The sequence below is a fragment of the Gymnogyps californianus genome, chromosome 9 (assembly GCF_018139145.2).
Source record: "Gymnogyps californianus isolate 813 chromosome 9, ASM1813914v2, whole genome shotgun sequence".
In the NCBI taxonomy this organism is placed as follows: Eukaryota; Metazoa; Chordata; class Aves; order Accipitriformes; family Cathartidae; genus Gymnogyps; species Gymnogyps californianus.
Window position 1 is genome coordinate 816,127 of NC_059479.1, and position 138,109 is coordinate 954,235.

Here is a 138,109-nt window from a genome sequence, read left to right on the forward strand (position 1 = left end):
GGAGTAAGGAAACCCTTGTTTCCAGGGTTTTCTCTAGATTTTGTTCTCGATCCTAGTGAGAATAAAAAGCTATAAAAAATGCACTTGCTGATGTGGGAAGGATAGCTTCGTTATTTCCACCTTGGTTATTTGCCTTGAACCTTGTCACCCTCTGCCCGCATTTCAGAGTTCAAAGCCATTCGCTCGTACAGAAAAGCAAACAGGGACGGTTTTGTTCAGCGTGTTACAGCCTCCCTGTGCCTGGCACCTCGGCACATCTGGCTTCCTAAGCCTTCTGTGTCTGATAAGCTGCTGTTTGTGCTGTAGACCGAAGCCAGGGAGCTGAAAGTCAATAAGAGCCTTAGGGACAGCGAGGCAGATGCGGGAGGGCAGCAGCCGGGCAGACTCCTGCCACCCTGATGCTCTGCTCTCACCGCAGCGTTGGCGGCGGGGGGAACAAGCTCTCCCAGCGCTGCCGCCGTGCTCGTGCCTGGGCAGGAGGAGACGGAGCGATCACCATCTGTCTCGGCTGAACTCCTCCTGTACATGCAGAAGGCATGGCCCCAGCTCCTCCCGAGAGGCCTGAGACAGCATCTCCTGTGCTGCACTGGCTCGAAACAAACCTTCAGGCAGCACCCGGGTGAAACATGTCTCAGCGAGACCCCTCCAAACCCATCCTCTTCCCCCCGCGCTGCGTTGCTGGTAGTGGGAAGAGCATGACGTGAAACATAAGCTGCCTCTAAAAGGGTAAAAGGAGTTCTCTCTTCTAAAAGAGAAATGAAGAATACAAAACAAAGGTGGGGAAAGGCTGAGCAGCGGTCCCAGTGCGACTGCGTAGGTAACATCTTTTGCAGGAGGTGTGTTAGCGGACAACGTACAGGGAACTGCTACCGAATGGACAGCTATTGCTAACTGCCGCTGTTCCAACGCGCACAAGGTATTTTAAAGCACCTGGTGACCTGACTGAAAGTTAGGCTAGCCGAGCTTTACAGCGTGCTGCAGCCTTGGAAAGAAGTGGTCCTGCATGCTCCAGTGAGCAAAGCATGGATGTACCTGGAGTGAGGACCATTACATCCCTTTCTAATCGTATGGGATGGAAAGGAAAATGAGGAAAACCAAAACAAATGTCATCATCTGGGTGGTTCTTGCTAAGAAGTTATGTTTTTGCGTTGCCAGTTTTCCCTGCGTCGGGCGGTGGTTTCTGTCCGTGGACAATGGAGGTGAGGAGTGCTAAACGCTCGGCAAAGCCACCTGCATCTCCAGGCCAGCAGGATGAGCTTCTGACCTTGCACTCTTCAGTTGATGAGGAAGATGTCTATGGCTTCTTCTGTCAGAGGAGCAGCGAGCACAGTCCCGAGGATGAGCCTGACTATGCATTGATAGACGATGACTCCTCACCCTCCCTGGGTCGATCTTTCCCCAGGAGAACCTGGGAGCACCACCCAAGGTTTATCAGCCTCATGGAGGATCGTGCAGGGCACAGGGGGGATGCTACAAGCAAGAATAAATTTTTCGGCAGTGGTGAAGTGTTGGCCTTCAATGAACTTTCTCGGACAAAGCATGGGCATGCGCTCGAGCAGAGTGAAGCACATCCAATGCGGCAGCTCAAGCTGCTCCAGGCAGACCTGGGGAGAGACCACGACATCCCAGACTGGGAGGAAGATGAGGATAATGCCTTCTCTCTGTCTCCTGGGGAAATGATGGCATGGCCCGGCTGGCTGGTAAGTGTACCTGTCTTTCAGGCATATTCACAACCAGAATCGAGGCACTTCAGAGCGGGGTGACTGTGGGTGCCCGCTACCTGCGCCCCATTACCTGCACCCTTGAGGCACCTGGCTGGTCCTGAGGTTGGGATGCTCCTGGCAGATGTCGAGTGTCTTTGTCTTCTCTATGCCCTTGACTCCTGCTTCAGGCCAGTGAAGTGCAGTTCAAATCTGGCGCATGAAGCCGACTTCGTACCCTTTAACAGTCTTATGCCCTGCGGGGTTTCTACCCAAATAGGAACCAAATTCTTGCTCGCCCTGGGGCAGCAGTCGAGGGGAGCAGGGAGTGCATCAAGGGACTGAGGGCAAAACGGGTCCCCCGAGGGCCTGCAGGAAAGGCTGTTGGGACAAGCAGCTCTGGCCTGGGGAATCAGCGCCGGCTGGTTTCCTCCACGTTGGGGTCCGGTCGATCGTGGGCTTTGCTCAAGGCTTCTCCTGCGGCTGTGGACCAGCAGGCTCCTGGGTGGGCTTCCCTGCCTGTTGTATTTGTGCTCCTCATGCACAGTCTGTCTGTTGGGGTCCCAATAAGATCTCTGTCCCCCCCTTTTAAGTCCCTCTGTTTACAAGAAACTCATACGAACATAATTACCCTCGAGGCCTCTGGCTCCCTGTTAAATTTGGTTGCAAAGGGCTGACAGGCTCCAGAGCCCTTAGAGCAGAGCAGCCGTGCCTGTACACGGGGGCACACGGAGCCGTCGGACAATCCTTGTCCCTGCGGCTGTTCCCCAAGCATGAAGCAAGCAGCAGGCAGAGGGGCAGCAGGCAGAGGGGCTCCAGGCAGCTCCAGCCCGGCCGCTCCTGGTCCTGCTGCACACCAGGCTGGGCATTTGGGTTTGCTTTCCCATGCAAAACAACTCTGTTTTATTTCTCTTGTAACTGAAGCTACATGAAGGTGCTGGACTGGGTGCTGATGTTAGGACTGCTCTGCCATTGCCGAGGCGGCTGCTGGAGCCCTGTGCGGTTTTCCTGCCCAGCCTCAGCCCTGTTTCACCTTTGCTCCTGTGCAGGTTCATTGTCGGGTAGGAGCACATCTTCCTCTGATGTGGTTCTGGTAAGAGGTGTCTGCTCCTGCGCTGAGTCAAGCGGTTGTAGCCACGGCCAGGCAGTCAGGGAAGCTGCTGCGCGTCCTGCCTCGCCCCTCCCTTGCGTATGGCCGGGAGTTAATTTTCCCCGGTTTTCCAAAGGAGACTGCGTGTCTGCTGCTCTGCCCCGTGTTGGGTCTGCTGTACCGGGCACCGGGATCAGTGTGGCACTCGATCGTTTTGTTGGCACAGATATGGTGGCCTTTGTATGAGCCACCCTTAGACTGACCAAACCATGTCCAGAAAAGCAATTTCCAAAACCAGGCTGAGCCTCTTTAGCACCTGGCACTTTCTCCTGCCGTTGAAATAAGTATGTGCGTGTGTGTACATATACATATGCCCTGCTTCATTCTTTGCTTAAGCAAGACAGGTGCTGCAAAGGAAAATGTACAGGGTAATGAGATTTACATGAACAGATCCCTACCTAGAGCTGCTTCTCCGCCTGCAGACGGGCGCCAGGCTGTGGTCCCTTGCATGGTCCCGGGCGTCCCTACAAGCAACTTAAGCCCCCACGCAGGCTGAAGCTTAACGTATACCAACTGCTGTTGCCTTCCTGGTGGCATTTCCTGGCTCAAAGCTTGTACCTTGTGCTCAAAGCATCCACGTTGTGCTCAGGAAGATACTTGGGGTGTCACCAGTGCTCTGGCCCGATCATTCTTGTTCCCGTGAGCTCTGGTGCATCCAGGTAGCACAGAACCGCCCGTCTGCTTCCCAGAAACCCCAAACGCCCGGATCGAGCTAAGAAGCCGAGAGCACGTGTCCTGTCTCCCCTCAAATGTGTTTTGGAGTTGGTTGTCATTCCCTGCCATGTGCTGGCACCACACAGCAGCCGATGGCCACGTTCGGGGGGGGAAGGTGGGCTGGGCGCGGGACGGGCAGCTGGCTTCCCAGGCTGGGGTGTCCTCCTGCCTGCTTACGCCAAGGGCAGCCGGCCGGCTGGAGGGAGCCGGGGGGCAGCGGGCCACCGTTGGGGCGGCTGTGAAGGGCTGGTAGGGATCCGGGATGCTCTGGATCTGGTCCATGGGCAGCACGTCCAGCCCTCGCACAGGCAGGCGGCTCTGTGAAGCTCCTCCTGCCTCTGAGGACGGAGTGGGGAAGGAGAAGGCTGGGTCTCGCTAAACAAGTGCTTTCTTGTTATCCCGAGGCAGACGTTGAACTGCCTTCTTACAGGAGCCAGCAGGGCTTATGCCAGGGCTCCCTGCTGGGAGAGGGACCGTCACCTCCTGACAAAGTCCGTCTGGAGGAGCGGTCCGTACTCCCTCCCTGGCAGGACAGGGATGCTTGCTTGGTTTTCTTCCCGTGTCACCCAAGAGGTGGGAAATCCCCCCCTTGGACCATGCCCCATATTTGACTTCCCGGCAGGTGCTGCTCCTGCCCGGAGGCGGCTCTGCCTGCTGCTCTTTGCTCAGTGTAAAGGAAGGATTGGAGCTGCTGCCGGGCTCCTCCGTGCTTCTCCCGCCGTCGCCGATGCAAGGCAGGAGTCTGTGATGAGCTCATTGGTCTCTACAAGAAAAAGGCAGGGGTTAAATTTTGGAGCTCAGCAAGAACTGCTGGATTTCACTTGGACTGTGTTTTCTGGTTCTTTTCAAGTCTTATTCTGGTGTTTTGCATTGCTGTCTCAGGATCATAAACAGATGGTGCAATTATTTATACCATGCACTTATTTAAAACCTGCCTCTCCCCATAATTCAGTAGTCCTCTAGCAAAACAAACATGGCTGAGAGCTGGGATGGGGTTGCTGCCTCTCTCTTTCTCAGGGCTTCTGAATTCTTCACAGCAGCAGTGACAGAAGCCCGAGACAGTGCAGCCCTGCACTCGGCGTGGGTACAGCCTGGTCTGGCACCCGGCCCGCGGCCAGGATGCGTCCTGGGGAAACGGGCGCTGGGACGGGGACGGGGGCGAGTGTGGAGATGGGGCAGAGGCCGCTGGCTCCTAGGAGGTGGCTCAGGCTCCAGAGCCTCAAGGCATCTTTGTAATTTGGAAAGGAAAGGTGCTTTTGTTCTGATGTTGTGCTTTGTTAAGGGACTTGTAACCTGACTGTGAAGGTTTGGGCTTGGATGTTTCCAGGCGGGTGGGTTTGAACCCGAGAAACAAGTCCCCGTTGCTGTGGCCCCTGGAGCCCTCTCCCTGGCCGGCAGAAGGGCGGGCGGCCAAGCGGGCTGCGGGGCTCAGTGCTTTCTGCCCAGAGCAGCACGGCTGGCTCAGTCCCTGAGCACTCAGAACAGAGATCCTGCTCATTTAATCTTCGCTTCCTTCGCTCTTCCTCTTCTACCTCTTGATTTGCTTTGGAGCGGGGAACCAGAGCACATCGCTCCAGCTCAGCCTGTCGGCGTGGGGCCGAGGGCAGGACGCTCTCGCCGGGACGAGCCTGGCAGTCCCTGCGGCCGCGGGGGGCCGGGGGAAGAAAAGAATTTGCTGTCAAATAATAATGCTTTTGTGTGTGTGAGGGTTTGCATAAAGTGTTTTCTGAAGCTGCCTCTGAGTTTTCCTGGCATCCCCAGAGAAGGTTAGCAGCAGCACGCGCGGCTCCTGTCCAGCCCTGGAAATATCCCTGGGGCTGCGGTGCCCGTGGGCGCGGGACGGGCACTTGCTGTCCCCGAGCAAGAAGCGTCTCTCCTTATTCATGCAGTCAATGGCCTGAAGAAAGGGCAACGTTGAGGCAGCGATTTTGACTGAAAGGGTGCCAAGAGAAGCTGTGCCTGATGCTGGTTTGTTTTAAATGTCTTCTGCGATGCTCCTGAATGGGACGAGCACCGTGCCTTCGGTGTGCCCCTGCTGCTGCCGCCTGCTCTGCGCTTGCCAGACCCGGCTGCCTCTGCCCTGGGCCCCCTCTCAGCTTTGGTGTGTTCTGCTGTCGGGGTGCCTGCAAGATCAGCCCAGCTCTGGCGGGGTTTGACTGCAGCCGCCGCAGCAAACCTGGGCTCTTCAGGGCGACCTGGGAGTACCTCCTGGCTGCCGGGCTTTGCACCATGGTCCTCTGCACCTTATCAGGGAGCCTTGCTTGGCCAGGCAGTGGGTCAGGCACAGCCCTTGGCTTGTGGTGGCTTGTGGTGGCAATCCCTCCAATGCTGGAGCGTGACAGCAGAGCCCAGTAAGCCAAACTGGGTGCAGGCTGGCTTGCAGAAACCTTTGGGTCCTGTCATTTTCATGCTCCCCCCCTGCTCCGGGGATGCACACCCTGATGCTTGGAGCCATCAGGGAATTTGACTTCTGGCTCCTGTGAGCAGAGCCACCGTGTCCCTGGCACCGTGCTCTGCACGAGAGGCTGTGCTGGACAGGGTTTGCCTCTGAATTCGGGTGTGGAAAACGTGGTACACGAACGGTCTGACCCTGTGCAAGTGAGAGGAGGCTGTATGTGAATTCGTCATGCAGGGTTAAACTTGCAAAGACCTGCCCTCGCTTGCAGGGAGCAGAGCACTGCACCTGACAGAGATTCCTCTGTCTTGTTAATTAATCCCAAACCTCTGCCAGAATTAGGGCTGGGATCTTCCTGAGACAACAGCTGTCGCTAGAACTATGTGCAAAAATATACAAGTAGGTCAAATGTAGTTTATTAAACGGTGTTTAATTGTGCAAGCCTGAAAGACAGATGTGTCTCTGTTGCCTGTGATTATTTTTTTTAGCTGCTGAGCGTGTTGGCTGTCGGAGGCAGGTAGCCAGGCACCGGCAGGAGCACGTCCCTTGCACCCAGCCAGCTGCCAGCTCTGTGTGTGCGTTTGCTGGTGCCCCTCGTGTGACGCCAGCCCTCCCCGTGCCGCTCTCGGGCAGCCCTGCCGCAGGGCAGCGTTTGGCTTTGGCAGGAGGGGGATTAACCTGCTCTTTCTGCCCTGCGGCTGCTGCTCCGGCACGGGCAGGAGAGGCTGGCTGTGCCGGGGAAGGGCTCCCAGGCAGCCCCGGCTACATCAGCTGCGTTTCTGGGCCTGAGCTCGTGCGGAGAGCGCGGGCGCTCGGGGCTGTCCCCCTCCATCCAGCCCCCGGGACTCGGGCTGTCCTCTGGCTGTTAATAGCACAGCCCTTTGCTTTCCTATACATTTGCCATAGGAGCCTCCCTGCCCTTGCTAATAATAAGAAATGCTCGCAATTCCTTGTGCTGGTCTAGGCGCCTGCCTTTGGGGCAGAGGATTAATGTCCCCGCCAGGCTCTAGCAGCTCAGTAATATTCCCATGTGAAGGGAAAGCTGCCTTGTGAGCATTCTGCTTATGCCACTCTTTTATACATAAAAATGCAGCCTGTATTGTATTTCTTTTTATCTCCGAGGTGCCTATAAGAAAACTATGGCATAGCAGCGGGTTTCTGCTGGAGTTCTGTCTAGCATGGGAATCTTTGTAGACTCTTCCCAGACACTTACTCTTAGGTGCTTGAATATAAACGGAATTAAAATTGGTTAGGTATACAGGTCTCAAAAAAAGCCATTTTCCTTCTGTACCACTCGGGTCTATTTGTAATTTGTGTAACTTCTCTATAGCACCTCAAAAACGTTACCGTATCAGTTACGCTCTTTTTAAATGCATTTAAATAGTGCGCTTCGCCCATGCTGATCACAAGCCCTGGGCACTGCAAGATTGTGAACTTAAACCAGTCGGCCTCAAACACAGACAGAGCGAGGGGTGCGTGGCGAGGAGCGACCTGAGCTCGTGCGCGGAGCCAGTGGATTTGGAAATGATAATGTAAAGGCTGAGACCAAGTGTCCCCTATGGGTAGCAGCTACCGCGGGTGGATGAAGAAGGAGGAGCGGGAGGAGGGATGGAGCCAGGCGCCTGGATCCTCCACGATGCCCCGGCTTGGCGTGTTCCCGGTGGTCACCCACCGTGGCTGTGTCCCCCGGCTGGGCTGCGCGGAGCCCGGCAGAGCCCTGTGCCCCGCCGGGGCTGCTGCTGGCCGAGCGCCTGTGCAGGTTATTTCTGCTGCACCCACCGGGGTCGGGGAGGTTGTGTTTTCCTGGTGGTGTCACTGTCCTCACCCGCAGCCCCGGGAGTGTGCCGGGGGGGGTCCTGGCGAGCCCTGGCCGTGCAGCAGCTGGCTTGGGGGAGGGAGGGCACCCCGCTTCTGGGGAGAGCCGGGACACTCGTTAACAAGGCTAACTTTTTTATGTTAATGGAATTTAATGGTGCAAACCTCCTGTTGTTGAGGTCTTCAAGCTTTCTGGCTGACAGCTGCAGGCTTATAGATCCATAGAAGTCTCAGTGAATCGGGGCAGGAGCACACCCTGGCTTGTGCAGCAGAAATTCCACAAAAACATCGTTGACTAATTTTTTCACTGATGACATCTCTTGTTAAGTGAAATTGGCGAGTTTCGCGAGTCTGTGAGGACTAGTCATCTGGAAAGTTTATTTGGCTTTTGTGTGTATACTAAATAAATCAGTATTTGTAAATACATTCACTGGTATTTACAAACCAGACCATCCTTTGCAGGGAAATGCACAGATTCAGCCTTTGCCAGGACCTTTGAGGGGACTGGGGAGGACGGGGGGCTTCTTGCAGATGTGGATAAGGCAAGGGGCCCTCGGGTCGTCTAAGGGAGTCCGGCGTGCATCTGGGTTAAGGAAAAATGTAATCGGTGTTGGAGGGTGAAGCATCAGCAGGATGCGAGTGCCACAAGTGCTGGGAGAGGGTGACGTCCCGCTCCTCTGTCTCAGCCTTCGAGAAGGGACTTGCCGAGGGGACGCCCGTGGGACCAGCTGGCTGCTTTATTGCTGTGGGATGGGGGATTTATGCCTTCGGCCCCAGGAGGGTTGCAGGGGTGCTGCCCTGCTCACCGGAGTGTTTCCTTTTGCCGCAGGAGCTGGCACGTGGGGATTAAATAATTGCCTAATTGTCCATCAGAGAGGGAGGCTTTCCCGCGGTGCTGGGTCTCTGGTGCAGCCTGCGGCAGCGCGTGGCATCCCGGCAGCCCAGCGCCTGCCCGCATCCTCCCTTGCAGGCAGCACCCAGCCCCAGCACGTCCTGTCCGCGCCCTGGGACCCCGCGTACGTCTCCTGGCAGGAGCCACAGCCGAGCACGCCGCAGCCGCCTGCCGCTGATGCTGGCTCGCTTACGGGGAGGGAAAACCTCCCCAAAGGCACCGGCACGGTGCGCTCGGGCAGGAGTGGACCCGGGCATGTGCCCCCCCTGCCCGGTGGGCTGCTTGCCCGGCTCCAGCCCCGCACAGGGCGCCCAGTACACGCAGTAGCTGCAGCAGAGTGAACAGGCTGGTTTGCCAGGTGAGTGACATGTGCCCCCCGGGCAAAGGCCGGGCATTTCCCCTTGTCCTGGTCACAGCACCAGCCCAGGCGGTATATTCATAGCTTGTCTGTCACTCCTCAAAGTAGAAGCAGCAACTGCCCCGCTGGAAATAACTCTCCTTTACTGTTAAATGGGCTCTTTGTTTGCACGCATGCATGTGTCAAGGCTGATCACGTTGGATGGCGATCTTTTGTAATCAAGCCTGTGTTGGCCAAAACCGTTCCCTTACTGATCACCGTCCCATGGCATCCCTCCTGGTGCTGCATTGCCCTCTTCCAGGGCGGTGCTCTCTGGCAAGCAGGGCTGACCCGCTCCCCAGGGCAGATGGGTGGCAGAGCCATGGTTCCCTGCCTGCCTGGGCTGGGGCCACTGCCAGCGGGACGTTTGGCAACGTCTGGTTGAGCAGCAAAGGCCTGGAGCCCCGTTATGAGTGACAAAATCAGGTACCGGCTTCAAGACATTACATGACTTCTGTTTGAATGGTTTGTTTTCAGAATCACAACCAAACAGTTTAGTCTCTCATCTGTTAAAAAAAAAAATGCACATCTCAACAGTTGTCTCATGTTCCTGAATGCACTGTTGGAGACTGGAGCATGCATGTTGGGATTATTTTTAATGAGGAACTTCCTAAGGGAAAAGCAGTGGTGGCAGGCGGGCAGGGAGCTCGCTGCCTCACCGGTGGCATGGGGCAGCCATGGGACAGTGGGAAGCTGGGGAATGTCTTCTGCTGCTGCTCTTCGATGTTCACGTACCTCGGTAGGCTTCTCGTGGCCCAGCCGTTGTCGTGCCTGGTGCCTCTTCAATAGCAGGGCACCAAGCCCAGCAGAGGCTGCTGGCCTCTCGGCTGGAGCCTGGCACCCAGGTCCGTGCTGGGGATGGCATCGCAGCCCGAGCCCCGGCCGTGGGGTGCCGTGTGCTGGACCTTCCCGGGCAGAGCCCCTGCAGCCCCTCGCCCGGGGCACGGGAGGGCTGGTCCAGCGCAGGAGGGGTTCAGCCCTGGCCTCGGAAAGGCACGGTCTCTGCAGCCTCCCGGGTGACGCTTCCCGTGGGCAGCAGGTTTTACGTCTTCTCCACCCCTTCTTCTCTCGCCACCCGCGCGGTGTCGCGGCCCCTGCCCGGCGCTGCCAGCCCTGCCCCGTCAGCACCCGCCCAGCAATTCAGCGTTATTAAAAGAAAAGGGTTACTGTTCCCGCTATGCTAATAGGGCAAACGCCTGCTCTGCAGTAGCTGCTCCCTTCCTGACCTCAGGGAAATGCCTGCACACGGCAGCAAGTGGAAAATCACTGCATGCTAATGGCTTGCTGGGGCCGCTGGCTGGCAAGGCGCAGCTTGCCCCCCGCTCACACTTCTTCAGATGCCCCACGTTTTCCAACAGAAGTGGGGCTAGCCCTCGGGAGCGGTACCAGCAGCGAGGGTGCCTTCCCTTGCTGGCAAGGACGTTGCCTGCCGGGCTGCCAGCCTTTAGCTGTTATTAATACTGTGCCGGGGTGCTGCTGAGCAACAGCCGTGACAGCAATAGCTCATCAATGAGACAGGAATAGCTCCTGGCCGCAGGCCTGTTCGGAGGCGACATGGGATCCTCTGGGTGATGATCTGTTGTGAGAAGAGGCTGTACCTGTCCTCCGAAATACCGGTCCTGTCCCATGACTTACAGAGAAAGCAAGATGTTTGTTGCAGTGCTGGGTCTGGTTGGTGAGCATCCCTGTGTCCATCCCAGCTCTGGGCAGTGCGGGCAGCAGATGGGGCAGGGCTGGCATCTGCCGTGTGGGAAACTCTTAGCAAGCCTGTACAGCGTGGAGTTTTCCTTAGAATCAGCCTTTTAAAATTAACTCGAGTTTAAAATGGGCTCTCGCGTAAGTCTGAAGGTCATAGTGATACATATATATATAGAGAGAGAATTAATAGAAATTGCTTTTGTTTTCCTGTAGATATCTGTGGAGTAGGTACATTAGAAATGTTGGGAAGAGACAAATGCAGCAGTGGAGCCTCTGTCCCAGCATCACTTGGCAGAAACACCCGCTTTGGTGCGTACAGGCTTCAGCCACTTTGCAGGGGATCCAGCCCCCAGGACTTGTTCTTACTGAGGATGGTATCCTGATATGCTGAAGAAGGATCCTAGATTTAAAATTACTTGAGTGCTTTTGGGATGACTGGATAGGAAGGAAGAAGCTACACAAGTATGCAGAAGCCTCTGTGGTTTGTCTCCCAGGCCCTGGGAAGGAGATGGCTTTCTTCTATTTGCACTAACTTGGGTTTTTTTTTGCTTTTGGAGGAAGTGGGAGAAGGACTTAATGCCGCCAGAGCAAGCAGTGAAGCGAGGTGCTGGCGGGGTCGTTTCTCTGGCGGCGCCTTTCTGGTGGGCTGCTATAGTCATGGTTAAAGCTGCGGGGCTGCCCCCCTTCCCGCAAGGACCTTCCTGGTTCTGGCAGGACAGAGCCATCTCCATCAGTCTGTTGCGGTTACCTTGCAGATGTCTGTTTGCTGCCTGATGTGCTGCCTGTGCTAGCTGGAACGGGCCGCTGCCCATCCTGCCCCCGGAGCAGAGCGCGGCTGCTGACCGGCGAGCCCCTGACGGCACGAGGAGCCCAGCCTGGCAGAGCCCGGCAGTGCCGCCGTCCCTGCAGGGACGGTCCCTCCTGTGCAAGCTGCCTTCAGGCCCAGCCCTGGCAGAGATGGAAAGGGAGTGCGTCTCCTGTAGCGAAACCATACGGAGGGCAGGAGCTCTGGGTACCCGCCGGTCCGTGCACACGCGTGTGCCCCTGCCTGCTTCCCGGTCCGGCAGGGCATTCTGCAGGCAGCGAGCCCTGCTCTTACAGCCCAGGGCTCCGTGGCCGGCTCTGCCCGTGCACCCCGGCTCTGCCCTGCTCCGGGGGGGAAAGCCCATAAGAAGTGTTGAGAAGTTTCCCCAGGCCGCCCGGAGTGACGATGGCCGGGAGCAACTTTCGCAGGATCCCACGGTGGCGATGCCGTTCAGCAGCTCTGCCGCGGCGGCGGGTCCCCTGGCAGCTTCAACACGATGGCAGCGGTACCCAGTGAGCTGAATGGGGACGTCTGGAAATGGGCACTCGTCCCAGCTGCCTTCGTCCACCGTGGGGAAGTATTTGAAAGTCCTCGGAATAAAAACTGTGGCCCTTGAGGCAGCGGTGAGTGAGTTACAGAGGGTGGCTGACTCTCAGGCAGCGGTATCTGGCTTTAACTCCTGTGTGCACCCTCCTATGGGTAAAGTGCTTGCTAGGAAAGGTGACCCTGGGCAAGTGTCCCATAGAGGTGAGACTGTCTTCCCAGCCCCAGGCGCTCAAAAGAGGAGAAAAGAGGCCGACGCACAAAGCTTATGCTGTGCCTTGGTGCCCCCAGCCCTGCTGCGCTGGCCCAGTAACGCAGGGGACACGGCGGAGGAGCTGCAGCCGGTGCCAAGCCTGGGAGCAGTGCCAAAATGCCGCTGAGGAATGAGCGAGGGGGAGATGGAAGGAGGCAGCTGGAGCCGGCGCCGGGACTGACGCCGCCCGCGTGCTACTGCCGGGGCCATGCCGGGGCCATGCTGGTGCCGCGCCGGTGCCGCTGGGGCAGCGCTGCGGATCTGTGGGGCCTGGGTGCGGGTCAGGTCTGTGGGATGCTATGGGTACCTGACGCCATCTTCTCCAGGCGGGCGCAGCTTCTCCAGCTCTACTGCGTCATGGTCTTCCGTGCTCCTGTCCTTGCCTTATCCCCCCGCTCCTGCTTCCCAGGACCTGTGACCGCTCTCTCCGCTTCACCGCAGAGAGCACCGGCAAGGCTGGCACCGATCCTGCTGTAACAGAGATTTGGGATCTGAGCAGGCCCCTTCGGCTCAGCAGTGATGGTGGCCGTGGCCGGGAGGAGCTACCGCACACCATGGGATGTCCTCTGCTTGCCCTGCCACCGACCCGGGTCCTGCCAACTGTGGCCTGCTAGTGCTTTGCTCGCTCCTCTGTTCCCCTTCCTGACGGTCTTCCCCTCTGCCAGCACCTCGAGGCTGTCTCGGTGCCCTCCGCGTGCACAAAGCCAGGCAGTCCGAAGGGCGCTGGTGACAGGCAGGCAAAAGCAGTGAAGGCGGCCCCAGGACAGGCAGGAGCGGTCTTCGGGGGGGCCCCAGCGCCCCATCCTCGTCCACCTTCGCTGACATTCGGCAGCAGGCTCAGTTGCCGCATGCACCAACTGCCGGGGTGTCATGCTACAAATGGCGCCTTGTCCTGGGGCAGAGCCACCGCGCTCCCGCACGCTGGCACGTGCTACCCGCTTGCCACGAGCGTGCGTGGGCCCCGGGGCTGTGCGTGGGCAGGGTCGGCCCCTGTGGCACGTGGAGCCAGACGCCAGCCTGGGGCGGGCGGCGAGCAGGAGCGGTGCCGCCGGCTTGCTGGGCATCCACCACGTGTCCTGCGGGAGCGTGGCACAGCCCGGGCTTCGCTGCTGATCAACTTGCTGTTGCTTATTCTGAAATAATCTCGTAAATCGCCAGCTGGTGCCTGCAAGAAGGCTTCTCGCCTGGGGGCCTGTGCACCGGACAGCTTGCACAAAAGTTTGTGGCGTTGCCTGTTATTATGGTCCTTCTTGTGAACAAATGCTAAGCTTGCACAAATGTTTGCGGAAGGAAGATAAGGAGCTGTGAATGGAGTCGGAGCGAATGGCTAGGCCACGTCTGATGACTGGGGGGTGTTTTTTCCCTATGTTTTTCTCCCTGCTGGGGTCACACCTGCAGGCTTGCCAACCAGTGCCCGCCGTGCCTGCGGTGAGGCTGGCTGCCCGCCGTGCCTGCAGTGAACCTGGCCGCACCGGTGCGCGCGGAGGCCACAGGTTGCGGCGGGGGCATCCGGGGACAACAACGTGACCACGCAGGCACGGCTTGTCCCTCAGAGGGGACAGCATCGGGAGCCCTCTCGAGCGCATCTGTGACTGCTGCTGGTGAGCTGGAGCAGGGGCTGGAGTGAAAACCTAAACCGTTTGGGGTTTGGGTTTCCAACGTCCTACATGTGCCTTTGACAGCGAAACTCCCACTGCTTCTGCTCTGGGGGTGTTTCTTTTCCCTCGCTCCTTCCCGCTGCCTGGGAACTGGAGCGCTGCTCGGTGCATGCGAGGCAGGAAGGAAAGCCTGGAGCTGTTTAAAACTCGCAATCTTCAGGGAATTTCAATCGCCGTCCAAGCCTGTTCGCAACCAACTGAATAACGGTGCAGGGTTTGAATCGCTGGCCCGCCTCCGCAGGCAGCGCTGCCTCCTCCCTCCCTCCCTCCCTGCCTGCGCCGAGCTCCTGCCCGCACTGGGGCTCTGCCCAGCTCTGTGTGCCGCAGGCAGCAGCCATGGGGATGCCGGGGTGGGCTCTCCCCGGGGCCGGGGGCAGCGCCGCGGTCTAGGGGGGCTCCGCGCCTGCCCCCTGCCCGGCCCATCATGCCATTGCTGGATTTTTTCTGGGCTTGCTTCAAAAGAGCCAAGGTAAGGAACCGTCTATTTAAATGGTGTCCGTCTTTCGACACCCTCCTAATTTCAGGAGAAGCTGCCGGAAGGGACGGCGGGGGAGGCGTCTCCAGCGGGGCTGGGGTTTGCGCACGGTGCCTGATGCCTGCTCCGGAGGGATGTCGTGCCTGCGCCCCACGTGCACGCGGAAGGTTAATTTTGGATGGGCCGCATGCGGATGCGTTGGTCAATGTGCCCTGCGCTCGCCCGCTACCTGACAGTGACGGTACCCGCGTCCCGGTGCCAGCAGCCGCGAGGGCAGGCGGGGTGCTGCGCCCGGCCGAACGCGGGCGGCGGGTGCGTGTGGATGCGGCACCGGCGGTTGTAACGCGGTCGTTGACGGGTTCTGTGTGTGTGCGTGCGCGCTGCCAGCCCCCAGACGTGGCCTGCACGCGCCAAGCCGGGTCCTGCCATGCACGGCTCGGGTGGTGCGGCCGGCGGCTGGGCTGGGGGCACCCCTGCAAACTGGGGCTCGCCTGGAGGCTCGGGTCGCTCCCAGCGCGGCAGTGGGACCACATCGTCGGCTTCGCGGACCTGGAGGGATGGGGCGGCTGCAAGCAGGATGACAAAGGAACAGGGAGACTGGAGGCCCTGAGTTTTTAATTTCCTGCAGCAGTGGTTCTCATGGCATCTGGTGTTTTTCATTTGGGTTTAATTCCTCATCTGCCGCCTTAATAATATGCAACTCTCTCTCTCTGACTGCCCCTGTTTGTTGTGTTAGATTTATTGTATCACAGCCTGTGCAGTGCAGTGGTAGGTGTGCCGGGTACGTTTTGGAGGTATGGTGAGTATGGATTTTAGGAGCTTCAGATTGGAAAAAGCAGTAAAATCCCTTTCCAACCAGTGCTGTACACCGGGCTGTGTCAAGTGAGTGGATCTGCCGTGGTGAAATGAATGTGGAATGCACGCTGTTCCCCCGGGGTTTCAATGCAAAGCTTAAAATAGTTGAGTCTAAAAATGACATTTGTGAAATTCATTAATAATATTAGTAGCTGTCTTGTCCCTGCTGTCTCCAGAGAGCTTAGCAAGTCCTTGTTAACCCTCCTCGTCCCTGTGAGCTGCGTGTCGTCGCTGCCATCGTGCTCATGGCGACAGGGAGACAGGGACCGGGTCCTGCACCCTCCCTTGCAGAGCTGCAGCTCCCGAAGGGCTCCAGCCTGGCCCGCGCTGGGCTCCCCGGCGCCCGTGGACTTCAGCGAAGTTGAAAGCAACCCACAGACCGCCGGCTTCAGCCCGTCACCTCGAGCCCGACGAAGGGTCCGGTCGCCCCGCTGGCGTGGGTGGCGGGGAGGCGGCGGCGAGCTGCTGGGAGCCGTGGGATGGCTCCTGCCCTCGCTGTCCCCGGGCCCCCCCGGCTGCAGCTGCTCCTCTGGCTGCGGCCCCGGGCAGCGCGCAGGGCTTCTCCCCACCCCGACACATTCCCGGCCCCCCTCCCTGCCTGAGGATACTTCCCCATCTGAACCCTCCGGTTTTACGGATTAAGCTGATATTTATATCTTCTTCTTGCTTAGAAAACACTTTTGCAGGATGCCTGGAGCAGTGTGGGGACTGAGCGTGGGCAAAAGTCGTTCACGGGTCTGGGAGTAAATTTGTCCTTCGGTTCTGGGGCTCTTCCTCCCCACCATCACCCCCGGGCACTGAGGTGTCATGGCCAGGGACCTGCGCAGGGGCCTGTGATAAGGGAAACTCCAGGCAATCGGAGGGTTCAGAAGATATTTGACTATTTGCTGTGAGATAGGTGGCCTTTACGCTCAGAAGGGGTGAGGAGGAGAGAGGAGGGTGAACAAGTGTGCGAGTCCCTTGGCTCACCACCTCCAGCTACCTGCCATGGGCAAAAGAAAATCTGTTCCAGTAGGTGTAAGCAAAGTGGTGCTTCCCTCAGAGCGGGGGCCCAGCAGTGAAGGATGGGGGACTCTGCCTGGATGGGAGCTTCCCCGATGCTCCGAGGCGAGGGCCGAAATGATGTTTCTGCATTTTGTGCTTCCTCGTTAGCACAGCCCATGAGGCTCCTGTTGAATCTGGCATCGCAAAACCCCAGAACGGCGATAAGGGTCTCCCTGCTAGATGTCACAGCTGCCTTCTTCCCGAGTTCAGGAGTGGTTGTGCTCTTTGCATCGTTTCCTTTGCTGGTTTTAAGCTTCCCATTGCTCTGCTTGCAGCAACACGAGGTATTCTGGTGGACGCTTTGTTTCTCTCTTCTTCTTTGGTCGGCAGGCTGCCGTTCCCATATTTCCACCTCAGTTCCACAGCAGCCACCCCCCACCAGCAAACGAGACCTGGCTGATCCCCACCGGGGTCCCACAAGTGCTGGACAAGTCCCCGTGGAGTGCGAGGCTTTGGGAGAGGGGCAGCCGGGGAGCAGCTCTGCCCGGCTGGAGCCGAGAGCGGCTCCCAGGGCCGAGCGGCTGGGTGGGCTTGGGGCCAGCCGGGCGCCCAGGGAGCCGAAGGGACAGAGGACACTGCCCTCCTGATTTCCCTCGGTGAGCACCGACGGCCTCGCATGGGGCTGAGGCTTCTGCTTCAGCCTGGTTTCCCGTTTTCCTCCCCATGCCGGTGTTGCTCAGCTACTTGCCATGAGCAGCGGAGGAATTTCTTGAAAGGGGAGAAACATGCAGGGCTCTGTCTGTGGGATTAAAGCTTTTGAGGTTAAATGAGGTGAAGCTGTGGCTGGTGGGAGATTTCATGGGAAAAAGAAGGTGTTAGGGCCAGGACACGATGGCAGGGGAGAAGAGGCTCCCCAAAGCTGCCCTCGCACAAGGACCGGTTTTCCCTGCCCTTGCTATGGCCTGGGAGAGCAGCCTTACCTCATCGCCCGCCAGCCCCTGCCCCACTCCGTGGGCATCTACCGCATGGGCTGGCTGCAAGGCTGATGTTTGCAGAGCTTGTGATAACGGACATGATAGGGGTCCTGGTGATCATCTCCCCATCCAAACGTTTTCAGTTCTGATGCTCTCCACTTGCCCACACACTGCCATGATCGGGGCTCGGGCATCTGCGCAGGCTCTCCCTGAGGAGGACAGAGCCGAGCACACAGCAGGAGCAGCAGCTCCCTGCACTCCTCTCCAGCGGGAACAGATTCAGCAATGCCAAACGAGCCGGAGGAGCCCGCTGACCTCCCCCCGGAAAAAACATCAGCACGCTGCGGGGTTGCAGCGACGACCCCGGCCCCGCTGACGGGCACCTCTCGGGCGGGCACTGCCGCGAGAAGCCCGGCAGCGGGGAGGTGGTTAAGCCCATCTCCCCCTGGGTCGTCCCCAGCCCCGCTGCCCCAGCAGGAAGAGGGGTCCCGGGTGGCCCGTGGGAAAGGCCGGCTCAGCAGCGTGCTGCATTCCTGCAGCGATCCCCGCCGCCCTGCCGGCACCTCTGGCCCCGCTCGGCGGGGCTGCGGCTGCGCTGGAGGGGACTTGCCTGCACCCAGAGAGGGGCCTGGGGAGGGTCTCAGGCTCTGCACTTGCCTCGGGACCCAGGCAGCGCTGGGACCCTCCTGCTCCTCCACCTCCGTGCAAATCGCCGTCATCTCACCTGTGCTGGCAAGGCTCTGCTGTCTGTAAATCCCATTTCCCTTGGCTTTGCCCCGCCGAAGTCCAGCCCCAGGTGAGGGGCAGCCCCTGTGCATGGTGCTCGTGGCCCCTTCCCCACCCCGGGTGCTGCGCCCGTGGAGAGGCTTGGGAAGCGAGAGCCCAGCCTGCTTTCAGCTTTTCTTTTTTTTTTTTTCCTCTTTCTTTATTGTTGGCTTTCCGTGCCTGCAGACACCATTGTACGCTCTGCTCCCAGGCCTGCTAATGCGATTAAAACGTGGACATCTCCACTGCCATCTGTGCGGCCGCACAGGTACTGAGGGAGGGACGTGTTCGGGGGGACCCCAGCCCGGTGCGAGGGTCTGCCCCACCGAGGCCTCCCCAGTGCCGTCCAGAGCCAGACAAGGCTCCAGCACGGGAGCGGACCCGGGTGTGGTGCACGGTGCGTGGCGTGCGGGGGCTCACGGCTGTCACCTGCGGCACCGCGGCGCAGAGCGGAGCCCCGCGGTCTGCACGCTCGGAGGAAGAGACCGCGTCCTCCCAACCTCTGCTTTGATCCCTTGCTGTGGATCTGACAGCCCTTGCCTGCTTACCTGTCCCCTCTCGGGCAATTTTGCAGCATCCTTTTCAAGCTGTCGGGCAGAAAGGTCTGTCTCTCCAGTCCTCCCTCTCTCCCCGGCTCCCTCGCCCACCCCACGGATGCAGAGCCCCGGGTCCCGGCTGCTGCTGCTCCTCCTCCGATGGCTTCCAGCAGGCAGGGAGCCATGGTGGTGGGCACATGCTGGGCACACCGTGTTTGCCCAGTGCTCTGGGCTGTGTTCGGCACTGATGTTTTAAAGCCAGTGGGGCTGATGCCCTTGGGACAAGCCTTTGCTAGAGCTCTGCTTGTCCTCAGAGCCGGAGCAGGCACTGCTGGTCCCAGCTCCTCTCCTGGCAGAGAGGAGGCTGGAGCGGGGACCGAGTCCAAATGCGAGTGGTAGGAGTCCACAAATGTGAAAATCAAAATATAACAAAATGATTTCTGTTCTTTTTTCTTTCTTTTCACAGTGTTTCACATTGCTAGAAGATAAAAAAGATGCAGGTAAGCTGCGACAATGTTTTTTCGGGCAGGAATGCCCTCGCTGCGGGGTGGGCAGGGGTTACGAGAAGGGGACCGTCCCCTTGCTGGGCTTCTGGTTTCTTCTGCCAGCAGTATGATTTTCCCCCCAAACTGGTATTTTTCAAAGGGGTAGCAAAGGCAACCGGCGTGAGGCAGTGCCAGCCAGGGCACCCACCGAGCCCCAGCGGTGCAGGAGGGACCCCCCCAAGACGTGCCCAGCCCTTCCTTCGCCCCATCCTTTCCCCACCCTGGCTGCAAACGCGGCTTGGCCGTATGTTGCAGTAACCACCAGTTAGCGGTGTGACATCCCGGCCGTGGCGTGCGTGGAGCCGTCCCGCAGAGAGGCGCGAGCCCCCTCGTCGGCGTGCGTGCGCTGCCGTAGCTGTGCCGACACGGTGAGCCATTCAGCCAGCGCAGCCCAGCCCAGCGGTGACTCTGCTCCTTTCTGTTTCCTTTTCAATTCCTCTCTTCTTTGTGGTGAACAACTTCGTGCTCCGCAGATAAGCTCATTAGGAGCTCCAGAGCCTCGAAACTGCCGTGCCGTAAGAAGGAGGGTCCCCCCCGGCTCGGAGCCCCCTCAGGTTTGCATGATTGAGATGTCTCACCAGCGACAGCCGGGCAGGGGGGAATCTCGGTGCAGCTCCCGGCTGATCTGTGGTTATTGCGCACACGTCTGTGGGCTGCTTCTGCCCTAACCGTCCCTCTGCAAAGGCGGGGGGAGAGCCTGGGTGTTGGGGCCACCCTGCCACGGGGGGCTCGCAGGTGCTGGGGAGGCTGGAAGCTGGTGGTGGTCTGCGGGAGGAAGAGGAGGAGGAGAAGGAGGAGGTGTGTGCCTGTGGGGCTGGGGACCAGGGATGGGGACAGGGTTTGTGGGCTCCCGGACGGGGCACAGCCAGCCGCTTGTTTTAAGAACACTGCAGGGCCCCGCCGCCAAACTTGTCTGAAATGGCGCTGCCGGTCCTGGCTGCTGCTCTGCCGGGTGTGAAGAAATGCTCTGGATCTCGCTTTGTCCTCGTGTTCAACCCCAGAGAAACAGCCCCGCTGCCAAGCATGGCCCAGCTCATGGGCAAGATGAGCAGAGGTCCTGCATTTTACAATTGCACTGGTTGGTGTAACAGAGGCTCTTTGCTCGGTGACACCTCCAGGAGTAAAGCTGGCCCGGTCCCACAGTCAGCTTGTGGTCACTAGCTCTCAGCAGCTCTGGAAGCGGAGGGACCCCGGAGCACTCCTCTGCCCTGCGTCGGCTCCTCTGCTTTCGGCACAGAGCTCAAAACAGGTCCCACAGATGATGGCTCTCGGCAGCGAAGGCGGGGAGGAGCGGTGCTGCCCGTGCTGCCGGCTGGAGCCTCCGGCACTGTGAAACGGGAAACGGTGCCTTGCAGGGAGCCCATGGGATGTGCCCGGGGATCTCCGAGCAGTTCCCCTAACTGGAGGGCAATGACCCGGCCTCTTGTTTTTCATCCATGTAAGGGTTAGGTTAGCTCTGAGCCCGGCTGGCGCAAGAGCCCGGGAGCACAGGAAAGCTCTGGGCAACAAAAGGTGCTTTGTGAATGGAGCTCCAGAGGTAATCCTGGGTGGTCTCTCTCGCCCTTTCATGGGAGAGATTAGCAACATGAATATCCAGAGCTTGTTAAAAAGGGTTAAAGAGCCCTGTGTGAGGGAAGGGGCAGGGAAGACTCCTACAGATCACATCCATGGCTGGATTTTGGGGGGAAGTATGTTTATAGGTTTTTCCCCCTTGGTTAAAGCTGCCTATAAAATCCAAGTCTCTCTTGGTAAAGGCTCAGCTACATTCACAACAATCCCAGCCTGCTCCTTCCTGGCCACACGTCCACGTCCCAGCCTGATGAGCTCCGCGCTGCTGGAGGGATGCTCGGCCGCCACGGCGTCACGCTTGCGTAGGGCTCTGAGGGCAGGAGGAGCAGGAGCCCTCGCGTACGGGAGCAGCTGCGCGGTTTTACACCGAAGGATTCGTCACCTGCGATTCGACGCATCCACTGGAGCCGTAGCGGGCTGCTCAGCGTCGCTGCAATCTGCAGCAGCGTGGTGCCCCGCAACGTGAAGCCCAGCGGAGCGTGGTTGAAGCTCTCCCTTTCCCGTCAATTATGCTGGACTTGGAGCAAGCCCGCCGCTGGTTCATACCCTCTGCTGGGGTTTTTAAAGCTCTGAGAAGAGGCCGATGCAGTCACTTGCTGTCCTCTTAGCTGACCATCCCTAGAAGGTGCTCTGACAAATGGGGGTCACTTAAGGAAACATTCAGACAGGGGTCTCAGGAGACACCATTCCCTTCCCTGATGATTTTTTAAATCTTTTTGGGGTGGGCGCCAAGAGGACCTCAGCTCTTGATACAATGGCACAAGGCAGAGTTGAGTTGGTTCTGCGTTTATCCCAGTAACTGTTGGGAACGTGCCTCTCCTGGCTCTTCCATCACTTCCCGGAGCCTGCTCCTGGTTCCCCCCCCTGCAGCAGGGCTCCTCTCTCACCACACCCGGCAAACGCCCCGAGCCCCTTCCCAAGGCGCAGCCGGACCCCTTCCCAGCTCCCAGGCCCCGTCCCTGCCTGCAAGCAGCCGGGAGCTGGGGCTGTGCTGCCGCGGCCCCTTCCCTGAACGCCAGCTGTACAAAGTCGCTGCTGCTTTCCTGCTGTCGTTAAAATAGCTGGGTATGCCGTGCTCAGCTCCCTCGGCAGTAACGGTGGAAAACAAGTTGGATTTCATCTGCCTTCTCGGAGGTAACGTTTCAGCAGGGGCACACGGGGACTTGGTCCCCTCCCCGCAGCGGCTGCCAGCCCAGCGGGGCGTCCCCGACGCTGGTGCCAGCAGCGAGCACGGAGCCGGTGAACAGTCATCGCGGGTAACCCACCTCCACGGGCAGGGCCGCAGCCTGTCTCTCAGACAATTTGAATTGAAGGAAAAAAACCCAGAACTTTGATTTTTTGAGACAAAGCAGCCCAAACTGTGCAGTGTGCTACCCGGAGGGAGAGCCCTCTCCCCTGACTCCGCAGCCAGCCCTCCCTTCCTGCGGTGGGAGCGGGTAGCCCTGTGTCCCCGCCATCCCACCCACCCGCCCACCCACCCACTGCCCTGCCCCGCGGCAGGACCCCACCTCGCATGGCCGTGCGGTCCCCTCCTGCGGGCAACCCCAGGCTGTGTGGGACACAGCGCCCGCAGCACGGCCCCGAGCCGTCCCGCCGGAGCAGTCCCAGCCAGGGGCCGGGTTTCCATGGATTTCCTAACCCTCCGCTTCCTCTCCGACATTCACTTCCCATGTATTGTTCTGGACAAAGCAGAAAGGAAAGGCTCGCACACCAGCCGTGCACGTGAAAACTGCATCCTCCGAATAAATTCCTGCCGATAGCAGTATCAGGCCTCTCCAAAAGCAGGATCAGGAGCGTGCTCTGCAAATGTCATTAAGCAGTGGCCTCCTCTAACTGCCGAGGGACAGGGACTGAGCTCACGGCTTCTTTCGGTGCAGCCAGGCAATGATGATGTTACAGTATTTCAAATGTGGGCTTCTGGACATGGTGAAATAATAGAGAAAAGAAGCACGAGGGACTCTGCTGAACTTTTGCCCCTGCATGAAATAATAAGGTTGTATTTACCCAGCATCTGGATCTCCGAAAATAGCCCGCTAAATTTAGCTGTTGTTGATATGTTGTCACAGCTGAGTTATTCTTCTTCTCTCTTTACACGAAAATCTCTTGCGCTGGTTCTCTCGGTTTGTAGCCCGAGCACGAGCCCTTCCTTCCTCGCCTGGTGCGTGCCCGCACGTTCGGTGCCCTGTTTTTTGGGGGAGAAGAGGTGGACTGGGATCTGTTTTTCTGTCATTGCCTGAACGGGTTGAAAGGGAGAGAGACGGGGGGCTGGCAGGGTGGCTGCTGCGAGGGTGCGCGGCCGTGCCGGGACAGGTGGGCGTGCAGGGACCGGCACCGCTGCCCTCGGCACCGGGGCTGCGCTATGGCTGCAGCATCGATGCAAGGGAGGAGACTGGAGGAGACCCATGGCTCGAAGGCCTGGGGTGGGGCGGGACGCTGGACGTGGCTGCAGGGACCCGTTTCTGGGGACTTCTAAACTCCCTGAGAAATGGCTGCCTGTTACGTGGTGGAAAATGTGGTCACGGGTCTGGATCCCGATCGAAGAGGTAGGAAGTAGAAAAGCTGAACTGAATGTGATTATTAGTGGTTTTGGTGTGACATGTGATAAAAGGGAGGCTGCGCTGCTCCTTCCTCTTCCCTGCCCGCCCGCGGGGTCAGTCTCGGGCTCGGCTGGTGAATCACGCTGAAACGCCAACCTCCATCCCAAAGTAACTTCGGGTCCCCCCCCTCGGAGCCGCGCAGCCCCCGGGAGCCCGGGCGGGCGGCAGCCCCTGACCCAGAGCCCCGCTGGGGCTGGCCTGGCAGCAGCGGCGCCCGACCCACACTCGGACGGGCTCTGCCACTCTTCTGGTTGTTTTTCATGAAGGAAGAGGATTGTTTCTCAAATATTCTCATTTTCCTTCTGTTACAGCCTCCGTGGCCTTACTCCTGGGCACTCTCCTATCACTGGGAACTGATCCCCTGCCTGGCTAGTGTGAAATGCTTTGTGATTAGCTCTAAGTAGTAAAAAAGTTTAAAAAGAAGTAAAACGATAATTCCAAAACAAGAATTTACACACTAAAAATCACCCTGCCAGGGCAGCTTCAGAGCAAACAAACAGTTTATGCTTCTTTCTGTCAGATGTTTTCTTGGGAGCTGGGGACAGCATCTCCTGAGGCTCGAGACACAATCTCCAACGTTTCCTTTTCAGCCTCCTCAGTGAACCCTTGAGGTTATTTTTGAACTGCTGAGCTCTCTGATACGTATTTATCCATATTGGTTTAATTTCCCCTCGAAGGTAGGCTGGTGCTAACGCCTCTGGGCAGAGCCAAGGTTGCAAGCTCTGACGCTTCCTGCCTGTCCCCCGTGGGTCGCTGCCTGGGGATATTCACGGGTAGGTGCCTTCTGCACCGTTTCAATAAAACACCTTTCTCAGGGCTGTGCTAGGTGCTGCCCGGCCCCGTCGGTGCCTCCGTAACGCCCAGCCGCTTGCCGGGAGCTGCTGGCTCCGTGCTGCTGCTTCTCTGCAGCCCCTGCAGCCCAGCGGAGAACTGCTGGCAGGGAAGGCGGCTCCCATATAAATCCATGGAGCCAGGCGTATAATTACATCCTTGGTTAATTAACAGGAGCCACCGTGGCAGTGATATGGGCATGCAAAGGACTCCTGTTAATATCCTGGCCTGCAGCAATTCTTAACACTTTCGGTTTGTTCTCGTGTCACCTTTTTGCTCTTCAGGCAAAAGTGCAGGCTGCTGGATCAGCCCCCCCGTTCCCACCCCCTCTCTCCCCAGGAGAGGCTGCTGAGTGCCCGTGCCGCCGTGACTGGCTCCTGCGAAACAAGCCAAAAACGTGAAATGAGAAAAAATACTTTAAAAGAAAATCAAAACCAACTTGGCCACGCTTCAGTTTTTCCAATAAATGATCGTGGGGAAACTATTTGTCAGAGGCAAGAGGCCCCTCCAGCCCACGAAATGAGGCCATTTCTTGCCCTTGTTCCCCTTCTGCCTATAAAAAGTTCTGTAACTCTGAAACCCGGCGACTGCGGCAGTAACTGATCCCCATCCCCCAGCTCATCTCCTCTGTCCTTCTGGGGCTTTAATTTCAGGGTCTGGAAGTTTTTCTGTTTCCTGTAGCTAACAAAATGCAGATTCCCCCCTCTGAACAGCAGGATCCTATCACGAACTGGGTGATTTTCTTTGAAGGCCAGAAAGGAAGAGCCTTGGTTAGAGAGAGGGTTTTTCCTCGCGTCGGCTGGGCGGCGGGGCGCTTGGGAAGCGCCGAGAATGAGCTGGGAAAAGGCCCCTTTGGCTGCCTCGTGCCCGGTGTGCCGCCAAGTTTTTCCCATGGCAGCAAGGAACGATTGAGACAGCCTGGAAAGAAATTGCAGGCAAGAAAGTACATTTATATCTGCAGCCTCTGGGTAGTTTGCATGGGACCAAAAGGATCAAGAGGGAAGTTTTGAGTGTGGTTGCTTCCCTGAAATTATAGTGAGAAAATACATCGAAAACTGACAGAAAGGTTTGGCTGTACAATGTTTTTTCTTTGGTAAGAGCTTTGACACGTAAGCTGCATTAAAAACGCAAAGGAAGGTAACGTTTCCTGTGTCTGAAATAACCCGTCTGTACTTCTGGAGAACTTTGCTGTAAATGGAGGAGGCACAGGGCTGTGCAAGCAAACCCGGCCTTTGTGGGCGCTTTGTAACGCTCATGTGGTTTTCTTTTCAAAGCCTGAGAGGTCAGATGGGACAAAAAAGGTGTGAGGTGTTCGCAGGCCAGTCTGATCATGTTAATTCCTTCTCTTCTTAATGAAGAGACTCTGAATTCTGCCTGCAACGTCCGCTGTGCTTTGAATACCAACCCGCCCTCAGGAGCAGCGGCGGGGAGCGAGAGCGTTCCCAGGTACGCGGATGCTGTGTGGGACCAGGCCGCCGCCGCCTCAGTTTTGGGTGGATGCAGATGAAATGTGGAAGGCCTGAATCATCGTGACGTTGACCTTGACACCCAGCGCTGGCGCCGGGCGGCCTTTGGTGCCCGATCCCGGCAGGAGCTGAGCTGGTTCACAGGCGGTGCGGTCTGGCGATGGCAGCCCCTGCCGCGCTCCGTTCCCGCACAGGGGGCTGCGCGCCGGGGATGCTGCGGGATGCGGCCCCCGGGGGCGGCCGTGCGGGACCGGGAGGCACGAAGGGAGCGGGAGCCTTCCGCTGGGGCGAGCGGCTCCCTCTGCCAGGGACACTGCTTGTGAGTCTCCGTCGGGGGTGGCGGGGGCGGGAAATAAGCAGAAAGGGAGCGGGCGTTCCCTCTGCCCGCCGGCCCGGGAGCGGCGGTGTGCGGACCCTGCCCGGCCCCGGGCATCCCGGCCGCCGGCGGGGGAGGAGCCGCCGCCGCCGCCGCCGCTCGCCCTTTCCGCCGCCGAGCGCAGCGATGGGCAGCCGCCGGGCTGGGACCGGGGCCGGGACCGGGACCGGGTCGCCGCCGCCGCGCCGGGGCTCCGGGCGGTCCCTGGGGCTGCGGCTCCGCCGCGCCGCGCCCGCTGCTCCCTGCGGGTGGGGACGGCGCGGGCGGGCAGGTGAGTGGCGGGGCGGGCAGGGGTGGGCAGGGGCCGGGGCCGCTCTGCCGCCCCCCCTCCGGCTCTGCCCCGGGGCTGCCGAGCCGCTGGGAGCCGGGGCTTCCTTCGGGAAAACAGCCCCAGCGCCGCCGCAGCAGCACATCCCCCCCCCCCCTTCCTCCTCTTCCTCGCTCCGCATCTCAGCCTGTGGGAAGGGGTGGGAGAGACCAGCCTCGCTGTCTGCTTTGGGGGGGGGGGGGGGGGGGGCGGTGTGTCAGTCCGGCACGGGGCTGCGGGGGGGGCCTGAGGAATTAGGGGTGGGTGCAGATGGCGATGGGAAGGGCAGGGGGCACAGAGACGGGGCCGCCGGTGGAAGGTGGGCTTCGTGGGAGTCAGGGCAGGTGGGATGCCAAAGGCAGAGTGCGGCCTGAAACCGTGGGCTGAGAGGGGCCCGGGGTTGTGCTTTCCTTTCGATCTAAAATTGTGCGAATTTGGTGATGTTCTGGCCCGGCGTCTCTGCTGCCCGCTGTGTCTGAGCGGGCTGATACGGGCGTTCCTGGTACGGCAGGAGGGACAGGCCGTGTCTGCTGACGTCCCCGAGGAAAACTGCCGTGGTGGTGAGCTTTAATATGTTTCTAGTGGCTCATAAGGATGTTTGTGTAAGGTAGAGCCGTGAGCCTTGTCACTTTAATATTGGAGGTAGTGACCCTGCTCTGTTTGCCAGCTCCTTACTAGGGACTGTATTTCTGTGTGTTCAGGGTGTGGTAGAGCGGGGATGTCTCAGTGCTACTGCAGCCCCCGGTCTCTGTCATTGCTACTGAAAACACGGGGGAGGACGGAGACACCGGGAGCCGCAAAGGGCAGGGGGCTTCACTCCGAGCCTGTCTCCTGGTGGGTGAGGAGCCGGGGGGTCGCAAAGCGGAGCGGTGTCTGTCCTGAGCCGGCTGGTAAAGCAGATCACTTGCCCGAGGGGCCGTCAGGAGAAAAGAACACCACACTTCTCATCAAAAAAAAAGGCATTATTTTGTATTTGATAACGTCTTAATGATGCTTGTATCAGTCTTTTTATTAAGACTGTTAAAATGCCTAAGGAATTTTTCTTCATTCGGAGCTCCAGTGCTAAAACTGGTTTGATGTGGCTTTTAAAGATGGTTGTGATAATGGTGTGTGGATCACAATCTTGAAAGCAATTTATTTTGGGTTGTGTGAAAGAGGAACCGCTGTGGCTCAGTTTCTCAGTCAGCTGTGATGCTCAGTGAAGAATTGCATCTCGTACCTGCCCCAAGACTTGTTCCTCCTGCTGTTAAACAATCCCTTCGGGAATGGCCCGAAACATGCCAGGTGGACACGGGTTACTCCTCAGGGATGGGAAGGTCAACTTAGTTTGTTGTAGGTGAGGGGAAAATGGAGTTTTCCAAAGAGCTCCTGCTGCCGGACCCTGTGCCGGTGACATTGCCCACCTCAGTGCTGGCACGCTGGGGTGAGTTGTGGCCAGGGGCTGTTGGTCCAGCGGGGCAGGGGACAGAGGGGGCAGGAGGTTGTTTTGGGATGATCCGCACAAGAGCTGGGAGCTCAGCCGCAAATCCTCTCCGAGGGTCTCCCAGAGGGTCCGTAGTTGATCCCAGGAGCCAGCCGTGCCAGTAAGGTTTCCAAGAGATTAATCAGCATCTTGTCTCTTGTCACTTGCCTTGGTAAACCCTGTACGTGCTTCCTGAGGCTGGACCAGAATGGAAAACCACTTTCTTAGACTTGCAAACTACCACTGTTATCTCTGGAACAACAAACCATTCTGGTTTGTTGCATCCCTCTGTAGCAGACCTGCGGTAGTCAGCATCGCTTGTGACCCCCTGATTGCAAACACAATGCCATCTCCTCTGCCAGGCTGCTCTTCTGTCTGCCTGCTATGGCAGAGTTCACGCGTGGACTGCGGGGACCTGGTTCTTCACCATCCCCTCGGCGGTACTGTTTGCATGGAGGGAGGACCGGCAGCAGTAACCCCCCCTCGATGTAACGGGAGGAGGCTCCGGCATGGGTGGGTGAAGCAGAAACAGTTGGGGTAATTGAGCTGGTTGCTGCTTCTCGTTGCTCGCCAACGTGTTTACCTTCCAGGGGATGGAGGCTTTTTGCTCTGGTTCAGCAGTGGCCACATAATCCGGATTCCTCAGATAAATTCCTGCTGTTTCTCTGAGATCTGTGGCTGCTGTTTTAATTGCCTAGAGCTCTGGGCCAGACACAGGACCCTTGTTGCACAAAATCAGCTCCCATGAATGATGCTGTTGTGCGTATGTCTCTGAGTTTCTCTTTTCCTCCCTTGGAAGCTGGGGAATTCAGTATTGGTGAAATCCTGCCTGCTGTACTCGTGCAGCTGGCGACGCCGGCTCCATCTGCCCTTTCGGGTATGCCAGTTAACTTCTTTCCCCTGATTTTCCTCTCGTAAACAGGGATATTGAAGCCATCCTCCTCCTCTCGGCCGGGGTCAGCTTGCTCACTTCGTGCTGGTGCTGAGCCTCTGTGCCGAGAGCAGCGCTGGAGCATCCCCACGGCCCCAGAAGCCGTCCTGCGAGCAGCCAGGGCTGGCTCGTGGGACGTGCCTCCTCTTCCTCCGTCTTGGTCTCCCGTGGTTGAGTGTGACCCCCTTGCAGGAGGGATGCAGTGGGGGAGCCGGGGGAGCCGGGGCCAAGGTGGATGGGGGAAAGGCGGTTTCTGGGTTGTCTGCGCTGCAGAGAGGTCCTGAAGTGGGTTTATGAAATCGGGTTTATGGCCATTTATGAATAACGCCCCGGTACCCCACACAGACGGCTGCCGTGTGGATCCGTGTGCTCCCCAAGGGCACAAACCCGCGGGCGCTGCCGTGGCGAGACCCCCAGCAGGACCGCGGGCGGGTTTGCCGCTTGCAGGGGTGTTGGGGATGCTCTGCTGGGCCTGGGGCTCCTTGTGGGGGTTTTACTGGGGACCCGGGGATCTGAAGGGCTGCGGTGGCAGCGGTGTGGGTGGCTGCTTTTAGAGCTGGGGATTGAGAAAAGCGAACCAGCGTTCTGTATTGGGTGGCCGGACAGAGAAATAAATCGGGCACCCCAAGGTGGGAGAGGGCGGCAAGTGCAAGCTGGGCCCCGCTCTGACATGGGGTTAGACCCGGATGAAGCTGGTTGATGTGAAAATGTTGCGGGCTTCTCCTGTTCTCCATCTGCGGCGGTGGAAAAATAGGAAACATGAATAACGCTGGCATTAGCAGAGCGAGAGTCCCCCGCGCATATGCTTGTGAATAAATTTACCCCAGGACACCCACTTCTGGTTTGTTCGCTTCTGTGGTCGGTTTTTATTTACACACCTGAAAGAAAATTTTAACTTTTCTTTTTTTCCCCCCCTGTTTATTTTGGTGGTCGGGAAAAGAGGAGCAGATAATGACCATCTCGGGGCTGCTCAGGATGTGTTCACTGTGGGTGCGTGGGTTTTCCTTTCGCGGTGGGTGGTCGCCTGGAGGAAGGATGCTGTTCCCATGGATTCGTATTATTATTTTTTTTTTCCTTAGGTCGTTTGCTTGTTTTGACTTTTCCAGGTTGTTTCCATGTGCCGGGGGGGGGGGGGGGGGGGGGTGTTGCGTGCCGTGGCCAGCAGAGGGCGCCCTTTCCTGCTCCGCTGCCGGGGGGGGGGGGGGGGGGGGGGGGGGGCACAAGGACCGTGGGGGGGTCACGCGTGGAGGATGCGCTGCCGGGGGCCGGGGCGGTGCGGAGGCTTTGAATGCTTTAGTGACAATTGCTGCTTAGCAGTGAGGGACCCGCCCGGGGCTCCCCCCGCCCCCCCCCCGGGGTTAATCCCTCGCCGGGTTTGCGGGTCTGATGTGAGCCGATCGGATGCTGGAGCAGAGCAGAGAGGCTCTCTGAGCGCCTGTGCCTTTGCAAGCTCCTACCAGCTGAGTTTTTGCCTGCTGGAGCACGGGGAAGCCCCCCCGGGGGGGGGGGGGAAGCACCCCTTTGCTCCCCCCCCCGGCTGGGCGGGATAAGCCATGTGTGCGTCCGTGTGCCCTTCACGCCTGGAGGTGCTCTGTCCTCGGGTGCTGGGGAGCGTTTGATCCGGCCATGTGCGGATCCAGCCCAACGCCAAAGAATCGGTCTTTTTCAGCATCAGTATTGTCTGAGCTTCCCAGCCCCGGCAGAGGTGGTCAGTGTGCGTCTCTCACTGTAACCTCTCCCACAAAACGAGCCTTCCTCTGCAGCTACGCCAATTTTCACGCTGGACCTTGCCCAGAGAAGGGGGGGGGCTTTGAGCGCTGGCAGGCGAGGAGGCAGCACGGGCAGCAGAAGCCAGGCTGCAGTGCGGGCAGCACGAACGGCTCCCCTGAAAATGCCTTGACCTCAGGTCTGTGGCTTGGGCTGGGCTGCGTCTGCATGCTGCCCTTTACAGGTAGGGTCAGGCTTCGACCTGCCGTTCCCCGGGTGCGTGCGGCTGAGGTGGCTCCGCTCGCTCAGCACCGTCCGCCTGCAGAGCTCGGGGTGCGATGGGGTGCACGCAGCTCTTCGGAGGTCCCGTTTACGGTCCCCTGTAAGGACCAGGCCCAGGTTCTTCCCTTCGAGCCCATTCCTGGAGCTTTGCCAGGTTTAGGTCTGGGTGTCCTGAGCAGCCGGGTGGCCCCCACCCTCCCTACTGGGAGGAGGAGGAGCAGGCAGCTCCCCAGCCTGTTCACCCTTCCTGACGTTTTTTCCTACTATCCAGCCAGCCCAAAAGGGCCTTTGTTGGATTTTTTTCCTATCCCTTCTCAGCGACGCCCTTCGGACCACCCTAAACAGCCCCTGTCCCCTTGCTGGTGGTGGTTATCGGGGGGCTGGGCAGGGCACCTCCAGCCCCCCGGGGTGTGCTCTGCCCCGCAGCCCCGGTTCCTCCCTGCCCTGCGCCCCGCGTGAGCACACGCGTGTGCACACGGGCACACTGGGCGCCTTGTGCAGGCGGCGGGGCGGCCCGGAGGCGAGCCCGCAGGCGCTCCGCCATTCCTCGGCAATACGCTGGGAACTATTAATATCGCTGGGCGTGAATGCGGCCCATTCATGGGGCGGCGCGGGGGGAGCGTGCGGTATGCGGCTTGCCCGGTGCGAGCGGGGCAAGCACGCGCCCGCGGGGTCCGCGTGGGACCAGCCGCTTTGGTCCTGCCCTCTTTGCCGCCTGTTTATAGCTCAGCGTCTCCGGGAGATTTCCTGCCTCTCTGCCCCCACGCCCTCCCCGTTCCCGCTTTGCATGAGGAAATGAGTGGAAAATGCTTGAAATCCTCCTCTGAGCCGAGCGCTTTTTCCACCGGCCGTCACCGTGGCACTGGGGCCGCCCGGGCGCTGGCGCCTGGCTCTGACCCACCGCAGTGCCGGGCAAGAGGCGAGCCCGTGACGGCATGAAGTGTTGTGAGCTCTGCCCTTATCCGGCTGTGCTCCCTGTGCTGGGAACACTGCCGCGTCTTTCTGCCCCTTTCCCACTTATGTAGCCAAAATACGCCAGCCGTCCTGTCCGTCCCGTGCTTGGCGGTCAGCACCCCGAGGCTTTGCACCCATTGTGTGTTTCCCGAGGTTTCGCTCGCCCTGTCTCCTGCCTCAGCCCCGGGGCAGAAGCACTTCTCTGCATCAGTCCGAGCCCGCGCAGATCCGGCTGCAGGTGACGTCCCTTTCTGTCACCCTCCCCAGGAGCTGGGGAGCAGCACTTTGTGGGTGGTGAACATGAGGCAGAGAGCTGGCTGGGGGTACTGCTGCGGGGTCGAGGCTCGGCTGCGTTCCCGAACCCCCTTCTGACCACTGCGGCTCTGTAGCGGGCTGCTTGCAGCCTCCATCGGTCCTTGGTGTAGTTACCTTCCGCTGATCTCCACCAGTGCGGATCAACAGCCGCTCCCTTCGCCATGGCTGACGGCGGGGGTGGCACCGGCTGCTTGCTCTCCAGCAGCAGGAGCCCTCGGCCCCCCCTGCCCGCCCCCCCGGTCTCCAGCTGGCGAGAGGCTCCCCCGCACAAAGCTGTATGAAGACTTTGAAGTCAACAACGGCCTCATTGAGAGGCCTGTTGCTGAGAGCCCCTTCCCTCCAGAGGCGAGGGCTGTGGCGTACAGGGCTGCAGTGGGGGAGCAGAGGCAGGCGGGAGGTTGGTGGGAGGAGGGTCAGGAGCTTGGGGCTCGGGAAGGAAGGAAGGAGATGTGCATCAAAAGCCTCTCGGACTATGAAAACAATGGAAAAAAACCTCTGGTGTTTTTTTCCTTGATCCTCACGTGTTAGGGTGCTTGGGCAACCCTCCAGCCAGTAATTGCAAGAGAATAGCTGGTTTGTGGCATCCCTGCAACGTACCTGGTCTCTCTGCTGCTTTTCTGGGCATCCCCACGCCAAATCGTTGCCTGTCTCTCCTTGCGTTGCATCTGTGCTCTGTGCATTCGCCGTCAAGCCTCTTGCCCGGTGTCCCGTCTCCTCCATCTCACACTCTGCCTCCTCTCTGCTTCTCCTTCTCCTTCCGCGCTCAGGCTGCTTCTTCCTGACCTCCAGCCCTTTGGCCTCCCATTTCTCACAAAAAAATTCCTCCTTCGAGTCCACCTTAAACACTGTTTTTTCCTCTTAGCCCCTCTATTCCAGACCCTATCCCCCATTTTCTCCTTCACCCTCTTGCAAACAGTCTGTCGCTGGTCCCATCTGACGTGACATGGGTCTGGGATCTAGAAGCCAGGTGGTGAGATGTGCATGCTATGGAGAGGACCTTCCTCACCCTGTGCTGTCGGAGGAGTAACTACCGGGCAAGAAAATCCCCTGCAGCGTGAGGGGGATTTTTGGGAAACAAGTCCCGTGAGAGCAGCCTCTCTGCTCCTCTCGATGCCTTGCTGCGGCTTGCACCCCTGCTTTTGCCATCTGCTTGGTTTGATGGGCAGGGAGAGCTAGGGACAGCTGGGCATCTGTCCAGAACCTGTCCTGGGGCTTGTCTTTTGGGGGGGGGGGAACAGCCTGAGGGACCCTCACGGGTGCTCAGCCTGGCGGGGACGTTGCAGCTGTGTGGTGTCCCTGTCCCGGGGCTGCCGGCCCCCAGCCTGTGGTCCGGCGCGCTCGCAGCGAAGCTGGGGCCAGGCCAGGCCCCACAGTTGCTGCTGCCTGTCTGGAAGCGGACGGAGATGGCTGAACGGAGCGGGGACCGGGGGGCTGGCGGCAGCGCGGGGGACGGACGGGGTCCAGGGCCGTGCTGGGTTTCACACGTGTCGTGGCAGCCCCTTCCAGCCGGTGTGGCTCCACGGCTTGGCTTCCTGCTGTGTGCGTGGCGCAGCCTCGGGACCTTCAGCCTGGCAGCCGGGAGCTGGGGAGCCGCACGCCGGTTCCTCTGGGCTCTGGAGCGCTGATGGATGGATGGATGGACGGATGGATGGATGGATGGATGGATGGATGCCGGCCGGACCGGGCCGCCCCTCCTGGGGTGCTGGTCTGTGCGGACCCCGGGGCGGTTGGGGGAGCCGGGGGCGGCGGGCAGCGGTGCCGGCAGGGACGGGGGCTGCCGGGCGGGAGCGGGGCGGGCGGCGGGCGGGGCCCGGGGGCGGCGGGCGGGGCCCCGCGCTGCAGCCCCGCACCTGCCGCCGCTGCCGCCGCGCTCACACCGACAACAGCCGGGGCCGCGGCTGGCAGCGGCACCGGCAGCGGCACCGGCACCGGCACCGGCACCAGCCCGCCCGCTGCCCGCGGCGGCGCCGGGGCCCAGGGGTCCTCGTCCTCCTCCTCCTCCTCCCCCTCCCCCTCGCCCTCCCCCCCCCCGTCCTCCTCTTCCTCCTCTTCCTCCTCTTCCTCCTCTTCCTCCTCCCCCTCCTCCCCGCTCGCCGGGACGCGGCAGTTCCCCCCCCCCCCAGGAAGCGCGGTTTTGGCGGGGGCGCAGCACAGCCTGAAGGTAAATCAGAAACCTGCGGTTCGCCTGGGCGTCTGCGGTTGTGCGGGTGTGGGTAGGTGTGTGCTGGGGGGGGGGGGTTGGGGGTGGTGGTGTTGGGGTGTGGGGGTGAGAGGGGAGGGGGCGGATTTTGGAAGATAGCGTCTGGCAATCTGCTCTGGAGGGTGCTGCTCAGGCCACGCTGCCAGATGGAGCCGGTTCCAGCAGCAGCAAAGCGCTGTCAGGTGGGTTGTCTGTGGTTCAGCACCGGGCGTCTGTGTGTGCGGATAGACACGGTGCCTGTATGAAGTGGCTGTTGCTGTAGCCGGGGAGGAGGAGAAGCTCGGAGCTGGTTTCCTGACATACTCAAGCTGTTACTGGATCCCCGTCATTCCCAGGCTGAGTCACAGCAGCGCGTGGGGCGAGAGTCGGCTGCTTCCATTGGAGCTGCCAGGTTCTGCGTGTGAGGCTGCCTGGCTCCTTCTGCGGCTGCCAGCAGACCCATCGCTAAACTAACGGAGGGATGCGGATGGGCTGGCTGCGGGTTTTGGGCTGCTCAGATTTTCTCAGGGCTCCTCTTCCCCCCTCCTCAAGCTGGGATTACTGACGATTAAACCGGTGGCTGGAAAAACACAGATTTGCCGTCTGATCCAGAGAGTCAGTGAGTTCATGGAAAAACTGCATTGACGTCAGGAGGCTTCGGATCAGGCCCTTGCGCTATAGCGGGGGGAGGCTGGACTCCGCGTTCTGGCTTTCGGCGCCGTGGGCACGTGTTTCCAGTCGGTCGTCTCTTTTGGAGACCTTTGTCTTTGGTAGAAACGGATGGGTTTGCCGTGCGTGCGTCGTGTGTCACACTGTGAACTAGCAGTAATCTGTCAGAGCGTGCTGCCAAGGTGAGAGGCTGTTTTTTCAGGGGCTGTTCGATCGTGGCTAACTTAAACACCAGCTCTTTGTGCCTTTGGTTTTGTGGTTTGTGTTTTGGAACGGCTCCTTGGTGCAGAGGGCAGAGGAGCCCCTTCTTTTAAAGACCCTCGTACAGTCCCAGGATGTCAAAGCACGTACCGTGATGTTATTGGCAGAAGCCTGCATTTTTTTCCATGTGCATGCTGGAATTCTTATCAATGAATGTGCTTTTTTCTGTTTACATTTTAACTGAAACCCAGTTAAGAGAGGTAGCAGTGCTGCTGGAGCAGGCGCCGCAGCCCCTCGCCACTCTCTGCATGCCTGTGCCAGCGGGGTCTGCTCCTCGCCGTGAGCCAGGCAGGGAGCACGGACGGCTCAGCTCAAACCCCGTCAGCCTCTCTCCGTTCTTGTAGGGAGAAAATTAGCTCCCGCCCTTATGCCAAAAGCTCGTCAGTAATTTCCTCATGTGACAAAACATCAAGTCCCAGGGCAGAGCAGGTATCAAACCTGGCTTCTGAGGAGGTGCTCACATTCACTTCATGTACTTGCGCTCCCTCTGAGAAATACTTTCCTAATAAAAGGCGGACTGAATAAATCCACTCATGCTTCTGTTAAGCATTCCTTATCTGCATTGCCTCAAATGTCCAAACCTGAGCATATGCATGGGACAGGCTGCCAGCAATTTAGTTTCGTAAAAGAATAAAATATGGTTATGCCTAAGGGCACTTCAGTACTTCCCCTTGGTTTTTGTACTAATTTCAAAAAGATTTGAAGGTTCTCAAAGTCAATTGAAGTCGAGTAGGGGAAAGAAAGGTTGCCCTTCCCCTGAGGGCGTAGCAGAGGTTGCTGTGTGACTTTGCAGCGAAGGAACAAGCCGAGGAGTCGGCCGGCACCGAGCCCTGCAGGCGCTGCGGGGGGTGCTGAGGGCAGGTTGCCTGGCCCCTCTGTGCCGCAGCAGAGCCTGGCAGCAGCGGCGGGGAGGCAGGAGGGGAGCTGCTGGGAGCCAGGCGCTGCCCCGGCTTTGCTCTCCTGGGGGACAGGGTAAATCATCCCCCAGTAGAGAGGAGAACCGAGTCTCCGCCCTTAAACTGTTCATTCCTTGAAGAGCCCGAGACAGTTCGCCTGTTGCAGGCGTTTGCAGACTTGCATTTGCACTTTGCATGATTTTGGAAGGGCTTTTGCATTCAGATGTATGTGGGAGTTCAGTCCTCCAAATACAGGCAGCGTGCCGGCAGCGAGGCTGCGGAGGCAGGAAATGCCTCCTGGCGCGGTCGCTGCGGCCCCGGCTGCGTGGGGAGCTGGGGAGGGTCCTGCGGGACAGCGGGACCTCGGCCCTGCTCCAGGGCTCATCTCCCCGGCCCGGCGGTGCATCACGTAACACCGGTACCTCCTTCCATCTCCTCCAGCCTGATAACAGGGACGTTGCTCCATCCGTCTGCCCACCAGATTTGGTGAAACGTACCGCCAGAGCCCAGGGATGAAAGCTGAGATGGTTTTGTGGGTGTAAAAGGCTTTCAGGGGCAGCATGCGGGCTGCAAAGGCTGGGATGCTGTTGCTCTTGCCGTGCCCGTGCCGGTCCTGCCGCAGCGGCGGTGCTCTGAGGCGAGAAGAGCCAGCCGGAGTAGCAGCACCCCAAACCGTGGGTGCTGTCGGCACTGCCCGGGGTGAGCTGAGGTGGGAGCCGAGGCACGTGTGGCGGCGGGGACGTCTGCGTGGAGGTCAGGTCTTCTCGTTTCTCAACTTTCCTTCATCCGCACGCTCTTCCAGCCCCACCGGGAAGTGTGAAGGAGGTGTTTGGTTGGATTTAGTGCTGGAAGAAAGGCCGTGCTGGGAAGCGGCCGGAGCCTTCCCAGGGGCCGGTGGCCAGGGCAGAGGAGCCGTCCGTTAACCTTTGTGCTGAGCTCCCGCGTGCTCCGGAGAGGACCGGCAGCGGCAGCGTGCAGCCACATTCCAGCAAGGCCGGGGGTCTCCCGCCCGGTTAATGATTGAGCCACAATAACCCTTCTTGTGCAAGCCTTTCTGAAAGTCACCTCCGGATAATTATATTAACTTTTCCAGGCTGCTGGGGCTGGGTGCGGAAATTAAAAGAGGCAGGGTCTTTTCCTATGTTTCTAGCAAGAAATTCTTTTTTAGGTGCAGGAAGTGGTGGCTTGCGGGTGTTCGTTGTCTGTTTGCTCTCTGATTAATTTGGCACGTTACTTGCACGGTTCTGCAGAAGGGATTGTCGGCAGCATGGAGCTGCACTGGCCTCGCTCTGCCCCGCTCCGTGCTCGTCCCTCCTCTGCCCGGCGCTCCCCCGGGGATGACCCTGGATGCCAACCCCGAGCCCATGGGATGCGGCTCCCGCTGGGTCCCGGGGCGTCCAGCCCCCGTCTCTGGTTGCTCAGCTGTGACGCCCGCAGGCGGGTGTCTCGCCAGCCCGCTGCTCTTCCCTCTGCTGCTCAGTTAATCATCGACAGGGTCCCCACGCCACGTGGGCACGCTTGCCCGGCGCGCAGCAGCGGAGCTGTTTTTCGACCCAGTTGAATGATGCCTTATCAGAAAAGGGCACTTGTCACCCAGTGCCGGTTACAGGCAGAGTAAATGTTAACGGCTGGCACAGGGAACGGGCATTAACAAGCGCAGCAGCTTGGGGGACCTTCCCCAGGGGGCTCAGCCATTTCGTATCCCGCTGCAGAGAGGCACGTGTCCAGCTTGAGTTCCTTGTGCTGCCCCATGGCCGAGCTCAGCCGTCCCCTTCTGTGGCTTCCCCAGTGTCCATCTCGCAGGGCCAACTGAGACGTCCTGGTCTGCGTCACGGATTGCTGCTGCCTGTCAGGGGGAGCTCGGGGCTACCAAAACCTGCTGGCCAGGCGGGGCCAGGCTGCGGTTCGGTGTCACACCTCGTGTACGTGAGATGCAGCTGCTGAGGTGCAGGCTGGTCCCTAGCAGAGTCTCTTTGAGCTGGGTCTAGCAGTCATGTAAGGTCTGGGAGCTAAGCCAGCGGGAAGACACTTGCTGCTGCGACCGTGATTGCTGTGCTCGGTGCAGGGAAGGCAGCGGGAGCTTGGGGCGGTCACCGGGATGGATGTAATGTCAACCTCGGGTCCGCTGACCTGTGTGTGGGGCGAGAGCAGGAGGGGGGGCAGCAGCTAGGGGCCAAGCCCCGCAGCGGCAGAGTGGGGGGGTCCCTGCTCAGCCTCGTCCAGCGCCAGCTCTGCCCCCACTGGGCTGCCTGCCTTGGGGGGACCCAGGCAGAGGTGTGCAGTGTCACAGCCCGGGGTGCTGCAGCAGGGGATGAGCCTGCAGCGGGTTGTGCTCGTGCTCTGCCATTTCTTTGCCCCTCCGTCCATCCAATGTGATGGGAGTGCCTAGGCTGATGGGGCAGTCAGGATAACTCCCGGGACAGCCGGCTCCCAGCGCGGGCTGGAGGGCAGCACGGTCCCAGGGTGAACATCTGGATTTCCATGGACCCTGCAGCCAAGGCTTGGGCCTCCCGTTGCTTAATTGGGAGCAGGAGCTCGGCGGCTCCTGCCGGGATGGCACGCTGCTGAACCTAAGGGGCCCAGCGCGCCGGAGCCCGGGTGTGCCGGGGGATTTCCTGCCCTTTATCTGGGAGGGAAAAGCATCTGACTGCAACATGTGCATGCAGGGCCCGCAGAGAGCCTGCGCCTCCTGGGCCGGTCCCAGGCTCGCTGCGCCCTTTGGGAGCAGGCTTTGATGCCTGTGCTCAAAGCTGGCTGGGGCACAGGTGATTAACGCCGCTATTTAAGGACTCGGCGCTGCCAGCGCTGCCCGTGCAGGCGTGTGCGGGTGGCAGCGGGAGCGGGTGCTTCTGAGCCGCAAGTGTGTCACTGCTCAAGTACAATTTGTTTGCAAAGGTACATGATGGGGGTTTCTATTCTCCCTCTCTTCCCCCCCCACCCCTCCCCGAATTTTACACGAATATTTTCGCTGCTGTCAAGGGCACAAGTTCAGTTTCTGAATGCCCTTTTGTCTGGTGCAGCACAGGGGAGTCGCGCTCTCTCCCCATTCCTTCTAGGAACGGCAACACAACGCTTCCGCCGCACCCCTCGCCGGGTGCTCCAGCCACGTGTTTTGGGGGGGACGAGGTCAAACCGATGGCCCCGTGGCCGGCTGCCAGCTGGAAACCGGGCGTTTGTGGAGCCAGGGCAGTAAATCTGCAGGCGCGGAGGGATGTGTCCCTGAGCTGTGAGCCTCCCGTGCGACTGCGGGCTGTGCAGGGGTGAAGCAGAGGGGCTGGGGGGCTCGCCCCCCTTCTGTCCCCTTGCCTTCCCACCAGGGACCCGTGTCTGCAGAGTGGGGTGGCTGGCAGCTCAGCCTGGGGCTGGGGAAGGAAGCGCAGGCAGAGAGGACAAGAAAGCGAGCATTTAAAGAAAAAAGGAAGGGGGAGGGGGGGGAAAAGAAAGGACTGAAGAGGATGAGGCTTTGGTGCAAGTGCTGGGCTAAGGGCTGGGCTTGGGGGCAGCGGGTCGGGCTGGGGAGGGAGGTGGAGCAGCTCTTGGGAAGGTGGGGGCTGGCGAGGGGCGGCTGGGCGTCGATTCCCTCTGCTGCTCCTGGTGAAACTGGAAATGGCCACGGGCAGTGGCAGGCAGAGGTGTCACGAGGCTGTGGGACAGTGACGCTCAGCGGTGACTCAGGGCGCACTTGACCTCGTTTCATCAGTGTCATTGGGCAAGAGCAGGACGTCTGGGCAGTCAGGGCCGGCGTTTCGGCTTTGTTTTCCCAGGCAGAGAATTGCCCCACGGCCGCTGTACGCCTTCCTTAGCAAACCTCCCGGGGGAGGCTGTCCCCTGGTGAGAGCCACTGCCATGAGCCTCCCGGGCACGGGCACGCACCGGCTTAATGTTAATGGCCGGACACGAACTGTGTCTGTGTGATTTCTCCTGGGATGAAGTCCTGGGAGCTATGGTGGTGTCTCAGGAGCAGTAAGAATTTAGGAAGCAGTGGTTCTGCTTCCTAAAAAAGGTTTGAAAAAAAGGTTCCTAGAAAAAAGGTTTGAAGGACTTAAGCGCACCTGAGTTTGTGTATGTGAGAAGACAAGGTTGTCAGTACCTGCCGTGTGCTGGGGTGCCCCATTGCCCTGCCCGGGTCCCCTCGGCCCCCTCCCATTCCCCTCCAGCCCAGGGAGCCCTTCCCTGCTGATGGGAGACTGAGCGTTGGATTGATGGGCCATGGCAAAGCCAGTGTGTCCCTAGCAGCGGTGTATCCCCTCCCGTGTGTTTCATTCAGCATCCTTGCGCCCATCTCCCAGTCTTTTTATCTTCCGTTACAAATGTTGCTGATTCTGACCTTTTGTTGCTAATTTGGAGCAGGGGATGTTTCTTGCTGGACAGTTACATGGCCTAATCGGTTTCTGTGGTGCATAAATCTTCTCTGCCTACAGGCCAGCTCGGCAGCGGCTGCCTGGGAATCGCAGGGGAAGGTACCTGCGCGCCTGCTGTTTGTCTTCCCAGGGCCTCATCCTGTCAGGAGGACGGATGAGTGCTGTGTTGTGGCCGTCCTGTAACGGGATGGGTAGTGTGACACGAGGGCTGCAGAAATTAAGCTGAAGTCCAAATAAATGATTTACAAGTGCTGCTGTAGGACGTTGCAGCGTTTCCTCCCCGGCTGCCTGCGCTGTCTGACAGGAGTTACTGTCCCATGGCAGAGGCACCTGAGTGCGGCACAGAGTCCGCGGCCGGCGAGCGTGCCTGCCGTTGAGATGCCGGAGCTGCTCAGCCGAGGTGCGGGGTACACCCTGCCAGCCTGGCAGTGCGGGTGCTGGGATGCCGGGGATGTGGGGCCAAGCGGGTAGGGATGGGGCAGCGGCGCCAGCATCCCAAATCCCCTCGGCCGCCTGCTCGGGCAGCAGTCGGGGCTCTTGGCCGACACCGTGGCTCCCCATCCCCAAAGGCCGAGGGAGGTGAAACCCCAGCTGCCGTGTTGCTGCCAGCAGCAGCGGCAAGCGCATGCAGCAGTTTTGCCGTCAGGACTGTTTAAGTTTAGAGGTGCTTTTGTTGTCCCAGTAAAATGTATAGCAGGCACAGTGCAGCGGTGGGAGTGCTCGGGGCTCCCCCGGTTCGTCCAGCCGGGGCTGTGCTCCCAGCACATGCCTCTATGCACTTCACATTGCTGCAGACTTCAGCTGCTGGAGACGTCCATCCTCAAAACTGCCAACGTCAGCCAGACGGGACATCTGCTAGGTCTGCTGCATGATTTGCTCTTCCTTAATGCCTTCCATGTGGGCATCTCCAGAGGCTTTAGATACCAAAATGCTTACTTGATTGCTGGATTTCCTTGCACAGCTCGTCTCAGCAGAGCCAGAGGAACAGCCCTGCTCTCTTGGACCCGGCTTGGCCATTGCAGAAGCGTCCTTCTGCGATGGAGCTCCCCAAAGCACTTGTTACCGCTCTCCAGGATAACTGCCAGCTCGTGCAGGCTCTCCTCCCGCAGGGATCAGGGCTGTTCATGCTGGATACCTCAATACATGAGGCAAAAAATCACGGACTGAGCAGAAATTGCCTCTGTTCTCGGGAGGCAGGCATGATCTCCTGCTGAACCCTTGACTTGTGCTCCGGATGGACACTTGCTTTCCAGCCAAGTGGAAGCTGACCCCGCTGCTTTCCTTTCCCACGCCCAGGGCCTGCACACACCTCTGCAGCATGACTTTTCCAGTGCTGCTGCTGTTCAAAAAAACCAAAAAGCAACAAGTATTTTAGGCATTTTGCAGCAGCAGCTGAATTGTATCAAACTACTTTGTGCATCTGAGACTTAAAGCCCTGAGTATACATTTTTTTAAGGGGCACGTTTAGGGAGGCGTTGCGGTCCAGTGACAAGGGAAGCGCTTTTTGCGAATGCAGGGAGCTGGGCTGTGCTCTTGGCTTTGCTCCTGACTCTGCTTCAGGAGAGGCTTTGCCGCAGCTTTCTCCTCTGTAGAAGAGAGATAACAGAATTGCCTTCTCAGTAGACTGTGACCTCTGAATGCATGGGGACACTACCGAATCCTGCCACCAAGTTTTATTTATTGGTCCTGCCCCATTACCGTTCCTCTCCAGCAGCCCTGGCAGTGCCTTTGCCCACGGCAGTGCCCGTGCCACCGCGCTGGCGCGTTGGTCGGAGGGCTCTCCTGGGGTGCCAGATGCTCCGTCTGCCGCTGCGCTGCCTTGGGTCCCCAGGAGGGACCGGGGAGGGTGAGCTCTCCTCTCCCCGTGCTGGGCTCTTTGCTTTGGAGCCTCCTTGACCGACTGTTTTGAGACAGCTGCCTCTCTGTGTCCTGGATTTACTGGACTTCTCTTTTTTTTTTTTTTTTTTCTTTCTTGTATTTTGTGTAGGGATGTTGGTATGAAAACAGGGGAGGGCCCTCGGAGAAGGGGTCTGGGTGGGGAGGGGGAGGCGCAGGTGCAGCCCCCCGTCCCCGGCCTCCCCAGCTGCGTGGGGCGATGCAGGACCTTGAGCAATGTGAGCAACGGCGCGAGCTCCTCCTCTGCCCGGCAGCTTTGGGAACGGAGCCTGCCTTTACCTACAATTAAGAGCGGGTCCCAGGCTATGAGCCTGTTTTGAGGGTCCAGTGCTTTCCTTATCAGAAAGAAAGTTTGCATTTGGATTATGGATTTTGGACGATTTTTGCTCAGGACGTGGTGATGCTGCAAGGACACAGGGACCTCTGGCAGGAGGCTCCTCTCGCATCGCCAATCCGGAGCACAGACACCTCGAAACACCCTGAGGGCCTGAGGCATGCGGGTGGCTGAGTTTGCAGCAGGGACTGAAAGGGTTAAAGCCGCTTTGCAGCATGATTTAAAAAAAAAAAAGCCATTTCCTTCATGTCCAGAGACAGTTTATTTTCTGGGCATTCTTCAGGACTCAGGGAGGTGCCTTTTCTGTAAGGCATTTCCTGTAAGCAAGTTTATATTTGGACTGGGGAGGGTGGGGAGAGGAGGTGGGTGCTGGGGAGGGGTCCGGCAGCCCGAGCCGAGTGACCTCAGCTTTTGGCTCCTTGTCATAAATTGTTTGAGGTGGCAGCCGTGGGAGCAGCGGCTGCGGGACCAGCCGGCTGTCGGAGCAGGGCGAGGAGTGGGGTCCCGGCCCCCGGCAGCGCTGCTGCCCACGGTGGGGCCGAGCCGGCGTGCATGGCTTGGCAAACAGGACGGCGTGAAGCTGCCGGTGGAGCAGCCAGCCCTGGTTCACATTAAAGCCTCAGTGTTTAAAAATAGGAACAAAATCCCGTTACCAAGCCCTGCCTTTGCAATCCCCCCTCCTTGTTCTTGTGGCTGGTGTGCCCCCTCGGCGCGTTTCGGAGCCGGGGGCCGTGCGGAGCAGGTGGCCGAGCGGGTGCACTGTGTTCCTCTGCAAAATGGAGTTACCGTGCAAGGGGATTATCTGCTCCGGGCTGTCCTCGTGGGTGCCATGCCGTGCCGTGCTGGCTGCTGTGGTGCGGCTGAACTGCGGGGGTGATCTACCCAGCATGGGCTGGCTGCTCCCCTCCGCTTGCGGGGTGATGGAGAGTGAGGGCTCTTTATTCCTTCGTCTGCAAAAACCATCAGAGAGGAACCGTGCGCCCTGGAAAATGAAGCTGCCCTTAGCCGGGGAGCGTGATTTGGGGTAAGGATTCGAGTCGGCCTCGCTGCTCGGGGAGTAGCTCTGGTGGGAATTCACGTTGTGCTGGGCCAGAGAGCAGCTGCCTTGGGCTTGGAGCTGAGGAGCTGTTGTGTTTGTCTTCCCTCTCATTCCTTCGCCCTCCTAAGTGGTGACCTACTAAGACGCCGTTAAGTCCTCCTCTAGTGTCTATAGGGTTTTTAGGTAAGCATTAGGAATTTACAGAGCAGTTATTACAGTCTTCACCATAATTCAGCACTGCTAACACCAGAAAATAGCTGTCTGTCTTTGCCCAAGAAGTGGTCAATGCCAAGAAAAGGTGGCCTGTCATCCCCTTCCACCCTTTAAGACCATCCCTTCCATTACCTTTAAGATGATGAAGATAAGTGCTGCTGGACCCCAAATTCTGACCTCTGTCTAATTCTATTCCCTCCCCCAAGATGGCTTTGATTTCCATTAAAAACAAAAACAATCAAGCAGACGTGGTAATATGTAAGATCATCAAAATTTACTGTGCTCTTGATGTCTGTAGTGCAGATTTAACTCTTTTCCTGTTGATACTTGATCAGACCTTAATTCTTGTGCAAGGTCCTTGGAGCCTGCAGCCGGAGCCCCGCTGCCCCCGGTGAGACGCAGCAGGCTGGGCTCACCTCCGAGGCAGCGCCGTGGTGCAAGCAATTCTCCCATTGTTCCCCATGCCAAGTTTCTTCTCCCCCATTTTGTTTTCTTTTTATTACTGTGATTTCCTAACATCGGAAGAGGCGAGTTATGAAACTGGAGTTATCCAAACACGTCTTGTTTGAAGATAGCGTTTCATCCAGCAGATGCAGCTTCCTGCTCTCTAAATGGTTTTCATTGTTTCGTGTTGGCTCCTGGCCCCGTCCCTGCCGGGGCCACTGGTAGCGTCGCTCAGCAATGGCAACCCGAGGAGTGGTGGTCCCAGCCGCGAAATGCTGCTGGCCATGAGGCGGCGTGAAAAGGCTGAACTGGGAACACTGGTATTCTGTAGATGGCCTCTGAAAACGTTTGGGAGGCTCACTGGAGGCTGCCTCTTTACACAGGTTAACAAGGCAGCGTGCCCACTGTGCGGCTGCTGCTGGGGTGCTGGCTTCGCTGGCCGCTGCTCCAGCAAGGGATGCTCAGGTTTTCCAGTACATGTCCGCTCTTCCAACAAGACTCTGTCTGGAGGGGCCAGTTGGTGCCACTTCTGCTCGAACACACCCCAAGCCAAAATGCTCCAAATATCCACCTTGCTGATAGTTGCTTGTGGGATCCCGTATGTTTGAACGGGATCCAGACCGTGGGGCCCGTGACCAGATGCCCGCTGTTGAAATGGAGACGAGGCACAGCACAGAGAGCAGTTAGAAAATACGGCACTGGTATCAGCATCGCTCTTTCAAATTTCGGTTGCAAACCGGGATGGTCTTGTGCTGGGCCACGTACAAAGATAGCCGCTGGTCTAACGGTTGACATCCAGACTGCAAAAGAGGAAGGAACCAGGGAAGAGAGGGTAAATAAAATAAGGTGGTGCTGGTCGGTGCAATGAGGATTATGAGCTGCATAATTTTCAAGTCTTTTGTGGGCACCGCAGAGAGAGAGGGTTTGGAGACGCACCCTCGGTGCCTGCCGGCGGGTGCTGCCGAGGGACGGTGCTCCGGCTGGGGCTGCGGTGCGTTGGACGGGGAGCCTGGCCAGGGCTCGTGTCGGCAGCCACGGGCGTTCCTTGCGCTGGTGCAGGATATTTCTGCCAAACGTGACATGGAAAGCATTGGAAAGAATTGAATTGATTTTGTTTAAAGATGTTATCGCTGGGGATCGGAGACCCGAGGCTGTGTTTGCTGGAAAGCCATCGAGCCCGCAGTCAGAGTTACCCGCCATAAAGGAGCGGGAGGAAGAAAAGCCTTCAGAAGCGCGTGCTGCACCGTGTTTGCTCAGTGTGTCCCGGTCATCCAGCAGAACCGCTTCATCTGGGGCAGCATGAGTAATGCCAAAACCTTCCCTGCTTCAAAGTCAAAAGGGTTGGGCTTTGGCTGTGTTTGTGCCCTGGCCTGCTTTCCCCTTGGGTTTTGCATCTGTTAAGTTTCTCTGGCTAAAAACCCTGCAGAATGCTCTCGGTCAGATTTGTAGCCATGCAAGCACTCACACCGAAACCGTCTCTCTTCGGTAACCAGAAAAATGCCAGCTGACTGTTAGCTCTGGTTTTAAATGTTTGATCCAGAAAGCAAAAAAGTATGAATTAATTTTCTCCTAGGATGGTTAAATAGGAAATCTGACTGAAGAAAACAGTGATCTGCTTCTTGAATAGCGGCTACAAATGTGACAGATGGGTTTATTGGTGAAACAGGAGGCTGGTCTTACTTCTCATTACTGCCTGCTGAGACGGGTGGTGGGTGGAATCTGTGTTTTGATGGTGAAAAGCTGGAAATTCCACTTTGCAGCACAGATGTGGGTGCTGAGGGGGAGGGCAGTCTTGCCCCCCCTGCCCTGGCTGGTACGGCCGCAATGTTTGCTGTCCTCCAAGACCCCCATCATGAAAACAGATCTGCACTGTTGTGTTTATTATAAAGTACGATTTTGGTTCTGCTGTTTGGAGATGCGAGACGTGGTCCCCAGAGCGAGGACGCCTGCCACGAGAGGGGTGCGTGCCTTTTCATCCTTCCCCCTTTAGACTCCCCGGTTGTGGGGTGGCACGGTGGCATGCGTGCTGGGTGGCTGGGGTGTCTCCCCAGACCGTCTGGTTTCTCCGTGGGCTGCTGGGGCCCTGGGAGCACCATGCTGCAGAGCCCTGGGAGAGCTTTTTGCGGAGAAGAGCTGCAGGTCCTGCTCTGGTGCTCCTCTGTCTGCTCTTGGCCACAGGTGGGAGTGAATCCTGGTCTGCGTGATCCTCTGCTCTTCTGCTGCTCTCCTCTGGGTGCCCTACCACCATGAGTGACACTGAGATGAAGCTGGGTAGTTACTGGGGGGGGGGGGGTGGTCCTCTTGGAGCTGAAGGGCTTGGGTGAGGATGTGTTCGTGTCCGGTGGAAGGCACACTCCTGCTCTGGCATGTGGGTTCAAAGAGATGGGTGAGGTGCCCACGTCATTCCCCGTCCTGTCCTCCCTGATCCGTCCCTGGACACTGGGAGAGGTCCCTGTGGTGGTGGCAGGACATGTAGCGTGGGATTGAAGAAGTGGTCAAGAAAGAGGAAAGTCAGAGCTTGCTGGTAAGCTGAAGCTTTTGTGCTTCACGCTCCGTTCCCTGGGCACACAGATCCTGTTAGCCGTGACCTTGGACTTGCGAGAAAGCAGTACGTAGCCTGTACCTCGAGCAGGCTGCCAGTGGCTGAAGGATTCTGGGCAGCAGGGAGGTGGAGGCAGGCCGGGTCTTGGCTGAAGGCGAATTTTTGGTGGAGTGCCTTTCTCTGTCAGTAGAGCCTGTTTGAGAGGAGCTGGGTGTTCCCCAGACCTCTTCCTCCGGCGCAGGAAGCCGTGGCGGGGGTCACGCTGTCTCTGGAGCTCGGGCACAGCCGTCCTGCTGCCGCTGCAGCCCATGCCGGCGATGCCTGCCTCTCCTGCTCTTGTTCTCCACAGCTTTCCCACCTGCTTGGGAAGCAGTGATGGTTTGGTTTTTTTTTTTAAATTAATTAATTTTATTTTTTGCATGAATGGAGCGTGTTTTTTGTGAATGTTCTTTACGGGATGTGAAGCTGCAGATGTTTGCTCATTAGTGAAGTTCTGCAAAACTGCTGCCGGAAGCAGCGCCAAGCACTTGGCAGAGCTCTGTGGTTTGACGTTTTTCCTTCCTGCCCCCTTCTCAGCTATGCAAACCCTGAGCGAGCCCTTTGCTCTGCGATGGCAGCCCCTACCTCTGCCCCTTCTTCCCTCCTCCATCAGAGCTGTGCTTTGGGGTGGCACCTCTCGTTTTGAGGTGGTGAACTGAGGTCCCCCAGGCAGGGTCTTGTGCAAGGAGCCCATGTCTCTATTTCTTGGGCCACAGCCGTCAGAGAAGGCAGAGGATAATGAGGTCAGAAGTCTCAATGATTAGTTCACTGATAAAGAATTGAATCACTCAATGATAAGGTTCACTGACATTTTATCTTTCGTCTCCATGGAGAGAAGGAAAACATGGTGAATTAAGAACATCTGTCTTGGCAGGGGCAGCCCCCCCGAGTGCCCGGCTCTGGGTCGGGATGGGGTCCTGCCTCATGGGACCTGAAGCCTCTGAGATCCCCGTCTCCTTACTGCAAATGAACACAGAGATCTCGGGTGTCCTTGGGCTTCTCTCTGGCTGTGCCGGCAGAGCCGCTCGCCTGCCCGAGTGCTTCACCTGGGGAAATTACCTGCTCTCTGGTGGTACGTGCCACTCCTTGAACAGGAGCTGTGCTCGTAAACGGCTCCTGGCAGCATGGAGATAGCACGGGTAAATATAACTCGCCATTGCGTAAGTCTGTGTTTTGCAGATTATTGAGGCACTCTTGTTTCTTGGCCGGGCTCCTAAGCCCATTGGGGTATTGAATGATGCACTAGCAGCTTTGACAGTGCTTTCCCCGTTTTCTAACGCGAGCTGCTCCCCTTTGCCCACCTCCAGCTTTGCCTGGGGCTGGTGGCAGGCAGGGCTGTGCCGGCCGCGGGCAGGAGGAACCACGGGCTGCCAGTGAGCTCCTGCCTGCACGGCCACCGCAGCCGCTTCCCTGCCCAGCCGGGGCGGTGGGTCGGTGCCATGGACCTGCCGCGGTGCAGAGCTGCCGGCAGCCGGTGGGTGATGTCCTGCCTTCCGAGGGGCGGCTGCGAACGCCTCCTGGTTACTGCCTTGTTATCTCTGTGGCCCAGCCAGTGGGCATGTGTAATTTATCTGGTAATGACCCCGTGTCCAGAGGGGAAAAGACTAACAGCAGGCAGGGCTTGGAAAGGAGGAGAGCAAATAAGGGAAAATGAGCACGGCAAGCATGGCTCGACCTGTCTGATGATGCTGGTGGCGTAAATCAGCAGTCAAGGTTGTGTCAGAGTGTGGGACACCAACCACTAATCCTGCCCTCTTGCTTTGGGATGGCATCCTCTGGCAGGGTGGGCCGGTGGCTGCACTGAGACCTGGAGCAACCCCACCTTCAGCAGGGCTGTTCTGAGGGACAGCCTGAACCAGTACTTGGGACACCTTAGACCTTTCTCAGGGCAAAAAAAGTGTGAGGGGGAAAAGCTGTAGGTTGTGTGGAGGAAAATGGAAGGATGGAAGGGGGTTTTGCTCAGCTCCAGCCCTCTCCGCCTTGGCAGGCACAGGGTGGGAGGAATGGCGTGTGCCGCTTCCCGGGAGCGCAGGCGGGGACTGCAGAGAAAGCCCCATCTGCCTGCGCCGAGCGGTCCTGTGCATCCCTCTCCAGTGCCAGCCCGCAGGTCCCGGCGAGGGATGGACACAGGTGAGTTTTGCAGTGGAAGTGGGAGGAGATGCCGTATCCCACACCTCTCTCCAGAATGCTCTGGAAAGCCGGGGAGAGCAAAGATCAGCTCCTCTGGTCCAGCTTGGTGGTCTTAGCCAGGAGGCACGCTGTGACCCTCCGCAGTTCCGCAGGCAGGTTGTTGGCAGGTAGGAACGAAACGCTCGGTGAGCAGCTGGCAGGCAAGAGCAGCGAGTCCTTCAGTGCAGCGGTCACGGGTCAACATGGCCATGCACACGTGTGTGCGTCTGCGCGTGCGAGCCTACGTGCCAGGCGGGGTGTCGGAGCGTGCCCGTCCGTGTGCACGTGGCTTTAGCTCGCTCAGCTGAGCGTCAGGCGAGCAGCCGTGCTTCCATGCATCCAGGCACTGGAACTTGCATTTTTTTCAGACAAAAGCAAGGTACCGGCTGTCTCAGATGGGGCCAGATAGCGAGTGCCCGCGGTGGCTGGCGGGCTGGTGCTGCTCGCCCCCTGAAGATGCTGAGGTTGACCAGGACCGCTGGCATGCCGGGCCAGCCCTTCGCAAAGGGATGGGAATAAAGACTTTCACAGCCTGCCATTTCAAAGCAGCTCAGCACTTGATTTTTCTAACCACTTGTGAAAGCCGAGTGTTAATTAAGGGCTTTGAGTCCCTTCAGAAAACATGCATGTGTGAGTCAAAAATTAGCGACTCATAAAAATAGACATGGATGAGTTTTAGAAGGATGTGAGCTGATTGATTTACCACAAATGACGTTAGCCTGCAGCTCTAAGGTAGAAGTTTTCTGAGGCAAAGGTTTCCTCAGAAACGTCAACAGGAGAATTGCCACACACTAGTGAGACTGAAAAGTAATGCTTGCTTGAGAAGATATAAACATTTGAAAGCGTTGTTCTGAAGGACGCAAAGATGACTGCTGGGGAAGTTTACATGTGTCAAATACTGCCGTGCAAAGCACCTGAGTATGGGAGTGAGGCGGCCCTGGGGGGCTGCGAGGGTGGGCAGCCCCTCTGAGGTGCGGGGACGATGCTGCCGCGGTCCTTCACCCTGCATCACGCGATCGTACGGGCTTCGAGCCCTGCGGAGGGCTCTTCCTGGCTGGTTTCCCGCTAGCCAAGGAGACCCGAGCAAGCACTGTGACAGCCTTTGCTTTGGTCCTCCTACCCCGAAACGATGGGGTGAGCGGGGCTTCCCCACTGTGCGCGGCCACCGCGGCAGAGGTTTTGTTGGAGAGTTTCCTCCATGTGTGATCGCAGGTGGATATTCCAGTATGACTGTCTTTTAGGGCAAAGTTTTCCTAGTATAAGCCCTAGAAAGCATCGGACGCGGGCTGGAGCCTTCGTCAGCCCTGTCCATGAGCCTGTCATCAGGAGGGGAATTTGTCTCCCATTAGCAGCAGACTCCTCCTCACTGTGTCCAGCTGCGAGCACAAGCAAGACCATTGTGCTGTCGGGGCAATACTCAGCCGGGCAAGAAAACCCCGAGTAGGTTTTGCTGTGACAAATCTTTTACTTACACAGGGGCTTTCACATGGAAGGGAAGCTGGAAAAAACATGCCCGTTCCTGCCAAAAGGCGCTGCTTTGCCAGTAACTGGCCTCTGTTTTCTAATGCTGCTACTGCAGACGGTTGGTATGTTGAATTAGGGCTTCCTGCTGTCTTCTAACCCATGGGCTTCTCCTTGCCCCGACCCTGGGGAGGTCTTCCTCTGCTTCTGACCTTGCTGTCTGCAGCCACGGCACCGACTCCGATGCGTTCGGCGTCATAACTTCCCTTGAGCCAGAATAGCTGTGCGAGGGGGTGTGAGCTCATGTGCCTGTAAATCCCTTGGAAGGCCGGGAAGTACTTGGTTAATTAACAAAACTGAAGAAGACAGTCATTTTAACCATTTCTGAGAAGCGTTTCCTATTGCTTACAGCAAAGGTCTGGGATTCAGGACTATTCTTCGGCTACGGACCAGTCCAGTTCCCTCCGTGCATCCTCAGATCCTCCCTCTGCCGCAGTGTGAACAGGCTCTTTGGCCGTGTCCCACGAGGCTTTGCTTGCTTCAGCTCCTCAGAAAATGCCATGTTATACATCAAGGGCTGCGTTTTAGACTGTGTCTGGGTTGTGGGTAGGCATCCCTGTGGAAAGGGGTGCAGGGCTGGCTGGCAGAGGTGGCTGTGCTGGCTTCTCTGGTGGGAGACAGACAGATGGGACGAAGCCAGGTAAGCCGAGTCTGCCATTCCCATGGTTCATCTTCCATCGGGATTCAGCATCTTGACTGTCAGGCCAGCGTATGAATCTATAACATCGCTTGAGGCCAGCTTTTGCATCCTGTTTTGTAATATTCCCTGACATTCCCCACATTCCTGGCAAGGAAACTTCTATATTTTTTTGAAATGTTCCTTTGTCTCTTTGCAAAACTGTGACATCCTTAAAAACTACTTCTCAAAAAGTCCGTTGGCCTGCTCTCTTCAGCAGCTCCTGTTACCTTCATAAAGAAAAGGAAGCCTTGAGCTTCGACTCCAGCCCCAACACCGTCTCCTTCCAGTGGGGAGAAAGGGGGAAAAAAGGGAGAGGAAGGGCCGTGGACTCCTGTTTGACTCAAGTGACCTCCCTAAGCCTCAGGTCCGTGCTACCTGGTTCCACCCTTGTCCTAAGGTTTCACTCTGACCTCCACGTTTTTGAGATGGTTATGGGCTCATTAGCTGTGCTTTCATCGCCGCTGCAGCCCGTCTGGACAGCATGGTCTGGAGGTCCTGGGTTTGGAGGAGAACTTTGGAGAAGGCAGAAGCCACCACAGTGGCCCTTGGGTTGGTGTCCTGCCTCTAAGCGCTGGCCTCTTCTGTCTTACCTACCAGGGTGTAAGGAAGCAAGTTGAGGAGTGGGTGGGATGTTTTGCAATGCTGTATCCCTTGAGAGACCTATCGTGTTTCCCACTGGGAATCAGAAACAAGGCGAGAAAGAAACAACCTGGTGTTGAAGCCCACGGTGTGACCTAGTGGAGAGTTTGACTTGAATCAATACAGCTTGTTACCAGCTGCATCAGGATATGTCTGGTAAACACGTCAGCCCTCCTTCGGTCACCCTACAGCCAGACTTCAGAGAGACCCGGAGAAGGCTAACTGGAGAAGCGTGAGCTAACAAGCGAACCCACAGGTCCCCGTGCCAGATGTTCTCCTGGCGCTGGGGCCCCCTTCCCTCGCTTCTCTGGGCAGCAGCTCCCCAGGACACACAGGGAGCCCCTTGGATGGGCTGTGCCAGCTCCCCCTTTCTCCCACGGGTGAAGGGGACAGTGGCACTGGGACCTTCTCTGTGCCCCAGAAGGAGCTGTAGGAAACAGCCTCCTCTCCTGGGCAGCATTTCAGTTTGCTCCGGACGAGGGGACGCCTGGCTGCCTCTCCCATTGCTTTGGAGCCAGCAAAGGCTCTCTCCTCCCGTCTTTCCCACCTACAGATGTTGGCTGACTGGAGACCTGGGAGGCAGCTGCTGCTCTGTTGCTGCAGCTGGAAATTATGGTCTGGTTTCCTTCTGTGGCGCCACGGTAGCATTAATGACAGGAAGGTCCGGCCAGGGACAGAGGTGGAAGAGGCTTTTCCTGAGGAGAATTGGACCGAAATCCCCTTGTCGAGGGGGAGGGCGTTGCAGCGGGCAGGACGTGTGTGTGACACCCGCCTGTGCCTCCCTGCACACCTCGCACCGGCTGGGACCCGGTCCCAGGGCTGGCATGAGTGTGGGTGGCGTGTGTCCCCTGCGGAGAGCCAGCCTTGGCCACCGCCATCCCGCACCGCCAGCGTGCACCTGCAGCAGCAGCTGGGTTTGGTGTCTGCTGTCGTGTGCGCACAGAAAGGTCTTTTTCACTGTAAAATATGGCTATTATTTGTTATCGGTTGGCTAAATTATTTGTTATTGGTTGGCTGGCTTTTAGCAATACTCTCTTTGCAAGGGGAGTGCTTGCTTTCAGTCCCAAGAGGATCAAAACCTCTCGGTTCAGGGATTTCATTAACCAGCTATGTCAAAATAGCTTGTGGGATCCCTGAGCAGCTCTAGTGGAGTGCTTGTTGTGAGCTGGACTGGGCAGCAGCCAAGGCACCCTCCGTTAAAGCATGCTGAAGGGCAGCAGCACTGCTGTCTCTGAGGCCCGGTACTTCCCTGCATCACTGGGATGTGAGATCATGTTTGGAAGCAGCTTTTGACTCCTCCTGCGTTGGTGGAAATTTTACACATGGTCGCTGGTAACTTGGATGGCCACTGAGACACCTCCCCATCTGCAGGGCGATGGCTGTTGTCAGCTGGACGCCCTTGCTGTCCTGTGTGCGGGTGTTTTTGTCCTGCTCCTTTCCAAGGTTTGCTCACAGATGTACTTACCAGCCTGCTCCTCTCAACTGTCCCCTTCTGCGCTTTGGACCTAGGATCTCCCCTGCCAGGTCCTGCTCAACCGAGGGGATCTCACAGCTCGTTCTGTAAACTATTTATGCCAAAAGCATCGACTCGGGGAAGTGCAGTTGCAGAGAATGTGCTTTTCATTACGGAGACTAATCCCATGTCAACCAGAGCTGCTCACTTGGACCGTGTTGTTTCCCTCGGCTGCAGTCTGCCTGAAAAGGTTAGGTGAGTCCTGCCTGCATGGAGGGAAGGAGAACTCCCAGGGCAAGGCGGAGTGCCGATGGGTTGAGCGCAGACCATGAATTTGTAGAAAATTAGGCAATTCAGTCTAGATGTCTTGGATAGCAGGTGCTGCTGTTCTTGTCCCTGAACCATCTTCCAAAGCTTTTAGTCCTCTTTGGTATCTTGAGGGGCTGGGAAATTTATGATGGATCAGTCTTTCCTTTCAGTTTTCCCAGCCCTCCCATCTCCTGCGCTCGGGAAAGGCTGCGTTCACACGTGCTGTCCTGCCTGGCTGCGAGCGGCTGGCAGCTCCCACGGTTTGCAAACAGCCGACCAAGAGAAGCCCGCAGCTGAGGGTTACGGTCAGTGCTTTGACTAGTCAACGTCCGATGGGATGAGAAGGGGGGTTTTGGTGGTGTCCGTCGCTCTCCTCCCTCCTGGCTTACTGCAGGGCAGTGCCGTGCACTCCCGGTTGGTCCTGCTTCCAGAGCCTGGTGCCAGCAAAATGCAGCCCTGTGGGCAGTTTCACACTTGAGCATCTCAGTACCTCATTTTTCCAGTTGCAATTGAAAGCTGCAGCCCACCTGGCTGGAACGGGGCATCCCGTGCCCAGCCAGCCGTGGCCAGGACAGGCCACCTGGGTGTCCCTGCTCCGGGGTGCCTCGTGCCCGCTCCCGGCTGCAGGAACGGCTGGTCTGGGGACAGCGAGCCTGTCCCGCCGCTCGGGCAGGGCTTACGGAGAGCTGGAAACAGTTAAGCAGCGTGCCTGCGTGCATGTGCGCTCTCGCTCTGGCTTTCTCGCGCGCTCCCCGCCTGCTTCCCACCCCCGCTGTTCGAACCGTTCAGCCCTTTGCGCGGCCGGGGATGTTCTGTTTGCTTCTAACGAGAAATTAGATGGCTGCCCGGGCAGGCAGGGTCAATGAGGGCAGATTTTATTAGCTCGGTACAGTTGGCCTGCGTAGAAAAATCGGAGATCTCCAGTTGACTGCCTGCGGGAAGGTCTTTGGCTGGGAGTGCTCTCGTCTCCAGTGGATGGTGCTGAGGTGGGGGATCAGGGAGGCCAGTGGTCATGCTGATATTTTTTTCTGCATTTAATCCACGGTTTCCAATGAACAAAGCCAGGATTAACAGCTTCTGCCGTGGTGAGTCTGCTCGTGTCCCAGCTTTCTATTTGTATTAGGAAGTTTCAGCCAGCAAACATGCTTTTGGGGGGAGATGGTAAAGTCTGTAAAATGACCTTTTTTTCTTGTCAGAGATTTCTTGAAAACAGTGTTTCCTTTGCAGGGAGTCAGTTTGCTTTGGCTTTTATGCAGCAGGGTGAGGGAAAGGGTTAGGAGGTGTAATTTGTTTTGTTGTTAAGCTTTTTTTGTTTTTTCTTTTCTTGAAAAACAGACCAGATTTTCCTTTACCTTCCCCCCCTGCCCTTGAAACGATCTGTAGCGTCTGCCCTGGCGGGAGCATGCCTGCTTGGAGAGGGGCTGCGGTGAGGTGCGTTGTGAGCCCTGAACCCCTGATGAAATGCGGCACTAGTACTGAGGGTACGGCTGTGCGTGATAGGAAGGAGAAGGGAAATGGATGCGACACAGTACAGGCTGGTTTCAGTCGCATTGTGTGTGGCTTTTCTTTCAACCCCTCTGCTCCCCGCTTAAGATGCAGTAGGCATAATAGATCTGCGGCCTTTTTAATATTTGGGCTTATTTCTCACAGTCAGCCAAGCTGGTGAAAGCGCGGTGGCCGCGCAGCATGCCAGCTCCTCCTAACCTTCGGTTGTCTCTTGAGCCCGAGCCAAAATGCCTTTCCATGAGCCTGATTCCCGCCTCCTGCCAGGCAGCCAGGGCGGCCGGGGCGGCAGCCGGCGTTGGCCGGGAGCCCCCGGAGCGCGGCAGTGCCGGTGCCAGCCATGCCGCAGGATGTGGCATCGCCTGCCGACGCTGATTTACTTAAAAGCAGTTTTAAGCAAGAGGAAAGGAGAGCACGGGGGGGGGGGGGGGGGGCTTCAGGGCTGTGGAGGGTGAGCTGTGAGGTGGGGAGGGAAGTGCCCCCCCAGGAGCCGCTGGCAGCTGCGCTGTGAGCGATGCCCGGGCGATGCTGGTGGGCACTGGGTGCAGTAGAGGGGCTGGCTGAGCCCTTAACGCTCCAGATGGGAGAGATCCCGCAGGCAGGGGTGAAGGTCCTGCCCCAGCGTACGCAGACCTGCGTTCACACGAGAAATGTTACTTGGCTGCTTTTTGAAACTTAGGTTTTGGGGTTTGTTTGGTTTTTGGGGTTGTTTTTTTTTTTTGGTTTTATGCCTTGATTTGTAATTATCTCTGGGAGGACTGCAGGGAGATGTCCCTGTCGAGGAGGAGCGTACTGTGCAGACCGGGAGGGCCATTCTCTCAATGAACCTCAAGCGTGCCGTTTGCAGGCTGAGGGGTGGTGGTGTGGTCATCTGCGCAGGCAGGGCTTCGTGGTGTTACAAACCTGAATTTTGCAGAGATCTTTCTGACGTGGGATGGGATTTTCACAAGTTTAACGATAAGCACACGCAGGCGTTTGGGCAGAAGTGCCGAGCGCCTTTGCTTGCACAGCTCCCCGCGGACCAGCTGCAGCAGCAGATGCAGGGACCAGTTGATCGACGGCGTCTGACCACAGCAAATGCCAGTGGGCTGCTGGTCGAGGGCACGCTGCAGGCAGGCGGGAGGGGGGATGGCTTCGGCGTCACGCTTCAGTCTGCAATAGGGGATTGGTGAGGCAGAAAAAGGAGGCAGATTATTGCACAGAGCTGGAGAAATACTTGATTCTGGCTAATTTTTGTATTGCAGCCTTTAAAAAGGGAAGAAAAGAGCCCTAAAGCAACCCTTTGTGTCTCTGCTGAGACATTAGTGCCCATTTCTTCCTGCGAGGATGCATTTCTGTACCGGGGCTGTGGCAGTGCCTGGCCATCGGCTCGGGCAGCCACTGGACCAGGTATGACAGCTCTGGCTCTGGGCTCACCATCCCCAGGGGCTCGCAGAACTCCCACCGAAGGCCATAGGAGCCTGTGCGTTCCTCAGCTGGGAACTGGATGGGTTTATAATTCTGTACAACATGGAAAAAGCTGCAGAAAGACCTTGAGGGAATGCTGCTCCGTGGGGTTCCTCTGGTAACACACACTAGTGTTTATTCTAAATAAATGCATAAAAGTAGGAGGAAATTCCCTCATGTATTAAGCAAGTAATTATTTTTTTTAATGCCTGGATTTAAAAGTAGGAGCTGAGGATAGCTCCTAAGCATGTAGTGCAGGAGCGAAACTGCAGCAGGTTGCATCGACTGGAGGTGTGAATGTGCATCAGCTGCAGATGCTGCGTTATGGAGTTGAGAACTCTCTGCAAAGGCGAGAGCTGCTGCTGATTCTGGCTTTTTAGCAAAACTATTGTCGTTTTCCTTTGCCTTGACCTTCCTTAGCCTTCGGTGATGGCTTGTGTCGGGTCTCGCAGTGCATGCGGTGTAAGTGCTGTGGCGAAAGCAGCAGCGGGATGCAGCTCTCTGGACTTTAACCTCAGAGCGTGCTGGAGGCAGGGGTAGGCTATGGGTGCATCGTTTTGTCGGTGCTGGGTCTAACGCTCTTCCAAGCAGCAGGAAAATGGACTCTTATTGTTGTCCATGTAAAGAAATGCATGATGCGATCCCTCCTCATCGGGGAGGTGCGGTCTCGGCCGGTACCTGCAGCATCTGACGGATGCCGTGCGCCGGCGCTACCAAAGCGGTCAGGTGGGGAGCTCTGGCACCGCTGGCTGCCCTCGGAGGGACGGCGTCCGTCAGTCCAAACAAAGTGCGTGTGAGATCCATGGGATGATCAACAGGAAAACAACAGTGCAATTTTAGAAAGGGTGGGATACAGGATGGGCAAGATGGATTAATTTTCTTCAGCATCTGAGTAGCTGTTTTGATCTTGCTTCTCTTCTGGGTTTCCAATAGCAGAAATGAGAGCACCCAGCCACCACAGCCACCTGAACAGTAGAAACGCGTATACGTATGCCAACATATATTCAATGCTCTTTGTGTACACAGTAATTGCGTTTGGATGGGGCAGGCTGCCCTTTTCCCTGTGAGCGGTTGCTCGCTGGCTGCAGGCGCAGGGCTGTTGGAGCACGAATGTGTGGAAGGGGGAATGCAGGTGGACCTGCAAAGCTCTACCTTTTCATTCCACGGTTGGGTGCCATCTTTTTCTTTCAGCTGTTCGGGGTTGTACTGGGGCGTCTTGGTGCCCTTCGCTCGGTAAAGGATAGTGACCTGCCGACAGAGCCCGCTGCTGCAGCGCGGTCACTCTTACCAGCATCGCTTGTTCCTGCTGGGTGCTTCAGCCACGCAAGCACCTTCTTTCTAACTCCTCTTTTCGCTGGGAAGCTTCTCCCTGTCCCATGTACACCGACATGCATTTGTATAGGTGCAGGCAGCTCAGCAGAGTGAATACCAGCCTGAAACCCAGGAAGGGAATAACGTAACTGGTGCCAAAGAGGAGACAGTAACCTTTCAACCCAAGCCTAGATCTGGGCAGAGGCGAGCTATCGGCCGTGCCGGCGCTGATGGACCTTCTCCGGGTGGTGCATAGGGTGGGCTGGAGCCGGAGGCCCTCTCTCCCCTGAGCTTGCTTTGCCGTTGCCTTCTTCAGGCATGGAAACCGAGGTTCCTGCTGGGCTCCCCCCCTCCCGTGCGAGGGGGACTTGCTGCTGCGCTCCCCGGGGCGCAGGAGGGGTTCCTGCCCTGTCTGTTGTTCCTCTGGAGTCAGAGCAGCTGCAGAAATACAGGTGGGGGAGGCAAGGAGGATGGATCAGGGTCTTCACCTTCCTGGCCCTTTGTTTCTGTTCCTATCGGTGCCCTTTCCATCCCCTTGTTCCTACCAGACATCTGCTCTGCAGCTGCAGCACTCAAACACAGGACGTTTAACCCCTGAGCTACCGCAGCGCTTGTGCTCCCAGGGGCAGTCTGAAGCCAAGGGCCAGGAGGAGGTGTCCCGAGGTGGCCAAAGGTGCTACAAGACTCTGAGGAGCGGAGATGCCTGTGGGGAGCAGGCATCTATAATGTCCTCTGGGACATCCCTGTAGCGAATGCCTCACCTGGCTTGCACGCAGATCTGCCTTTGTCCTGTCTGCCATGCTGCGTGTGACTTAAAACCGCGGAGAGGAGCAGCCACCAGCTCCAGGGGACTGGCCGCGTCCTCCTTCCTCCGGCTTGCTTAGCAACAGGCAGGACCAGCGCTGCCTTGCAAAGGAAAGCCGTCCCAGCGGTGCCGGGGGGACCCCGGCTCGGTCTGTCTCTGCCACCCCACCGCGTCCTGCAGCCACGTCCTGCAGCCACGTCCTGCGGACGGTGCGTCCAGCAGCCCAGCTGGTTTCTTCCCTCCAGCAGCTGGTGCACCCCGTGCCTCTTGAGCATGGATGTTGGTTGTTCAGCCCTGCCTTGTTGGGTCTAAAATAACACCCCAAGAGAGGAAGAGACCCTTCGCTGCTGCAGAAGATGAACGCTGGCTTCTCTGGAGGTGACTGTTAGGCTTTGTTGTCCCAGAGGAGTGAATACTGAAAGGAGAGGAGAAGTTTTCTCCCCTTTCTAAAGTAAAGAAGGTAACAAACACGTTTGCATTTTGCAAAGGTATGATTAAATCTGATTCGTTCGGGGCTGATGTGGCTACTTCAGTGCTATCTTGCAATCTTTAATAAAGACAGCAAAGGCTGCAAATGTGAACTTAAATTGCTCAAAGCGATGTTTGTGGAAGTGGTGGTGTTCCCTGTGCAGATGGGACGCAGCTCCTGTCTCAGGTGCCAGCCTGCAAGGGGAGAAGCTGCTTTTTGGCTGGGCGTGGTGCAGAGCCGAGCTCTAGCATTGCCCTGGTCTTCCTCATGGCCGTGGTCTTACAGTCGCGTTTCTGCACTGCAAAGCACAAGGTTATACTCGCTTTGGGTGCAAAGGGCTATGTTTTAACTTTCTTTAGAACAGAATAAAACAGACACGAGGCTACGGTTAGGCTCGTTTGCAGGAGAGGAAACCAAAGCTGTCGCATCCAGTTGATAACTGTGGTTACGTGCAACCCTGGAGCTGAGCCGAGATGCGAGCGGGGGAAGAGATAAGGCGGGGGGGAGCGCTCCCCGGGATGGCTGCTGCAGTGCTGCCTGGGGCAGGCTCCGTGCACACCCCGCAGGGAACTGCCTCTGCCCCGGGCCGGGGGGCACCCGGGGAGCGGAGCCTGTTTTGTTACCTGGAAACTTTGCTTTGACAATAGAGCAGCGGTTTGTCCGGCGTCCCAGGGCCCTTCCTTCCTCTCTGCTGTCCTAACCGAGCGGCTCCTGCCCAGCTGGGGTTTCCAGCCTTGCTGCCGTCCGGGGCACAGGGCGCTGGGCAGGACGGCTGTGAGCATCTGCCGAAGCCAGGTACTGCCCAGGGGTGATGGGGAAGGAAGGGAGGGCACCCGGCCGGCGGCTGGGGGGCAGCTGGGAGCGGAGGAGCTTGGGGTGACATTTGAGGGTGGTGCATGAGGTGATCCAGAAACCCAACGGCTTCGGTCTCCCTGCCCCATGGGTGGCCAGAGGGCTTCTTGCCCCGGTTGTACTGGCCGGTGCTCTGGTACCGACACCCACGCAGACACTGGCCGGCAATTTCTGTGCTACCTCTAGGATCGTTTTTAACCCCGTATTTCCCTCGTGTTCATCCGCACCATGCAGCGGCTGTCTGGGACGCGGACGGGGCAGTGGTGGGCTCTGGTGCCCCCGCAGTGCCATCACCCCCCCGCGTGATGCCGTCCGCGGGGGAGCGATGCCCTTGGGAGCAGACAGGGCATTTCGGGGCTGGAGGTGGTGGAGCTATTTGAACAATTCCTTGTTGGCGACGTAGCAAGGAGCAGTTCCCAAAACTTGTGAGACCTATTTACTGTGGGGAGGTTAATTATGGAAACCCGCTGCATCTGGGAGAGCGTCCAACCGCGTTTCTCATTCCTGTCTGCGTGCCCTGTCCATGCTGGCGGCTTTGAAATCTCTGCGGTTTGCTGGATGGTGCTGGGAGCTGGCCGGGCTGGAAGCAGATAACTGGTATTTATTGGTGCTGTGTGCCAAACCGCGCGTGGACGGGGGATGCCCGTGGCTGCGTAAAATTCGGCACGTCTCTCCTGCTCCGAAAGCCCAGGCTGGCGTGGGCAGCCCCGGCAGAGCGTGGGAGGCAGCACCGGGGCTTCCTCCGGGCGCCTGCCCTAAGCACACTGCGAGGGGAGAGGTGCCTTCAGTCAGCACGGAGGGGTCCGGATTTGGCCCTCGGATGTGTTTGAGTGATGCCCCGTTCAGAGAGGCAACACTGATTTCTGTGAGCACAGCGCTGGGTGTTGCAGGCAGAGTTAATTCCTCTTTCACTGGCAATGCCCTGGCCCCAGTACCTTCAGCAGCAGTAGGATATGTGTTTCCCATGGGAAACTCTTGTTTCAGCTCCTCACTTTTTCGAGCAGTGAAGGCACATACCCCTGGTTTGGGAGATGCGTCAGGATTTTCTGGCACTGCTGTAAAAAGTAGGCAAGTACTTCTGTTTACGGACCGGGAGGGGAAGCTGAGCTCTACTTCTGCATAGTCAGTGTGGTAGGTGACCATTTATTTTAAGGTGCGACGGAAAGAAAACACGCCAAAAAGAAAGGGAAAAAAGAGCATTTCCCCAGTTAGTGCTGGAGTGTGACAGCCGGAGGCTCGGAGCTCCCACCCGCATCTGCCGGGCAGCTGGTTTCACGGCTTTCCATTAGGTAACGTATGGGCAATTTTATGATGTGGTTTTCTTTTCACACACTAATTGGCTATGTGGGACTTTTTATGGGGAATTTGGAAACTTGCTGTGAGAGGCTGGGATCCTGGGCTGTGACTTCTCGTTTTTTATTTTTGATTTTTAAAGCGAAAGTGCAGAGCCGGGGTTCTGGGAAGTGGCTTTCCTGCCTGTAATTACGTTTGCCTCCGGTGTTCCAGCTCGCTCGTTTTAAAGCTCTTATTGCATCTCCCGGGCTTTTCCGCATCCACGCCTGTTCCAGGTCAGGGGTGGGGTAGCTGTAGCCCCAAAAGCACTTGAGGGAGAGATGTCAGGCTCCAAACATCCCACGGCCAGGAGCCGTTCCCGTCGGAGCCGCTGCAGACTCGGCGTGGATCTCGGTACTCCCCCGTCGGCGTGTTACGTCCAGGGAAATGCCACGGTGCAGTGACTGTCAGGAAGATGATTGGGGGAATTTTGTCCTTTTTTTCCCACTTTCATGTTGGTTTTCATCCTTTTCTTCCACTTTCACTAGCAAAATGAGAGACTCCTCTCTTTCTCAGTTTTTGCTTTCCGCCCCTCGCCTCGGCGTGCTGGGAGGTGCTGGGGGGTCCGGGTTCCCAGTCTGTGTGGGGGGACACCCGCCCATGGTGCCCTCCATCCCCGGGTCACTTTGCAGCAGCCAAGCTGGTGGAGCTGCTCCCATGGGACCCTCTCAGGGCATTTCTGATGGACCACGGTGGCACTTGGGCCACAGCGTGTGCCCCTTGTTGGGTACAAGAGATGGGGAGAGTGGCTGTGAATGCCTTTTCCTTGGGAAATGCCATCCAGCCTCAGCAGCTGCCGGAGGAGGGCAGAGGCTTTGCCTGGAGGGGATTCTCTGGTGGCTCGTAAGGGCTGTGCACCATCGGGAGCTTTTTCCAGCAAGTGCATTGGTGCTGGTTTCCCCCGTGGGGATGTCCCGGCGCTTACCGAGGGCTCATCTCACATGGAGAGCTTCCTCTGAAGTGGGAGACGTAACGGGGCCACTCATCTACCTTCCCTGTCTGCGTTCATGAAACTGGTTAGCAGCTTTGTACGGGTGTGTGTTCGCTCCTCTGTCGGGTGTGGGTGAAGGTGGCTGGCAGGCTGGTGGTGGTACTGGTAGCGGGGGTAATGCAGGCGTGCAGACAGAGAAGGCATGCACAAGTCATCTTTGGAAACCCAGCTGAAAATACCAGGAACCCGCCAGCCCCTCTTCCCCTGCCGCAGACCTCGGTGAAAGCCCAGGTGGAAGCGCTGCCATCTTTTTGTGTCTCATCTTCATCTGCTGCTCGTTCCTCGGTGAGGAGCCGTCGGGTGCCGGGGGGAGGCTGTGCACCCCGGTGCATGGCTGGCACGCGTGACGCGCGCCGTCGCAGCCCGGCTCTGTGGCAGCAGGCGCCCGTGTGCGGGGTGTGTTTGGGCTCCTCTGAGGTTGGGTTCGGTGTGCGCTTCGTGGGATTTATCCCCTTGTTTCTTAGGGAAACGTGGGCTCTGTATGTTTATGCATCTGTCTGCCGGTGTCTGCGTGCCGGCTCCTCCTGCAATACAACTTGAATGGGATCACTTCTGCCGCATTTAAACTACAGATTGCAAAGATATTAAGTTGCTACAAGCTTGTGAAAATCGTTTGCTGACCAGAGGAGGCAACGAGACCCTCTTCGCGGCCCTGCTGAGGGGTGGGTGTACCGTGCAATGAGCCTTTATTAGACATCAGAAAATCCACACGTCTGGAGACGCAGCCCCATTGGAAACCAGTCTCCATCGCCGCTGCTCGTGGCTTCTCTGCCCAGTGCGGTTCTGCCTGGCTTGAGGCAGCGGAGGGTCTCCAGGCAGCGTCCCGTGGGGGCTCGGGATGGATTTCCAGCAGAGGCTGCAGGCAGGCACTTGTGCTGCTGTCCGTCTGGTGCAGGGTTTGGGTCCCCCGTCACCTTGCCCTGGCAGTGAAGCTCCCAGGGAGGTGGCGGGGAGGGCTGGGGACATGACTTGCAATGGGTGACCCTGTGCATGGTGTTGGGCTGTGGCCCTGGTGCTGCTGCTGCAGCCGTGCCCCCCGCGGGCCGTTCACCACCCGCACGTGTGTTCGGCAGGAGGGTTTGCCTGCCCGTCCTTTCCTGCACTTCCCTGGGAAAGCACGTCTGTGGGAAGGGCGGGCAGGAGGAGGAAGCTGGCTGCCGGCTCCGTCCAGGACAGGGACACTCGGAAACCTTTTCTGTGCCAGCGCTTCAGTGTGGGGAGGGCTCCCGCCTGGGATGGGCAGAGCCCCCCTGCCCTTGGTGGGCTTGCTCCTGCTGCGTGGGGCTCTGGGGGGGGGATGCAGGACTGGCTGCAGCAGGCGAAGCCTGGGACCCGGCTCCAGGACGGGGCGAGGAGAGGTACGCTCCCCCTTGTCCCCCCGCCAGCCCCTGCGCCGGGAGGAGGCGGACGAGGGGAAGGAAATGTCGTGCTCTGACTCCTCGTTTCCACCGGGGCGATGGGCGGCCGAGCTCAGTCCTGCGCGGGAGCATCCTGCTGCAGACGGCGGCCCTGGCCCCCCGCTGCTCCCCAGCCCGGCGGGGCGGCTGTGGCCACACTGGGTGTCACACGGCTCCTGCGCATCGCCCGGCCGGCTGAGCGGTGCCGATCGGCACCCCGGCCATGCTCTTCTACCAGTTCAGCCCCTCTGCTGTCAGGGGTAAGCTCGGCACGCGGCTCTGCTTCTGGCTGCCCTTCCCTCCGCTGTCCTCTCTGGGGGGAGATGCCAGAGCCATCCCTCCCTGGGGGCAGTGGGCGGCGGGGGGTCAGGACGTCATGGGGCAGTAGCGGGTTGGGAGGTTGGTGTTTCTGTTCTTGGTGGGGGGCACCCTGAGCTGCAGCCTCTGGCCGTGATGGCCCCGTGGCCAGCGACTCCGTTGTGAGCGAAGGAGGAGCAGAGCCGGAGCAGGAGGGGGGTCTGGCAGGGGGGCTGTGGGAAATGCCCATCCTTGGGCCCTGCCCGCCCTGCGGATGCGGGAGGGATCTGCTCTCCAGAGCTGTCATGACCAAAGACCACTCGCATGGACCATGAGTCTTGGTGCCCTCCCGGCTGGACAGTTGCAGCCGCAGGGCACCTTCTCCCACGGAGGTACCGGGGTGCGCGGGAGAGATGCGGTGCTCTGCGGGGACCGGGCTGACCCGGTCGAGCTCCAGGGTTGAGGTCTCCACTGGGATTACTGGGTTTGAGCCCCGTTGAGGGCAGGAGGGTCAGCCCCAGGATTTCGGCTGGGCTCACGGCACAGTGAAGGACAGCTGCACAGTTTGGACCCAGATGCAGATGCTTATTCCAAAACTTCCGCCCAAAACTTCTGAATTATTTGGGTCTGGGGTTTTGGCTTGGTCCCGTCCTTAACTGAACTGCTCATTTTGAGCCTTTTTTTTTTTTTTTTTTTTTTTTTTTTTTTTCCCCCCCATGCTGTAGCTTTGTAATTGGAAATGCAGCCAGAGCTCTCGGCTGAGGCTGTTGATGGATGGTGATGAAATTGGGGTGTTTCACTGCAATCCGCTCTGGGTGGATCCGGCCTCAGTCCAGTCTGTGCTGGGTGGTGCCTCCGAGAGGGACAGGCGAGACTCTGAAACTGCCATCGCATTTTCTGCACTTGAGGTCAAATGTTTGTCACCCTCAGAAGTATAAATCTCAGCAGACCGACAGACTGCCGACACCAGGCAGCAGCTTGCTTTGGCTGCCTGAGCTTTGGGCTGTTTTCCCTCCAGTTCTGTAAATTTGAGAAATTTCCCAGAAAATAGTGCTGGCTGTTGGACGGGCTCGTCCAGGGGATAGCTGAACCATGTGTGGAGGGATGGGAACCGGCCAGGCAGGGGGGTGTAGAAAACCATCAGGGTTTTGGTGCCTGCCAGGATGAACGCCAACGGTGGTCCAGGGCGGTGGGAAGGAGGAAGGAGAAGGAAAGGTTTCTTTGGCAGGCTCTTCTGGAGGATGTTTGCAAAAGTGACCAGCCCTAAGCTTTGATGAGCTCTGAACTGATTATTAAAAATAAAGATCTTCCTCTCTTGCCTGGCAAAGTACTGTATTTGGTTTGGTGGGTTCAGAAACGAAATGTTTCATCGGGAGGTTAAAATTTTGTCTTGTGGCCCTATCACTCCTGTGTTACCTCCTCCTCTTCGCCTTGTGCTAGCGGAGAGGCTAAAGCTGAGCAGTTTCTGCTCCCTTGGGCAGAGAGCCCCCTCCGTGCACGGGCATCGCTGCCCACCGGCACACCCCTGGGCTCCCCGGCTCCCGTTTCTGCAGCCGGTCATTTCCTCTGCTTTGTGCACATGAAACACGGGCTCGGGCGCTGCGGGAGCTGGGCGGGAGCGGGCTGCCGCTGCAGGGAGCATCGCTGCTGCCGGGCGGGATGCTCAGTTCTTTGCTTTCTTTCAGAAACCGAAGCCAAGAAAGCTTGCGAGTGGCTGCGAGCGGCAGGATTCCCTCAGTATGCCCAGCTTTATGAAGGTGAGAGCTGCCTGCTCCTGCTGATCCCAGTCCCTGCTCTGTACGTGGGCTTGTGTCCTGTATCTCAACCAAACGCCAAGGGTGGCTGCAGCGAGAGCTCACAAAGCTGTGGGGAGAGGAGAGGATGGAGAGGATTGTTTACTAATTATATGATCATGTGTTAAAACTTGAAGCCTTCGGACTTGGCTGTGGCCTGGAGAGCCAGCCACGCTGTTAATTTTTCTGCATTCCTGAACTTTTCCCCTTCAGGCAGGGCTGCAAGGAGTCCCCGGGGCGGCTGCTCAGGCCAAGGGCAGGCAGGCTTTGGAGAGCCATCGGCTCTTCAGTAGTTCAGTGAGTGTTTGCAGTGGGTGGGAGCGCAGAGGTAGCCAACGTAGGTAACGCGGAGAGAGAGCATTTCCTCCCTCCCTCCCCGCTGACACATCCTGCAGGCTCCTGCCCTGCCCCGATAGGCAGGGGATGGGCAGACCCCCCGGGACGGACCCGCTCCCACCTCCCCTGCCACGCACCCACGAGTGGTTTGCAGGGCGACCGGTCTTGCCTCCGGCTCAGCTGCGTTTGCTTCAAACCCATGGTGGGACCGCTGGTCCCTGCCGGGGGGGCTGGTGCCAAGGAGCGGTGGCTGCAGCCGGCCCCGGCTGGCCGGGACAATAGCGGGAAGCCGGGTCTCTGGCGGGCTGCGGCGATGGCTATTGTTCAGCCGGGCACTTCCACCGCCCCCCGCAACACGTGCACGGGAGCCATGCTCTTGCCCCCCAGGTGATGGCTTTACAGGCTGCCTGTTTGCCTCTCTGGTTTCTATTTTGGGGGGCAGGCTCCTCGCACGGCCACGTGCAAGGACTGGCCGGATTCCTGCAGGGGAGACCCGGCCCCAGGTGTCGGCCCCCAGTAGTGCTGACAGCCCCGGGGCGGCGAGGAGCGGGTGCTGGGTGCTGGAGTCTATGAATAAACTGACCCTTTTTCCAGCCTCTCTGAGCAAAACTTTCCACATCCTCCGAGTGTTTCATTCTGTTTTTCTCCCCAGCTGGCAGGGCTCAGCGTCCCCTTGGTAATTGCACTCAATAGCTTCATTAACAGCCGGGCTTGGACACTTGTGGTTAATGGTCTGGGTCCTACGTACCTGATCCCAGCAGAGCGGTCTCCGAGTGCACGGAGATGAGCAGGGAACTGGATGGAAGCCCTTGGGCACCTTGCCACCCTCACCTAACTTACCTGGAAGGGAGCGCTGCCCAAAGACCCTGGGCATGTACCGCCTCCGGGGGGGGGGTCCTCCAGCTATTGCCCTGAGGCCAGCGGGCGTATCTGCATGTGGAGACCTGACCCATGGCCTTTGAGGTGTTGGGGGGGATTGAATGAGATGCTAGATCTACTGTACCACCATAGCGGTACGGCTTTCTTGCCCCTGGGGGACCTCTTATCAGCTCCTAGCTCTCCCCTGGGGAGCCGAGAGGCTTTCTTGACCCTGGGGGATCGGTGGGAGAAAGGAGTCATTGATGAGCAATCAATGCCATCTGTAACGTATTGCCTTCTGGGACACCAAGATGTCTCTTGGGCAGTGTTAGGGAGGTGGCCGCTCCCCAAAAACCACCATGAGGTGCCGAGGGGAGAAGCCGTGGGGTTCCCTGTCCCCCTGCAGTGCGTGCAGGCTGCACGCCCGAGGAGGGGCAGCGCGGGCTCCAGATGTGCGCAGCTGGGAGCAGAGCTGTGCGGTGGTACCTGTGTGGGCGTGTGAAAGCGCTGCGAAGGGCTGGTGTTTATTTCTGAATCAGCTCATCTCTCCAAGCGCTACAGCCAGCCCAGCACCCCAGCCCAGCAAAAGTCTTTCCCATGGGCTTTAACTGTCCTGGGCACGCCAAGGTCCCCGGCACAGTGACGGGGTTGTTTGTCCTGCAAGGGGGAAGCTGTCTGAGGAGGAGGCAGGGCAAGGGGCATCTGTTGCATGACAGTGATCCCCTGCCAGCGTCTGGGCTGCTGCAAGCCCTCCCACTCCCGAGCCGGTGGGGCTTGTTTCCACCCCTCTCCTCTGCCCAGCTCATCCCTCCCACCTCAGCACTTGGCTTGTGCTCACCGCCACGGCACCAGGACATCCCCGGCCTTTCCACGCCTGCCCCGTCTGTGTCTTGCTCTTGCTCTTTGCTGGCTGCCTCCTGAGCTGTGGGCAAAAAGTGGTCCCTCAGGAGGAACCGCTGCCGGGAGCCTGGGTTAAGTCCTGCCTGTAGAGAGCTGCCTCCTGGCCGGCTCGGCGGGACCGTCCCTCTCTGTAGGTTCCCCTCCCGCAGCCACGGCTGTCACGAGTGGCAACTCCCCATGGCAATGCGATGCCCCAGCCTTCCTGGCTGCTTCTGACTCGTACTCATGGCCCAGAAACCTCCCATGCCTTTCCCCTCCACTGCTCTCCTGCTTCTCCACCTCTCCATCCTTGGCATCTCTCCTCCTCTTGCTCCTTGCAGCATCTCCCTCCTCGCATGCTGACTGCTGGCTCTTGTGCCTGATGCAGCAGCTGGCTCGGAAATGGCTGCTGATTTTACTCTTGCTTTCCTCCGCAGACTCGTTGTTCCCTCTTGACATCGGCGCTGTGAAGAAGGACCACAGCTTCCTGGACCAGGACTCCCTCAAATCCCTGTGCAGGTAACACTCCCTCGCACCCCTTCACCGCTGCAGGCAGAGGAGCCAGCGCAAGGACGTGCCCTAGGCGAGGGCCCAGGGCAGCTGCCCGGGCTGCCCGCGGTCCCCGGGGCCGACGGGGTGGTGGGTGCTGCGGGGTGCCTGCCTTGCACCCCGGCTGCAGCTCAGAGCCCGCTCAGGTGCTATCGCTCCCTCTGCAACGAGGAGTTTGGATGCGTTAGTCTTTCGAGTCAGAAAGCATTGCTAGCTGTTGGGTGGTGCCAGGGAAACGACAGTGGTTTCGGTTTGAACATGAAGAGCCGCTGGAGAACGGAAACACTTCCCAGGAATAATTCTTCTCTTTGTGTGGCTTTCGGGCTGTGTTTTAATTTCAAGCTTGGGTAACTCCAGCCTGTAGAGCTCGATTAGGAATGGGTCGGTCAGAGCTGAACTGTAAAAGAGCAGAGGTGCAAAGAGAGACCCAGTTCTGCTGTGCCTGCAGCCCACACTCTCCCCTTCCACCGCTGGCTGCCCTGGGTGGCTCCTCGCGGGCCGTGGTCCCCAGGGGAGGGAGCCGTGTCTGCCCAGGGTGCGTTTTATGTTGCTTTATTTTGCAAGGATGCTTCGTAACGTCTCTGAGAACAAAACAGAGTTTGGAGACCACGTCTCTGCATCAGAGTGAAGGGGTCTTGCTTGGTTGTTGGTGTAAGGCGGGTTCAGGTCAAAGCGCCTGTGGATGAAATCGTGTCCGCGGACAGAGTTTCACTCGGTCACCAGGCACGTGCTGCCTGTGGAAGAGAGAAAACACGCAGCGAGGGATTTGCTGAGCAGTGGTGCAGTGCGAGGGGCTCCGTGGAAGCTGCATGCTGCTGATTAGCGCTTTGTGCGGGTCGTTAGGAGCTGCGGGTGCTCACGGCGGCGGTTTGGGAGCTGTTGGTTTGCACTGGGATTTGCTTTGCGCAGGTGAAGTCTGTGCTGGTGGGCGCCTCCTCTTCCCTGGAACAACCGCTCTGTCGGCTGCTCTGACCAAGGATTTCTGCGTTCACAAATGCTCGCTGGCTTCGTGTGACGTTAGTCATCGCGGTGCCTGGCAACGCCGCCCTGCCGTACATTTTCCACCAGGACACACTACTCCTGGCAGCAGCAGGGCTGAAAATAGCTCCGGGAGATGCCACCGGTGCGTTGCTGCAGGAAGGCAGCGTGTGTTTCGAGGGGAACTCTCCCAGCGCTGCCAGCGCGAGCAAGAGCTATCACCCAAAAGGAGGGACCCCCCTGCCCCTGTGTCCGTCCGTCCGGACAGTCTGTCCACCTGGGTAGTCTGTCTGTCTGGACGGGCTGTGTGTTGCCTGGCGCTGTGGGTGACTCAGCCCTGCCTTGGCTTTCGGGCCACATCATCGCACCCGTGCCCCCGCGCTGACTCCGTGCTGAGAAACGAGCACTGCCTCTCGCTGTCCCTCCCACGCATGCTGCTGCCGAGCAGAACAGAGAAGGGATGGGAAAAGGGTCTGTTACTTATTTGTTTTCCCAACAGAGAGGCTGCTGTGCCGGGCAGGAGGGGATCCCCTGCACCGCTTCCCGGGTGCCCGGTGAGCTCCTGGTTTTCCCTCCCGGTGGTCCCAGCAGGGTGGGAGGCAATGAGAGGTCTCTGACCGTCCTGCCCTGTCTGAGCTTTGGGGTCCTTTTGTCGTTGCCTGGCCGGCCACAGGAGCTTCTGAGATTGTTTTGCTCTAATAACCTGGAGCAGGTCATCCCTGCCCACTTGCGGGACCAGTGCGGCTGGGTGGGCCATGTGGGCAGGAATGTCCCCAGCCCCCTGAGCTGTCCCTGGGGTCCCTGAGGTGGCCCTGTGCAGCGTTTGCCTAACAAAAGGGTCTAGAAGGACACTGGAAAATGCAGCTCTTCCAAGAAAATGAATCCCCTGGATGTGTTCTCTTCCCCCCTAGCACACGTGTGCTCCCATCTCGCTCCCTCTGCCAGACTTCATGCTTTTTTTAATCCTGCCGCAGGGTGCACTGCAGGACCACGCTCTCAGTCGGGGGTTTCAGTGGAATTGCGAAAGGGGTGTTAGGCAAATTTTTGGTAAAATGTCCCTGAGGTTTGTTTCTTGGCTGTGCAGACACGGTAACAAAAGTGCTTGTAGGAGCGTTCATGAAGGTGCTAATTGCAGTGAATTAACTGGAGATTCATTCACTTGTGTAAAGGAAAAAAAACGAGGACTTGAAGCTGTAGGCGAGAGAAAGGTGAAGCTGGGGGCCAGCTGTGCCCCGAGGGCGCCTGGCAGCCGTGCTCCAGGGAACGGGTCTCCCCAAGCCTGCAGGCAGTTTGCCCTCGGAAATAGCAGAAACACCCCCGGCAGCCCTTGGGGCCGGGCTGCTCCTCCCCAGGCAGCGGGGTGGGGGTCACAGCAGCCCCCCGCAGCCGTCGGTGGGGCCAGCTCACGGCCAAGGCAAACCCTCAGCAGGCGGAGGGAGCCGGGACGCCCGGCAGCCGCCTGGCCCCGGCAGCGCGGTGGTGCCGCGAGCGGTGGGAGAAGGGCGTCCTTTGATTGCGGCTGCAGTTGTGGGAGAGCAAACGCCGGGCACTGGGGTGGCTGCAGGCGTTTAGGCACGGCCAGGACGTCCCGGTGCCTGCGCGGAGGGAGCGGAGTGCCGCTCCGATGGCTACGCTTGCAAAATCCCCGCTGGCGCCCAACCAAGGGCTTGTGCCGCTTGTGCGCTCGAGCGGTTTCACCCCTTGGCTGCGATGCCCAAGGCGCATGTGACTGGGTGCCTGGGCGGGTGGCGGAGGTGCGGGGTGCCCGCAGAGCTCTGCGGGCAGGGGTGCAGCTTGGGGCGCTGCGCTCCCCTGGCTTGGAGCTGCGCCGAGCTCCGCGTGTCCCTCTGATCCCTGGAGCCGCAGCTGCTGGGTGACGGGTGACAGCGCACAGCAAGGGCTTCTGAGACAGAAACAGGGAAAAAAAACCCAATCCAACCAACAAAGCAAGCACTGTGGCCCCAGCAGGGGCCAGGACCGGGGTAAAGCCTCTCTTGGTTTCTTGCAGGAGGCTGATGACCCTGAACACATGTGCCTCCATGAAGCTGGAAGTTCACTTTCAGCGTAAACAGGTAAGTCCTGGGGGTTCAAGGGCAGGCGAGGGGCTGAGGGGTGCAGGGGAATGGGTGCGCGCTGGTGGGGCAGCAGTCCTGTGTCCGGTAATAACAGTGGTGGGCTCCAAGACTGCCCCTGGGCATGCAGCAGCACTCGGTGCTGCTGTTCATTTGTTTCACTATCTCCCAGGACAGACACGGCCTGGGAGGTGCCCCTGCCCCTCTCCGAGGCTCTGGCAGCGGCGGTCAAACCACAGGAGTTGTTACAGCCAGGCTGGGACAGCCATGGTGGTCTGTGCAGGGCTGTGTGCCTGCAACCTGCAGCATCACCCTCGGGGTCTCTGCTGAGCCGGGCGCTGAGACCCCCTGGCAGCACGTCTCCAGGAGGAAGCCTGACCCCAGAGGGACGGCTGAAACCAGCCCGTGTGTCACAAACAACAATTAATATTGGCATATTAGTAACAAAAACTTTTATATTTCTCTTACTGAGTAATACATTTAAAATGCACGCCGGCTTGGTGTTTAGCATATGGAAATCATTACTGGGTGTATCCCTGCTTGTTCTGACTGCCCTTATTTTGGCTTGGGAAGGGATGCTGCCCTGCATCCCTCGCTGTGCTGCACTGCAGTGTGTGGCCGGGGGTTTGCAGGGAGGCTCCGCAGGGATGTCCCGACTGCCTGTGAGCTATCCAGAGGTAGCCTGGAAGCAGCACCTTCCCTTCCCCGGTGCAGTATGGCCCTCGGGCATGGCAAAACGATGCCTGGTGGCTCCTGGAGCCCTCTGTTGCTGAAGGGGACCGGAGCTGGTTTAAGGGGGTGTGCACGCCGCTTTCTTCCCCACCTGGGGCCGTGCTGGTGGCTGTGCCCTCCTCTGGGGTGCTTGTCCCGGGAGAGCGGGGTGGGGGGACGTGCCGACCCACTGCAGCTGCAACCGAGTGATCGTCCCCTGTTCTCAACCGCCCACAGAATGAAGACTCCGAGGAGGAAGACCTGTGTGCCATCAGTGACCGGTGGGCTTTTCAGAGGGACAGCAAGAGGTGGTCCCGGCTGGGGTCCGTCGACGTCCTCTCTCAGGGCTCCGAGGTCCTGAGCCTCACCATGCGGCCGGTGTCCAGCCATGAGAGCGTCCTGACGGACCTCAGCACCAACCCGGAGGCCGTGTCCCTGCACAGCAGCGGCAGCACGGGCAGCACGGGCGGCACGCTGGGCATTGGGGCCGCACCGCCCGACCCCCCGTCCCCCATCCATGCTGCCGCCACCATCGCCACCTCCAGCCGCAGCTTGAGTGAGCACTCCTTGCCGGAGCAGCCCTCGAGCCGTGGCGAGGGCTCCAAGGAGAAGCCGAAGAAGCGACGGTCTCGCAGCTTCCTGAAGAGGATCGAGTCCCTCCGAAGGAAGGACAAAGAGAAAGCCAGCCCAGATGAGAAGGTGGCCCCACACGGCAGCATCACAGCCACGCCAGGATGGGGCTCCCTGAAGAGTAACGGGGACCTTGCAGCCACCAAGGCCAGCTCCTCTAAAAGAGGGATATCTGCCTCTTTCCATGGCAAAAACCACTTCTTCTCGGTATCGTACAGGACTAACCGCTTGCTAGGCTCAGGTGGGAGCAAGGTGAGCTCTGACCCAAAATGCAGCGGAGTCTACCTGGAGGACTACGAAACGGCTGTGACAGGCAGCGGCGACTGGGCTGCTGGAGGGTGCCAGCACCGGCAGGCGCGCCGGGGGGACTGCTTGGTCTACATCCCCCGGGACCACAAGCCAGGCACCTTCCCCAAATCCCTCTCCATCGAGAGCCTGTGTCCCTTGGGTGGCAGCTCTCTGACCCACTGGAAATCGGGGAACGCGCCCGTCGGGCTGGTGGGAGGTGGCGGGGGTGGCAGCAGCAGCAGCATGGAGGGCTCGTCCTCCCCGCGGGGCTTCGCCTGCCGCCGCCGGCGGGGCTCCTGCAGCTCCCTGGGCAGCCGGGTCAGCGTGTACGACAACGTGCCGGAGTTCGGCAGCAGCGAGGATTTCTGCAAGGAGGACGGGGAGGTGACCTACGAGAACCTCGACGACATACTGCAGCACATGTGGGGGCTGCAGCAGAAGGTGGAGCTCTGGTATAAAGCCATCTCCCCCGACCTGGCTGGGGAGGAAGGGGGCGAGGAGGAGGAGGAGTCGGACTCAGGAGGGGAACCCTCTAACCTGCACTTTGAAGAGCGGTCCATGTCGGATGTCGGCACCTCTGCCAGCGACTTTGACAGCACAGGCAACTCCCTCAACGAGGCCGAAGAGATCGAGATGCGGGAGCGCCGGGATTCGGGAGTGGGAGCATCACTCACCAGGCCCTGCAGGTAAGCGCGGGCTGGGGCTGGGGTTGCATCCTCCTCCTCGCCGCTGTGCCTGGGAAGGGCTCGGTCCGGGAGCTGCCAGCGTGCTGCCGGCCAGGGGACCACCGCAAGCCCGTCCCCCATCCCACGGGTGCTTCTGCAGCAGGGGTGCACAGCCCCTGGCTCAGGGGGAGCAGGACCGGAGCCGTTGCTGGAGGGGTGCTGGCCAGTGCCCTGCAAGCCCTGGCTTGCTGATCGCCCTTTCCCTCGTGGCAGAAGTGGGACGGAGGGCAGGAGGTGCCGGTGGCCCAGCAACGCGGTGCTGTGCGGTGCTGTGCGGTGTGGGCAGGGGGAGCGCAGCGTGGGTCGCTGGTGCGCTCTGGCGGCTGCAAGGCACCACTGCCAGCCCCGCTGCCTGCAGCCCCTGCCTGCTCTGCGCAGGCTGCCGCCTCGCTGCCTGCACGGACCCGTAATTAAATGGGTTTTCATTTACTGGTAACAGGCCTAAATGGAGGCGGCGCTTGCTTCCAGCGTGCTAGTGCTCCCTTGTGCTTTCCCTAAGAAAACTCAAGCCGTTGCTGAATTCTGTGACTTTTCTAGCTGCTGCTGGGCTGACGCTGGAGGGTGATGTGCCTGCAGGCAGGCATGGAGGGGTATAGAGGAGTGGGGTTTTTCGTTAACTGGGAATGTCCCTTGTGCCCTTCTCGGCTTGGGGATGCACCGGAGCAGCTGGGCGGGAGCCTTCGCAGAGCAGCACGGGCTTGGGAAGGGTTTTAGCAGGCTCTCGAGAGCACTACCTCATTGGGGTGTCTTTTCTTCTTGAGAAGGCGGGTGTTGGAGATGTCCCCTTTGACGCAGCATTGCTCTGCGTGGTGGTCCTGCAGGCACGTGTCACCCTGAGCATCTGAGCTCTCCCCAGGTCTCCTGGCGGGGCTGTAGCCCAGCACAGCCCTTGGGTGCTGGGGCAGGCGCGGTGAGCCTGAAGTGCAAGTGGAGAGGATGCTGGTTGTTTCAGGGGAACCTGGGGGAGGGAGCAGTCCTTTGAGGCAAGAGAAAGCATCTCCCGTGCTCTCCCTGGCACCCTCTCGCAGTGGGTTTGTGAGCGCCCAGGGGGAGGAAGCAGCACTCGCGGCACTGGGGCTGGCGTTGGGATCCCTGGGCTCAGGCCGGCTGCGGCTGTGCCCTCGCCTTCCCCCAGAGCAGCGGGTGCCATGGGGCAGGGAAAGGCCCTGCCCTGGGGTCGCCAGCTCTCACCGCCAGCCTTTCCCCGCAGAAAGCTGCGTTGGCACAGTTTCCAGAACTCGCACCGGCCCAGCCTGAACTCTGCCTCCCTGGAGATCAACCGCCAGTCCTCTGCCCAGCTCAACCTGCTCCAGAAGTGCTCCCTGCTCCGTCTCACGGCCATCATGGAGAAGTACTCCGTGCCCCACAAGCAAGCCTGGACATGGTGAGCTGGTGGGGAGGGGGACCCGGGACGGTGCCCCCGTGGTGGGCGCGGGCTGCAGCTCTGCGCTGTGCCGGGCGCTGCCTCCCAGCCTGGGCCCCACGGCCTGGGGCAGCTTCAGTGTGTGAAGATGGTGGAGAGGGAGGGGAAGAAGCTGAAACAAAAGCTGGCTTTGCTCTGCACGGCTGTGGGCATCCTTGCAAGCGTGAGCTGGGCGCTGACGCCTGGGCTCCCAGCGTCATCTGCATCCAGGAGGGCTGCAGGCATTTGTGGGGCATTAAAAATGCTGCAGCAATGTAACCGAGCAGGACAGTCGTTTCCTTTTGTAGCCAAGTATTAAAGCATTTTGGCTTAATAAAAGGTGCTGCGGTTCCGGCTCGAAAGCTGCCTTGCTTATATTCAAAACATGGCAGAAGCACGCGTATGCGTGTGTTACCTGGGGTCCTGCTCCCCTCTGCGAGGCGGTGCTGAGGGAGCCGTTCGTCGTGCTGACGTCTGTCTGTCCCACCCTGCAGGACTGTGCCCAAGTTCATGAAGCGGAGTAAAGTCCCCGACTACCGGGACAAGATGGTCTTCGGGGTGCCGCCCATCATCAACGTGCAGCGGACGGGGCAGCCCCTGCCCCAGAGCATCCAGCAGGCAATGCGCTACATCCGCAGCCAGTGCCTGGACCAGGTGATGCCGCGACCGCCGGCTGTGGCTGCGGGGCGGCTCCGAGCCCGCCGCTCTGATTTGGGGGGGGGGGAAAACCTAGCTTGCAGGGGTGCTTTTTGTTCACCTCTTGTGGCGCTTGGCCGTGGTGAAGCGGGAGGGTGAGATTGCCTGTGGGAACTCCACACCCACCGGTGTCTTCTTGGCCATCCCTCACTCAGAGTTCTGCTCTGGGTTGCAGGGGAGTGAGGTCTGTGGGGAAGGGGCTTCCTTGCCTGTCCCGTGAGAGTCTGCCCGGATGCCTGCCGGCTTGGTGCCCGCTCTGTGCTCAAGCACCAACCTTGCTCTTCCTCGGCAGGTTGGCATTTTCCGAAAGTCTGGGGTGAAGTCCCGGATTCAGGCGCTCCGGCACATGAACGAAACCAGCCCCGACAACGTCAACTACGACGGGCAGTCTGCGTACGACGTGGCTGACCTGCTGAAGCAGTATTTCCGCGACCTGCCGGAGCCCATCTTCACCAGCAAGCTGACAGACACCTTCCTGCAGATCTACCAGTGTAAGTGCTGGGCTGGGGTCCGTTACCCCTGGGCTGGGGCCGAAAGTCGGGGTCTCCCAGGGGGGAGGCATCTCTCCATTTGGACAGAGGTGATGGAGATGGGTGGTGGCCCGCAGGGGTGGACCCACTGACCACCAGCTTCGCCCTGTGCCCGCAGTCGTGTCGAAGGAGCAGCGGCTGCAGGCGGTGCAGGCGGCCGTTATCCTCATGCCGGATGAGAACCGGGAGGTGCTGCAGACCCTGCTCTACTTCCTGAGCGACATCGCCTCTGCGGAGGAGAACCAGATGACCGCCGGGAACCTGGCTGTGTGCCTGGCCCCCTCCATCTTCCACCTCAACGTGTCCAAGAAGGAAAGCACCTCGCCCAGGTAAGCGTCGGACTAGCTCTGGCCTCCCTAGCCTTCCTGCAGCCCCCGTCTCCCCATCACCCCTTCCCTGTCCATCCTGGGAGGAGGCCAGGGAACCGGGGTTAGGCGTGGTGGGAACGCACGTGCTCTCACACAGCCCCCCTTTGCTCTGCTTTGCAATGTGGGGGTCCCCCGCTCTGCGACGCAAAGCAGAGCAACGGGGGGCTGGAGGCGGGCGGGATGCCCACCCGGTCCCAGCGATGCCTGCTCCCCCGCAGGGTGATACATAAGAGGGGCACCATGGGGAAGCCTGACCAGAAGGACCTCAGTGAGAACATGGCTGCGACGCAGGGGCTCTCCCACATGATCACCGACTGCAAGAAGCTCTTCCAGGTGGGTGGCTGTGGTGTGTCCAGCCCAGCGTTGTCCTCCCCGGGTGCTGCCAGCGGGAGATGCGACCTCGCTGGCAGGGTGCTGGTCCTGCGGAGTCAGTGTGGGGTGAGATACGGGCACCCATCCTTCAGCAGGGCAGCTGCCGCTGGTCAGTCAGCCCCGGGAGTGAAGCCCAGCTGCATCTCATGGTGGTGCAGGTCACAAGCTGCAGGACCTATGTCCAGGGAGGCTGTGTCCGTCCTCCCCCGCCTTGGTGGGATGAGGAGTTATGGTTTTCTAGCTGCCCAGGACCGCTCACAAAGTCCACGTAGGATCCCTCTGGCTTTCTGAAGATCTGTATGCTCTTGGCTTGTAGGTCTCCCACGACATCTTGCTGCAGCTGAGCAGCTCCTATATGGCAGCAGATGCTTACCCTCATCCCCTGACTGACTTCGTGTGTCAGGGGGAGAGCAAGGATTTACACTCCTACTTCGAGCAGAGTGTCCAGAACCTGCTCAAAGAGTCATCGGAGAAATTCAAGGGGTGGCTGAGCACCCCAGGGCCCCTGAACACAGAGCTCTCCTGCAAAAAGGTAAATGCCACTGTGTGGAGGGGGGCTTGGGGTCACACGGGGAAATGTGTATGGGGCGACCACTGGGAGCCACAGGTCCTGCAGGCACCTGCTGACCTGCTAGCCATCCCTTGGTGCTTGTTCTCTTATGCGAGGAGGGATCAGCAACCCCTTCCCTGGCCAGAGAGATGGACAGCTCTGGTGTGAGCAGCAGAGGAGCTGGCTGCCTGTGCCCATCCCACCCCGTCCCCTCTCTAGCCAGTGGATGTGACTGTGCTGCTCCGTGGCAGTGGGAGCCATCAGTAAAGCCGCTTGGGGGTTAACACTGTGGGAGTCCCGCAGGACAGCCTGCCTGACCCTTCCCTCGCCCCGTCAGGTTGGGGACGGGCACCCTCTGCGCTTGTGGAAGGTCTCCACAGACGTCGAGGCCCCTCCTGCCACGGTGCTGCACCGGGTGCTTCGGGAGCGTCACCTCTGGGATGAGGACCTGCTGCAGAGCAAAGTGGTGGAGGCCCTGGACAAGAACATGGAGGTCTACCACTACGTCACGGACAGCATGGCACCCCACCCGCGCAGGGACTGCGTGGTGCTCCGGTGAGGAGCGGGAGGGTTTGGTCTCGGTTTGGTGGATCCCGTCTGGCCCCAGCCCTGGCTGCTCTTCCTTGGGCTGTACAGGCTCGCCCACCTCTTGCTCCCAATGCGGACCACGAGGTCTGGGCAGGGGCTGCCCAGAGGTGGGCATGCAGGGATGGGAGCTGAGCGGGGCCGCTCTGTCCCGCAGGCGCTGGTGCACGGACCTGCCGCGGGGAGCCTGCCTGCTCATCTCCATCTCGGTGGAGCACGACAAGCTGCCGGTGGAGGGAGGCGTCAAAGCCGTCGTGCTGACGTCGCAGTACCTCATCGAGCCCAGCGCCGTGGGCCGCTCCAAAGTGACCCACATCTGCAGAGCTGACCTCAGGTGAGGGGAGCCCTTGGTGCTGCTGCATCAGCCGCCGGGGAGGTTGATGGAGCAGCAGGTAGTGGTGGGGCGCAGGAGCTGCTCCTCCCTCTGCTTGCCTGGCCTGGCAGCATGGGCAGGGTTGCAGCTTGTGCAGTATGGTGCCTGCCTGCCCGGAGGGTGCTGGTCTGGGCCCAGGTTTTAGCTGCTAGATGGTCACTAGTCTTGCAGTGCTAGCAGTTCCTCCGGTGGCTCTGAGTGCAGCAGCAAGTCCCTTAAAGCTTGTGCAGAAAACATGGGGTCCCCCGCGAGTCTGAAGCATGGCATTCACACTCTCCTCTCTGTGGCGAGCTGTGCTGGGGTGTAGTGGTGTAAGGGCGGGCTGGTGCAAGGGCCAGTCTGGTCGTCACTCTGGGCTGGTGCAAGCCCGGTTGGCTCACAGATATTCCCCCGTTTTGCTGCCCGTCTGCGGTGGGGGAGGCACGTTCCCTTTTCTGTCACGTAGTGCTTGTTCATCATCTATAGTCCGTCACAGCTGGAGCTACACTCAGTGCCTGTCCCCGAGCAAGAAGTGACGTGCTGCTCCTTGGCGCTTGCCAGGGTCTCTTCTGCCTGCTCACCCTCCTCCTGCCTGTTCCCTTCTCCAGGGGCCGGTCTCCCGAGTGGTACAACAAGGTCTTTGGTCACCTCTGCGCCATGGAGCTGGCGAGGATCCGAGACTCTTTCCCAGCCCTGAGTCCCAATGGCCCTGAGACGAAGATCTGAGGCGCAAGGAAGATGCTCTGTCCTGTCTGACGAGGACTTGCCAGCGGATCTGGGCTGGGGCTCTTGGAGAGGAGCACAGCATAGGCAGCCGGCCATGGAGGGGGAAGCCGAGGCTGGCGTGCTCACAGGCACATATTTATAAGCGTCCTTTTACCCTGGGCTGGGCATTCCCCATCCCACCGTCTCGGTTGCTGCTTCAGCTGCCCCTTGCTCAAGCGTGCTGCGCAGCAGGTTCGAAGCCGTACAGCCCACGGACTCTGCAGGAGGGGTTGGTGAGCAGAGGGAAAGCGAGGGGCTGTGGGGGTGACCCCCCGGGAAGGCAGCCTGCGGGCAGGGCTGGGAAGCAGCTGGCTCAGGTTGAGCTGGGTCCCCCCGTGCGAGCCGGGAGCAGCCGCGGGGTGAGGGTGCGTGGAGCGAAGCAGGAGGGCTCGGGAGAAGCGAGCGGGGAGGACGGTGCCGCGTCCGCAGGTTGCAGCGCTGTGTCGGGAAGTGAAGGGTGGGCAGCGAGGGGTGGATCGTGTGTGCAGTGTCGCCTGGTGGGGACAGCCAGGGGGTCACTGTGAGAACCTGTTTGGTAGTGGAAGAGGCTGCTGTTCTGGGAGGAGGGGGGCTAGATGTAGATATATAGGTGTGCCTCAAGTGCCAGCCCTTGTCAAGTGGCAGAAGGAATCTATTGCCGTTACCTTTGGTGCTGAATTTCATAGGAGAAGAAGAAAAAGCCCTCTAGTCCTGGGCCTTGCTCTTACTCAGCTAAAAGCCCTCTCTTGTGCACTAGTTTTCAGTGGGGGCTGGATGGACGATATTCCAAGCCAAGCCCATCCCTCAAAACCAGCCTGCCCGTCGTTTGAGGCAGGGCAGGACATGTCTAGAGCCCCAGAGCAGCTGCCCTTGTAGTTGGCTACAAGCTGGGAAGGGGCAATGCCCCCCTGCAGTGGTTACAAGGAGGCACGGTGGGAGGGAGGGAGGGACACGGCCAGCACGGCAGCTCCCCCTTCCTTGCTGCTCCTGGGGTTCACATTGCAGTGCCCCGAAGAGGGGAGAAGGGCAGAGCAGCCTCGCCAGCACCAGCTGCACCACAGCCGCGCTCTGGGCTGAAAGCATGAGCACACCGAAGGGCTGCGCTCGTCCCAGTGAACGAAGGGGACAATGCAGGCAAAGCATGGTAGCCCAAGCCAGGCCGAGCACGTGCCAGCTGCTCAGGCCAGGCTCCGTCCCATCCTGGCCTCTGCCGTGACAGGGAGATGGAATTGTCCTGGATTCGCCCCTCTTTGGGCAGCTACAGGTGGCAGAGCCCGGGCCCCTCCTGGGTGCAGAGCTGCCTCCCTAACGCTACTCCCTGCAGAGACGTCCGTTCCCCTTCCCATCCCTCCCTTTCCTCCGCGGAGAAACTGTCCGCCATAGCTAACAGCACCCGTGAGCCGACCTGGTTTCTCCGTTCAGGCAGGGACCCAAGTTACCAGACATCGTTCCAACTGGAAGGCAACGTGACCCACGCGCGGGAGCGATTCCCAGTGTCAGTTTTGCCGTAACACGTCCTATCTGTCTCGCTTTTGGTGGAAAAAAAAGCAACTCAGCCTGTGTTCTGTGTTTTTTTATATATATATATATATATACACTTTATATATATATATATAAAAATATAACTAACATTTGGGGGAGTGATTTTTCTCCTAATATTTTTTTAAATGTTTCTTTTTTTCTATCTATAAATACTTGTACAGTTGGAATATTAATATATAACTCTGGCGGTAGAGCTCAACGCCAGGTGATGCTCACTTAAAAGACGTGTCTTTTGTATTTAAGGGACTTCTGTTTTGTATCATATGCAACTGCAACAGATTGATTGACTCGGATCAGGGCTGCTCTTCCCATCCGTGTAATTAATAAAGTACTAACGGTATCTGCTGGCTGATGAGGAAATCTTCATGCTGAGCGATTCTCCACCACAGGAGCATCCCAGAGCTGAGCAATGCGCTTTCTGGTGGGGCGGCGGAGCTGGCGGTAGTGCCTGGCAGGCTGGGGAGCCATGCGCATCCATGTGCCACTGGGAAGGGTCAAGCGCTGCTGGCCTGCGGTGTCACCAGGGTAAAGCTCTTGCGGGACACGTGCAGCTCCAGCTGCTTGGTCCGCAAACAGCCCTTCGCCTTCTCCTGGAAGGAGGCAGTGGTGATGGTGTAGAGGATGGGATTCAGGGCGCTGTTGATGGGCAGGATGAAGATGACCACCCAAGAGGTGACGGTGCCTGTGCCAACAAGGACACGACATTAGGCAGCCAAGGGGGGGGGGCTGCCCCTTGCCCGGGGTAACCCACCCGCTCCAGCCCACGCAGCAAAGGGGGGCGATGCCGTTTGAGGGCTCACGGCTGGAAGGGCAGCCTTCCACAGGGAGGTCATGACTGCTGCTCCCTGGGGAGAGGCAGGGGCCCAGGGAAACCAGTAACGCTGTCCATCTCATCTTGCAGCCCGTGCATGGGTAGCACCTACATCAAGGGGTCCCCAACCCAGGGAGTCATGGCAGGCAGCAGCCAGCGGTGCTCTCTGCTTCAGGGCCTTGCGAGGAATGGGGGGTTCACCTGGTATTTCCACCTGCAGCAGGGAGAGCAGCTTGAGGAGGAAGATGGGTATCCAGCAGAGAGCATCAGTGAAGACGATGAAGAAGAACCGCTTTGCGATGGCGACTTCCCGGGAGCAGATGCCCCTCTCTCCTGTTTTGGACGCGGTGACGTGGATGGAGTAGAACATGCCGGAGTAGGCAAAGACGATAGTGATGAAGGCTGCGAGATTCAAGCCTGGAGAGGAAGAAATCTCGCTCTGAGCATAGCCAAAGTGCCAACCTCGCAAGCTGGGATCGGCAGCATGGCCGGCGGCAGCAGGACTACTCCTGCTTTTATCACTAGAGGGGGCAGAGCCATCTCAGCAGCCCCGGCTAGTCCTGAATCCAGCCTTAGCCCAGCGATGGCCATGGCCAGCTCTGGGGTGAGGCTGGGCACAGCAGCAGGCTGGAGCAGGGACCCTCCCCAGCCTGGGATGGGGGGCAGAGCTGGTACCCCCATCTTATAGGTCCCCATGGGATGGCAGTGCCCCGTAAAGTCAGACACCCTGCTAACGGGGGCAGTGCAGGCTGTCATGGCACCCTGGAGGGGATGGCTGGGCTGGGCAGCCACACTCCCACCAGGGAAGCCTGTCCTGCCCCACATCATCCCTGTCCCAAGCCCCAGGGTGGCCTTACCCAGGTAGATGGTGGCAGAGTAGCCCCGGGCACTGGGCCGCTCGCCCAGGTCAGACTGCAGCGGGAAGCACACCCCGTTCCTCCCGTAGTAGTTCCCAAAGGTCTCCTTACACCACAGGGGGAGGATGCTGAGGGAGAAGCCCAGAAGCCAGATGGCCGCTAGCACCGAAACAGTCTGCTTCTTGCCAGCTCTGTGGTGGCTGAACGGGAAAACAATGGAGAAGTATTTCTCTAGGGTCATGTAGGTCAGCAGCAGGACTGACACCTCGGAGGAGAGCATGGCCAGGCTGCCCACCAGCTGGCACTGGAGGCTGCCCATCCAGCCCTGGGCATGCTTGTTGTATTCGCCTGAGTACTTGAGGTCGAAGGCTCCGATAGCAAAGAGGTAGATGCCCATCAGGCCATCTGCACCTGGGGGGAGACAAGGTACAGTGAGAAAAAAGCACCAGCGGGCAAGTGTAGCCCTTTGCATTAATGCCATGGCCATAAAACCATCATAGAACTGGGCAGCCTTTGGCTTTATACATATACACACATATATATATATATAGAAAAGAGCTGCCTGCTGGTGCCTGTGCACACAGACCTGAGGGCAGGGACCGAGATGCCCCAGGCGCAGAGGGATGCCCAGAAACCCGTCTGCCATCAGCACGAAGAGAAAGATGGCAGCAAAGAGGTCCCGGCTGTGCTGGGGAGGGCTGGCATCAGGTAGACAGCTCCTCCCTGGGGAGATGCCGGTGGGCAGCTCATCTGTCCCGGTTCCCTCTGCACCCCCACACTGGTCCCTGCCCCTCCGCTGCCCAGCTCACAGCACAGGGACTTGATGGCCATCGTGTGCTGGCTGTTCTCTGTGATGATGAAGGACCGCATGCAGATGACGAAGAGATTGCCGAAGCAGGTGAGGCAGGCGATGACCCAGACGAAGACGCGCAGGATGACGTTGGCGAGGAGGTTCTCGAAGGAGGAGATGCCGTCGGTGTTGGGCTTGCAGCTGCGCACGTGGGGTGCGTAGCTGCAGTACTGGAACTTCTTGAAGTAGCTGTCGGGTCGGGGAGGGGGGGAGGAAGGTTTCCTGGCTGCCACCAGGACCAGGAGCAAACACGGTCCGGCGTGCACAGCCCCCCTGCCCCACACCCTGCGCTCTGCCTGCCTGCACCGGCTCCCTCCAACTCCCTCGGCCACGTTTCTCCCTGTCTGGGTGGAGAAGAGTCCCCCCACCTCCCTAGCCAAGAGCCTAGGGACTTACACAGAGCAGGGGAAGGGAGATGGGGGAGGAAGGAGGCAGCAGCAACGCAGGGTGGGCGCGGGGACAGGGCGATGCCAACACACAGCCCTTCCTACAACAGCACCCAGGGCTGGGGCAGGGATCTGCGGGGGACGCAGAGCGTGGTGGAGCTGAGCGAGGGGGCTCCCCATTTGCCCAGTGCTGCAGCTGGTTTTGGACGCTAAATAAACAACATCCCAAAGCCTTTGCAAAACCGGCTGGAGGCACCCCGGTGCTTTTTGGATCAGGTACCACAGCCACGCTCTGAAATCTGCCACTACTCAGCACTGTCAACTGATAAATACAAGAGTGTTTTCCTCCAACCCATGATTCTCACAAACTAACATTTAAAAATCAATCCCTTATTCAGATCCTTCAAGTTCCATTAACAGGGATTCACATTTTTTCCCCTGCGTATTTTTTCAGGTTAATCTTTTCAAGCCTTATAAAAGCCAACCCATATAAGCTTAGCTAAACTCTACATTAGAAAATTACTACAAAACTGCAATGCAAGGCTCATTTCTGCTTAATTATAGATAAAAGGAGAGAAAATGATTGCTTATTAGCAAGTCAGGTAGAAAATGTACCATACTTATAGTGCAAACAGACCAATTACAGAAAGGAAGATGTACGGTTGTCTTTCATTACAGGTACTTTAAAACATGCATCTGGAGAAAGTTAACGATTTTTTTTTCTCCTTCCAAAGAGAAGCCGAAGCGCTCACAGCTGGCTGCGCGGTCCTGTTTCCACCCTGTGTGCGATGCCTGTCCAGCCTGTCTAATCTGCACATCTCTGGGGTTCTCGGGGCATTACCTCAGACCCAAGCAAGAGGACCTCTAATGCCGTTACTTAACCACAGCTTCCAGCCCACAGCTTAGCACCGGTGCATGCCTTGGCCTGACAGAGTCTACCCAGCCCACATCACCTATGCAATGTGCACCTTCAGAAATGCAGATCACTCTGTATCGCACATGCACCCAGATGGGGCACCCGCGGCTCTGCAAACTGCTCCCTTCCCACGGGCAAAATGCTCCCCTTGCTCTAAATAAGCCCCAGCTAGGAGAGACCCTCTTGCCCCAGGGGGATTTAGGCAGTATCGTCATGCTCGGGGGCTTCCAGTGGGCTGAAATAACTTGCTCACGGGTGTAGGTGTGAACCGGTTTCCCTCCCCGCACCCAGCACCCCCAGGCATGGGTGCCAGGGCAGCAGCAGCCTCCCACTCCCCCCACTTACATGTGGGAGAGGTTGGTCAACTTCTGGAAGGTCAGGTTGTGGATGTTGGGGATCTCCAGCCCTTCCAAGCTCCTGCAAAAGGAAATCAGCACAGGGGATGCTGTGAGCGGCCCTGGGCTGGTTTGGGGCTGCCGCAGGCGGAGGCAGTGCTGTAGGGTCGGGGATGTTGCAGGACTTACAGAGACCGTAGCTGGGGCAGGCTCTCAAACTGGCTGGGGAAGATCTCTTTCAAGGGGTTGTAGGAAATATTCCTGAAAAAGAGATGAGCCTTTGGTATTTTTCCCACCTGGAAGCTCTCAGAGTAGCTGAAGTGAAGGCAAAGGGGTGTCTTTCTATGGCTTTTCCCAGCACTCCCCATTCCCCCGGGGTGGGTCCGCAGCCCCGAAGCAGAGGGTCTGTGATGGCACCGTGCTGCGGTGAGACCCGCGGGAGGGAGCCCGTCCTGCCGGGGCCACCGCGGCTCTGGTGGGCAAACAGACGGTGCAGCAAGGACATCTCCCCCACACGATGCAGGGGTGCAGGGGTCCTGCGGGGGTGCAGGGGTCCTGCTGGGGCAGCCCCTGCAGCAGCGCAGCCCCGGTACTCACAGCTGCTGGAGCTCAGCCAGGCCGTTAAATAGAGAGGAGGGGAGCTGGTCCAGTCTGTTGGACGACAGGTCGCTGCGTGAAGGAGAGCGGTGTTCGAGAAGCGGTTGAGGGCACCAAGCCTTGCACCCGGGGGTGCTGAGCAGTGAGTTGCTCTGGGCAGGGGGCAGAGCAGGCTCCTGCACCCCTGCCCCCAGCAAAGCCCCTGCCTGCCGGAGAGGGGCAGTCGGGGCAGGCGATGGCTGGAAACTTACAGCTCCACCAGCCTGTTCAGCCTGGAAAACGTCCCATCTTGGATCCACCTGAGCTTGTTTCTGCGCAGGATCCTGGAGGAGAAGGAAGGGGAGAGAGCACGAGGGAACGGCCCAGCCCTGCACACCCTTCGGGAGCATCGTCCGACCTCTGGGCTGGCCGCGAGCAGCTGGGGGTGCTGGCACTGCACCGGGCTCACCCGTGGGGTGCACCCAGCCCTGCCGCGTCCCTCCCAAATGCACCGAGCCACAACCATCACCTCCAGCACCTCATGGGCCAGCGCAGTCAAATGCTCCGCTGTTGTGGGGAAGGTCTAAGCCAGAGCCCAGCTCGCAGGCGCAAGGCTCCATCTCACACAAGCCCATCAGAAGTGTGGAAGAGGAGCAGGGTTGGTTAAAGTGCTCAGAAGTAAAAACGCAGAATGGTGCACCAAGAAACACAAACCGTTTCAGAGCAGCAGGAGCAGAGCCCTGCGGGATGGCACATGCCTGAAGGCGCTGGGAGACCCTGTAAGTGCCATCACCCGGGGACGGTGCTTCTTGGCGGAGGCTTACGTCAAGCAGCCAGGCTCTGCTGAGCTTAGACCCCAACCAGGGCAGCCTGCTCCAATGTGGTCCCTGGTGTGGCTGGGCAGGATCGGAGGAGATGGGGGAGTCCAGCCAGGACGGCTCATCCCACAGAGCCCGAACATGAGCCCTCGTCTCATCTGCTGCCTCTGCTCGCAAAGCTGTCTCCTGTGATGGTGTCACCAGCAAGGCGTGTTTACGCCATCCATCTTGCCGTACGGACGTTTCCATGGCACTGCCATAACAGCCCCAGGAAACACGCTGCTGATCAAAGCCAGCGGGCTCGGCTGCGAGACAAAGGATGGATGGCGGGGCGGCAGCTCACCCGCCCAGCACGGCGGGCTGCGGGCAGCTCTCACTGAAGGAAAAAATGTAGTGGTGTACATTTTGGGGATTTAATGCCTGTCAGGGCTTCTCCAAGAAAGGCAGGACGGGGGACCAGGGTCTTTGTGCAGCAATCTTTGGCTGGAAAGTCACATCAGAGCTTTCCAAAGTGCTCATCCTCGGAGACATTGTGTGGGGCCAGCGGTCAGAGGAGGACCAAGATCGGTCCCCAGGGACCGCCAGCTAAACTGCAAAGGGGATCTTCACCCCATCCGCATCTCCACCTCCCCATGGACCAGCCTGGGGCGGCCGCTCTTCACCACCCAGCCAGGGACCACGAGGCGGGCGCGGGGTGCATTGCTGCCTTGCTGGAGCAGCCTGACTTTCAAACACGCTGCTCAGCATCCCTGTTACCTGCTGGGACCTCCGGCGGGAGCTGCAGGGAGTTGAAGAGCATTTTGCAGAACTCCACGTGAGAGGAGGGAGTGGCTGTGAGATCAGAGAGCCCCCAATGCCTCCGCTCTGCCGCTACCGGCTGCGTACCCCGCTCCTGCACGGGGCTGCTGCTGCGTTTGCCCTCGGGGCAGAGGCATACTCTGCTGTGCCTTGCGGGAAAATGATGTCTGGGGAAGGAGAGGGGAGAGCAGCTCCTGCCGGAGATGATCCCATCCCACCCCCGTATCAGTTACTGTCCAGATAAGCCCTGGATTTATTTGCTTACTCTGATCCGGCAGCGTTGGCACAGGGTCCTGCAATGCATTCCCAGTGCTCCGGGTAACCACGACTGCCGATCCCCTGGGAGGATGGCTTGGCTCCCCATCCCACTTCTGCTCTCCTGCCAGCACCCTGTGGCCGCTGTTAGCCTTCTGCTCGTGGATAACATCTGCACGGTGCACAGCTCTCCTGCCCTTACCTCCTAGGGCCCCAGGCGCTGTGTATATCTCTTTGGGAGATATATGATCATCATGCGCAGAAAAACTAGACCCTGGGAGAGGCCTGTGCATCATCAATGCGAATCCTCTGCCTTTGTCAGCTCCAGGAGGGCTCCTGGGCGAGAGCTCAGCCCCGGAGCCAGGAGGGAATGGGGCAGGAGGAGGCTCCAGGCAGGAGGGGAGGAAACAGATGCTGTTTGACACGCAGAGAGCTGTCTCACAAGCTTTATGGCCTTCCTCGGGGATATTTTTAGGAGATTTGGATGCCAGCAGAAGGGTCTGGGCTGGCTGTGAGCTCTGGTATTCACATACCGTAGGGAGCTTTTTCCATGCCATATCCTGCCACTATCTCCCACCTCAAGAAGGTCCCCATTCGATTTGGGCAGCCCACCAGCTCCCCAACCCAGGGTCAGCCATCCTCCAGCACAGAGCCCCTGGAAAAGGCTCTGGGGCCCCTGATCGAGTCCGTACAAAATTCACGAAGCTGACTGCACTGTTGATGCTGTGTACAAACGTGGGCTGAAACCATTAAACATGAGACAGCAGCCCCTTATCTAGCCCAGAGCAGCAGGAAACAGGGGGTCCAGCCGAGTGCTGGCTATCCCCCCTCCTCCCTCCATGCACCCGCAATGGGATGGGGTCTACATCAGCAAGCGGGGGCTACGGCCAGGCGCCCCGAGGTACTCACAGCACCGTGAAGTCGCGGCACTCCTGGAAGACAGCCCTGTGCACCGCCCAGATCCTGTTCCCTTCCAGCTCCCTGCAGAAAGGCAACCGTGGCTGCTGCTTCCCCGGGCTCACCCCCCACATCCCCGTCGTGCTTGGGGGCCGCCCACCATGATCCCTCATCTCCTGCTTGACCCCCCTCTGCCCCCATCCCCATCCGCTGCGGGATGCTCCCAGCCCTTTCTGCCCCTTCTCTGCTGCAGGAGCCCGGCTGGGGAGCGGGAGCAGTGCTTGCAGCAGCCCCTACCGACCCCGCAGGCAGCTGCCGGCAGGCAGGGTACTCACAGCCAGCTGAGCTTCGGCATCTCTGCGCAGAGGGAGGCGTTGGGTATTTGAGTCAGAGAGTTGTTCAGCATGTACCTGGTTGGGAGGCAATAAGGAAAAACGAGGTCATGGCACCATACGTCTGTCCAGGACACAACCCTGTGCATGGCTGCGGTCCTGCTGCTGTGGCTCCTGGACCACGTAGTGTTCCACAAGGGCTTTCTGCTGGTCCGTGGCCTCACCTGGGGCGACATCTGCACTGTACAGGCAAATACGCAGGGGCGAGCCCAGGGCTGGTGGTGCAGCCAGCCCAGAGCAGCGTGGCTGCGGCTGCACCGGCTCCTGCACACCCCGGCAGAGCAGCCACGGCCACGTGAAACCAGAGAGCAAGTTCAGCTGCCGCCGCCCCAGGCAAAGGCCCGGCACACGCGGCTGTTAATGGCGGTGCAGAGCTTCATTCACCTTCCTTGGGAAAGAAGTAAAGGTAACGATACGGGGCACATTTAGTAGCTGTGGGAGATGCTCTCCATTGAGCTGTGACGGGCACATCACCAGGAGAATGGTGCATGAAAGCAGCAGCAACTGGCCCTGGAGTGACAGCCAGTAAAGGCAAATTTATAGCCTGAACTCCCGCTGGTGTTTTTCCCAGCACTTTTGCACATGCCTGTGTGCACAGTGTTCCTCACTGCACGTTTTGCGACCGTGGTTTTAGTTTATTTGATTTGCTAAAAAAATGCAGAAGGATAAACAGAGTATGTCACCGAGCAGAGCGGCGCTGCTGCCTGCAACGTGGGAACGTGTGGCTGAGGGGAGCTCTGTCCCACCGCAGCCTGCACGGCTCCTCCTCCGCGAACAGAGCAGGGACAGGTCTGTGGACACCAAGTGCTGCCCAGGTTTTGCAGAAGAGCAAAATCCTGGGGTCACAGCCCCTCTTCCCCAAGCCCACTGCCAGCCCCGGCTGCCCTCTGTCCCCCTGTGCTGATGGCTCCCTCGTCCCCGGGCACAGCCGCAGTGGTGACCCGAGTCCTGCACACCCCCAAAACTGACTTTCAGGCTTTTATAGTCAACTCCGGCAGTTACATCTCCAGCAGAGACGGTGCGAGCCCGGACCAGCAGCCATGGTTGAAGCACGCTCCTTGCAGGTGTACACCCAGGGAATACAGCTTAAAACGTGGTCAGATGTATGTATTTATGTGTGTGTCTGTGCGCTCACACACACACACACGTGTTTTTTCCACTGTAACAGCCAAAACTTCTCCCCTAATGCTGACTCCAGGCTGCTGCCAAGGTTTCCGATCGGTATTCTGGACTATGCAGAAGGTGTTAAAGTCATGTTATAGCGATTGCAAAAATTGTTTTTATGGTGGTTAAAGCAAATTCATTATCCTGTACTTCCATCTTGGAAATGGCTGGACGTTAAAAACCCCTTGGCTCGAGGTGACCTGGCGTGAAGACACTCAGCAGAGGGGCGGTACTGTGGGAAAGCATCGGATCCCGTTTGCAGTCGCTGACTCAAGGAAAGCAGTCAGCAACCCAAACCGCCGGCACTGCTACCCATCCTGCTCATCAGTAAGTGCTGAGGCTCTGCTCAGGCCAAACTCCCCAGGGACCTGCCTGTCCTGTCCCAAGCAAAAGCAACTAACACTAGTTTTAATTAGAGCGTGCTAAGAGCAGGAGATGGCACAGAGAAGCGGCAGCACCAGCAAAGCCTGCTGGTTCCCCCTGCCAGGTCAGGCATTCCCTGCCAGCTCCTGGAAATGGGAGCGAGGCAGATACCTCCCTTGTACCGTTACCCTTCGCACCCCAGGGAAGGTGAGGAAGCCACAGCATCCTTGATGTGCCCCGAAAAAGGCCAGAAGCTGCCTGGAGAAGGGGTGCAGAAGGTACCAGGCAGACACCCACAGAGCAGGGTCTCCCCAAACCCCACGGGAGGGCTGCCCCTGCCCCTACTTACAGGAAATACAGCGACTTCAGCCCTGCAAACGTCGCGGGGACGATCTGGGCAATCCTGTTGTTGTCCAGCATCCTGGAAGGAGAAGGGGAGAAGTGAGAGAAGGGGACCCGGAGAGGGCGAGGAGGCAGCGGGACTCTCCCGGCAAGGGAAGCCCCTGCATTTAGCACTAGTGCTGCCCCCGTGGGCGGGGGCTCCGACCCTTCTCCCCTGCAAGCTTCCATGGACACCCATCCCTGGGCGGGGGGCTGCCCCCCTCTGAAGCCTGACCCCCCCCCCCCGAATCCTGTCCAGGCAACCCTGGCTGAAGCCCTGGCTGAAGTGTTAGATCCGGCCGCAGAGCCTGGATTCCTTCACAGTCAGGGTCTGTTGGATTTTTCCTCTCTTCTGCTGTGAAATAAAGATAAATTGGAAACCATTCAGGGAATTCAGGGCCGTGCTTGGCTTCTCAAAAGTCCTCTGGCTTGTTTGCACCACAGACCACCCTCTGCAAGCTGCTCATCCTGCATTTCCCCTCTTCGATTTAAGGAATAACTGAGCTGGTCCCATGGCACACAGGAGGAGGGAAGCCTGGGGGCTGGCAGACCTGCCCGAGCTGCTCCTGCAAACGCAGAAGGGGAACGAGCCGTCTTGTAAAGCGGCCTTTATGGTTTCTCTTCTGTAGCGATACCTTTATAAGCTCCGTATGTAAAACCACACGCCGCATGGGCCCAGATCAAACAGAGCCTTTGAGGATAAACAGAAGGGAAGGGTATGAGCTGTACTTTCAGTTTAGGCATTTATTTTTCAAGGTGATGGAGCTGCAAGTCTCCACGTTTAATAGTGCACTTAAAGCCTTTTGTACACAAACCTCCAGTGCTCCAGCCCAGGAGCTGAGGCTGTCTCTGCACAAAGCCCATCACCGTGCCCTGCACCGGCAAGGGGAGCGCGGCACGGCGAGGGACCAGCCAGCTGTAAGCAGATTTCAGACGGGACCGCATCCAGTCCGTGCTAAACCTGGCCTCAGTAATGGGGAGGGAAACTCAAATAGGAGCTTCATAAAAGAGCTGCAGCACAGACCAATTGTGCCCTGGTCCCCAGGGCTGGTGGGGAAGATGGGGAGGCGGACACCCAGCAAGGCATCGCGCCCATCGCCACTGCGGCCCCCAGCATGGGCATGTTACCACAGACACCCTGAAACCATTATGCCCACTTTTCCTCCCCCAGTCAAGGAAATGAAATTATGGTAAATGCGAGGAAGAGTCAGGATCAGTCACATCTTCTGGGACCGGAGGAGGAACTCACAGCCACTCAAGGTGATGCAGGTCCTCAAAAACCCGGGGCTTCAGCTGCGTGATCCTGTTGTGGCTGAGGAACCTGGAACCAGGGCAGAGGAGGAGAGCAATCCTCAGACACCGCTGCCGACTAAACCTGCTTTTGCTGAAGCTGTTCTTCCCGAGCGGCCCCCGGCTTTGGGTGCCCGTGGCACCATCTCCCTTAGCAGCTCAAATGCAGGATCTCAGCTCAGGCTGGAAAACGTGCGGAAGGGAACAGCAGTGTTCGCAGGAGGGGAAATGCCTCTGCTCTGCCCCATGTTCACCCAAAATGCATGCAACTCCAGCTTAAAGCATGCTTGATACAGACTCTTGCAGGAGCAAGAAAAAGGGCTCAGAACCTTGCCTTGAGCCAGCCGTGCTGTGAGCCTCCATGCCAAGAGGAGCAGAGGACTGTGCCCGTCCCAGGGCTCCCCTCCCCAGCGCCCCGTAATGCAGACACCTTTACTCACAACATTTTAAGCTGAGAAAGTCCAGCAAAGGCTTTGGATGAGATCAACCAGATCTTGTTGTTTTGCAAAAACCTATTTAGAAAAACAGAACAGAAAAGAGATCGAAGAAGTATGTTTTCTAAGGGATTCTCAGGGTCCGTGGGATGTGCCCGTGTCTGCAGGACACCAGCCACACGGCTTGCAGGGCTGGCTGCTGCCTGCTCATCATTCACGGGCTGGCAGTCCCCAGTAGTGCTCAGGGACAGAAATCCAGGCTGCGGCCACAGCTCCGCCACAGGCTCCTTGTCTCAAGTAACCCTGGAGAGGCTGTTTTCCCTCTCTGCCTCATTTACTCCACACAAACGGAAGGAAGTTGAAAGTACAGATGCCTGACGGTCACAAGCGGCTGCTGTGAGCTGCTTCACATGGTTATTGCTGTACGAAGCTGCCGTCCCTCCCACGAGGACAAACACACACCCCTCTCCCCTGCTCCGCTGGGTCCATCCCTGAGCTCCCCTGTGCAGCAGCCTGGAAAGGTGATGGGCTGAGCGACCAAAGGGTCCGAGCTCTCCAGAGCAGGACAGCTCGCTCACGAGGCATCTCATGCCACCATGCACACAGGGCGGTTATCGGCCAACACAGGCTCTGCTCCATGACCTGCTTGCCCACCCGTGGGGAGCAGCATGGTGAGGGCAGCGGGTCAGGAGCTTGCAATGCCCATAGCAGGCGCCTGCTGACTTCAGTGGGCACCACGGGCTCCAGGAGCTGAAAAAAAGCTGCTGTCTGGACAAATGTAGTGCCTGATCAGGGTGCATTGTCCCATGCAAAGCTGTCCCCACAAGCGCACACACTCATTCCTCTACGCACAGCCCCACCGCTGCTGACCTGCACATCCACTGCTCTCCCCTTTTATCACAAACAAGCCAGAGATCAGGATAAAGGCAATGATACTCACAGCTTCTTCAGACTCCTGTACCTGGCAAACTGATTGTCCAGCAGAGAATGGATTTTATTTTTCTTCAGGTCCCTAGCAGGAAAACAGAAGGGGAAGAAAAAAAATCATGGCCAGCAGACTAGGACAGAGGAGAGACCTTTATGAAAGGAGAACAGGGAAGACTACACCCTCCTCTTCTTATGCAATACACACAAATGCAAGGCAGCTGCTGTTCATTAATGCTACATTGCTAATTGCCCTCCCAATCTGCAAGCATTATTTGCTGCAGATGAGTTTTTCTACACTCTCTTCCCTTCCTAGCCCTTGCTTTTTGTGTGCAAAAGCACTCCAGGCCTCAACCTTGCCAACAGTCCCCGACCCTGTGCATCTCGGTTGGAGGCTTGGCAGTGAAGGCAGGCTCCCCAGTCCTCACCCCGGGCAGGATCCGGCCGTTCCCTGCTCTCAGCTCAGTGCTGTTGTGGGAGGGTTGCAGCGAGCAGCTGAAGCTCAGCAGAGAGGGGTCTGTTGGCATGGAAAGGGCTCTTTGGTTCTTTGGATCCAGGGACAATGAGTAAAAGCCAGGGATTTTATTTCCTTCCCTTTAAGCTTGTTTTTCTGCTGGGTGGCAGCACGTGCCCCGCTTGTGCCTCTCCCGGGGGAGAGGGGTGCATGCACCCACTGCTACTCACATCCTGGTCACGTTGGAGGAGACCCAGGGGACAGCGGCGAGGTCCTGCCCGGTGCAGTCTACAGCCCTTCCCCAGCACCGGCACCGCTCTGGGAAGAGCTCCAGCCCTGCAGGCAAGCAGAGGGGAGGCGCTGAGGGGAGGGCACGGGGGGCCCGTGCGGCGTGGGGGAGACCCGCGGGGTGGGGAAGGACGCCCGGCCCCGGGGAGGACGGCTTACAGCAGGCATCACCCTCGTCTTCCACCGCCATCCTGCTGCTCCTTGCAGCCAGCATGCCGCCCAAGATCTGCAGCCAGCCGCTGTCATCCACTGCAGGGCAGAGAGCAGGGACCACAGTTAGAGGCACCGGCTGCTGCGCACGGACATCGGTGTGCACGGACATCGGTGCGCAGCAAAACCCCGGCAGCCTTGGGAGAGGGTGCTAGATCGCTCAAAGCCTGAGATGGGGCTCCAGCCCCACAGCTGTACCAGGGCAGAGCAGAGATTCACCCAGCCCCGCGGCATGTCTCCAAGCACAGTCACAATAAAACTTTCTTTCCTGTATCTCTAGCATCCCACCTAGCCCGCTTTAAGGATATCCTGAGCCAGACGCTGCATCCAAGCCACTCAGTTAATCAGCTCCCAGAAGGTATGAATTTGCCCAGTCTCTAACTCACTTACACTCCTGGGCTCAGCCTCCCTGAGCAAAGAGCTCCACGATGGCACTACGTATTGTGCGAAAAAAGGAACTCATTTTGTGTCTTTAAATCTGCCGAACCCACGTGTCCTGACTGGCAGTGTAGAGCCCCTCTGCTCCTCTGCCTTTCTACCACGGCAACAGCTGAAATAGCTGCCCCAGCCTTGTAGCAACAAGGCTTTTCCTGCACCCCAGCCTGGGAGAATCCCTGATGGATGAGCTCCTCCCTGGGGGGCACACACGGCCACTGTGCCGGGAAGGTGTGCAAATGGAAGAGCTGGGGAAGCAGCTGGAACTGAAGCAGATCCAGGATTCCCCATGCTGTCGTTGCTCCCATGGGAAGAGCCAGCTCTGCTCTGATGCACTCCTGGTCCCGGATCCTGGTGTTCCCAGGTCTGGGGGTTACTCACTCTGAGAGCATCCCTCTTTGCGAGGGGCTTGCTGCTTACCGCAGTTCTCCTCGTCAGCTCCGTTGCCGCAGTCATCCTCCCCATTGCAGTGCAGGGCCTGGGGCAGGCAGACGGAGAGGTTGCCGCAGGGAAACTGCCCCAAGGGACACGCGTGCTCATCCCGCCGGGAGTGGATCAGAGGAGGCTCTGCCCAAGGAAGAGGAGGTGCTCAGCGCTGGGGCAGCACCTCCCGCCCCTGGACCCCTCGCAGAGGCTGCGCTGTCGCCTTTGGGGTGCTGAGCTCCTGGGGCCACATCCCGCTTTGTGCCCAGCTCCGGTGACTTTCGGGGCAGAGCGGGGCTGAAGGGTGCCTGTGCTGCTGCTGCCGAGGACCAGCATGGCCACGCCGGTGCCCTGTGAGACTGCGCTCCGGTTGGAGCAAGCGTGAGCTGACGGGGTGCCGGAGACCGCCGAGGAGGCATGAGCATCCAGGGGAAAGGAGGGACCCAAACCCTTGCTTTTGGAGCACTTTTAGCTGGCAAAACGCTGCCTTGGAGCCAGGAGATCTGGGCAGAAGCAGTTCTGCTGAGAAGCGCATGGAAATGGAGAGCCCCAACAAACCGGCCACCCCGTCCCTCCTCCCCAGCCCCCTCAGGCCATCCCCATCCCCGAGGTGCAGCCCTGTCCCTGGGTGCAAAGCTGTCTTGGCAGCTCCGGCTCTCCTTTTGCTGAGCCCTTTCCATCAGAGCCATCAAAGATAGCCAGCTCCAGAGCCCTGTTTGTTAATATCCTGCAATCATTCACGGCAGAGGCATGCTTCAGATCCAGCTAAATAGGGCTTTCTAGGTGCCAACCTCCATCCTGCTGGGAAGCAACAGAAATGTTACCATCAGCATGAAGCGATTCACCCGGAACGAAGCCGGTGCCTGGAATAACACCTCGCTCGGAGGCGTCTCCTCCGGCAATGGCGTGACTCACGCCTCCTCTTCCCAGCCGGTCAGACTGAGCAGGGCTGGGCTGCTGCCGAAAACCGGGGCGGGTGGGGAAAAGGGAAAATCCATCTTTTACTCCTACCTGTTAGTTATAATGGAGCTGGAAGGGGCATTGATTTTGCAAGATTTGGTTTTATGCACTAAAACCAGCACCGCAGCAGCGTACAAAAAAGGCTTTACAAGGAGCAGGGCTGGTGCCCGTGGAGTTGCTCTCTGCCAGCAGGTCGAGACCGGTCACCGGAGGCTCGGGTGGGTGCGAACCAGCAGCTGAGCAAGGACGCCCATCCAAGGAGGGAATAAAAACCAGTGGGAAGCTCTGGTACGTTGATCTCTCACAGAGGGCACGCACAAGCAATTGCTGTCACAAATTAACGTGTTGCAAGATGGACAAATGCAAACTCATCATGTGTGACTGCTCCTTTGGATTTTCCTAAGCACCTGTTTCTGTGAGGCAGCGAATACAATAAAAATTTGAGCCAAGTTTAAGTTTATTTCTAATAGAACTGTTGAGTGTTAATGCTTCAATAAGAGTTTTATCATGTTTATTAAAAATACCTCATGCTGGCAGATCACACCCAATAATAAAAGCATGTGCGAAAAACTAAATAAAATGACATTTATGTCAAAACAGTTCAAGTCTGCGCTGTATATCGGTGTGAAGCACCCGCAAGAAGCTGGAAGCTGCTCCTCAACACGAGACCTCCCCACGGGTGCTCGCAGCGAGCACTGCTGAGTGCTGCACAGGACTCTGCCACAGCCCATGGGTGCAACACCGGGAGGGCTCCTGCTAGCGCAGGGGAGCTGGTATTTGCTCAGGACGCCTGTGAGCATGTGCATGGGGACCCGCTGACTCCCTCGCAGCATCCCGCACACACAACGTGCTGGCAATGGTTTGCATTAGGTGCAGGGACAGCTCCTGCCGCGCTGCAGCCAGGGCAAAGAGGTCCCCAAGCGCTCCTGAAGACAGCCTTCAGTCTGCCTGGAGGCCCATGCACTGGGGTCGAACTGACCTGCCAAGAAGCAAGATTGCTGAAGTATTTAATGTGCTTTCTTGCGTGCGTGTTTGTAAGCATGCCCACGGTGGTCCTGCCGCTCCCTCGGTTGCTGCCCCAGCTGGCCCGTCCCCGCTCATGCTGGCAGGGAGCTGCGCTTCGGCACAGCTCCACAGCATCCCTGCACGATCAACACCTAACCAGTGAATTAAAAAGTGGACAAAGATTAAGGGCAATTAAGAGCGTCTCACTGCAGATCTGCCAGATGGGAAACCTCCTAAAAGAGGCCGGAGCGGTGGCAGGAGAAATGAGATTTTGGAGGTGCCGTCGTCGGGTCCTGCCCTTGCAGGCAGGAGAGGCAGCGGCTGGCGAGGGTCTGGGCTTGTAAGGAAAAACGTGTCTCCTTCAGACAGTATTTCAGGTGATGAAAGAGTAAGAAAACACAAACCGGGGGGGCCGGGATGGTGCAGGACCCCTGGCTTTTACTCTCTTGCAGCCCTGCAGAGGGAAGCATGTCCCTCACCCTCTCCAAGTCCTGCGAATGGAAGCAGGTCTGACCCCAGCCCTGAGACCTGAGCTTGAGTCCCTCCAGAGGGATTTTTTCCTGTCTCGGTTCCATTTCTAGTTACCCAGGGAGGCTCTCTGTTGCATACTGTCATGTCATGCAGGTTTCTGGCTGTTTTCTTAGTCTGAATTTATGTAGGACCCACAGAAGGCAACAGGAACCTTTCCAGGGCCTCCAGGTCCCTATTGCAGAGTGCGTATCTGCATATGGAGCTACAGAAACACTAAGAGAGAAGAGTTTTTATTTATATATATATATATATATATATATATATAATGTAAACACAGATAGCTTCTGTTTTTTCAGGAATGACGCTCAAGCCCCAGATTCCCAGCCAAACCAATGCTTTCCAGTCACCCCCCCCAGGACCTCATTCTGCATTAACCCCCCCCGCAAGGGCTAGAGAAACCAGGGATTGTGCAGGACAGAAATCTGAGAAACAACCCGAGACAGGAGAGGAGAAAGTGAAAAAAACCCCCAAACCCAAAACAGAGGAAAAGTGTGTGTTTCAGGCAGGGTAAAACGCTGAGAATACAGGTGATTTTGGGGTGATGCAGCCTATTAGATAAACCTTCCATGGCAGAGGCGGGATGGGGTGGGCATGGGCACCGTGCCGCAGCGGGGACCTTCCTGCCCCGGCTCTGCAGAGCCACAGAAGGAAGCACAGCCACAGGAGGTGGCCAAATGTAGCCAGGATTAACCTCAGCATCTGCCTCGACTTTTCACCAGGGCCACCCAGGGTTGTAAACGAAGCCCACGCATCACCAAGAAAACAACCGCGACCAAATTCTCTAGAAACTAACAGGCTGAAGGAAACGTGCCTTTGGTCTGCATTGCCTCTGTATACAAAGAAACCGTCCCAGAGCCACGGGATGTGGCCGGGGTGATGCATTGCCCGTCCCGTTCGTCTCTAGTGCCCAGGTTCTCCGCGCCGCAGTGCATCCCCACTGCCCCCCACCCAGGACTGCAACCCCCTTCTCAGGGCACACCGCACACGACTCCCCTTACATTTCCCATACGGAGGTGGGCTGAGCTGCGCCTAAAGCAAACCACTCTAAAGGAGACAAACAATTAACTGTTTGATTGGAGAGAAGGGCTTAACGCCCCTGTCTCTCCCACAGGGCAGGCAGAGAGGGAACAGTTTGCATAGCCATCCACGAAAGTAAACCACAACAAATCAGACTAAAATGGAAATAGCGCAGAGCTCCTGCCTTTCCACCATCCCCCTTCCTAACTTCCAGCAAAAAGTGTCGCTTTTCGATCTGGTTTTTGTCCACCACTCCCTCCCCTTTCAGCCCGTAACATTGGCGCGGCGGCTGCATCTGCTCCCCCTCCACTCCCGTGCTCGCTCTCTCTTCTCTCGAATAAAAGGCAGAATCACAATTTGCAGCTCTCTCTGGGTTTACAGGTAACACGGATGCCCAGAAAAGCGAACAGTAAGCACTACAGAGAGCAGCGTTACCAGGCACACGAACTGTCCTCACAGGACAGCACTTTCTCGGTGGAGCATGGCTGTTTTCAGGCAGCCAGCATCCCTGTGCCATGTGCCAGGATCTCTATCAAAATCCCACTATAAAATTCTCCGTGACCCCCCACCCCCCCAGTCAAATGGCCTGTTTCCCTCCCCACTTGGACGATGTGACCTGCAAAGACAGCCACTTACTTGTAGCAGCGTAGAAAAGCGATGGCAGAACGATCAGGAGCAGCCTCATGTCAGCAGCCACTGGCAAGGCAGTCCCCGGCCCCGAAAGGCTTAGAAACCTCCTGGGCTGCTGGGCGGCCGAGGGAGGAGGGAAGGGGGATGTGGAGATGCTGCGGGTCCTCTCCTGCTAACGTACACGAACACACCGATGTCTCCCGGGAGCGCACACGCCCGTGCCGGGGATGCTACTGGTTGTCACTGGTCCCCGGGAAGCCGCGTGCTGTGCGGCCATCGCCACGCATCTGCAGCACCTCCAGCCTGCGCGGGACTCTGCACGTACAATCCAGCGAGGGGATGTGTGTGGCAGGGAAGGAAGAAAAGGAAATGAATCCAGTCCTTTGACCAGGAGGGTGCAGCCCTTCGCCTGCGCTCCCTGCCCCAGGGGCAGCGTGGGGCTGTGCTGTCCCACCTGCCCGCAGGGCACCCTGGGGTGTATGCCCCAGGGGAGCCCAGGGCCAGCCTGGGGAGGAGGAGGAGGAGAAGAAGGAGGAGAAGGAGGAAGAGGAGGAGGAGGAGAAGGAGGGCTGCTTCCTCCCCGAGAGGGCCCTCTGCTGGATTCGCAGTCAGTACCTGTGCCCACCCGTGTCCGGTGGCCCGATGGGCACGACCCAGCAGTGGCATCCGCGGGGATCCCTGCCCCATCCCTGCGCTGCACGCCCCGGTCAGCCATCCCAGTGCGGGGACGCAGCCCCAGCAGGGACAAGGCAGACACCGCCCCGGAGCCATCATCCGAGCACAGGTCAGGGCACTCAGCCTTTGTGGGCTGGGGTCCCAGCGGGCTGCAGAGGTCTGCAGGTAGGGGTAGGGGCCTCCCTCTCTCCCCACTGATGCTGTGGTCCCCCTGTCCCCATCCCTGTGCTGTCTGGGACTCCCTTTGCCTCACCCACCCCTCCCAGACCCCACCGTGCGCACCCGGCCCCTGTCCCAGGAGCACTCCAGGGATGGAGAGGGGTGCTGTGCAGCCCACCCTGGGCACAGGTCCTCCCGCTGCGGGGGCTGCCTGCAGGCAGCCTGGCTGTGCCATCGGTGGCTCCGAAGCGGCCGGGGATGAGTGGTGGCACAGCCGCCCCTTTTGCAGGCTGACGGCCGCGGGGGCAGCCCTTCCTCAGCTCCTCACGCTGCACCGAAACCCCATGGATCAGGAGGGTGGGAAGGACGGGAAGGGGAGTCCCGTGGATGGAACAGCTTCTCGGGCTCAAATTCACCCGAGGAGGAGGGCGAGGAGTCAGTGTTTGACAGCTGGGGAGTGGGAGGGAGGAGAGGGGGTCCCAGTCAGAGAGCAAACCCCTACCACAGCTTCGCTCTCCATGCTCAGCTCCCAGCCGATCCGCACAGTGAGTGCGGGTCTCCTTGGAGTCTCCTTTCCCCAGCATTTCCAAAGGCTTGTTACTAGTCCAGAAAATCTGTAAAAATTTAACCCCTCCTCTGCTGCTGGAAAGCAAATCTTTACTCAGGTCACAGGACCTACTGTCCCACCTCTCCTCGACCTGAAGACCTAAGTGTGTGGGATTAAATGACATACATATCCCCCCTTTTATTTGCACATTCCTACTAATACATTTAAACTTTATCAATAAACTTACCAAAATTCTTGTTGATGCTTCTAAAACAACCCAACAACTATTTCTATCCCTATTCCTGGTTGTCATCGGTACTGACACCCCTTTCCTCCGCGTTGAAGGAAACGGGGTCCCAGAAATGCAGTCTTCCCTCCCATCGCTGCCCCCCCTCCAGCCGTGAGCTGGCCCTGCTGTGGCCGCGGTGCAAGGATGCAGGGAACAGCTTCTGAAAGAACATGCTATAAAGTATTTGTGGCTCTAAATCCAATTTTTTTAAGATCTAAGGGCACTTTGAAGCTAAAAGCAAGGTAGGGTGAGGCTGGTGGGGGAAGAGGAAATGGAAGGGAGGCAAAATATGTCATTTTTTCAGAGAAGGAAAGAAGCTGTTGGAAAAAAGTTCTGGGCATGCAAATCTCAGACTCTCTGCAGAGGCTTTGCAATTCCACTGCTGCAGTTTAAAGCACTCACTTTGGTCTCGAGGGCTGGATGCAGGCTCGGTGTCAGGAGACGAACCCATTTTTCTTCCCTAATATTCAAACTCAGGCATTTGCTGCTGGATTCCAAGGTGCCAGACGACAGTGACTGCAAAGCCTTTGAACCTGCAGCCAGGAAAAAAAAAAATCAAAGCTCTAAAATTAAAGAGTGTTTCAGGGACTGACAACATTTCTTCTGCAGACTTTCCAGGAGCCCCCGTCCCAGGTCCCTGTGTGAAGCTGTGTGTGCACCACAGAACTGAAAGTTATAACCCCCAGCAGCAAATGATGGGCCTGAGCTGAGGAACCTGCCTTCAGGAATCTCCTCATGGCACAGAGGTCTGGGCTGGGATTTTGGGTGGCTTGTGGGCAAAACAGGGAGATCTGGGTAACAAACTTTTGCAAAGGTGTGAAGGCGCAGGGTCAGGACTTTGCTCTGAAGCTGGACGCGGCTGGAGATGCTCATCGGGACCGGGAGCGAGGAAGCGCCTTGCGTGGTTCCAGCTGGTGCAGAAAGGCGTTCCCCTTCACGTCCCATACTGCTTCCAGCCCAACAGCCGGGCCTCCTCCTCTCAGGAAGCCCAGCAGGAGCCAAGGGGCACCCATCTTCTCTTACATACACCCCACATTTCATTGCTCTTCATCCAACTTGCTGTTCTTGCACCTCTCCGGGGCATCTCCATGGCCCATTCTTTGCTCTGGCCCTTAACCAACCTTCTGCACTCTCAGAGCCTTTCAGCTTTCTTCCCCACGTTCCTGCAGGCTGTCAGCGTGTTCACACCAAGTTTGTATTTCTTAACGTGAGCTTTGTTAATGGGCCAAAAAATTTCCGCCCTTTGGCAGCAATCTTCGTCCAGCTCTTGGGGACGTGCCTCCCACCAACTACCCAGATGATGTGTGGGTGTTGGACACCTCCCCACATGCATTAAATCTCTGGGCTGTGAAGCCCAGCAATACGTTATGATACAGAGCCCCGAGGGGCTGGGATAGGACTTGTGCAATTGCGTGGCATAGATTTATATCACGGGATTTTAAAAGCGTAACCTTTTTGCAGAGCTCCACAGTCATCTGCCAGGCAGCCTTCGCTCCGGCACAGCGCCTTCCCCGATGGAGCTGTCCTTGCGGTCTCCCTGGATAATGTTACTTCTGAGCAAATCAAGCCAGCTTTTCCCTTTTACTTTGTTTTCCACTGGGATAATTCCTCTTGCCAAATCCCTTGATTCTCACTCAGGCCTGATTTCTCTGGTGCTTTTTTTCCCCTCCATTTGAGATGAGTCTCTGCCTATGTCTGAGGCCACGAGCTGCAGGTCATGGTCCGGCTCCGCTCTCCCATGGGCGTTGAGCTGGCTGATGGCAGCTGCGTGTGCAGCACCCCGCACACCCGGCTGTGCTCTTGGGCAGGCACAGGCAGCCGTCGCCTGCCTGCACATCCCCGAGGGCACCACGGGAACTGGCATGCAGGCAGGATGCAATACCCTGAGTACCCAAAAAGATGCTTGAATAAGTCATACACCCTTGCTTCATTCTATTCTCTTCTATTCCATTCCAGAAGGTAGCAAGATGTGGAGCTGGGATCACAGGCCTGATGGGACCGACATCTGTAGGTGTTTCTGTGATCGTTTGGGCAAACATCCCCCCCCCCCCCCCCACCTCCTTGGCTTTAGTGTAAGGCAGAGGTCTGGGAACATTTTGGAGCTCGGAGGTAAGGCACCTTCCCTTCCCACAGCTGCTCCCAGGCAGGCAGGTGCAACACGACAGCATCCATAGGGATTCCTCAAGGTGCAGGATGATGGAAATCCCAGAGCTGTCCAGTGTCACTGGCCGCCATTGCCTGCTGCTGGCCAGTCAGCCACCCTCTGTCCTCTTCTGGTGAACTAGCAGAGCAGGGGCCTGTCCTCAGGTGGAGGATGTGCTGGAAAACATGCCCGAGGGAAAAGGCAGTGACATTCCCGTGGGAAGGCTTCACGCTCTGCTTAGACCTTCTCTTACCAGTGTGCTGGCCAAACTGTAGCTGTCCTGCGTGCTCGATAATCATGCGTGGAAGATGATCAGGGCTCTGCCTTGAGCTTCATGAAGGGCATGCGCCAGCAACAGCAGCCAGTGCCTTTCTGTGCTCTTCTCTGTTTACTCCGTGCTCGCTGTGCTGGCTAATGCACATGTTCATCCCACAGCAATTAGGAGAAGCGAAACGCTTCTGATGGGAAGTTGTTTAAGAAGTCGGCACTCAGAGCTGCAAGCCCAAGCTTTTCTGCTCAGTGGATGAACCAGAAAGTCATTAATTTTTCCGCTCTGGAGCAGATGTTTATGTGTTTGAAATCACTGGGTAACTGAGTCACTGCGCGGTTGGTTGCCAAGATCTGGATTGTGGCGATGCAAACGTGGACTTCATGTCAAAGGTGGGATGAGTGCATCACAAAGTGCAGCCAAGGACGAGGAGGAGCATCCTACAGCTGGCTCTGGGACCTCCACAGATCCGAAAGGCCATATGTTCTTCAAGGGATGCAGCTGAGTACTTCAGTTCCCAAGTTTCACCTACTGTTCATATTAAAGTGACAGGAAGAGACATCCGAAGTCCAAACAAAATATCAATTTTAAGTCCCCGACCACAATTAATAGCCGTCCACTCGGGATGCATTCCTCACAGCAGGAGTGGAAGTCCCTGCAGGAAGGAGAAGAGCTGGGTGCTGCCCCTGGGGTGGGAGCGGTGGCAAATGGGACGGCAGGCGAGCCACAGAAAAGACAGGCTTAATTCATATCCCTGCTCCGCTGCATCAGAACAGGAACAAAATAACGTGTCTGTTGAGTAAGGAGAACAGTCTGGGAAAGAAGTGATCTATTTTGAGTTTCGTGAGTAAAATAAAAATATTATGGGTACGCCCTAGAGCAGTGGGCCAAGCTGAGTGGGAACACTGGTCTTCAGCTGGTGCAGCGCTGTGAGCTCCGGGGTCAGGGGCCTTTCTGACCGCTGCTCTCAGACACAGTTGGAAGACAACGAAACTGGTCCGGGCTTAACGGGGAGGGGAGGCTTTGGCGAGCAGGCAGCAAGTGCGGGGGGAGCCCCAGCCCCGAGGAGCATCATTCCCCCCAGGGCGGGGATGGCGTAAAGCAGGTGAAGATGATCTCAGTTTCTTTGTCTTCTCTCAGTCCTCCTCCATTCCCTTCTTCTCCTGGAGCCACGTTTGCTCTAAGGCGGCCACTCACGGGTGGGAGGCACAGGTTTGCAGCCGCGGCCGCTCGCCGGCTAGACAGTGTTATGCAGCATCCCGGCCGGAGGCTTTGGACAAGGCGTGATCGTATTGCGCTGGTTATCATTTATATCTGCACTGCTATAGAGCATTGGTCTTGAAATAGCGTTTTATGAGATGCAATAAACTGGAATTGCAGCCCAGCATGCAAACGCTACGGTCCTTATAGCGGAGACCTGACACGTTGGAAATCCCTGCTGCCCTCTCTCCTCTGTGCGAGGCAGATATGTGCGAGGGGCGGAGGGAAACAGCTGCTGGATCTTGCTAGGGGACATTTTCACTCTTTGCAATGTCACTGCCAGCTGATGGCCCATTGCCAGGCTCCCCGCTCGCAGCTTTTGCCCTCCTTTTTCTGTGTGCTGTTGTGCGGGGCAGTTTAAAGGCAAGGGAAGGGCAGGGGAAAGGCTGCCCCGAGGCTTGTGGTCTCTTCCTCGCTCCTAAAAACCTCCCGCTCCTTCAGACCGAGGGTAAATCCTCCACTGGCATATAGGCAAGTTCCCTTTTCCAAGCAGAAAGCCTGTAAATCGCTTGTTCTTGGTAAATATCCCTGACCAAGCAATGAGCAGGCAGCCGAGAGCACAGACCGAGTCCTGGGGAGCCACGGCCCCACCACCAACACCGTACCCCACCGTATTCCAAATTTATACGTACGTCTGCAGAATTTCACCGTCGGCATGCTCCCCACGTTGCAGGGCCACTGGAACTGGATTTTCTCTCCACGCTGGGACCTGGCAATGGCTGGGTACAGCTGGGGGAGGAAAGGCGGTTTACTGGCATTTCTTAGGGAGCACCTAACAGGGATGAACTAACCAGCGGAGTGAAGTAACCTAGGGTACAGCGGTGTGAGAGAGGATGCGGGTCATACACCGGGGTGTACACACAGAAAAAGTGCTCTTCTATCTGCTTCGTGCCCGGGCACGCAGCGTGGGCACCAGTGCCTGGTGGGATGGGGTGGCTGCTCTCACACCAGTGCTGCCTGCTCTCACACCAGTGCTGCCTGCTGCCCACCGCCTCTTCCCCAGCTCCCCCCCCTCCCCGCAGACACGGGCCCCTCCTGCAACGGGGGCGCGTGGGCAGCTACGGGCAGCATCTGCCTTTGCCACGGCAGTCGATCTGGCTGCTGTGAGACTTGATTGCTCGGATGAAATTGTTAGTCTGGGGCCATTACTGGGTTCGTTCATCCATCTAACAGCGGTCACAGCCTGCTGCCTTGCTCCCAGCCTGGGAAGCAGGATGCTGAGCTCAGCAGAACAGCCATGGTTCAGTGTTATAATACAGAAATATGCTCCTCAGCTGGAGAAATTGCCTCTGGAGGACAGGGCTGAGGCAGAGGAGGCAGATGTGAAGCTGATCCATCTTTCCCTAAGTCAGCAGCCTCTTCCCACCCATCTGCCCATCCTCACCCTCCTGCCGAAAGGGCAGGCAGGTTTCCCCTCGCATCCCAACCTGAGCGCACCGGAGCCAGCAGCAGCATCATTGTGCCCGAACCTCAGGCAATTCCAGGCAAAGCTCTGAATCTTCAGAGCCAAGCTCAGAGCAGCCTTGGAAACATCCCTGGTCTGCGGGTGCAACGTCTGGTGCTGCCCAGCATCTCCCTCCCTCCCCTACCAACGCCTCACCAGCCGGGCACAGGCTCCGCTCCCGTTTTCAGAGGAGGCGGAGGATGGACCCTCCGCAGCGGCGTCCTGTGCTGACAGCCCTTCCGCACAACTGACCTCAGATGGACCAAAAAACCTGCAGGAATGGGGCAGTGCTGGTGAGACATGAAGGGTTAATCAGACTGGGACAACGTCTGCAGCCAGGCAAGGTGTTGGAAGCGTGCATTTCAGTCCTGATTAAATCCTCTCTGCAGTTCTCCAGGTGAAGCCTGTGCTGCCCGCCTGGTGCAGTCATCACACCAACAGGCACGATGGTTTCAGCATCCCTGCCGAACAGACGTCATTTAGTTCAAGGACAAGAAGGAAATTCAGGCATCTTTACTGCCTGACCCTGGGGTGGCAGAACTTTTTTTAGTAAACGTGTTCATTTACGAATATGAGAAAGTGCTGTGAACTTGTGCAGCGCTCCCTGCCCCGCCAGCGCTGCAATGATGCCTTTGATGGGGACGGCTCCTCTCGGGCTGGGCTCCCTGCACCCAGCTTGGAGAAGAGCTTGCCACACACCCCGTAGGCATCTGCAGCTCCCAGCGGGGAGGCACCTCGGTGGGTCTCTGCATTCCCCTTCTGTCCTCGGATCTAAACCTCTAGGCAGAAAGGAGATGGAGAAGAGGGCAAATCAGAGAACATACAACTTTAACTGGTGCTTTGAAAGGTAAAAAAGGAACCTGGGCAAAGTTCAATCCCATTATCAGCCATATTAACAGCGAAGAGGAGCTAGAGGCAGTGAACTTGAAAACACCTTCCTCCAAAAAAATTCATTTATTAGCTGGCAGAAGAGGACACAGAGGAAAAAGGTCACAGGTTTGAGAGCCTGCCAAGTAACAAGCAAATGGGCAGGAGAAGCCTTTCCCTGCTGAACTATAAGAAAACACAGTAATAATTAACAATGCACACATTTGTACACAATCTTCCCCCTGGACAGTCCATCTACACACACATCGCCTTGTTTGCTTCTCTAATATGGACCAGTTAACAGCTCCAGAAACAACTTGGTGTCAGATAAGTGGAAATTAATGACTTCATATGACACTGCAAAGGGAGAATCAGAGGCAGCATCCGATACCCCTGGGAACAGGGGCAGCACGGAGAGCACCACTCCCTTCTCTGCGAAGCTGGTCTGGGATGAAATACTGCAACCTGCAGTTGCTCCAATTCACCTGTAAATAATCCCTGCTCCCTCCTGCCCTAAAAAGACGCCGTGCCCTGGACTTTCCTTCCTGCGTGCAGCCTGTCCTCCAGCAGGCACCTCTGGATTTGCCTCACCTGGCTGCCACCAGTGGCTGCTGCTGCAGTCCCTGGTCCCCAGCCTTGGAGGCTGCACTGCTTTGAAAAACCTGTCACAAAAATAAAAAATACCAAGAGGAGTAGAAAGTGGGTTTTGTGGTGATATTTAGATTTCTTTTCATTTTCTTCTTCCTTATACTCTTTGAAAGCACAGGTAAGAAATGGGAGTGGAGCAGCAGGTCCATGCACAGAGATGCGAAGCTGCCCTTCCCTTTCTTGCCAGCGCTGCCTGGAGCAAAGCAGGGCCTCATCCAGCCCAGCAGCCCAGGCTCCCACAGCAGCCTCACCTTAATGTGCCAAGTCCTCCCCGGGCTGCGCAGCAGCACTTTTGCCCACTTTGCTGCTCCACACAGCTACAGGGAAGGTGGACTCAGTCTCTGCTGCCTCTCTCCTGGTGAGGTCCCCTGCACATCTGGGCAGACGCCCTGCAGGCATCGGGTAGCTCGCACCACTCCAGCTCTGTCCCTTTTTCTGCCAACAACAGATAATATTCCTGGAGGTGCCAAGGGAGGTGTGCACGCACGCTGGGGAGGGGTTTCCTCCCCGGACAAGCGAGAGGACAATTTCTGCCAGTCCTTGCTAGAGTGACTGAAAGCTGCATCACCACCGGAGAGCATCCCCTGTAAGCCGGAGCCCGAGGCGTCGCTGCCTGCTGCTGCGTGACTGGGAATTACAGTGCCTTTCCCATCAGCAGCCCTCTCTGACCGGGGCCAGGGAGCAATAACAAAGGCTCATTTAAAACCTTATTTTTCCATGGCTGGGTAAGAAGCAACTGCTGTTCCCCACTTTGCAGGTGGGGAGACTAAAGTCCAGAGGAGAAAGGCTCAGAGATGACACTACGACAGCAACAGAGCAGAGGTCTCCAGCCCCAGCAAACAGTTCCCAAGTCCACCCAGGAGCTGAAGCTGGACTTCTGGAGAGGGCTGGCTTGATCCCAGACCTGGGGGGCTGCGAGGAATGCCCCAAAGGCTCTCAACGAGGCAGACAGGGCTGCATCTCAGAAAGGAGGGCTCTGCTGCAAACAGCAGCATTGAAATTTGTGCTGCTGCTGCTGAGGCTTGGCCTCTTGCTCCCGCACAGCTCCGAGGGGTTTTGTCTCCAAAGCTGTGATGCTGCAGAGACAGAGGGTCTGGTCCTGACTCCCACAGCACAGCGGCTGGTGGAGCAAAGCCCAGACCTTGGGATAGCTCACTGTCAGCACTGGGGTTGTGTTTTGCCCTGGGAAGCTGCTTTCCACATCAGAAGTGCTTTTCCCTACCACACTACTTCACAGATAAGGAACAGAAATATCTCATTAGCAAACACCACGAGGACTATACCAATGCCGCGGCACTTGCAGAGAAATCAGTCTGGACTGAGTGAAAGTGCCCTGAGCCACAGCATGAGCCAGACCTTGCTCGCGCCGTCCTTACCTCGACTTTCCCTGCTGCCGCAGCGGAGCCACGTCCCGGCATTGCTGGGGATGCAGCAGGGCCAGCAGGAAGCTGTTGCCCTCCACGTGTGAACCCCCACAGAGTTTCCTGTTGTTCTACACTTCTCCTGTGCATTATCGCTTTTTTATCATGCTGGAAAAAGAGATTGCACAAATCTGACCAAAACCTAGAGGTAAGTGAAGTCAGAGGTCCCTGCTGGAAGGGGAAGGACCCGGGAACTGGAAGACGTAGGAGACGAAGTCTTTCTTAGGAGCAAGGGCATGTTAGTGCTCTACTGCTTAATGAGATTCATACTCAAGGTTTGGCTGACTCATGGTCTTTAATAAGCTCCAACATTGGTGGCATAAAGAGGTTAGTTGGGGTGTCAGCTCCAGCTGGGGAGAAATGCTCTGCCTGCTGGTTCTCCTCTACAGCCTCAGCTGAGCACTTCTTCCCTCCACGGCTTGTGTGCTAGCTCCAGATGTGGCCGTGCTTCACTGCTGCTAGTTTTGTTCTGTGGGCTGCAGAGCCATTTGAGGTTGAAACCCCCCAACATTGAAATTTTCCCCCAACATGGAAATTTTAGCTAGTACCAATACAAAACAGGACTGAAGAACATCTTGCTGCACAAAGGCTGCTGTCTACGCATGCTCTGTGAAACAGGGTAAATGCTAGCGCATGGTAGTCCAGTACACCTCTTACCACGTGGTTCTCATTTTAACGCATGCTGACACACCATCCCTGCACCCTGTGCCGGGCAGCGTCTGTGCAAGCGCAGTCACACACCCCGCAGGGGATGCTGCGGGGCTTGCTGGACCGCTCCGTGCGGCGCCTGCCAGTCAGGGCGGCAGCCAGGTTGAGATCAGTCTCCACCGCCACCGAGATTGCCTCTGCCATGGGGCAGGCCCCGTGAAAGCATAACGTTACCTTAGCAGGACAGCCAGCGAGAGGGGAAGTGGTAAGCAGAAAACAGAACCATTATAAAAGTTGGACTCCTCAAAGAAATAAGAATTCATAAAGGGAAACGCATGGCTGAAGCTAATGAGAAACATTAGCTTTACTTGAGTTACCATTTGCATTGCAAAGCAGCTCTGACCCCTGATCTTCTATGAGCTTTTACCAACATTACCATCCGCCGTGCTCAGGCCATAAGAGCTGGGGAGGAAGCACATGAACCCACCACCGTCAGACCAGCTCTCGCAGTTCCCAGAGGTGGGCAGAAACATGATTGCAGGCAAAGCAGCTATAAATATTGAAGTGAAATAATTACCCCACTCATTTATGGTTTAAACTCTGAGAGAGGAACAGAACCAGTTTCACCAGTGACCAACCTGGGCAGAGGTGGAGCAGCCTGTAACAGCTCTGGGCTGTGCAACGGTTGGGAAGAAGGAGTGGAACAAATTGCTAAAGCTGTTCAAGCTGGTGCACTCGGCAGTTTCTTCCATATTCTGCAAACTTACCTACTTCTTACTTCTGCAGACTATTGCAGAATAAGTCACACGAAAATATTTGGGCCTTTGCTTTCCAGTCATCATGCCGAAATCGTGTGAAATTGCCGACCTTAAAGCAGACAAGAAGTTTGATCACAATACCTTGTTCTGATTTTGGATTTTAGATGTAAATACTGAGCTGTGCTGCTTTTTAGGGTTCATACCCTCCATTGCTTTAGGCACCTTGAGAGATACAGCCTGCTAAGCACCTTGCAGGAGGATGTTTGGGAGCCACTGCAGCAGGGAAATCCAGATTCTCAGGCCCAGGAGAAAAATTGGCTCCCTGAAGACCACCAAGTCTGGACAAGTATTCAGCCAGTTCTGGGCTTTACTGGGGAACCAGCACGACTTTCCTCTTGCTACTGGCTGGTCCTTTAGACACTGAAAAGCCATTCTTTCCACCCCGATAGCTTTACCCCTGCAGGTCTGGACTTGCCTTGTGAAACTAAGGATCTTAAAATTCCTAGGGCTCTGATGTGTACTGCATTAAAGAGCATCCTGGGACATCTCTGCCCTTGGCTGCTTTGGGCAGCCTGAGACTCCTGAACCTCGAATGCGTAAGGACAGATCATTACGTGTGAATGTCACAGCAGAGAGGGCCTGAGACCAGGGAGAAAGTAGACGACTGGGCTGCCCTTAATTGAAAGATTTAAAGCGCTATGCAAATCCCACTTCCCAGTCCTGTGCGTATCATGCCTGTTTTGCAGCATTGCAAGGAGGTGCCAGTGCTTCGGTGGCTCACCACGGGAAAATGCCGCTGCAGGAGGGCAGGGAACACAGCTCGGTAAGAGCCCCATAACTGTGCGACCAAAGGAAAGCTGCAAGATGCACGAGAGAAGCTAAACAACCCCCAATATAAGCTGAATATTGAGGGGGAATAGCAACAACAATGACTTTTGGATGATGCTCATTGTTTTCCAGCCGTGTTGCAAATACTTCATGCTTCAGCTACAGGGCAGTAGAGAAAGCCACAGCATGCCAGCTGGGGAAAGGTGCTCAGAGGATGCTCCAGCTCTCCTTTTAGTGACAGCCAACGTGTCATTAGTCCCATGTTTTTTTTAAGTAGGAGGACAAAGCCCTGCAGATCCCATGCTATTGTTGCAGAAGGCATAAAAGAGGATCACATCCTCCTAGTGCCCTCGGCCAGTCCACGCTCAGTGTGCGTGACTGCTGCAGTCAGAGCTGGGACTGTTTCCGAGGGAGCTCCGGAGGCCCATCCATAGTAATGACAGTTGTTACCCTGCTCGCAAGTGCAATTCATTTTTATGACATCCTATTTCTGCTGGTGCCCGTGATAAATGCAATCCATCCCTTAAAAATGAAGGAACACTGCCACGTCACCTCATAAAGGTAACGTGTGCTGCCGTAACAACTGTCAGACAACGAGCTCCTAACATGCTGCTGGTGCGAGCCCGGTCTTTTATCTCTGGCACTGGTAGCTTTATCATGCTGGAGGAAGAGGTCCCGTTTCCACAGTACCACTACAAAAGGCAATTCCTCCTCGGGTGCTCTCCAGAAGGGTGCTGCTGCCTCTGGAGACCAGCTGGGAGCGGGTGGCATTTCAGCTTCCTCCTGTTCTTGCGCATGCTGCAAAGCACGGTCGTGATGCCCCTCCATCACATCCTTCACAACCCCTGCAGCCAGCGCAGCCCTGTTCAAACTGTCATCAGCTGCTAAAAGCCTCCTACGTTTTGCCCACATCACTTTCTTCCCCTCCGCTGCTCCTGTAATAGCTCAACCTCTTTATCCTGCTCTGTCTCTCTTCAGTCCTATTTTTTTTATAGAATTTGTATTGCAAGAGTCTCTTCTGCTCCGCCAGCACCTGGACTGGTACTGATAAGCCCTTGGCTTTCCCAGCACTTAGGAGCTCCATCTCCTCATTGTTGCTCTCCTCCCTTCATTCTAAGGTTTTATTCCCAGCATGTTTGTGGGGAAGGGGCAATCCCAAATGATGCGAGGGCGGGCTCTATCTCCCAGCCAAATAAGAGCCGGTGCCACTTGGGTAGCTATGTGCCTCTAACCGACATTTTCTCCTTCCCCTAGAGCCCACCTGGAGACTGAAATGAAGCAACACTTCATTTTTCTCTGTGTTATTCTCAGCAAATGCCTGGACGTTTCACACTCTAACCTGCTCTGCTATTTCTCCTGGGCTCTTCTTGCCACCATGGCTCCTGCAGCAAGAGGCAGCAATGCAAGAAAAGCTTGTGTGCCTTTAGACAGCTAAGAGCAATGGGCAAATCCTCTGTAGGAACGCGCTGCGTGCCGGAGGGATGATCCCTCTCCTCTGATGCCCTGGGGCTCTTGGTGTAAGGCCTGGATTACAGAAAATCATCCAGAAAGGCCTTCAATAGCAGTTCTCAAGCACTGCATAATGGTGTCCAGGGCTTGAAAAAGGATGGCTGTGGTGGGAGGTGAATCAATCGGTTCCAAGAAACGTCCAAAACTGCCGACTTAGGCAGCAGGGGCTGCTCTGAGCTGCTCCACAGGAGATCCCGGTGCCCGGGCTGGGCGAGCCGGGGTCCTGCTGAGCCAGCTCTCCTGGCTGCTGTGGTCCCCTGCAGATCTCCTCTTCCCGGGCATGGTGGAGGGATGCACGCTGCGAGGGGCCAGCCAGGCTGGCAGGAGCTCAGCTGGGGAGCAGCAGCCCTCAGCGGGCACCGGGTGCTTGCAGAGGCTGGCTCCAGAGCATCGTCGGGCTTGTGTCCTCCTGGGTTTGAGGGGACGGGGCAGATACTCCTGCTTTAAACAGCCACAGGATTTTGCTTGGCTGTAAATGCACATCCCAGGGACAGGCAGGAGATGTCCCTCCTTGCCTCTGCTCCCCCAGCACCCCTGTTCCCTCTTCTTCTCTGTGTTTCTTCCCAAACCATCGCAGGATTTTTACTGTCTAATTCTATCAATCATTAAACCCCTGTTTGTCACCCGGTGTAAGCTTATCACCTTAATTATTTTATCTATGTAACCAGAAAACCTAACAGCATCACAACTTCTAGCTCTGACTGCAATACCTCTATAAAACAAAGCACCTGCCTCTAAAAACCTACTTCTCCCAGAAACTGCCTCCAGCAATCACAGCCCTGACTCCACATGCAAAAGCAGTGTTTGCAATAATAATCAAACGTTTAGCAAACATCATTAGAACTAACTTGCCAATGAGCAGAAGTAATTATCAGGTAATTGCTTTATGGACAGCCAAGCAGGGAAATTAGGAATAGTATTTTCTCCATGTTAAACAGGGAAACACAAGCAGGGAAAGAGAAGCATCAAGGGACAAAAGGAGCTGTTTAAGGCCACACAAAGGGAGGGCTGAGGAGAGAAACGCCTGGTCTGATCTTACACCCACCTGCCGCTTAGTTGTCCTTGTGCTGGGGACTGGGAGCCCCAGCGTTCCCGAGGCCGGGGACGTGGAGTCCCAGCCGGCTGCGTTTGCCTTGCTGGCAAGCCACCCAGCCTTGTCGCTCTGCCTCTGCTCCCCGTGGCTCGCCCACGGCACGACCTGGCACCGCGCTGCTCCTCGGTCAGGGCTCAGGCATCCGCGCCAGGCTGCTCCTCAGCACTCGAGGAGAGTTCTGGAGCCCTTCTCCTCCGCAAGCCCCAGGCTCCAGAAGAGGAGCAACCCAGGCGGTGATATTTAACCACTTAACGCGGGCGTTGGCATTTTAACGACTTCACCTGCAGCCCCACCCCGCCCCCAACCTGCTAAAAGCAAGCCAGGAGTTTTCTTTTTTTTTTTTGGTTGTCTTTCCTTTTCCTTTCCTTTTTCTTTTTCTTCTTTTCTTTTTCTTTTTCTTTTTCTTCTTCTTTTTCTTCTTCTTTTTCTTCTTCTTTTTCTTTTTCTTCTTCTTTTTCTTCTTCTTTTTCTTCTTCTTCTTCTTCTTCTTCTTTTTCTTCTTCTTTTTCTTTTTCTTCTTCTTTTTCTTTTTCTTTTTCTTCTTCTTTTTCTTTTTCTTCTTCTTTTTCTTTTTCTTCTTCTTTTTCTTTCCTTCTTCTTCTTTTCTTCTTCTTTCCCTTTCCCCACTGACCCACCTCCCCTCTCCCCTGCGCGTCCCCGTCCACCCGTGCCCGGGCTCCGCGGGGCCCCGCGCAGGCTTCCACGGGCGGGCAGTGCCACCTAGGGGCGGCGGGACCGCCTCTTCCCGGGGGAAAAAAAATAGTCCGCACAAGCCGGTGGAAGTTTTGGGCAGTGCGGGTAGCGGATTATGCAAATGAGGACATCCGCTTTCATGGCATTCCAAGGTTTTTAGTCAAATTTAATTACTTTCCTTCTTCCCCCTCTCTTTGCCTGTCCCCGATCAAATTAAAACAAACAACCCCCAGCAGAGTGTTTGTGACAGGAATCATGTTTGAGACTAATTAAAACCTGATGATCGTCACCGAGATGAGCCTGGCAGACGTCTGTGTCAGGCGGCACGGAGGACGCGCGGCACGCTTGGCGTTGGATGCTCCCAACGGCAGCTAATTAGCTGCACGCTACTGATCCTTTGTAATGCTGCGTCTTCCTGCCCGAGCTGCCGGCCGGTGGGGAGGGAGCCGGAGGGGGAACGTGTGGGTCTCAATTAGCTTCGGCAATAATTTAATGGGCTAATTAATAAACCCATGCGGCATCTTCTCTAGGACGCGGCTGAGGCTGGCAGGGCGAGGTCTGCGGCAGGGTGAGGTGCTGGCGGGGCCTGCCATCTGCCTTCGACCAGGGAAAGCTGGGGAGCGGGGAGGCAGCTTGCTTGAACACCCTGGCTGCACGTCTGTGAGCAGAAGCCGGTCTGGCCCCTTTAGCTACGTGGTTCTCAGCACACGGCTGCTTAGGCTGGCCCTGGGCAGCTCCCCCCGGCCCCAGCCCAGCACGGGCTCCTCAGTCCTGCCCCTGCTTCCCCTCTCCTGCAACCCTCCAGGTCTGACCTCGGTGAGGAACAGCCCCAGCTGTCTCCTCTCGGGGTAACGTCACGCACCCCCCGGCAAAGCCCCGCCACCCTGGCTGCAGCATCCCCTGCGGTCCCCTGGTCCCCAGCCCGCTGCAGCCCCGCTGTCCCCAGCAGCTGGGCACAGCCTCCGGCGGGAGCGACAGCTCAGCAGCCCCTGTCCCCAGGTACGAATCGCTGCGGGTCTGTGCACAGAGCTGCTCAGAGCAGGTTTTGAGCCCTGGATCGTGATGTCTCAGCAACCTGCCTGGTGAGCAGTGGCCTGGGGGAGCTCTTAACATCTGCCTGTCATCGCATTTGCTAATGGAGAATTAGGGCAGAAGATTCAGGGGCGGATTTTGGAAAGGCTGCTCGTGAGCCTTTGCAGGTCAGGCATCTGTCAGCGAGAAAGCGCAGGGCCAGAGCCCCTCCCGGCACCGGTTTCCTTATCCTGCCTGCTGCCTGCTGCCTGCTGCCTGCCGCCTGCTGCCTGCCTCCCTCCCTGGAGCCCAGGGGCTGGGCAGGAGCCTGCCTCATCACTCTGACTGCGGGCAGCGCCGTCTCCATAACCCCCCCTGTCCTTGAAACCAGTGCTGCCCCTGCCTGACTTGCAGCTCTGTGCAGTGCTCGTCTCTGGGTTTTCTGCTCACGCTGGGGCCACAGGTCCTCAGGTCTGACGTCTGGGGCACCGTCCGCCTTCCCTGCCTGCTGCCTGGAAAGCGGTTATCCTTCGAGCTCGGCGGGCAGATGCCAGGGAGTGGTGTTGATCCGCACCAGGCTGGGCTTTCCCCTTTGGGGGAGATGGCATATGTGGGTGCAGACACGTGCCGTGGGAGGAGAGAGCTCCGTGCTGGACCAGCTGTGCGCGGGAGGTGAAGTCCCTGCTGCCGCCCCACCGCCCCAGCACCGTCCCTGCAGCGGGGCTGGGGCCGCCCCACGGTTCCCCTGACCCTCGGTTCCCCGGGCACCTTCACGCTGCTTCGTTTGCACGCGCGGCTCGGTAGCTCCCTCCTGGCACACCCTGCTGTGCGTGATTCTGATGGTGAGCCCACGCTGAAGTCTTTCCTCCATGCCTTTGCCCGTGGTAGTTTCAGATGGACTGCGAGCCTTCCTCCAGCACGTCTCCCCTGGCTTCCAGCAATGTCTCTGTACTTCTTTCACACAGTATCCCTGCCCTGCCTGTTCCCCTGAACCGCTATTTATTGACCTGAGCGAAGGAGTAAGCACCTTCTGAACCGCAGCAGGTCATTTTTTCCCTCGGTGGACAATTGCTCTTTCCCCGTTGTTTCCAGCACCCGGTGCCTCCAGCTGCGCGGGTCCGGCTGGAGGGGGGCAGACAGACAGCCACCCACCACCAGCAATGAAGACGTTCGCAGGGCGTTGTGTGGCCGAGCGGTGAGGGGGAGCAAGCCACGCGTGAACCGCCTGTGACCCAGCCCCTCGGCAGCCTTTCCCCGTCCTCAGGGATGTCCTTGTTACGGCATCAGTGAAGTTACTAAATTATTCCTCTTCCATATTGCTGCAAATCAATGGGTCCTGGCGCTGTCATATACAAAAGGCTGGTTTCAGTTTTTTCGCTGGGAGAGTCCTCAAGGGGAGCTGGGCTCATTAATTAAATACATTTAATCAATCTGGCCTACAAGGGCACTGGTTATTTATTCATCAGAGGCTGCACAGTGCAAACCGGGTGATCTGAAAGGCAGTAAATAAACATGTAAATGAAAAGCTGAGACAGCAGAGCTTACTTGTGCCTGGGAGATTTCAGAGCTGGGTCAGATAATATGGGATCATATGTTTAATTTAACTAAATCCAATAAAAAGTGTACCTGCAATGAACAACACCCCAGGGACGGGGGAGCAGCGGCAGCCGGTGCGGCCGAGGGCCCAGGCTGGGGCTGCCGGGGGCACAAACCCTCCGGGCTCTGGGGTCCGGGCAGGCGCCTCGGGGGCTGCGGCTGTGAGGGGCCCCGCTCCACACAAGCAGGGGGACATCGGGGAGAAGGGAGCAGCAGCATCGCTCCGTGCCCGGCCTTGTGCCAGGCAGACGTGAGCCGTGAGGACGGGAATTGCTAAAGCACGGTCTCGGCTTCCTGCGGATTTGTCTGCTCGGCTGCCTCCGCTGCTGAGGAACTTGCAGCAGCGCGTTGCTCACATGTTCCTGCGAAGTTAATTACAACGAGAGCCTTTCAGGAATTAGAGAAGAGGAAGATTTCAGCTGATGGAAGTGAAAACAAAGGAGGGCGAATATGTCACTTTTCAGCTCATTCTTTGCAGAATTGTTCTCTGCTCTTCTGAGAAATGCCGTGGGAGCCAAGCTGGCGGGGAAGCAGATGAGCTTCCTCCAGGTCTGCCTAAGCCCTGGTTTTACCGGTGTTGGAAACTAGAGTAATTTCAATATCGTCTTGAGTGCAAAGACTTGCAAATTAGTGCTGAATAAAACATCGATGGTCCGAGTGGGGCATTTCTGAATCCTTGATCCAATGGGTTTGCGGCGTTTCACAGTTTGGAAGAGCTTATATATTCCTTCTCCTGTTTTGGTTTTCACCCCCAAGAAGATGGATTAACCTCCACTGCTCTGGGATTCCCAGAGAGCATTTCTGAAGCAAAGACAGGAGGTTCCTGAGGCTTCAGGGCAGCGGGGCAATGCCTTTCCTGCAATCTTTGTGAGCTTTAACCAGCCCCTTGGGATGCTCCTGGCCACAGGCTTCTGCTGGGTCTGGGCAGCGCCTGCATGGTCCATGGCTGCCACTGACGGCACAGCTAAAGATGTGGGGGGGTGTGGGGTGTGTGACCCCCTAAGGGAAAGTGTAGTCAGACCCCTGCGGGTGTGGATAAAGGCATGAAGTGAGCCAAGCCACTGATATTTTAGAGCTTGTGGCAGAGCCGCTGGGATCGGGATCGGTGCAAGGAGGTCAGGGACCCACACTTGCCCTCGGGAGGAACAGGGCTTGATGCCAGTGCTGCGGGGCAAGAGGCAGCTCCCCTGCAGGGAGGACGGGAGGAAGATGAGATGCCCCCTTGCCTCGCGTGCCCATGCAAACAGAGATGCTCTTGCACATCTGCAGGGGCTGAGGAAGAGAGGTTAGGGGTGGCTGGATGAGGAAGATGAGGAAAACCTGCCAGAAAGCGAGCACGGGAAGAAGAACTGAGGAAGAGTGCAGCAGGGGCACAACTGTGTGGAGACAAAAAAGCAGAGAGAAGCTGAGGCTGGGTTGTGTGGACTTGAGGATGAGCTCCCCCAACGCACAGGAGTGTTTGGAGCTGGGGCTTTGCCCCCAGCTGAATTTGGCACCCCAGGGTGATGCGCGAAGGGAGGGAGCTCCCCAGGAGACAGTAAGGGCAGGGGGTAAGAAGGAGTCATTGGCAATACTGTGGGTGGTCTGAAGAGCCAGACTTTGCAGGGAAAAAGGTAATTCAAAGTGCAGATGGGTATTGAGGTTGTCAGAATGTAGGGAGGGGCACTGGATTAGCCTGTTAATCATAATAAATGAATATGCAAAGCTGGGGAGAAGGGTTTTTCCCACCGCAGCTCCCTTTCTCTGTGAGAACTCGTCTGACTCGGATGTCACCCCGCCACCGAGCTATTCCCCCAAAGTTCCCAGACATCTGTAACCCAGAAAACTTTTGCAAACGGATGTTTTCCCCACATTTCGTGGGTGCCCTGCCCACCGAGTGCCCCTCGAGGAACAAAAAGCCTTTGGGAACTGCTGCTGTAGAGGTGAGCGGCTGGGGAGAACGGGAGGGTGGCCCCAGCCCCAGCCTCCTCCTCCTCCTGCTGTCCAAGGTCAGGCCAAGGTCAGGCAGGGCGGCAGAGCTCACAACCCACCCTCCCTCCCCAGCTCAGGTCCTCCGGCACAGCAGCATCACCAACAGCCCCGTCCGCAGGCGATTTGGGGACAGGTCCCTGCAGAGCTGGGGCAGGGCGCTGACCCCCCACTTGGGGGGGGGCTTTGCCTGGGGGGGCAGAGGCCAGACCTGCCCGAGCCCCCCCCGCCTCTGCCAGCTCCTGAATCCCCCCTGGGCCAGGAGGGTTTCTGTGGTACCTGCGGTTTCCCCTCCCATTTTCTTGGAAGCTTGAAATGGAAAACTGATGTGAAGAATATAAATGTTAAACAGTTTCGACCAGAAAGAAAAAAAAAAAGGTTCAGTTCCAGGTTTTGGCCTAATCTAGTATTTTTCCAAGCTGGTTTCTACCCCCGCGTCCCAGACTCCCAGTGATTCACAACGACCTCATTACTTTTGAGCTAACACAACAAACTTGGCTGCTAGTTGATGGTTTATTAATACCGGACTCGTTCCCATGAAGACGTGTCCTATCTAGAAAGAAAATGCTTTTATCATATGTCCCAAGCTTCTGGCCAACCCATTCGGTCTCCAAGCTTACCCGGTGGAAGTGCGAGAGCACGAGGGACAATAAATGCAACCTTTTACACATTTTTCCTTCGAGAATCTCAAAGCACAAACACATCTCCCTGAAAGATGCCCTGGGCAGGGGATGGGGAGGAGTCGGTCCAGCCATCCGTGACACGCAGTAAAGCACGGGCACAGTGCAATACTTGTTACAACAGCAAAGTGCGGCAGCTACATCCCATTACAGAGACGAACAAAACACATTCCCCCAATGCAGCGCATTCCCGAAATGCCTGAACAGAAAATCCATGCGCTTGGAAATGAAAGCATTTGTCCTTTTGCTGTCTTCACTGTTAGCTGAAGGAGCGTGCATCTTCTCCAGGGGCTGCATGCGGGAAGACAGATGGTGAGAGTAACTCCAGTTGTCAGTCCCTGGGGATGCGCAGGGGAATCAGTATTTGGCATCTGATTTAGCTCTGCTGCCTCCTTGAGTCACCACTGTCCCAGGCACTGAAAGATGTATGGGCTTATGAGACAGTTAAATTAGACCTTATTAAACAGAGGGGTATGCGATCACCCCCTCCGAAATGTCAGCTGGCAGCTCGTAATGAAGATCCAATGAATCTGTGCTCACTACCTTGAATTTGAATGTCTTCCTCCTTCCCCTCTGCAGGTCAGAATTAAACCGGCCCAGGAGAGGATGACGGTTCTGAAACCCGCGGCAAAACCCACGCAGGCAGAGCTGGGGCCAGCGGGCAGGAAGGGGCACGGACAGGCCTCTGCAGCTTCTGAAAAAGGGGGAGCCTTGGGGGAGCATCCTCTTTCCAGACGGTTGGGCTGCTTTGTCCAAGCAGCAATGACTGCGGTGGGTGCTCACTGCACAGGGAGGGTTAATTTCCCGCATACCTCCCGGTGGGACCGCAGGTGGTCCCTCACCTCTCCTGTACCTGAGCATCACACCGGGGGGGCAACAATTCTCTCTCCTTTCATGCATATGATGACTGAGGCTTGTCACATCCCAGACCGCCTCCTTCTCACTCTTGCCAGGATGGTTTGCCTTCCCACTCCAGCTCTGCTGTTCGTGGGGTGAACGCCCGCTTCCAGGTACAGCCACGACCCCTCTCCTTGCAGGAGCAGCCTCCAGGAGGGCTGACAGCGTGGCCCAGCCTGCTCCCACCCACCGTTCCCCCCGCGGGGTGTGAGCTCACTCCTGGGGAGTCCCCCGAGGAAACGTCCAGGGAAGGGATGCAATGCCTGCAGCCCGGGCGGCAGCGAGCAGCAGAGCCAGCGCTGGCTCCGGGGCACGTGTTACAGGGGGCTCCCGGGAGCTGGGCACAAGCCCAGGGGAGCCCTGCTTAGGGGTCTGCTTTGGTAGCTGGGCAGGGGGACACCTGAGAAGCAGAAACACTAGAGAGAGGCGGAGGAGGAGGAGGAGGCGGCAGACATTCCAGGAGAATCCACATTTGTAAGGAAATGGAATGGGGTCCAAGGCTGTAATACATCCCAGATGAGGCTGGGGAAAGTGCTCTAGCAGAGCATGAGTCATTGCAAGCAGAGGGGAGAGCAACAGGTCTTTGATAAGAGGCAAAGCAACTTTACTTGGCTATTGAACCTTCATTTGCTGACTGTGCCAGCCCAGAGCCTTGCACAAGGGTCCCCTGGGGACCCCAGCATCCAAACCCCTCCCTCAGCTGCTGGACCAGTCTCTGTGTCCTTCCTGGGTGCGTGGGAGTGGGGCTCTGGTGCCCACAGGCTTCTCAGAGTGTGGGGCAGGGAGAGATGACAACTGTCTGCAGGGCCAGGCCTGGCTAAGGCCAGCTCTGGAGGCCTCCAGAAGGTTCCGTTCTCAATGCAGGTAGGACCCATCTCATCCACATTGGCGTGAATAGCGGAAGTTAAAGGACCTGGACTGATGTCAGGTTGGTATGAGCCCCAAAGCTTATGTCTTGGAAGATCATTACGTCCCCTCTGTAGTCTTCTCTCTTGAGTAAATCTCCCACAATGGTTCAGCATTTCCTTCTGATCCTTCTCATCCTTCTCCTCTGGCCTTCTCCCCCATCTTTCTCAAATTGCTATGCCCCAAACTGCTCTTCCTGACATGTCTCCAGGGCGAAGTGGAGGAAAGCCTATATACTCCATATGTCTCAAAAATGCTGCTGCTGCCTAGGCACCTCAGGCAACGTTTGGCTTTCTCAGGGTGGCGTGGTGGACTCACGCTCAGCTTGAGGTCCACTGCAATCCTCAGAGCCTGCCATGCCAGGCAGTCCTCCTCCTTGCGCACTTGATTATTCCTAAGAGCAGAACTTCATCTACTCCTGTGGAACTGGGCTTCACTTTTCCCCCAAGACCATTTCTCCTATTTCTCAAGATCGTTTCAAATTCACATCCTATTCATGTGTCCTTCTTGCTGCATCACATATGCAAAATAAACAGGCAGGCTCCCCTTCTATCAACCAAGCCATTAATGAATGCATGAGCCCAGAGCCAGCCCTCCTGAAATCCTGCTCCGTGCACGCTCACAGCCTGACAGCGAACGCTGGGTAACTTCTCCATTAGTGCAGGATCGCGCAGGGAGAACCCAGTTCGTAATCATTTTGGTTTTTCTCTCCCTTGCTTACGAGTGTGCCATGAGAGACAACATCAAAAGGCACTAAAGACAAAATATAGGACAACTCCTGCTTCTCTCTATCCATAAGGCTGTTGCTCTGTCATAAAAAGCAGTGCTAGATTGGTTTGACATGATTTGTTCTTGAGAAAGCCACGCTGACTGCTTTCCTTGCCTTCTTACCTCCTCACTGCTCACAAGCTGCTGGGAGAACGTGTCCCGGTATTTTCCCCGTGATGGGGTTCAGCTGGCCGGGGTGCACCCGCCCGGCTCCTCGCCCCCACCTTGCCGAGGCGGGCACCCCGTTTTGCCCCGGTGCAGTGGCACAATCCTCAGAAAGCCCTCCAGGAGAGCCAGCCCGAACCCTGGACCCGCCTGCGGGCCTGCGGGCTCGCCTCGTTAAAACCGGTGGGTGCAGAGGCACCTGAAGGGGCTAACGAGCCCTGCCCCGGCGCGGGGGAATGGGGGTTACCCCCCAGCGCGGCGGGGGATGCCGCAACGGCAGAAGGCACCGGCCCTCCGGGGGTGCGGGGCTCCGGGCGTGGGTCTGGGCGTGGGTCCTGGCGTGGGTCGGGGTGCGTGGGTCCTGGGGTGTGTCCAGGCATGGGTCCTGGCATGGGTCCTGGCGTGGTTCTGGGTGCGTGAGTCCTGGTGTGGGTCTGGCTGCGTGGGTTCTGGCGTGGGTCCGGGCGTGGGTCCGGGTGTGTGAGTCCCGGCATGGGTCCGGGCGTGGGTCCGGGTGTGTGAGTCCCGGCATGGGTCCGGGCGTGGGTCCGGGTGCGTGGGTCCGGGTGCGTGGGTCGTGGCGTGGGTCCGGGCGCGCGTGCCGGCTGCTGCCGCGCGGGGGCAGGCGGAGACCGCGGGAGGCCCGGCCGGGCGCCGCGCCGGGCTGTCCGGCGGGGAATCTCCGCTTTCCCGAGATCCAGGCTCTTCTGCAACTCAGCAGAAGAGGATGGAGGAGAGAGAGATCCGCGGGCTGTGCCGCGCCGCGTGGCAGGAGGGTTTGGGGGGGGGGGCTCGGCAGAGAGGGATGACCTCACTTGTGAAGTCAGTCCTGAAATCAAGTCGGTATGGGGTTAAAAGGGAAAAAAACCCCACTGAACATGGACTCCGGACTGTGGTTTCGAAGGGGTGAACTCGGTGGTTGACCGGGCAGGGGGGAGGCACAGAGAGAGGACAGGCCCCAGCAAGGCAGGAGAGCAGGAGCGGGTGCAGAGATGAGCCCGCACCAGGACCAGGTCACCAAACTGCACCCAAACTCCCTCCCTTCCGAGCTGGGCTTTCTGTTTGGCTCCTTCCCGGAGCTGGAGCCAGGCTGTGGGGATGCCCATGTCTGCAGGTTCACCAGGGCAGACACCTCCAGAGCTCCAGCTTGTAGGTGCAAGCTGGGGTCGGCACCTGCTGCTGCCGCCGAGAGAGAGCATCCTCTTCAGGAGCCGTTTTGCTCCCATCTTGTGTTTGTTTCCCAGCCTCTCCCCCTCCCTCCCTCCCGTCTGTGCCACTGGAGACGCGCGTGTGAAAGTGGGATCTTTGTTTCGGGGGCGCGGAGCCGGTGCTCGCCCCACCTGCAGCCAGCATCCCCGCCTGGGACGCGCCGCGGTTGCCGGGGTGATGCTTATGATGTGATAAACAGAGGGAAATGGTGATGACGCCAGCCGGGAAAGGGCAGAATGAATTTTATTTCACGTTTATTGAAGCACAAATTACCATAAGAAACAGCTTCCTTGTGTGCAAACAAGGGAAACTGAGACCCTTTGGGCTGCACGGGCTCTCTCTGGGCTCAGAAAACAGGCTTTCAGCAAACATCCCTGACCTGCTGTTTGAGCTGAGCTGCGGGTTTTCCATGGAAATGTCTGTTTACATTTGGAGACAGATATCAGGGTGTTTGGGAAGGCTCTTTTGGCAAGCGTGGTGCGGAGATGGCCACAGCAGGATGCTCTGGCTTTGCAGGGAGCTGGCTCCCCTCTCCGGGATGCACGCACCAGAGCGGCACGGGAGGCGGGGAAGGAGCCAGTGACCCCTCGGTGGGACAGGAAAGGTCTGCCTCCTCTGACCAAACCGGGAGGAGGCTCCCAGCAGAGGTTATGACCGACCTTACAGCAGACAAGGAAAAACAAATCCTAGATTTTGCAGCTAGTGCTACGTTTGTACAAGCTCTGGTTGTTGATGTATTTTCATCTTTTTCTCCCACCTTCCCAGGCTGCAATATGTAGGGCTGGGGAGACAGAAAGAGGCTGCGTTCCGCTCCTGCTCGATGACTCATTGCCCAGCTCGCAGGAGCATCTGGCCTGGCTTCAGAGGTGGCTCAGAGGAGCTGCCGGACCTGCTCAGCGTGAGCCGATGAGCTGACGGAGCATGAGCCTCTAACCCCAGCGCGAGTCCCTGGGATGGGGTCAGACACGGGAGAGAGCACCAGCCAGCTCTGAAGGGGACAGCCTGGGTTAGCAAGTGCCCGGCGGGGAGCACACCGGGGCCCGGGGCAGCGGCAGCTCCAGGGGACCCTGCTCCTGCGCCGGAGGAGGAGAAGCAGCTTGCTGGCATCTTTCCGAGACGCTGTGTGTGGGGCTTGTGCAAGAGAGGTGGGCGTTGTCTGACAGGCTGACATCAGCTCCGGACAATCTCCCAATACAGGAGTTTAAATACACTTAAAAGTTTTGCTGATGCCCGAGGACCCAAGTCCACGGCTGCTCCTCAAGGCGCTGAAACCAAAGGGCATGTGTTTTACAGCAGGTCTCGGCTGGACTCAGGCTCCTCCGCCTTCGTACCCCGGCTGTGGCAATGCCAGTCTCCAAAACTGGCTGTGGCATCTGTCAGACATCTCGCTTCACCCTGGCATCATCCCTTCCCCTCCTCACCACCAGTGCCTGGCAGAGAGGGTGCATGGCGGCTGCCCAGCCTGCGCTGCCTGGCCTTCGGGGGATGCTGCTGGCCGGGTTAGGGTGCTCCGTGGCCGGGATTCCCTACAGCTCCGGCGTGGGGCCCCTGTGGGAGCGGAGAGCAGTTTGTGTGCTCCTGTGGGGTAGGAGCAGATTAGGATAAAATGCGTGTGTGTGTGGGTTTTCTCCCACCTCTTCTCTGTTTTGCTGCAAAGGCAAGCCACAGCAACCTGCTCCAGGTCCTCTGGAGGAGTTATGGCAAATGACTTTACGGAAGAGCAAGTACCTCAGAGATGAATTTCCATCTATAGCTGAAAGTATCCACCACGGGCTCATTCTCTCTGTATGTTCCAATGAAGCCCCAGTGGCAGCTGCCGCAGTACGGACAGTCTCTGGCAGGAGCTGCAGTCTAGGAGTGGGGAAGATCTGACAGCGGTAACATTAGACTCGCTTGCAGATGGAATTGCATTCACTGATTTTCAAAACCGGGAGGGACCATATATAATTATCTAGTCTGATCTGCAAGGAGGGGAGGGCTGCTCAGAGTGGAAAGGCCAGTGGAAAAATTAGCCAAGAAGTGCTGATTAGTACAAAGTCTTCCCGTGTACCCCGTTCTGCACGGCTCCTACTGTCCTGCTTTCAGGCCAGCCCACTGAGGATGAAATGAAGAAACCCTCAAGGAAATTTAAAGTGGCTACAGGAAATACCTGAAACTTTCTGCAGCAGGAAATGAAAGCGGAGAAGGTTGAGTGGCAGCGAGGGGCCAGGACACTCACCCGGGGAGCATCCTCAGTCTGCAGGGGCTGCGTAGTTGAGGGCATGAAGAGAAGGTGATCATCCATCTTTCCTTCTAAGAGAAGGGGAAAGATCCTCTACACTCTCTCACAAAATCCCTGTTCAGATAATTCCCTGATGAGAGGAGAAATTTGCTGCTGCTTGCCGATGTGAATCATTTACAGATGAAATTACCAGCCCTTTGTGTTTCCACTCAGCTGGCAGAGAGCAGACATCCATCGAGAAACTGAGGCAGAGCCCAGAAGACATGACTATGCACTTTTCCCCGTGCCCCACTTTGCAAGTCTTTTTCCCCAGCATTCCCAACCCAGCCGCTCTCTCCTCCCCCCCCGCCTCCTGCCATCCCAAAAGATGGACGAGCTTGGAAGCGGCTCCAGCCTGCCCGAGGGCATGCCCCCCAGGCACCCGCCTCCGGAGATGTCCAGCTCTTCTGGCCCCTCTGGCCCACCAGAGACCCTCTAGGGAGAAGAGACGGGGGGTGTCCTGGCAGGTTCCTCGGGAGGAAGAAGAGGAGGAGGAGAGCAGCTGCCTGCCTGCCCGCCGGGCTGGGTGAGGACACGGCATCTGCCGTCGGGAGCCTGTTAGGAGCTGAGCGTCACCCGCTCTCCCCTCTGGTCTCCTCATCAGTGATGAACACATGCACAAAGGGCCACCGCAATGAAATATATATTTATAACAATCATAATTATTATTCTTTCACCAATTTTCTCTTCCGTGGATGGAGCCTGGCAGAGACTACAGAGCAGGCAAAACTGCTAAAGCAGAAAGTAATGGTGCCCCCAGGACGAATAAAAAGCGTACTTCAAACCAGCAGATGCTGCTGAAAGCCCCAGCGCAGGAAATATCTGCAGAATGAATCGGGAGTTTTATGGAGCTTGGTTTGCAGGTTTTATAAGAAAGTTTCACCGGCCCAGGAGGGGAAGGGAAAGGAGGACCAGGGGCTGGCACCTCGGGGCGTGGGGCTGGCACCCTGGGGCATGGGTGCCGGTGCGGGACAGCATCCCCTGGTGATTTATGGGTCTGGCATGAGCCCTGATAAGAAACACAGACAGTTCCCTGCTCACCAGTTCCCCAGGAGCCAGTGCCTCAGTGAAACCCTAGAAAGAGCCGAGGGTTGCGTTGCACCGAGGGGCTCCGCACCGCCGGCTCTCGGTAGGCACAGGGAGGCTCAGCCTTGGGAAGGCGGGAGAGGGCTCTTGCAGGAAGAAGGGACAAGATCTAAGGAGCAATAAATGTAGACAGCATCCTCGGTGAGAAATGGGAGGTCCCTGCCCCACGCCCTCCTCACACTTTCAGGCTCAGTCTATACCCACGCTTCAGACTCCACGTGTGCCTCTGATTTGGCGAGTCCTGGGCAGCGATTCAGGAGATGGGACACAAACAGGGTGTATGTAAAGGACAGACGGTATCACCGGCTATGTATAGCCATGACTGCTGCTGCTGCCCGATGCCAGAAAAAAAAAAAAAATCAAGAAAACAAGGTTCCTGTCCTGAAAAGCCTTCAAACTATGCTGGGAAGAGCTCAGGCAATCCAGCAACAGCTGGAACAAAGGCATTCCTGCATGTGCTGCTGAGGTTTGGCACGTGTCTTGTAGTTCCAGGATTTTTTTTTTTTTTTATAGTACGTCATAAAATAATGTTCTATATTCTATATATTTTTATGGCCGGCAGGAGAGCAGTAGAGGGCAGGGAACGGCGGAAGGCTGGCCAGCAGAAGGAAGGCTGTAGGAAAGGAGTCTCCAGAGGAGCAGCCCAAGGCGGGCAGGTACCCTGGGACCTGGGTCTGGTCCAGCGCAGAGCAGGGCAGGAGTGGGCGAGCGGTGGGGTGAGCCGCCCAGACGTCTGCAAGAGGGATGAGTCAGGGTGCAGTACACCAAAAGCAGGCTGACGGGGCAAGGAGGGGCAGCTGAAGCGGAGGTACCGCCCTGGTTAGCTTTGCCCCGGGGGGGACACGCGAGGGAAATCCCCACGCTGCGGGTTGGGAAGAGGCCGTCCCCTCCTGCTGCAAGACCAAGTGCATCCGAGGTCTTTTTCATCCACTCGCTGGATGCTGCGTTGTTAATAGCAAGAAAAGCGTGGAGGTATGAAGCGTTTTGACAGATTGCCTTCAGCCTGGCTCTCGGGTCCCCTCCGAGCTGCCTGCAGGTTTCACTGCTGCTGCGTTTGTGAAAGGGGCTGGCCTGGCTCTGCGGCAGCGAGGATGCACGACACAAAGGTGTTTGCAGCACGGACAAGCCCTTAGCTTTAGCCTGAGGGCGCAGGTGAATGAACTTCCCCAGAGAGCTACCCCTTCTCGCAGGCCATGCCGTGAGGGAACGTAAGCCATTGATAGCACAAGAGCTGGAAGTGGATATTCAGGGAGTAAAATGTTTCTGGGAGTCAAAGAGCAAGGGGCTCTGCGGAGATAATCCAGAGCGTGAGGACTCAGGTCACGTCTTCCCCACTTCTCCCCAGTGTCCTCGTGCCTTCATTTGCCATCTAACTGGTGGCAGTGTCCCGGGACCTGCTCCGTCTTCGCAGCCCCGCTCTCCCACAGAAGGCATCGAGAAGGTGTTACGGGATTCAGCGGACAAGCCAAGCAGAGCTGTCTGCCGTTATGGGAAGGGCACGGTACGGAGCCAGTGCCAAACTGGAACCAAGCCCTTGGCTGCAGGATGGAGCTCATTAGATGCTTAATTTTTAAGATGTTCGCTAACTTTATGGATTCTTTTCTGGCCAAGCGTGGAAACTTGCCTGTGGTCTCTGATGGCGTCTGTGGGCTCGGGCTGCCGGGGTGGGAACGGAGCGCGGCGTGTCAGGACCTGTGCCACCATGGGTGGTTGGGTGGGAAGGCGGGCGGTAGCTGCGGGTTGCATGGACGAGAGCCCACCCGCCTGCGCCAGGCGTGTTCCTGCAGCCCTTCCCGGGCAATCCCGGCGGGAGCCCAGGTGATGGTTTCTCTTTGGTCCCTGCCCCTGGAGCAGCTCCAAGCCTTTGATTTCAGAGGCTTGTCAGGACACTTTAGCAGCCTCCAGAAGGTGCGTGTAAACACAGTGATTAAAAAAAAAAATGGTTCCAGGGGCTGTGCTGAGGCTAAAAATGGCAATGAGGCAGCCCAGAGAGAGAGAGAAGTGCCACATCAGCAAATATTTTTCTTTTTAATCCCCTAGGAGCTAACAGCAATGGGGAAGGGGTCACAGCTTGGGAAGTGGGAGGGGGTGAAGGCCAGGGGAGGACCTCACCCCCAGAAGAAGGCAGGAGAGGAGAATGTATCGCTGTAGGCTCGGTGGAAGATGCTTTGACTGTTCAGCGGGGAAGGAAGGAACAATTTTTAGATAAAATGATAGGACTGCCTAGACAACCACATTGTTTATTAGTGGGAAAGTTGGAGAATGTTAGAGGGAAGGTGTTATGAAGGTCATTTATTATGGCTAGCTCTGCAGAGCAGCACCTACGGGTCTCCGCAGCATACAGCTGCTGCCAGAGCAGTGCCAGGGCTCGCTCCCTCCAGTTCCCAGGGGGTCGTGTAACGGCTCATGGATTTTCTCCCAGTAAAATACAGCTGGGCAAGAAAGGTCGTCTCTTCTTTCCTCCTTTCTTTCCTGTCTCTCACCGTTTTCTCTCCACACCAGACGTGCCTTTCCTTTTGTAACAAATTGACGGGCACTAAAGTTGAGCCACAACCAGGTGAGCTTGGCAGGGGCCATCCGGCAGAGGAAAGCGATTTTGGCTGCTGAGCTGGGCTGGGGCCAGCGTGGGTGGATGCGGAACCGGCCCCTTCGCTGCGTGGCACCACCCGCAGCACCTGCCCACAGGTGATGCTGTATCGGCCGCTCCTCGGTTGTCTTGAGCGGAGGATCCCACCAAAGCTGCTCAGTAAAGCTCTGGTTAGCGCACTCCTTGCTCCAGATTAGGGCTCGTCAGACCTGCGTGAATAATGTGCATCTTCAGACCCCGCTCTGGCCCCTCCTCGGACTCAGCCTTCCCCACTTGTCTCCCTTCCTGGGACTGTATTTATCTTTCAGCCTTTGAGGAGGAGCAGGGAGCGGTGGCTCGGTTTGCCAAGCACACAGCAGCAGCACAAAGCAAGCAGAAGCCCTTTCAAAGCTGGCTGGAGGAGAAAGCTTTCTCTGAGTGCTCAGGGTATTCCTTGCCGTTCCCCGAACAGATAGGCTGTGGCCAGAAGTTAATATTCCTCTGGCGTGGTGCCCTGCCCGGGGAGGGTGGCAGGCTCTTGCATTTAATAACTTATTTATCTTTCCTTATTGCAGGAATGATGACAGTTTTCATTATTAAGCTGCTAGGTAATAGTCTAGCCTTTGGTGGGAGCTGAATCATCATCCCCTCTTTGCTGACAATTTGATTCAATTACCCGGGAGAGGCGTGACAGGGAGGAGGACGAGCAGTGCCCCATCACTGCCGCAGCAGCCGCCCTCCGCCGGGGCAGCAAGCCAGGGCAGCCGTGATGCTCGGTGCCGGGGCCACGAGGCCGGTGGGGCAGGCAGAGACGGCTGCGCACGTGCCATGCAAGGCTTGGGCTCTGCGTCGATGGCCGGGGTGGTGGCTGTCCCGCAGCGATGCTCTCTGCTGTCTGCCCACGCTCCCCCTTGTTCCTGCAGCAGGACAGACTCCCACCCCAAGGAGCCCACGTGTTCCTCGCCGCAGGGCTTGCAGGAGCAGGGGACCGTGCGGGGCATCAAGCACAGGGTGGTGGGGAGTGCAGGCAGCTGCCGGCCGGAGAGCCACGGCCCCGACCCAGCCCCAGCACCCTGCTCAGCGCAAGACGCAGCGGCGGTAGGGACATGGGAGAGGGCTCTCCAGCTTCTGCCTTGCCTTGACGAAGGGCTTTCTTCTCCCCAGCCCCAAGGGATTTGGAAACCACCAGCCCAGAGTGGTATTTTGTGTGTGCACTGTTGTGCTGGAGGGAAGCCACAGAGTGCCTGGCGAAGCGCTTCCCTCCCCGCTCTGCCCAGATGCTCCCCAGACAGCGGCTGCAGCGTCGCAGCAGCCGGGCGGTGGGAGCGCTGAGAAGCAGGCAACACCGGACAGCTTGTGGGCACTGCTAACAAAATGAGGGTAAAGCAGAGAGAAACTGGCTGGGACCTAGCAGCGTTGCTGTGCCTGCGCCGCAGCGTGGGGAAGCAGCTCTGTGACTGCTGCTAGACCGTGCTCGCGGATGCAATGAGGCGGCAGTAATGATATATGCAATCAATTAAATATGACCAGTTTTTAATTAGATGTATAAACACGCCTAAAGTTAAATGAGGTCTCTTTATAGAGAAAGAATGCAGCATGGTACCATATTAAATGAGAAACTCATGCACTTCCCAAATGGGAGCTTCCCAGATTCGCACGTGGAGCTGCCTTTGGAAACCAGCCCCTCTCCTACTTGGCAGAAGCAGCTTCCAGCGGTCAGGGCTGTCTGGGCGCGGGGACCGGGGCAGGCAGTGACACAGGTGCTGGCAGGGCTGGCAGTGGGGAGAGGGGCCGTATCCCGCTCCTCCGGGAGCCTCAAAGCAGCTGGGATGAGTCCCGGCGTTTTCCCAGCTCCCCACTCAGCCCAGCTCCCGCTTCAAACCGTGCTTTGCAGCACCTCTCCGTCCTCCTCCGCGCCAGCCTCGCAGCCGGGCCCCCCCGCAGATGGGCACGCTCTCGGCTGGGGTGCTTTCCCTCCCCTCCCAGATGCACACCTTATGGTAATGCTGCCGTTACAGAGGAAAAGAAACAGAAGGAAAAAAGTGAACCGGTTTCTAATTATGCCTTGTTTGCTTTCATTTAGAGCTAATTCAGCCCACACAAAAGTTATTCTCCATATTAAAAGAAATATATATTTAAAAAAAAACACAGATGCATGGCTTCATTAAAAAAATTAAAATGTAGAAACTAAGTAGTGTCTATTTCCACCTTTCCCCCTCTGATTAAAAACTATTTGCATTTCAAAACAAACCATCATTAATTTGGACCAAATGTTACTGGGGCTCTTCTTTCTAGTCAGGATAATTAAGCATGTGGCACGGCAGTGAATGACTCCGTCTTCGTACAAAGACCCAGATTAGCTTCTTCCTCTGGGCTGAGGTGGTGACTCAGAGGGATGCCGAGCCTGGGTTTTGTAGCAGCTCATTGCACTGATACCTCGTGGCCCAGAGACCGAAAGTGGGGTGGTGCACCCCCTCTCTCCTGCCAGGACCAGGGCTCGCTGCTGCTATGGGGTACCCAGAGAAAATGCTTCCCGAAGGTGAAGCCTACGCTGAGCGCGCACGTCAAAAATTAAGGGCAAGAAATCCCCCAAGGAAGCTTTTAGACCCAAACCTGTAATGATTCCTGCACAGACTTGGAGATCTGGCTGACAGCAGTGGTATTTTGTGCAGGCACAGGGATCTGCCAGCACAAGCTGGAGGCCACGGTAGTTTGAGAAGAATAAAAAAGCCCCAGGAAATCCAGAGCTTATTTGCAGGAAACGCAAACACTTGAAAGAATGGAAAGTCACTGCCGAAGGTGAGCGATCTGCCTCCAACCCACCGCTGCCTGCGCACCGCTCCCTCCCTCTCTCTGTTTTGCTAAAGCCTTGGAGGATGGGACCCGGGGAGCGCCGGTCGCCTTCGTACCTGCCCCTAGAGCAGGGCACAGCCCCTGGCCCCAGCTCGCCTTTTGCTCTTTCCCTACATCGCTCTGGTTTTGCTGTGCCGGACCGGGCAGTGCCTGCGGAGGTGGCTGGCTCCGAGCATCCTGCATCCCTCAGCCCCCCAGTCCTGGGCCAGGGTGATGGGTGGGCACGTCTGAGAAGCAACGGTCCGCCGAGAGCCAAACCCTCTCAGACAGCGGGTGCTGCTGAACGGGGTGCAGGCGCTGGGCGGGGGGAACTCGGTGGCCAAGGGAACAGCGTGTGGTGCAGGAGCGGGGTGAAGGAGAGCAGGAGCCGTTCCTTGGCCCCCGCATCCAGAGCTGAAGGGTTACAGGCAGCGAGCTCTGCGGGGCTGCTCTCCCACAGGGTTGGGCAGCTGCCTGTCACGGGTGGATCGGGGCTTTTTGTCCCCTGTGGCGGAGCTGCTGGGTCAAGCAGCAAAGTTCAGTACCCGTGCCGCAGCGGAGGACAGCCGTGAGACAAGGTCCGTGGCTGGTCTCGCTTGTCGGAAGAGTCAGCACAGCTGGAAAAGAGGAAGAGAAACTTGCAGGCTCACAGGCACTTCTACCGTTAGGTATCTGTTCCTTTGCTGTCGCCACGTGCCCCGCTCTGGAGGTGCCGGAGCTGGTGTTGCGCACTCTGACAAGCAGGTAAAGCAATTAGTAAAACACCATCCATGCTCCCGAGGTTTTCTCTCCTTCTCTAGCAGGGCTGAGTCCAGGTGATGCAGGTGGGTTGGAAGAAACCATGTTTACAGGCTTTGGTTTCTCCTAAATTCAAACTGAATTTGAATGAAAGTTTCTGGATTAATTACAGGAAAAAAAAATACAGGAAATTAAATAGAGAAAACTCAGAGAATCGCATGAAGAGTTTTGAACAGAGCTGCAAGGCTGGTCGGGACTGAGTGCCCAGCCTCAGCGCCGACCGGGTATTGTACATTTTCTTCCCAGGGTGACTTATCCTGGAAGGTCTCAATGGGGGAAGGACATCTTAACTCAAATAAAGCTGGGCAGCCCAAGGAATTATATCATGTAAGAGCTTCTCTGCGAGAATGCCCTCAGCCTCTGGGCTTCAAAACCGTAAGGGCTTCCTACAGAAGCTGTGAAATACAGCCTACAGCCGTGAGAGCATGGGAGCCGGTCTAGAACAGACAATGAAGCTCTTTGCTGAAGGGCTGCTTGCGCTGACAGGGGCCGAGGACGGGGACACCATGGCCGACCCCCTGCCTTGCTGCAAGAGGGGCCGGGTGGGAGCCGGGCAGATGCTCTGCCGTGCGACTGCTCCCTCCTCTCGCCTGTGTTTTGGCTCCTGAAACGTCCTGTGGGCATGTTGACATAGTAATTATGAATGACAAAGATTTACCAAGACTTTTCCTTCGTTGCAGTTGCCTACCGTGTGTGTTTGCCACTGGTTTGAAGCCTTGGCCAGGACCTGCGGGCACCCACCACCCCCGAGGCGCACGGGACTGCCGTGCTCCCATCAGGGTCCCCCACAGCAGCTCCGGCATCTGTTTTCCAGGGGATATTGGCCAACATTCCTCTCAAATAACATTCCAGAGATATTTACAAGATATGTACAGAAAATAAATACACGAAAAGAGAATTTATTAAAAATAATAAAACCGAGGAGCTGAGGAACATCTCGCCTGCCCCACTGACACTGCGCAGCTGCCCACGGACCGACGCCGGTCCGGAGCAGGAGCAGCCCTGGGAGCAGAATGGAGCCATTAGCTTTTACCGCTCCTCATGCATCGGCATGGCTTTGGCATCGTCTCTCCGGAGCAGGGCATGGAGCTCAGAGAAGTCATCCTCTCCAGGGTCATACCGATGCGGCTCGCTCCCTTGTTGCAGCTCATACCTGTCCGGATCACCCATCCCTGGCACCCGCTGCTGCTGTGCCTATCGAAGATGCTGTGCTCACAGCGGAGCGTGACACAGCTCGGAAGTGCTGTGCCGAAGAGGAGAAAAAAAGCAGACTATTAATTAACAGCAAATGTACAGTTAATGGGGCTTTTTTCCCTTCCTAAACAATTCATCAAAATGATTTCATCGAAATTTAGCTGATGGGGCGCTAAATGCAGCTGGTCTGTCCTGCTCTGGTTTTTTTCTGTCCTGGCTAGAACAGAAAGCTGATATTGCAGCCTTGGATTTGGGATTAACTGCACACTTTGGGGATGGAGACAGTGGGAGTGAATAAGTTAGTGCTTCTGCCCCTGCCAGAATTTAGAAGATATAGGGGCTGTAAGTAAAGGGGTTACAATATACAAAACTGACATAATACTCACCCCTTTCTTTATACACGCTCCTTTACTGCCTGCAAGTTCATTTAAATACAGAGCAGAAATTCCTATTGGGCCAGTTTAGGGACTGTAATAAAGCCAAGCTAGGGAGGAAGGCCAAGCTGGTTATTGGTGATGCTGTTACTGGATATGTCACGCTGTTACCGAGTACGCTTGACAGACCCCTGAAATGGCCTTGCTTCACAAAAAAACTTTGAAAAAAAATAAGGTTGTTAAATTTTTTAGTGTTTTTTAAGATTGCTCTTATATAGAAAGAGGGAAAACAGCTGTTTACTGCTTTAAAGGCTTGTTTTTTTCCTTAGAAGTCACACTGCTTTTGGAATTTAAAGGTACAGAGAAAGGCTAAATGTAACCTAGAAAACTGCCGGATATTTCAAAGCATTCAGCTGCCTCCATCTGAACTAACTCCGGGTCCCCGGCTGAGCAGCGCCTTGGAGCGCGGGCTCAGCTTTAAGCATACGCATATTGTCCCCATCAAAGCTGCACAGTGAAGTGCTTTGCTGAGCCGGAGCCCGGAGATGCTCCCGTATCTCTGCCTCCTGCACGCCACAAACACCCTGAGCTCGGGGGCAGCTACGCTCTTTGGAGACGACGGCGGAGTTCATCCCGCAGTCCAGCCCTCTCCATCATTTGTAACTGCAGTGCTGCACAGGAGATGCCCTCCTCGGAAGCAGGCAGGGGCAGAGGATTTGCCAGCGCTCTCGCTGGGTCAGCTGGATGCCCTGAGAGGGTGATGCACCACGAGCCGGAGGCTCTCTGCAGCCCAAGAAGCCCAGTCCTCCTTGGAAACCCTCTCATCCATCCACCCTGCCTGTGTTTCCAAAGACTTAGAAATCTGCTAATTAGCAGAAGCGGTCATCTCTCAGTCTGGACTATTATTTTCTACTTTATGCTCCTGTCTTGCGTCCCCAGAGGAGGTTGGTACTCCGGGCGCGCTGGGTCCCACGGCAGGCGCCGTGCTCCGACCAGCACAACAACCAGAGAATAGAATAGAATAGAATAGAATGGAATAGAATAGCATATTTTCGGTTGCAAGTGACGTACAATGATCATCTAGTCCAACTGCCTGACCACTTCAGGGCTGACCAAAAGTTAAAGCATGTTATTAAGGGCATTGTCCAAATGCCTCTTAAACTCTGACAGGCTTGGGGCATCGAGCACCTCTCCAGGAAGCCTGTTCCAGAGAGGTGGGGTGGGAGCTGCAGTCCAGGGAGATGGCAATGGACAAACAGGATCCAGCTGCCAGAGGAGCAAATCCTGGAGCCTCACAACTTTCCCATCCAGCCATGAAACAATCCGCTGATTTTATTGAAACCAGATCGCCAGCTTCATCCCGCAGTCGCTGCTTCAGCCGGTTCGTCACGTCCAGCAGCCCTCGGGAGCTGCCCGGCACTGTGAGGGGAGCAGGAGAAGATGACAGAAAAGATGCAGGCTGGCCGAGTTCCCCCACCACAGCCTTGCCCACGCTCACAACATGTACACATGTTTCCAAAAGAGGTGGATAAAGGCATTGCCAAGATCCGGAGGGGCTGGCTTAGAGCCCGCACGGCTCCCACGAAGTCCTGCCCACCACACTTTTACCCTTTGGCTTGTCCTTTTCCCTGTAATATTCCAGCTGCTCCTTTCCTCTTATACCTCTCCAGATGCCTTCTTTGCAGAGGATGGGGCTGGCACCTCCTTTCCCTGGTGGTGCAGGGTGCAGGGAAATGCCAGCGTGCCCGGGGCTCAGCCCCAGCCCAATGCCCACGGGCTGGCAGGCACTAGTCCAGCTCGCCCGACCCGGCGGGGAGGAAAGGCTTCAGCCTGAAAGTCCTGATCTGCCCCAAGTCCAGGCTTGGCTGGCAGCTGTGGTTCCTGTAACCGGGAACAGCTGAGGGTCACAGCAAGTCAGCCAAAATCGTCACCGTCACACCTCAGCCACAGCCCGCATCCTCCGTGGAAGCCCAAGTTTATCCCGAAGGTCACAACTGAAACGGGTCCGCAATGAGTTCATGGATAAAAGTAACCAAACCTGCTGTATTAAGCCTGAAAATACTTATCATCTCCGTTGTGGTGGCACGTAGGGACACGGTTGGCACCGGAGCATCCTTCGGCTGAGAGAGCACAAAGAGGGTTGTGCATAGAAACAGAATTCCACTGGTGATGCTGCAAAGCCCAGAGATTTTGGACCCTTTGGAATCAGAGTGACTAAGCGCTAGCGAGCTAACGAGGGACGTCAGTGGTTCATCACAGCCTGAAAGTCACGAAATGACTTTCACCAGATCACATATGTTGCAGCACACTTGGTGTCTTAGCGGAAAAGACATGATTTGCTCTCAAGTTTCACAAATCTGGCCTTGGGACTGAGCCTTGAGGGGCTCGGTGAGGGGTGAGGGTGTCTGGAGCAGCAGAGGGCTTTGCTGGGGTCCCCGAGGCGGCTCCACTGCCCCAGGGATGGAGGGAGGTGGGCAACTGGATAAAACTGCCCAGCAATGACAGACTCCCCTGTAACGCCCTGCACAGGGCACAGAGCAGACTTTGGTGGAGAGCGAGTTCCCCCTCGCTTTAAACATCATCTCTCAGTGCTCATTTTGCAGAGGTTTGACTGACCTTGGTAGAGGGGAGAAACGGACAATAAAAATGATAAAAAATGGAACGTGAAACCAGCTGGCCTGGAGTCACTGTCCTAAAGAGGAGAAGAGCGAAACCCCAACCATCTGAGATGTCAGAGCCTATATGCTTTTATTTCAAAATATTACTTCAAGGGGGGTGCTTTTGTTTCATAATATTACTTAAAGGGTGTTAAATTATACAAAGGCAATATGTGATGTTGTATAAACCCTCTGAAGTCCAGAGCTGCACCAAGATGAGCATGGCCTGTCCTTTATAATCTCAATGATTCCTTTAATTGGCTCAATTTACAGTCCTTCACTGATGGTCTTTTCCTGCTCCACTGCAGTGTAAAAAACTCTAAGCTGCTTTAGGGGACTGCTGAGGTGCCCTTCCTTGCCCTGAGGCTGATCCGAAGAAATACGAACAGCAGCAAATGTGGCTTTGACTGCTTTATAAAATTCAAATAAATAAATGTGAGAAATAAAGCACATCCCTGCCTGGTTGTCCTTGCTCCAGAGAGGCCAAGCTTGGACGTAGCAGGAGGAGTAGGAAATACGGACCGGGGGATTGCAG

At 57.6% G+C, this 138,109-nt stretch overlaps 2 protein-coding genes across 4 annotated transcripts; one reads left to right on the forward strand and one right to left on the reverse strand.

The window, feature by feature from the left end:
• The first annotated feature begins 19,088 nt into the window (after positions 1-19,088).
• STARD8 (StAR related lipid transfer domain containing 8) lies at positions 19,089-79,881 on the forward strand. Of its 3 annotated transcripts, none has more exons than XM_050901894.1 (14): positions 19,089-19,109; positions 65,683-65,754; positions 68,301-68,382; positions 71,399-71,462; positions 72,411-73,777; positions 75,027-75,200; positions 75,713-75,872; positions 76,207-76,405; positions 76,563-76,773; positions 77,031-77,145; positions 77,501-77,716; positions 78,072-78,289; positions 78,477-78,653; positions 79,280-79,881. In XM_050901894.1, exons 4-14 carry the CDS (start codon positions 71,406-71,408, stop codon positions 79,395-79,397), a joined length of 3,012 nt encoding a protein of 1,003 aa, XP_050757851.1. In that variant the 5' UTR covers positions 19,089-19,109; positions 65,683-65,754; positions 68,301-68,382; positions 71,399-71,405; the 3' UTR covers positions 79,398-79,881. The 3 variants fall into 3 exon arrangements, with proteins under 3 accessions (XP_050757851.1, XP_050757850.1, XP_050757849.1); XM_050901893.1 differs by lacking the exon at positions 19,089-19,109 and adding an exon at positions 34,073-34,112; XM_050901892.1 differs by lacking the exon at positions 19,089-19,109 and adding an exon at positions 54,624-54,679.
• Positions 79,882-81,035: 1,154 nt separating this feature from the next.
• On the reverse strand, positions 81,036-99,412 carry LOC127019720 (relaxin receptor 1-like). The gene is made up of 18 exons (XM_050901899.1): positions 99,364-99,412; positions 95,212-95,358; positions 94,306-94,395; positions 94,089-94,194; positions 93,421-93,492; positions 92,487-92,558; positions 92,006-92,077; positions 90,725-90,796; positions 88,792-88,866; positions 88,469-88,540; positions 85,961-86,032; positions 85,710-85,781; positions 85,302-85,373; positions 85,123-85,194; positions 83,435-83,664; positions 82,626-83,036; positions 81,970-82,185; positions 81,036-81,639 (listed from the first exon to the last, which is right to left on the reverse strand). The coding sequence occupies exons 1-18, from the start codon at positions 99,410-99,412 to the stop codon at positions 81,452-81,454; spliced, it is 2,160 nt and encodes a 719-aa protein (XP_050757856.1). The 3' UTR covers positions 81,036-81,451.
• Positions 99,413-138,109: the final 38,697 nt, after the last annotated feature.

Excerpts from the sequence above, each read along its gene's own strand:
- STARD8 (XM_050901892.1), top strand. The coding sequence starts at position 54,646 with ATGAACAAAGCCAGGATTAACAGCTTCTGCCGTG. Across the intron at positions 54,680-65,682 it reads GATTAACAGCTTCTGCCGTG|AAACCGAAGCCAAGAAAGCT; the intron begins GTGAGTCTGCTC and ends GCTTTCTTTCAG. Across the intron at positions 76,774-77,030 it reads AAGGAAAGCACCTCGCCCAG|GGTGATACATAAGAGGGGCA; the intron begins GTAAGCGTCGGA and ends GCTCCCCCGCAG.
- LOC127019720 (XM_050901899.1), bottom strand. The coding sequence starts at position 99,412 with ATGAGGCTGCTCCTGATCGTTCTGCCATCGCTTTTCTACGCTGCTACA. Across the intron at positions 93,493-94,088 it reads TCCTCCAACGTGACCAGGAT|GGACCTGAAGAAAAATAAAA; the intron begins GTGAGTAGCAGT and ends TTTTCCTGCTAG. Across the intron at positions 92,078-92,486 it reads CTTTCTCAGCTTAAAATGTT|GTTCCTCAGCCACAACAGGA; the intron begins GTGAGTAAAGGT and ends CCCTGGTTCCAG.